General features: G+C 39.2%; 2 protein-coding genes, 1 long non-coding RNA gene and 1 pseudogene across 4 annotated transcripts; all 4 read left to right on the top strand.

The window, feature by feature from the left end:
* Nucleotides 1-52883: 52883 nt before the first annotated feature.
* Nucleotides 52884-67410, top strand: LOC131228854 (nucleosome assembly protein 1;2-like; annotated as a pseudogene).
* A 3127-nt stretch (nt 67411-70537) lies between these two features.
* Nucleotides 70538-92265, top strand: LOC131229634 (cytochrome P450 81Q32-like). Its single transcript, XM_058225621.1, has 2 exons — nt 70538-71475; nt 91623-92265. Exons 1-2 carry the CDS (start codon nt 70552-70554, stop codon nt 92238-92240), a joined length of 1542 nt encoding a protein of 513 aa, XP_058081604.1. The 5' UTR covers nt 70538-70551; the 3' UTR covers nt 92241-92265.
* A 1863-nt stretch (nt 92266-94128) lies between these two features.
* LOC131228853 (serine/arginine-rich splicing factor SC35-like) lies at nt 94129-107947 on the top strand. The gene is made up of 4 exons (XM_058224703.1): nt 94129-94216; nt 94567-94675; nt 106656-107064; nt 107762-107947. Exons 1-4 carry the CDS (start codon nt 94129-94131, stop codon nt 107945-107947), a joined length of 792 nt encoding a protein of 263 aa, XP_058080686.1.
* A 24128-nt stretch (nt 107948-132075) lies between these two features.
* Nucleotides 132076-137547, top strand: LOC131229597 (uncharacterized). 2 transcript variants are annotated; one of them, XR_009163469.1, is made up of 5 exons: nt 132076-132150; nt 133178-133852; nt 135550-135598; nt 135681-136915; nt 137065-137544. It is a non-coding gene; the product is annotated as an uncharacterized LOC131229597 (long non-coding RNA). The 2 variants fall into 2 exon arrangements; XR_009163468.1 differs by lacking the exon at nt 132076-132150 and having other exon boundaries at nt 132346-133852; nt 137065-137547.
* The last annotated feature ends 6632 nt before the right edge of the window (nt 137548-144179 follow it).

The raw sequence follows: 144179 nt of genomic DNA, 5'->3' as shown, positions 1-144179 counted from the left end.
ATCTGGGTGAACTTTAACCCTTGGACCCTCTCTGTATTTCCCTCTCTCTTTCTCTTCTCTGTTTCTTTCTCTTTCGCTCTCTTCCTCTCTATCTCAAAGGGATTGAGTGCATGGTGGAGTGAGGAATTGGAATGTGGTCCCGCTAAGAGGGCAAACTTGGTTAGACAGATATTCATGAATAGTAGGTACTTACAATGCTTGTTTGGGTTGAAATTGACATAAATTCCCATTGGGGGAAGATCGTTGGAATTAACTGAACTGTGATTGACTAGAATGTCCTGGTTGAAGTGTCAGTTGACACTCATTAGGAGGAGGAATGTAGATAGGAATTTGACCCTCTGTCAGTGCCTATCATTGTATCCCATCAGGGGGAGAGTGTGCTGGAGTTTAAATAGCTGTGACTGGTGGGTTTTGAAAGTGAAACCAATTTTCATTAAGGGGGATGGGTTGAAATTGATTGACAATTAGGTCTCACAGACCTATATGGATGCTTGCTAGTGTAGACACCCCATCCCAGGCTGATAAGCTTATTAAGTTTGAACTGATGGATGGTCAACCAAACCCCAATCCTAAACCCTAACTATAGAAGCCTAAAGCATAGGAATGCTAATCCAAAATACTAAACTCAGTCCATTCAACCAAGTAAACCTAGTCAGCCAAATCCTAAACCCTAGGAATCTAAAACCCTAGAGCCTTAAGTCTGCTCAACAAGTCAACTCGCATAATCAAATTGTTGAGTTAACTCACACGGTTAGCCTACCTAATCCAACAACCCAGTCTACTCACCTAGTTAAGTGCAATACCAAGCCCGAACTTAAGCCCAAAAGCAAGCCCAATTGGAGAAATATGCACAACCTTAAAGTAATAACCTTCACTCTAGATCCTCCATACGCTTGGAGGAAGCTGCCCGCCAAGGTAGAGAGTCTAAGTGGGGACCAATGACAACCATCTTGTCGCCAACCATGTGGCACTCCCCCTCTTAGGGGTGACATCCCTCAAGCATATGAAATCTCCCTTTTTTAGACCCTAAGTGTGCAGTTGAGGTGTATTTACTCTGATATCGACATCCTTATCCAAAATTATCCTTTTACCACCTCATCATACCCATGAGATGATGCCATGTGACAATCTCTAATTTTAACCCTTCAACAACCTTTTGCCTTTAGGATTACTAGCAATTACCAGAAAATCGGGTTTGAAGGCTATAAATAGCCCCCTCCCCTTCTCATATCCACTACATCTAAAAGCATCAAACATCCACCCCCATTTCAAAACCTAAGGCATTCAGGGAGCATCCACCACATCCATCCCTCTACCAAGGAGGGTGAGAGAGAGAGAGAGAGAGAGAGAGAGAGAGAGAGAGAGAGAGAGCCCAGCCTTGGTCTATCCTAGCCTAGCTTGAATCTGAGTCTCCTAAGCCACCCAAGTCTTAACCTAAGCCACTTGATCTAGCCTTGCGATACAACCATTCATCCAACTGTTCAACCTTTAATCAATTTCCTTGAATTAGATCATTAGCATCGTGCAACAATCATTTCCTTCTCAACTTCATTGCTTCATATATACATCAGTATTACATTGTATTTAATCATTTTCTCATGTCTGATTGGTGCGCGTATGCTCTAAGGCTTGCCGATATAATTGAAGCAGGTCCACCAGAAACCTTAGTTAGATAGCCGTCATTTTGTGACAAATATTAATACAACATCAAGCATCCCATACATTACATTTCTACATACTTTATACTATGAATGTATGCTATGCGACTTGCCGATATAACCGGACCATACCAATTAGAAATTTGGATTGATCAATCATCATTGCCATTGCATCATATTATATTTTTTGCATGCGAGAACTAATCATATTGAAAGATGAGCTATTGATGTCTTAGAGGGGGGGGGGGGGGGGGGGTGGTTTGTGGGGGGCTGAATAGGATGATATTAAATATTTTGATATAATGCGGAATAAATAAACAATAATTCGCAATTGCTTGTAGTATTGAAACCTTAATTCCAAATAGCTTGTAAGATAACCTTCACCTAAAAGATTTAGGCAGGACAACCTTATTTCAGGATGTCTTTGAAATCAATCTTTCAAACTTTGTAAGAGACAATAAAAATAAATAAAGTATTCATAATAAAGAGATAATCAATCACAACCAATGCACAAGATATATAGTTATTCAGTGCTTAAACCCACACCTACTCCATTCCCAAAATTATTACCCTCGTAATTTTGGCTTTCACCATTTAAGGTTTTCACACTATCACCTTAACAACCTGATACAGTTCTTGTTATTTTCACGGGCAATCACAACAAAATCCACTTCGTGATTTTCACGGGCTCACCACAAAACAACCTGCTGAGATTTGCAGGCCATCTTAGAAAAACCCAAATAAAATAAAAGTAAATACACAGTATTTATCTTTAAATGTCGAATCGAAGATGTAACTGAAGCTTGATTGTAGCGATCATCTTTCTTGGAAAATTGATGTAGTACTATTTGTTCAACCCGAAAGAATAAAGAGGGATCTAAATATTTTCAATAAAACAAAACCCTAATGCTACAGATTCAATTCTCTAAATCTCAAGTAGAGTATGGATTACACTATTTAAAAATGATTAAAACTAACTTGAGAAAGAGATTAAAATAAGCTAAAATAAAGATCAGAATTACCACACAAATAGCTTATGGAGTGCCTGACTTTCTCTCTTTGCTTGAATAGACTATTCATAATTTTTTATGCTTTGAATGAATGAGAGATTTGGAAATTCGGTTAGCTCAATTTTTGGTTTGGCTGGCTGGATTTCAAAGATTGCAATCCAACGACTCTCGGATTCCGCGGGATAAGAAAATCAAATTTTCGGCTTGCTCGAGCCAAAATTCGACTGGCCTAATTTGCCTGTGTAAGTGCTTTTATGTTTAACACATATGGATTGTCAAATTTTATAAGGTAAAAGTGTTTCAAGTCAAATCGTAAGGATAGAATCACAACTACTCTACATGCCTGAAGATTAACTCAAGATCAGCATATCGTCTCAAGTAGTTGTCGCCCGATTTCAAGATAAGATTAAGCCAAAGTTCAAGAACAAGTTGTCCCCTATATTTGCTAAAACACAGGTGGTATAACCCTAGAAAGACCTTAGGTTATGATCTTTAAAAAAAAATCATTAACTTGGGTTTTAATAGTATTTTTGCTCTGGAATTCGGCCAGCCTAACTTTTAGTTCAGCCAGCCTAACTTCCTCGGCTAACTTAACTTCAAGTTCGGGCAAAATAACAAATTCTGTTGATAATTCGACCAGCCTAAGTTTCGATTCGGCTAGCCTAAACTTGAAATTCGGCTAGCCTGAGTGATTTCGGGTTAAATTCCAACAAGGCAAATTTTTTATTTTTGTGGGAATTCAGCCAACTGATTAGCAAATTCAGCCAGCTGAATTTCACCTCGGGCTAGCCGAATTTTGGATAAATCTTATCCTGTGCGATTCGATACCCATTGGAACGAATCCTTCGGAATCTGGCTAGCCGATGCCAGTCTTAGGCTAGCCAAATTTCCAATATCTGTGGCTATAAATAGAGGCCTTTTCTCTTTTTAAAAAACAACAAAAAATCACACTAAACCTTCTGCAAGAGAGAGAGAGAAGCTCAAGTCCCCGGCAAGCTAGTAGTGTGGTATTTATAATTTTTTTTTATCATATTCAATTCCCTTTTTCAAAGATCATGTCAACTTATTTTAAAGAGTATTCTATACTCCTTTTGAGATCTAAAGAGAATTGAATCAAGTAGCATTTGAGTTTTTCATTTCTAAAATCTATAGAACCCTATACTCTTTCTTTTGAACGAATACTGTCTCCTCTACTTTCAAGAAAGAAGTTCCACTTATACAAACTTCTACTATGTTTTCGAATCTACATTTGAAGATAAGTATTTTACTGCTTTATTTCATTTAGGTTTGTCTGAGATAACCTGTGAAAATCTCAGTGGGTTTTTATTTGTGATAGACCGTCAAAATCACAAAAGGGGTTGTCATTTGTGATAGCCCATCAAAATCACAAGGAACTGTATTAGTTTGTTAAGGTAAACATGTGAAAATATTATTATACTAAAAGCCAAAATTACGAGGGTAGTAATTTTGGGAGTGGAGTAGGTGTGGTTGTTTTAAGCACCGAACCTCTATAAGTCCTTGTGCCTTGTGGTGAATGCTTTATTCTTTTGGTGGTGGATGTTATTTACTTTCATTTTTGTGGTGAATGCTGTATTTATTTTATCTTCTCTTGCTAGTTTAAAAGATTAATTTTAAAGACATTCGTGAAATAAGGTTGTTCTGCCTAATATTTTAGGTGAAGGTTGTCTTAAAATTATTTGGAATCAATGTTTCAATACTTATGCGATTGAGATTTTGTATTCTTTATTTATTTCGATTATTTGGCACTGTCCTATTCAACCCCTCCCCTTTAGGACATTGTTAGCTCTCATTTTCATCCTGAAATCTGAAAAATTATGTTGCTAGAAACTTGACTGAAGAAAACTCGGGCTAACCTGTAATGCCCCGTGTTTTCAAGACCCGAGTATATGACTCGTTTCCCAAAAACCCAAGTGTTAATTTTAAAGGATGGTCAAATTCGTGTATATATATATATATATATATATATATATATATATATATATATATATATATATATATTTCTTTCAGTGTTAGTAATTTAGCGTAGAATGGACAAATCAAGATAAAGAAAATTTTTATTTACGTTTAGAATATACAAGAGGCTGCCCATAATGACTTATACAAACCAATGTCTCTATATTTACAACTGCAAGAATTTCATAACTTAATACATGAGAAAATATTAAAATGCATATAAACAAAAGCTACAGATCCGCAACTTCTCGAAGTAGATACAGTCATGCACCCCTGACAATTATACCCTGCTCCTCATTAAGTCTGAACCTGAATGTCACTTAAACCACCTGTGCTACCTGTATGGTTATATGTTTGATGGATGAGTGGCCAACTCAGTGTGAATTCTCCTCAAGATTACACACCACCGCATTAGGTAATCATAATTATAAAAAAATAAACATAATAAAACAATACATGATGCAATCTTATTAGATGCATGGATGTATGAATGCATCATCGACCCGAGGATGCTCATCCATTTGGAAGTTGGGCTTGTCACCCATGTAAAGGCCGGCCGTTAGTAAAGCACATCATGTACCACATAACGACTGCCTATCGTACATCACGTACGTAAATCGATAAATGATGGTTTGTGCCATGTATGCATGATTAGCCAAGCCATTATTAGTCTAATTACAATCAGTTGGTTTAAATAACCGCAAGGTCACTATGGGGGGCTCGTCACCTAGTGTAGGCCGACAGCTTGGGCATAGTGTCTCATGATCACCATCCTCGGCTCATGAGGCTACCACCTTAGGATGTTTAATGGAAACCCGTTGAGTAGTGGCCAATCATATTTCAGTATATGGGGCTTACCATTGCATGGTTGCACAAAATAAAACATCGAACCCATCTAGGGCAAATACCAAAACAAAGCCACGTAGGGTGAATATCAAAACTAAGCCACATAGGATAATCATCAAAACTAAGCCACATAGGGCCAATATTAAAACCATGTGATAAAAGACCGTCATAAAAAACTATTTAGACACAGCAACCCCTGGATAGCAGGCCCACATCAATAATCAATTTAAACCACCGCTCAATAACCACCAAGTCAAAGGTCCATTACAATCACAATCAGTCGAGTTACATCACAAGTCAATACTACTTGATTGAGCTCAATTAAGCTCATTTGAACTCAGATGAACTTAAACCGACTTAACCCAGTAGTGAAGTGGAGCAGACTAATAATCTCGGCTTTAAGCCTGATTAACTTGATGAACCCGAGTTCAACCGTGTATACCCCAAACCCATGGTGTTGCAACTAATGATTGGGCCAAACTTAATTAGGAACTATGTTACTGGACTGGGAGTTCACTAAGGGAAATGGAGTTGAACTCTACAAAACTAAATTAACCCAGCTCAACCGCATTACATGTGCTTTGGCGAGGAAGCACATGTTTAGGGAGTTTGCCGTGCACGATCCTTTCCCACGACTCCATACGCTGTTTCGTCTCCCCACCATCACTACACCATCGATTCTAACTGCGATTTGGGTAAGAAATCCTAACTCTAAACTTGTTTTAGAAGTCCAGATAGGGTAATCAGTGAAATAACTAACCTATTTTGATGTTTAGGTACCGTTGTTCTGTATACGGGGACGTAGGATTCGAACCGAGTTCGAAATGAGAAATTTGACGAAAGGTGCAGACTATAAACATTTAGGTTATGGTTTTCAAGGCTTTCAATGTCAGCAATGATTTATGTCTGACTTGATTGCTGCCATATGATCCTAGTTGTGATGTATTCGATAAATTATACATATATGTGAGCTATGTGAATATATAATGCATTTCATGTATTTGTTGAAATGTTTGAATGAAATTGCAATTATGATTTGTGCTAGTTATGACTATTAATCTAGAATACATGTTTGTTGTATGTATAACAACTCCTTTATGAAAGGAATTGCCATAATATATACTATAACTAATTTAGTTCATATATGTAGTAAGGTGTAGTCTAAGTGTTTGATAAAATGTCTAAATGAGAAATTGTTTGATGAATCGCTTTTAATAAGGGTGTTGAGATAGGATTCTTAACTACCTTATCCATATCTATAGTTTTCTTCATGTAACGTAAATTGCTACTATGTGATTTTTGGATGAAACGCCTATGTATAACAACATGTTCAATGTGTTTGATAAAATGCTCAAATGAGAATTATGTTTGAATTATTTGTTAAATGCTGTTATGATTAACATATGTGACTACCTATTGCATTTGAGTATGAATAGGACTGCTATGCAGTCCATGCAATTAGTAACAATTCCTGATTGAGTGGCTGACCTAGTTTCGCCACATTGGATACGTTTGGCGAATCCGAGCCATACAGTGATTGTCGACAGTGGTTAGGCCATGTGGAGTACGTATGCACTTTGTGTCAATTTATTCATTGTGCGCTTGTGCCAATCAAACTTGTTAAACATCCCGATTGGCCTATTATATGTTTACCATGTGTGGACGCTACTATTTGAATCTAAGGTACCGCTTACCAATGTCAAGCCCGTTTTAACCATGGTACCAAGATCCGCTAAGACTAAAAAGTCAGACATGGTAGTGTATGGGACACCGTGGTCGAGCTGTCGGCCTACGCTGGGGTGACCAGCCTCCATGTAGTGACCAGTGAGTAACCCAAAACTCGTGAGTCGAATATGGTGGTGTATGAGACACCATATTCGAGCTGTCAGCCTATGTTCAGGTGACGAGCCTCTCGTAGTGACCTCAAGTATAAACTACACCTACGCTAAGGTGACAAGCCTCTCCGTAGCAACCTAGAGTGTAAACTCTTGAACTTACCCATCCACTACTTCATCAGGGGTGATGCCCTACAACTTGCCTATCGTATATGATTTACTAGGACTGACACCCTAGATGGATCTTCATTTGGGTTAATGATATAAAGGGAGGTACCTTAGCTTCCCAAATCTCCAGTATGAATAAGCCTAATAAATTACTTGGCTAACACGACCATGCACCGCATTGCATGTGCTTTGGCGAGAAAGCGCACGTTTAGGGAGTTTACCATGCCCGATCGTTAGATGAAGTCGCTGAGGGAGTGCAAGCGAGGGCATGCATCATTACTGCATATCATTCCTGCATTAATAAGAGTAACTAGGAAGTGATTGTTGTATTGCTTTATCATTACTGCTTGATTGAATTGATAATATGTTAACCTTTGCCTTATAGTACTACTGAGTTGATCACTCACTCCCACTTTGGGACAGTGTTTTAAAACACCAACCAGACTCTGATTTACATGCAGGTTCCGATGAGGCTTATGCGACGGAGCTAAATTTCTTAGATGAGGAGGAGGAGTTCTCCTACGTTCAGCTATCAGGAGGGTTTATGTAAACTTCGTGCTGATTCGACGGGATTTCTGGGATACTTGATTAGTTGGACATTTACATTTTGATATTTTGTATGTTTTGAAATAACACTTGTATATATTCAGCCTGAAACATATTTATACTCCGGATGGTGAAATACTTTTATGTTATAATACTAGTACCTAAGTCGTCCACTTACTTAATTTAATTGCACCTGGAGTATGATATATTATTTTAGTATAATCTCACTCATGTCTAATGCACTAATATAGACAACATTTAAACATCATTATCTACATTGCATAAGTGATGCATCGAATCTCGGGAGTTGAGCTCTTGCTCGACATCCGATTTTTAAGGCATTACAAGTTGGTATCAGAGCATGATTTGGATTAAACTGGACCTAGGTTATGGTAACACGATGCACTTTGATGCACTTTGACTTAGGTAGGGGTGAAAAAAATGCAAAAATAATTGTAGGATCCCAAGTTTCACCGACGGGAGAGACTGACCATTGAAATGTAACCCGTACGCGTCTGAGATCATGTGAAATGATCTCAATCCTTTTGTTTGACCATCAATCATCGGGTTTAAACTATTAGTCAGTGAATCCCAAACTTAAATCATGCCAAAAGGCATGAGTATGTGCAACATGGACCAAGAAAAAATGTCACTTGGACATAGGGGCATAAAGCCCATTTTCTGGTGGGACCCACCACACTTTTCTAGCACCCCGGGAGGGGGAGGCCACCGCCCCCAAGCAGCGACACCGCCACTAGTCCAGAGGACCGCGACGGCACCGCCGGTCGGCAGCATGCCATGCCCACCTCCAGCGGGCCACGGTGGGCCCGTAGTTGCGGCTGCCCACCGCCCTCCACACGCTGGTGTGGGCCCCATTTTCATGTGGGACCACCCTATTTGGGTCCCCTTTGCTCCCCTTTGTCCATTTCACCCCCTCCTAGCTCTCAAAACCCCTCTAAAACCTCATTTTCCCTCTGAAATATCCCTTTCGTATACACCAAGCTTCATCTTCTTCAATATCTTGCACCCACCTCCACTATTCTCTCAAGCCCATCTCCTACAACCTTTCATCTCTTCTATTTCTCCTCATTTGAGTACACGAACCCATCTTTGTGTCTCAAATTTCCTAAACTTTCCCATTCACTTCAATATCCAAGCTTTTTCCACTTCCATGGCGCTCTTCGAGTAAGTTACCGCCATATTCTCGCTCTTAGCACTCCTTTCCCTTATGGGAAAGAAGAGGGTGTCCGCAGATGAAGCCGGGCCTAGCCGCCCAATCCGTACAAGGAAGAAAACGGGCACCTAAGCAAGCATGAGCACCGAACGAGAGAGGAGACCAAAACGGGATCTTGACCCACTGATCCCTAGCGAAAGATTGCTACCGGCGGGCGTCGAATTAGGTAGGTTTCGTAACCGAAAAGTTGTATTTGAGGCTCATGTGGATGAAAGGCTTTTTGGGTTGTACCCAGTGATGGACATGCTCCTGGAAAATGGATGGGGTCCCATATTTGAGGGAAATACCCATGCGAGTGAAGTAGCAGTGTGTGTCTTCTATGCTCATATACGAGAACCACTACTGGAGCCGCTGTAGTTTACTATCCCTTTGGGAATGGAGGAGGCCATAGTCAATGTAGACATGATAGCTTGTATCATGGGTATGGAGCGTGGACTTGTACATGCTAGTAAGACAAACCTCGCCAGTGAGCAAGAAAGGAATCGCCACACACGTTTTCTTTGCGGCCAGCTTGAGTGGTGGAGGCGAGGAAATAACCTTGCATCAAGCAAAATGACCAACGATTTCTGCCTACTCCACTACATATTTACGTATAACGTGTACCCTAGGTGGAGTAATCGCACGAAATGTACTCGACTCATGGTGGATTTCTTATACAGAGCTGGTTAGTGAGACAAGTTATGCTTGCCTACATTCATTTTCTCTCAGATTGTGGGTACTGTACGATCTATATGGGGTGATGCCTCACTTCCTTTCGGTCATCTTATTTGTAAGATCGCCCGAAATTTCAGCTTCCGACTCCATATGGAGAACCATGGCCCGATCCATATCATCAGTGACACTACGCTCAACAATATGGGCATAGGCCCTAGGTAGCGACAAGCAAGGCTCGATGAGTATGGAGATGAGATAGAAGAAGAGGAAGAAAGTAGTGACGAAGAGGAAGAGCAGGAAGAGGAAGAATGCAATGAAGAGGAAGGCACTGAGCAAGGGAATGATGAGGAAAGCAGTGAAGAAGAAGTGGAGGCCCAAGATCTACATAGGGAGCCTCCTATTGCTACACATGATGACCGCTACGATCGGGTTGCCTTGGAAGCCCGCATGGCCAAGATTGAAGAGAACCAGGCTGCCCTGAAATAGGAAATCAATGAGAATTAAGCCTACCTAAAATAGAAATTCAAGAGAATGTCTCGCACTCTGAAGACCCTCCTGTACTATATGCAGGACAAGGGTGCGCCTCCACCTTCACCAGAGTCGGACGACTAGTCATATGTTGTAGTCATCTTTGGGTTTTCCTTGTTTCTTATTTTTCTTTGTAATAGCCTTGGTAGGCTTAGTTGGTTTTTGGTGTGCTTAGTGTTTAAAGCTTTTATTAGATTAGCTCACATGCATCTTCTTCATGATCCATGTAATACCACATCTCATGTATTGTGACAATTTTGGTTAAATGAAATGCATGAAGCTTCTTTTGATTTGGAATGTGTAGAATGCTTGGAAAAAATTGAGTGTAGTTATTTAAAATCTTACACATGTTGCACCCTATGTTGTATATAGAGAATGCCTTCGAAAATCACTCGGAATATGACACGTCTTGCACTTGGCGGATCGATCGACGAGACACCTCCCCTAAACGATAGCTAGACAAACCCTAGCTTAGGCCCGAATTTTGAGACTATGTCGGATTCATAGCCAGCCACTGGCCCCACTAATGCACTAACACCTTTTGCACCACCGGTTCTGGAAAAGAACCGTACATCTACATCGACGCTGCACGTACCTCAGTCAGCTCATCCTGATAGGTTGGTGCAGATGATATTTTTAATGCAGCAGCAACAACAGTTTTTTGCCACTATTACGAGTGTTATTGCCCAAAACATGAGTACAGTCCCGCCTACACCACCTGTGCACCCTGCTAGAAATATGAATGCCCACAATCTATTTGAACGCTTCCAGCGCTTCCGACCTCCCACCTTTGTGGGCACTCACAGACCCAATAAAGCCGAATACTGGCTAGATCGTATCTCTAAGATGCTGAAGTCGCTGCACTGTACTAAGGCAGAACAAGTTAAGCTGGTCACCTATATATTTAAGAAAGAGGCTAGTCTATGGTGGGACAGCATCCTACGAACAGCTCCCACAGGACATGTGTGGACATGGGATGCATTTGAGACTCGCTTCCATGAAAAGTATTTCCCCCTCACTTACCATAATGAAAAAGAGGGTAAGTTCCTTCGCTTCCAACAGGGAGGAATGATCGTGTCAGAATATGAGAACAAATTTACAGAGCTAGCCAGATATGCTCCTTTATCCTAGTAGATGAGCCAATGAAAATGCGACATTTTTCAGATGGCCAGCAGCGCGATATCCGAGTGAAGATGTGTTGCGCTAGCATTCCCAATTATGCCGAGCTAGTGAACATGTCTTTGTGAGCTGAGTAGGATGGAGACAGACTATCTCACACACGTTTACCAATGGGCCTGAGGCCTCAACCTGAAATGTCGAACCAGCCGATCCTCGATAAGAGGCCACGTGCGGATTCGCCTCCTAGGCTTATGGCTCCACCGACCCAGCAGAGGCGATCAGATCTGTGGTGCACCTACTGTAAGAGGATGGGCTATTCAGAGACATACTTCTTTACTAAGATAAGGGATAATGGCTTTATGCTGCTTCAAAAGATCAACCGTCAGCCACCACAAGCTATATCGGCTCTACCTTTGCGATCGACAACGCCAGCACAACCATTTTACCGACCACTTGTACCTCAAAATAGGTTGCCTTAATGACTGATGGCAGCGCAACCAATCGTCCTCAATAAGTATGCGTACATGCACTAGCAGCTGGTGCATTTGAGACAGTAACTACAGTGCCTTTAGCCTTTGAAGTCACTGCCCACATTTAAGGTACACCTGTATTTCTCTTGGTGGACACCGGGTCCACTATCTCGATAGTATCATTCTCTACAGTCAAGCGCTTAGGGTTGAGCACTACTCCTATGATTGGGGTGAGAGTCCTTACTGCAACGGGGACATTCTCCGACACTACTAAGTTTTGTAAAGATTGCCCGATAGACTTAGGGAGCAGAATGGTGCGTATTGACCTGATTGTCACCCCGATGCATCATTACGACATCATCCTCGGCATGGATTGGTTCACCGAAATGAAGGTAGAGATCGACTGTGATACTGGATTGGTGACAGCCCATAGACCTGAGGGCACGACCTTTACTTTCCCAATTCAGGTCAATTGGCCGTACCGCATAAGTTGTTACGCTTCCTTATTGGATAATGTTGATGGTTTGACACTTGGGGACATGCATGTAGTCCAAGACTTCACGGATGTGTTCAGGATGATACCTAGACTACCTCCTTAGTGCGAGATCGACTTTACTATCGACCTTGTGCCTGGTGCGATAGCCATTTCTTTACCTATGTATCGCATGCCTCCATGTGAAATGGAGGAATTGAGGAGATAGATTGATCATCTGTTAGATTCAGGTTTCATACGGCCTAGTGTATTCCCTTGGAGAGTACCTGTTTTGTTTGTAAAGAAGGACGGATCGTTGTAATTGTGTATTGATTATCGCAAGTTAAACCAAGTGACAGTGAAGAACAAGTATCCTCTGCCTAGGATAGATGATTTGTTCGACTAGTTGAAAGGGGCACAATATTTCTCCAAGATAGACTTACAGTCCAAATATCATCAGTTGCGCGTCAGGAATGAAGACATGCAAAAAACAGCATTCAGAACCAATTTTGGGCACTATGAGTTCCTTGTGATGTCATTTGGACTTACAAACGCACCGATAGTGTTCATGGACCTCATGAACCGAGTGTTTTGGCCGTATCTATACCGGTTAATCATTGTATTTATAGATGTCATTTTGATATACTCCAAGAGCCGAAAGGATCACGAAGAGCACCTGCGAGCCGTCTTCGATACTCTCAAGAAGAATCAGTTGTTTGCTCAATACCAGAAATTAGACTTCTGGAAGGAAGAAGTCAAATTTCTTGGACACATGTGTCCAAGGAAGGTATTTCCTTGGACCTCGCTAAGGTGACTGTAATTTAGGACTGGGAGCAGCCCGGTTCGGTTATAAAAGTGAGGAGCTTCCTTGGACTTGTAGGCTACTATCGCCACTTCATTAAAGATTTTTCCAAGATAGCCAGACCGTTATCGCAACTCACTCAAAAGTATCTTAAGTTTGCCTGGATCGAGAAAGCAAAAGTAGCCTTTTAGAAATTAAAGGACGAGCTGATATTTGCAACCGTGCTAGTATTGCTAGAGTAGGGGGTCAAGTACATTATCTACACCAATGCCTCTCGTGTTGGTTTGGGTTGTGTTCTTATGTAGAAGGACAGAGTGATCGCCTACACCTCGCAACAGTTGAGGAAGCACGAAGAAAACTACCCCAGCATGACCTGGAATTGGAGGCAATTATCTTCGAATTAAAGCTCTGGAGACATTACCTCTACGGAGAGGAGTTCGAGCTCTTCTACAACCATAAGAGCCTTAAGTACATCTTCACACATAGAAATCTTAATATGAGGCAGCATCATTGAATGGAAACCTTGAAAGACTTCAAGTTTGAGGTCTCCTACCATCCTGGCAAGGCCAACCTTGTGGTAGACTTATTGAACTGCAAGAAGACAATAGAATTTACAGCTCCACTGATGATAGAAGAATGGAACATGGTTGAGTTTGTGCGAGACTTCGAACAGAGGCTTACAGTAGAGGAACTGTTCGAGAGCGTCACACACATCCGTACAACCACTTATTGATGACCGAATCATTATGGCTCAGAAGGAAGATGCACTATTGGTGAAAATGAGAAGACGAGTAAGTGACAGTGAAGACTCCAAATGGAGGGTTGGCTTAGATGACGGTTTGAGATATCACGACTGCCTATGTGTCCCGAACCTTCATGACTTGAGGAGAGAGGTTCTGGAAGCCGCACATAATTCAAGATTGGTAATACATCCCAGTAGTACAAAGATGTATTGAGATTTGAAGCGTTCATACTGGTAGGACAACATGAAGGCCCAGATAGCAGATTTTATATCCCGTTGTCTCACATGCCAGCAGGTCAAGGCCGAGCATCACTGACCTCCTGGTTTACTTTAATCCATGCCCATAGCTAAATGAAAATGGGACTTTATATCTATGGATTTTATTTCTGGGTTATCGAAGATGAGGAAGGGACATGACTCCATTTGGGTGATTGTGGACCGATTGACAAAATCGGCTCATTTCCTCCCGATTAAGGTTTCAAACTCGACAGATGATTTAGTCAGGTTGTACATCAAGGAGATTGTACGACTGCATGGAGTGCATATGGAAATTATGTCGGATCGAGACATGCGATTCACGACCATTTTCTGGACATGAATCCAGGAAGCAATGGGAGTGAAACTAAAGTTCAGTACCATGTTCCACCCATACACCGATGGTCAGACGGAACAGGTAAACCAAATACTTGAAGATATGTTGGGAGCATGTGTGCTTGATTTCAAGGATAGTTGGGATGACTGTCTTCCTTATGCTGAGTTCGCTTATAACAATAGCTTCCAAGTGAGCATCGGCATGGCTCCCTACGAAGCATTGAATGAGCGCCCATGTCGAGCACCACATTGTTGAGTAGAAGTTGGCGAGAAGAGCCTGATTGGCCCAAATTTGGTTCAGGCTATCTCGGAGAAGATTGATATTATTAGACACCAACTCTTTGTAGCACAGAGTAAACAGAAGAGTTATGCTGATATTAGACAACGACAGCTGGAATTTGAAGTCGGGGACCATGTATTTTTTAAGGTTTCCCCCATGAAGGGAGTAATCCATTTTGGAAAGAAAGGAAAACTCACATCGCGATTTATCGATCCATTTCAGATTCTAAACCGAGTGGGTGTGGTAGCATACCGTCTCGCCTTGCCCACACCACTCGCCGGCGTGCACAACATATTTCACGCGTGTATGCTGAAGAAATAAGTTCCTAATCCCACTCACATTATCAAGTGGGAGTAGGTGCAGCTAAGTGAGGATGCTACCTACGTACTTCAACTAACACGGGTCCTGGATAGGAAGGAATAGGTATTGCGCAGTAAAGTAATCCCTCTTGTGAAAGTATTGTGGAGTCACCACACTGAGGAAGATGCTACTTGGGATACGGAAGCTAAAGTCTATAAGAACTACCCTCAGATCCTTGAGGAGTACGAAAAGGTACTAATTTCAGGGATGAACTTTTTCTTTAAGGGGGGTAGATTGTAACGTCTCGGAAAAATCCGTACAAAGACTTAAATACCACTTTAGGCAGAAATCCTTAAGGACCGAATTCTTTAGGAATTAAATGAAAATTAATTAAGTGCTGAACTAAAAAATTAATGGATTTAGTTTGAACCACTATTAATACAAATGGTAAGACCCAAAACCATTAAAATCGCTGTCTTAACACTGCTTAAAAACCTATGAGAAATCCCAAAACCCAGTTGCTGGGAGCACATTGAAACTCCGTATCGGACCTGGACTGCACGTTGAAAGTTCAATTACCGCAAAACTATAAGGTTATGACCGCCTTATTGGGCTTGACAACCAACGTGGGAATCGAGCCCAAATAGTATCCAGAAATATACAACTTGAGCCTTGAGCGAAGTATGTGAGAAACGCGAATACCTTTAGAAATTGACATGAAACTTAAGTGAATTGGGTCATTCACTTGTGGGCGAAATTGAAGACTTCGGACCGTTAGATTCTGACTAAACTTTACCCATGGATCAGGGAAATTTTTCTGCTCTTATCCGTATACTTGTGGCCCTGATTGAGGAACGGCGACTGTTGATCTGATACAGGTCCTTCACGGTCGATCAGTTTGTCAGATTGCACCATAAACACAGTTCTGGTATAGATCCATTATCAAGAAACTTGTTTCATGACTTAGGTGTGAAATGGACCTTCCTAAGGGCCCTATTTATCGAAAGCAGACACCCTTTGGCTATAACCTAAGTATACCATGGCCCTGGGGCCATTTACATCACTTTTAGGCTTATTTAAAGACCTTAAACCACCCCTCTCTCATTTCATACGAATTTCTCAAACCCTAGGTGAGAGAAGAGAGAAAAGAGGAGAAAAGAGTGAGGAGTAGATTGAGAGTTTGGGAGATCGTTGCGTCTCCCCGCCATCACTACACCATCGATTATAACCATGATTTGGGTAAAAAAATCCTAACCCTAAACTTGTTTTAGAAGCCCAGATATGGTAATCAGTGAAATAGCTAACCTATTTCAATGTTTAGGTACCATTGTTTTGTATACGGGGATGTAGGATTTGAATCGAGTTCGAAACGAGAAATTCGATGAAAGGTGAGGACTATAAATGTTTAGGTCATGGTTTTCAAGACTTTCAATGTCAGTAATGATTTATGTCTGACTTCATTACTGCCGTATGATCCTAGTTACGATGTATTCGATAAATTATATATGTATGTGAACTATGTGAATATATAATGCATTTCATATGTTTGTTAAAATGTTTGAATGAAATTGCGATTATGATTTGTGCTTGTTATGACTATTAATCTAGAATACATGTTTGTTGTATGTATGACAACTCCTTTATGAAAGAAATTGCCATAATATAAGCTATAACTAATTTAGTTCATGTATGTAGTAAGGTGTAGTATAAGTGTTTGATAAAATGTCTGAATGAGAAATTGTTTGATGAATGCTTTTAATAAGGGTGTTGAGATAGGATTCTCAACTACCTTATCCATATCTATAGTTTCCTTCATGTAACGTAAATTGCTACTATGTGATTTTTGGATGAAACGCCTATGTATAACAACATGTTCAATGTGTTTGATAAAATGCTCAAATGAGAATTATGTTTGAATTGTTTGTTAAATGCTATTATGATTAACATATGTGACTGCCTATTGTATTTGAGTATGAATGGGACTACTACGCAGTCCAGGCAATCGGTAACGGTTCCCGATTGAGTGACCGAACTAGTTTCGCCACATTGGATACGTTCGATGAATTCGAGCCGTACGGTGATTGTCAATAGTGGTTAGGCCACATGGACTGCGTATGCACTCCATGTCGATTTATTTAGCATGCGCTCATACCAATCGAACTTGTCAAACATCCCGATTGGCCTATTGTGTGTTTTCCATGTGTGGATGCTACTGGTTGAATCTAAGGTACCGCTTACCAATGTAAAGCCTGTTTTAACCATGGTACCAAGATTTGCTAAGACTCATGAACTGGGCATGGTGGTGTAGGAGATACCGTGGTCAAGCTGTCGGCCTACGCTGTGGTACGAACCTCCTTGTAGTGACCAGTGAGCAATCCAAAACTTGTGAGCCGAATATGGTGGTGTATGAGACACCGTATTCGAGCTGTCGGCTTACGTTCAGGTGACGAGCCTCCCGTATTGACCTCGAGTATAAACTAGGCCTACGCTGAGGTGACGAGCCTCCCTGTAGCGACATAGAGTGTAAACTCTTGAACTTGCCTATCCACTGCTTCATCAGGGGTGATGCCCTACAACTTGCCTATCGCATGTGATTTACTAGGACTGACGACCCTAGATGGATCCCCATTTGGGTTAATGATATAAAGGGAGGTACCTTAGCTTCCTGAATCTGCTGTATGAATAAGCCTAATAAATTACTTGGCTAACACGACCATGCACCGCATTGCATGTGCTTTGGTGAGGAAACGCACGTTTAAAGAGTTTTCCATGTGCGATCGTTAGATGAAGTCATTGAGGGAGTGCAGGCAAGGGCATGCATCATTACTGATATCATTCCTTCATTAACAAGAGTAACTAGGAAGTGATTGCTGTATTGCTTTATCATTATTGCTTGATGGAATTGATAACATGTTAACCTTTGCCTTATAGTACCACTGAATTGATCACTCACTCCCACTCTAGGATGGTGTTTTAAAACACCAACCAGACTCTGATTTAGATGCAGGTTCCAATGAGGCTTATGCAACGGAGCCAGATTTCTTAGATGAGGAGGAGTTCTCCTATGTTCAGCTATCAGGTGGGTCTATGTTGACTTCGTGCTGATTCGACGGAATTTCTAGGATACTTGATTAGTTGGACATTTACATTTTGATATTTTGTATGTTTTGAAAGAATACTTGTATATATTTAGCCTGGAATAGATTCATACTCCGAATGGTGAAATACTTTCATGTTATAATACTAGTACTTAAGTCTTCCGCTTGCTTAATTTAATTGCACCTGGAGTATGATATGTTATTTTAGTATAATCTCACTCATGTCTAATGCATTAATATGGATAACATTTAAACATCATTATTTATGTTGCATAAATGATGCATCGGATCTCGGGAGTTGAGCTCTTGCTCAACCCCCAATTTTCGGGGCATTACAGTGACTGCAACAATGGGTCACACCACGCCAGCCACCTTCGGGTCCCAACTCGAGTTCTGAGGATGGCTACGACTCTAACAACATCTTGACAAGCAGAGAGAGGGGATTCACTCTATTGGAACTCTTAGCATGTGTCCACTTTCCTCACTCTCCTTCTTTATTTTTCTTTATATTTTCACAAGTCCCGTACTCGAGTAGAGCTTAGCATGACTCGGCTCAACTCACTCTCTCAACATCTTCTTCATTCTCTGCTTCCATTTTTCTTCTCTCACTCCTCCCTGGGACGTCTTGGACTGAGCCATGCTCTACCCAACTTGAACAATGTCGGCTCGATCGGCACGAGATCTGGCAGCAGTCCCAACCCAGTGTGGCATGGTGCATTCTCCCTCACTTTATTCTTCCTTTTCTCTCTTTCTGTCTCTCTTGGGACCCCTAGCTACATTTTGACTCAGTCCGAGTCGATCTAGCCCACAAGACTCAGATGGGTCTTACGTGGTGCGGCCCCACAGCTCGCCTGTATCTCACTCCCCTTTTTCCTCTCCTATTTTCTCTCTCTCTCTCTCTCTCTCAGGATTTTTGGGTGGGAATCCCAAGATATCAGAGCCCCTTATAAAGTGCTAGGGCGACAGTCGGACCGCATCCAATAGTCGTCGTTTCTTACCGAAATGGTCCAAATGAGGTGGTTGCACTCGCTGCTTTCATATGCATGGGGCCGATCTATCACGTGGGATGGGCTCACACCACCGTGGCCCACCGGATGAGTATATTCGATCAGAAAATGGAGCCCATTCATCACAGTGGATTTTTCGGTTTGATAGAGAAGACGGTGCGGCTAATCATGACAGTTTATGATCTGCAACCTAGTTTTCCAATCTGCTCCTTCTTGAGGGATCAGATGGGTCCCCTGATCACTGTGGGACCGACCATTCACATCACGTTTCTCCAACAATGTAACAGCACGTGAGATATTCTGTCGTAGAGTCTTTCTCGTGCATAGCATGATTTTCTCATCAGATAACTAGGGTCGTTGTAACCCTGGATCGGCCATCTAAGATTGGTTGGACGAAGCCTAACAATGTTTTAAATCACACCAGCTTAAGTTTCCCAAATGGGAAAGCTCTCGACCACCTTTCTTGGTCAGTAGGGTGATGCTCTGCCTTTTCTAGCGCTTGAAAGAAAGGCTCGGATTCACACCTGAGGGACGGCTGAGATGGGCAGGGAGGAATGCACGCGAATTGCCTTCGTGGCAAGGAGAAACGGAAGGAAATCCATTTTCATAAGTCTTTAACCACTCTTACTCCACTTGTGCCATTCATTGTGTTCATGCACACGTGAATGGGTGTATACGGACGACGTGGTTAGGGTCGAACGAAAGTCCTCTACCTGATGGACGATCCGGATCATCTCAAGGTGGCCCATGTAGGTCTCCATGGTTTGATTTAGGTGTGGCTGGAAGCACAATATCCATTGTACGTTGGTCCTCTTTGGATCGTTGTCGTTCGTGTGATCGAGCCCTCTACCAGATGGACGGACCAGATCGTGCCTCCGGCCATGATGGTGAGCCACGAACTGGGCGTACAGACGATGTCTGTTTAAAACAGCTCGTAGGCGGGAGAATGAGAGAGATTCTCTCTTTTCAACAGATCTTCAGGTCCAAGCTAGTCAAACCAGCAGTGCCGTGTAGTTCGTGCACGGAGACTGGTGGTGCACCCGCACCCTGTGTGGGGACCATCGTGACGTTTATGGTAAATCTACTCTGTTCATTAGATTTTTTGGGGGTTATTATGACTGTAGGCTGAAGCTGGGTCCAATCTATAACTCAAGTGGGCCATAATATCAGAATGATGCATCTGGTGATGATATCCGACGATCCTTGAAAGCTTAATGGTCAGATCTTTTCCTATTATAGTTCAGTTGACTATTTGGCGCCTTGAGGGCTAATTACGTGGAATATAATAATAAATCCTGATTAGATATTATTATATTGTTTTATTATATTAATCACAAGTAATAATGTAACTTGTTATATGTAATCTGTATTATCACATATTGTTAATATATAAATTATATGAATATTAGTAAACAAAGATTTATATATTATTTGTATATTATTTGTAGAGTTATATATGTGTTATGTTTTAGTTTTATATAAATTGTTAAATTGTTATTTATTATAAAATTTTCTAGTTTATTTTATTTTTATGTAATATAAATTCTAAAATTTATAATTTATATTAACGATGTTATAAGTGTATGAATATAGTACGGATTATAATTACTTCTCATTTTAATATGAAATTTTAAATATTTATAAAGTGTATAAATAACATTTCATAGTGTATATATTGTTGTATTATTTTATTTATTATAAATGATTATTAAATAGTTAGATTTACATTATATATATATATATATATATATATATATATATATATATATATATATAATAAGTTATATGTATTTGATAATTATTTCATATTAAGTATTCTGAATTGGCTGACCAATTTAATGACCAGATAATTCCAAAGTTGGTCCTAAGCGTACCTAATGTTTCCTAACATTATCATCGGTGTTTCCTAAGCTAACTTGGACGGACCCTAACTGTTTCTTTTAGAGTTTGGTGGTTATATCGTGTAAGTAAGCGTCAAATCATCCCACAGGAAGTTGCAGCTTGACGAACGGTGGATCTTGTGATCCATTGCTTTAAATCTATAATGGTCCTTTAGACCTATTTATTAATGAAATTAGAATCCTAAGGATAGATTTTTCTGACAACGTGATGGTCCATCTTGAAGATTAACAGACGAATAGCTTGGTATATAGGTGCAGACTGCTTTCAATGGTCAGATTTAAACCGTAATGAACATAAATATCTAAGTAAGTTAAGTTTGTATTCGTACTAGATTAGGTTACATGGTAACACTCGAGTACTAGAAAGTACGGGGTGTTAGATGACCGATAGGCAAGTTGGACTAGCCAAACCTAGAGTCAGTTTGGTCGAACTTGCCACTGAAAATTCAATCATAGCTGTAAAATTTTTTGAATTATATTAAGTTAGCCGAATATGGTTAAGCTGGCCGAACCTAAAGTTGGGCTAGTCGAACTTCAGTGATTTTACATTGTGCACGTTATATTTATGGCCATAAATTAAGAACACCTAACCCAGGGTCATTGTAAGGTTTATACCACCTGATAGTTGACATATACAGAATGTTTTAGTCTTGAACCTTACAAAGCCTTTAACGCTTGAGATGTTGAGTCAATCTTGAGATATTGAGCCTGTCTTCAAGTGATCGTCATGAGTTAAAAAAGAATATTGGAGCATGCTTGTTATCCATCCAAAATTATGAAATTTGACAATAGTAAGTGTTCTTTAAGTATAAGCACTTACACATATTCCTTATAAATTAGTCAGATCTTATGAATTAAATATTGTACATCTGTACAGGCAGAGAGGGTGCCTAATACCTTCTATCTTTGTAACCGAGGTCCTTTACTTAGAATCTTTGGAACACAAAGTCAAAAGTCATCTTAAGGTTAAGGATCTTCAAGTTTCTTCAAGGTCTAATCAACTGTAGGATTGTAATAATTGGTTATTGGAGACTTTGGTCAAATACAATACTATTTTACCCCCAAACAAAAGCCCTCAAGTGAGGCAACCGGTGAAAAAGAGAGTCGATCTCCCTTCCCCCGAGAAATATACCTTCCAGCATCCACAAAATGACAACTTTGCTGGGGAAGAACTGGTGACATTAGTTACAACCAACTTGAAAAACAAGATCTTACGAACTCCTACAGAATAATAGTTCTCACAAATTTGCATCTACATTTGCATCAACATCAACATTCATACTAGAAAGAACAAAAAAATTATGCCTTTACGAGTCAGGCATCCTCGAAAAAGCCTCCCTTATCATAGCATAACCTGCACTATATCACAAATAACACTAGACAACCACAGGGAAGATGTTCAACCCTTTCAAGTTATTAATCTTATAAAAGTTTTAGCCTGCACAACTATAACAAGCAGAAGCCACGTTAATGGCCTACATCCAGGAATTTGCACAAGGTGTAAAAGAAATGTACGACATGTTCTAGAAATTCATGTAACGCGAGTTGCTCCCGTCACCAACAACCAAGTTGGTTCCAGCTACATAGCAACAACAATCAGCACATGGGCTCTTCCGAGCCACCGGTTCAAATCAAGGACAGTCGTCAAACTCCACATAGGAACACTGACGCCAGCTAATGCAGCCTTCGACTATGGGGTACTTCTTTCAATAGCCTCCCACAATTGGGAGTCGTTCTCAAAACAATCCAGCAACATGATTCTTAGTCAATTTCAGAACAAACTCACAACTGAGGCTTTTAACCAATTTCTAGCACAATTTTAAACTAATCATACAAATAGGGTCTCTAATCAATTTCCACCTTAATCTTAAATTGATCCTACAAACGGGGTTTCCAGTCAATTTCTAGCTCGGTTTCAAACCGATCCTGCAAACAGGGTCTCAAGTAAGTTTCAAACTGATCCTGAAAACAGGGTCTCCATTCACTTTTCAATGGAGTTTCAAACCGATTCAGCAAACAGGGTCTCCGATCAATTTCTAGCACAATTTCAAACTGATCTTGCAAATAGGGTCTCTAGTCAATTTTCAGCATAGTTTCAAACTGATCCTGTAAAGAAGGTTTCCAGACAATTTCCAGCTCAGTTTCAAATAGGGTCTCCAGTCAATTTCTAACAGAATTTCAAATGAATCCTACAAGTAGGGTCTCCAATCAATTTCCAGCATAATTTCAAACCAATCCTATAAACAGGGTCTCCAATCAATTTCTAGTTCAATTTCAAACTGATCCTATAAACGGGGTCTGCAATTAATTCCTGTTCAGTTTCAAATTGATCCTGCAAATAGGGTCTCCAGTCAATTTCCAACACATCCCATAATAGGGATTTGAAATCAACCTCAAGCAGCAACTTCTCCGTCGGAAGCCCTGGGATAGCACTAATGAATGCCCACAACGGGGGTCAGTGTTAAGGCTGGTTCAACCAGCGGAACGTGACAAATACCTAACAAGGGGTCACTCCCCATCATTTCAGCCTCCCTTTCCAGGAGTGCTTTTCAATTTCAACCTCCCAGCAATAGGATCATGCTTACATTTCAACAAGCTCCCCCTCACGGGAGCCATAGGATTGAAGAAATTGATCACTAAGCTGAAGAAGTAGAGTAGGCCTTATCGCAAGAGATATCGGCCTCTCAAAAGAACCGTATAGAAATAAAGGAGTTGCGGGAGCAGCTCCAAACTATGCAAAATTAGCTCTAAAGATAGCAAAAGGGTCGATCTCCCCTCAACGAAATTGAAGAACTTATGTCCCTTTCCAGATGTGCAAGTACCTCCAAACTTCGAGGTGCCTAAATTTAAGAGACATGACAGAAGCGAATGTCGTACAACACATGTCAAAGCGTTTTGTGGGGAACTAAATGCAATGGCAGGGAATGAAGGAGCACTCATCTACCCACTCTAAAAATCTTTGATGGGCTATGCCTTAGACTGGTACACTTCCTTGGATTGTCACCGGATCAAGACCTGGGAGTAGCTCTCGCAACAATATTTGTCGACAGATTTTCCTACAACCTCAACATGGCACCCAAAAGAGCAGACTTGGTAGCCCTGAGACAGAAAGGCAACAAGCATATGTGACACAATGGAGAGAAATGGCTACCAAAATGCGCACCTAATTGACGATGAGGAGCAAATATCCATGATCTTACATTCAACAAATTCGACAATCTTTAGATATCTAATCTTGCATCCCTATGGGAACTTCACTCAACTCGTCCGTGTTAAAGAGCAAGTAGAAGAAGGAATACGTGTGGGAATGATCTCCCTGTGGACTCATCAGGCCACTCCAGTTAAACAGAACAAAGTCAAAGGAAGACCCATAAGAAACAAGAATGGAAACGACAACGGTTCTACCCATCGCCCCATAGAAACAAACAACATCATTACCACAATTCAAGGCACCTAGCATGCACCTCAACAAGGGTGTAAGTAGTACCAACTATACCATCCTTAGCATCAACAACAGAGATATTAAACACCACCTCCTCTACAATAAATCCACGGCCTCTTCAACAGAAGCAGTAACAACAACCGAAGGGAAATGTCCAGTACCCCCATTAGAACCTGCAAATGAACAGGGAGTTCAGGAGGTTCTCTCCACTCACAAATGTAAAGCCAAATCACGACAACATTAGTGCAGAAACAACTCCTCATTCCCCTACAACCCAAACCACCTCTAAACTCTATGCCGATGAACTACAATGAGAACGAGTACTGAGCGTTCCACTAAGGCCAAAGTCACTCGATAGAGATATGCTTCTCCCTGAGGCATGTAATCCAAGATCTTATCGACAGTCAGAAGATCTCCATCTCAACTCATGGGACTACTCCAGCGGCTCCCATAAACATCCTCGAGAATCCCTTGCCACAACATCAATCCAACCCCAACCATCAAGTGGTCCAGCCATCAAATTCGTCGAAAAGGAAAGCATCGATCATTTCTTCACTCCTCTATGGTTTATCCACGTCATATCAGAGGACCACTGAAATACACTGTTAGTCTTGTAAGGAGCACCCTAGACCCCTCTCCTAGCAGTTGAGTTGGTAATCATTCAAGGAAGGAGCGCTCCCTATTTCCCATCACTGTATCTTATCAACAATCAGTCATGGGATCCAGTTGTATTGGAAGGTGCACCCTCCAACTTCAAACTAGTCATCCTGTAAGGGGCAACCCCAAGTTACGAGCCAGTAGTCTTAGAAGGAGCACCCTTAATGTACAAGTTAGTCGTCTCACAAAAGGGAGCCCATGCAATCACCGACACGTTGCTAGGTGCACCTTTTTGCATGCCACATCAGCTAGCTCATGACAGGAGGCTTCCCCTCCAACTTTCGGTAATGGAGAGAAGACCCTTCTTCATCCCATGGCACTCTCCGGCCACAAGTGCAATAAAGCTGAAGCCTAACCCCCATATAATCTATGAGGACAAACCTCACCACATCCCATTTACCATAGGCAATGGAGTGGTCTTATAGGCAAGAGCTCCATACGAGGATCAAACAATGATCATCCCCTCAACACCAACACATTTGCCAACTCCCAAAGGATAAGTGATGCTTAAGGAAAAGGTGCCTCCATGCTATCAGACAGTTCCTTGGCACTATCTGAAGTGTGACGAAGTGAAGGACCTGAACCTTAATGGATGTTATGACAATGGAAACTCTAAAGGTTGTTTAGGACAAGAAACAACATATGATGTAGCAATGCAACTCAAGATGATCCCATCATTGGTATCTTTATGGGAACTACTATGCAAATCATGGATGCACCGGGACCTGTTCGCCAAAAGATTGAGTGATGCTCATATCCCTTGAATACTCCACCTGAGATGATCGTGCTGATGATTGGGTAACTCCTCACACCTAGAGCTATCACCTTCATAAATAATGAGCTTCCTCCCGATGGATGAAATCATAGAAGGTCTCTCAATATCGCCCTGCGATATGAGAACCTACGAGTTCTGCTTATCCACATAGATAAAAGTTCAAGTTTAAACGTTTGCCCACTCAAGACTGCAATCCATCTCAGAATCAAGCCATCATCTTTTTAGCCAAGTGACATGATTGTTAGAGCCTTTGACAACTCTCGCCGATCTATGGAAGGAAAAGTAGACATCGAGGTGCAGATTGGTGCAGATATTTTGGTTTTCACTTTTCAAGTCTTGGATATATCTGCATCCTTTAAGATGCTACTGGGAAGGCCATGGCCTCATAAAGTCAGAGTTGTCCCTTCCACTCTCCATCAACGCGTAAACTATATCTTCGAAAACAAGGTAATCTCTGTCATGGCTGAATTGAAGTTTATCATTCCAAGTGACTACGGTACGCAAGAACCAGACGTCCTGATCATTGACATCCAACATTCAGAGAAAGGCATTCCTTACCACAGTTTTGAGATCAAGATGGTAAATACAATTGCCAATCCATCACCAATGAGTATTGAGTATGTGTTCTCAATGGCAAAGCGACAATGCCTCGATTACCATGCAAAGAATCACTTAAAGATGAGGGCAGTAGAAGCAACCTACAACAAAAGGAAGTGCGGACTAGGATACATGCTTACTCTCAAAGAAAAGTGGAGTAAGAGGGATTTCTGGTGCACACCAATCAACTTCATCAGACTTAGGGCTCCTTGCAAGGAGAATATATTTGGATTTACCACACTCCATAAAGATATCCCTTTATGCCTGAGTGTGGCTCTATGACCTCCTATCTAGTGGGAAATTGAAAAGGCCAAGCTATATGTGTAAGACCCGTATCCTAGCCCGTACTGTTCTGTAAATTTTCGCGGTCCTCCCAGTTGAATTTCAACGACTCGCGACGCGCAGATAACATTTGTGCACGCTCTTAGGTCATATCCTATAAACCCGAGCCGACTCAAGCCGAGACCTATATCATTGCAACCGCACCATCGTCGCGGTTCCAACGACGCGTCTCGTGCGTCAATGCGACGCTCAGATTATGAGATCCGGCCCGTGCACTATCGCGGCCATTGATTGCTTGATCGCGGGACCCACCTATCCCTGTTGTTGTACTTCCCTACAAACATAATTACTATGATGGGTGACATCACCCTACACTATCACCTTCCCTTTTTCCCCATAAGTCAAACTCATTAACTCCCATCACCTCACCATCCCTCTCTCCCATCACTCCCTTACATCATTTCTCTCTCTCACTTCACTCCATTCCAAGCAACCCATGAGAGCCAACGTCCACCTCCATGAGAGAATGCCATGTGTGGCCCACCTTCTTACTTTCCATCTCCACCATCCAAAGTCCATCTCAACCGTCGGAATCATTTCCTTGGAGCTTTAGATCATGTTGGCGGAAGAAGTCTAAGAGGATCTTGAGGTGGGTGCATCTTTAGGGTAAATTTCTCCACTTTTATGATGTGGGTGATTTATGATTTGATTTTGATTATTTGAGGGGCCACTTGTGATGGGACCCATGTTGATGTATATGTTGTAAACCAGAGGGACCCATAGTGGTGGGGTCCCTCATCGCACGTCTCTCCCTTTCTCTCTTTCTCTCTTTCTATCGATGGCCCACCTTAATGTCTATTGATCCGCACCGTCCAAATGGACGATGGAAGATGGATTGGTTGGAGTTCCTCCACCAACTGTGCTGTTGTCCCTTGATGACAGCAAGCTTTGTGGGGTCAACCATGATGTATGGGCCTTACCTGCACCATCTAGACAATGGCTACCCACCATTTGATGTATGTATTATATCCTAACCGTCCATCCATTTGTACGTGGACCCCCACCATGGCAACGTGTGGGGCCCACCTTGTATGTGTGTTGCATCCATTCCGTCCAGATCTGTTGGACGATGGATGCAGACGTGCTGCATCCACCCACCGAATGGCTGGTGTACCCTGCAGCTACATAGCTGCTGTACTACACGTCAGTATGTTCCTGACATTAGCAACTTGTGTGGTCCCATCATGTGTTATAACCCAACCAACCATCCAACGGTGATGTCAGTAAGTTCAGTGGGCCCCACGTGATCACATGTGTTGGATCCGAACATCCCAACTGCTGTTGGGCCACACACAATGATGTCTTTATTCAATCCACACCGTCCAGGTCATCTGGACGGTGCTGGACGGGTTGGACGGTCCTATGGACTCCACTCGTGATATATGTTTTTCATCCTGCTATAACAGCAGCCGTGGGACCCACGTGTGTGTGGACTCCATGAGGTGCAAGCGTTGTATCAACGCTATCCATTTGTTTTCACTCCACGCCACCCACCTGATTTGCAATCCCCACCGTCTATATGGCTAGATGGTGGGCCAAGCAGTGATGTATGTTGCAATCCACACCGTCCAGATCTCTGGACGGTGGGCCCCCTTTGAACGTATGGATGTGAATCCATCCGTCCAGACAGTCCATCTGGACGCTGGAGGGTATAGAGCCATTGGCTTATAAAATAATAATAATATTAATAATATATAATATGATAATATATTATTTATGTGGGCCCCACGTAGGACCCACTTTTGTTGTTGGTTGGCTAACCAACGCACTTACAGTGGCTATATATATATATATATATATATATATATATATATATGTTGTATTGCCGCACGTGAGGTGCTGTATGTACACCTTCTAGAGGGCTGACGGTGTATCCCATTTGACCGTTCATCTATAGTGGGCCACGAACATGGACCCCACCCATGATGTTTGTATTACACCCAAACCGTCCATCTAGCCCTTGGAGCCCACTGATGTATGTTTTGTCCATGCTGTCCACACGTGGACAGTGTGGCCCTCATGATGCATGTGTTGTACCCATACCGTCCAACCATTCGTAAAGACTATTTTATGGTTGTACAAGAGAATGAGATAGCTGTAATCTCATGTAGGGCCCACCATGCTCATGCTGCATGTGTGGTGGCGTCTAGCCGTCCATCCAGTTTTTCAGATTATCTTGAGGGCTGGCCCACCCTGATTGTATGCGTTTTACCCAACTGGCCCATCTGGCTGGGGTGGATTAGTGAGCTGGCCCATCACCTGGGTGACCCATGCCTTGGTGGACCCCACTGGGATGTTGTATTTGGGTCTGCACTGCCTTAGGGATGGCCCAAATACCAGGCGGGTCCATCATTAATTGGGCCAGCAGTCAGCAAATCTGCTGTGTGCATTATGATGTATATGTTTCATCCTTGCCAACTCAGTCATTTCGTGGCCTACCTGATCTATGTATTTCATCTGTACCATCCAGCAGCATCCAGATGTCGTATGTCGTCAGCTAGTGATGTGGGCCACTATGTTGTACATGTTTCATCTATGCCGTCCACTTAGGCGGCCCACCTTGTGTTGTGCTATATATTCATACCGTCCATCCACGTGACCCCCATGTGATGTACGTATTTGATCCAAACTATCCATGTGGTGCGGCCCATTGATGCGGCCAACTTAATGTGTACGAGGCCCATTGTTGAGGCCTATGTGGTACGACCCACTTGATTATATGAAGACCATGTGATGCGGCCCATTTAATGTATATGAGGCCCATTGGTACGGCCCATTGATGCGGCCTAATGGGGCCCGTTTGCTGAATATACTAGGCCCACCTGTTATGTATAATAGGCGCATGTGATGGGGGCCCACCCTTTGTGTGTTAAGGCCCATGGGTTGTGGCCCATTGTGATGTATTTTTGGCCCATGGATGCGGCCCATTGTGATGTGTATTACGCTCTTGAGTGAGGCCCACCACATGATGTATGTATTTTCAACCTCGCCGTTCATCTGAATTCTGGGCAAGTAGGGCCCACCTTGAGGTATGTGATGTTTTCACACCGTTCACCGGGCTGGACGTGGGCCTACCATACTGTAAGTATTTTATCTAGGCCGTCTATCCCTGGACGCGGACCCCACCATATGATGTATGTGTTATATCCAAACCAGCTATCAAGTGGACCATCCTGCAAGAACAGTGAGGGGATTGAACGGCTACCCTTAAAACGTCCTTGTGACTATGTGAACAGATTGGGTAGAAAATAAATGTTACGGTGGCCCTATGGGATTCTAACGGTGGAAATCATTATCTCCATTGCTACTTGTAGTATGGTCTAGATGATCTTTCGATACGATTTATTTTTTTTTGGGAATGTGTGTGGCCCACTTGATATGTATGAGGCCCATTAGTGCGGCCCATTGATGTGGCCCACTTATCGTATATGAGGCTCATATGATGAGGCCCGACTTGATGTACACTAGGCCCATTATGATGTGTATTAGGCCCTTGTCGTGCTGCCCATTATGATGTGTATTAGGCCCTTGTTGTGCTGCCCATTATGACATGTATTAGGCCCATGACGCGTTGCCCATTTGATGTATTCGAGACTCAGATACGTGGCCCATTTGATGTTACGAGACCCATATGTAAGGTCCACCTATTGTGTATTCGAGGCCCATGGGTTGTGGCCCATTGTAATGTATTTGAGGCACATGGGCGAGGCTCGATGTGATGTATGTGTGGCCGTTACGTTGCGTATAAATCCCGTATGTGGGCCACTCCTTGGGAGCAATGTTGGTTAGATGTCCCCATTGTGACATTCCCTTAGGCTTTGTTAAGCCCATTCTTGCCAATTCCGATTGTCGTGACCGATTTACCGACTCTGATTATCGATCGATCCCGATTGTTACGACCGATTTGCCGATTCTGATTATCGATCGATCCCGATTGTCGTGGCTCTGATTGTCGTGACCGATTTGCTGATTCTAATTATCGAGGTCGATTCCGCTTGTCGAGGCCGATTGTATAGGCCGATTCCGATTGTTGAGGCCGATTTTGATTGCCGAGGCCGATTGTCAAGACCTATATGAGGCCCATCGTGATGTGATTTGGCCCTTGTGTGAAGCCATGGGTCCACCATATGATAGGCTCTATGTGGGACACTCCTTGGGGGCAATGTTAGTTAAATGTCCACATTGTCGAGGCCGATTGTCGATGCCAATTGTTGGTGCCGGTTATTGATACCGATTATGAGTATGTGACAGCATAGCATCATGATACATGCCCATACGCATCATTTGCATGTTTGTTGTGAGATGTGGTTTATCATTGCATATGTCATTGAGCATGTTGTTATGAGACTCCCTGATAGGTGGAGGTTATCTCATATGAGTGCATAGTATGCGCAGGATTGATGCATGACTAGATTGTATGACTCATGCATCTTGCATTGTGTGCCATAGGGCCGTAGCCTCCACAGGCATATCGTGGATGGTCAGATGGGACACCGGAAATATTTGGTTCTAGCATACGGGCGCCATAGATGTCCTTGGGTGAAAATCCCTAAACCTCCGAGGCCAGGAGATGCCCCAACGTCGAGACCGAGTGGATACATGAGCGCCCGAGTGCCGAATACCAGGAGGCCGCGTCTCCCACTGTATCGTGGTCGGTTGGGAGGGGGTGTGGCCTTACTCGCCCGAGGGTAGGGGGCAATACTAGGCTGAGTTTGACCAGCTCGTGAATGGGTCCGCTATCGACGTGCCGGATAGGTATTGGCAGACTATTGGCAAGGCGGATAGTGAGGTTTCTTATGCTCACTTGAACTGTGCGGCTGGGAGAGCGGTAGTGCCATTTGGAGTGTACTAAACCCCGGTGATGATCCCAGAGATGAACTGTACTGATATGTGGATTTAGTGAGCAGGAGTTGCATACTCATTCATGCATTCATTCATTCACTATCCACTCGGGTTGGTGGTGCGCAACTATTTGTTACGTGTGCCTTCGCAATGGCCAGGATTTCGGTTGGGGCGCGCGACTAACCTGAGATCAGGAGTTTACCACATTGAGTCTGACTATCCAAATTAGGTATGGGACTAGTTTGGATAGAAGTTCCTTGTGATGGACCCCATAGCCTGCGATACTACGTATTATCATCCCGACTTCACAGTCCATCGTGGTCATTCCATTCGCACCGCATATTGCATTACATTGCAGTATATGGCATTTTGGGTTACCTGTGTTTCTTCATTTATATGGTTTAGATACGGCATTTGATATTCAACTCTTTATGACTCCTCATTTGTATGGTTTTGATACGGCATCTGATATTCGACTCTTTATGACTCCTCATTTGTATAGTTGATCTGTATCGCGTATTCTGATAATTGTTCCTCGTTTGTATAGTTGATCTGTACTACGTATTCTGATATTGTTTGACTCATGGACCTGTCAGTATTTTTGCTTACTCTGATAATGTATGATTCATGACCTCGCGCCTAATTGGACATTGTATGATTATGACATTTCGTTGAATACTTGGCACTTACCTTGTGCACACACTTACACTACCCTCTAAGCTTTCTATAAGCTTATGCACGATAGATGCGTGCAGGTGATATTAGGTTACAACAGTGTAGAGCTTGGAGCGTGCAGCAGTCTTCTGGAGTTTGATTTTCGATTGATGTATTTTTCTTTCAGCATTGTACTCAAATGATTATATTAGTGGATATATGATGATGTTGTTGCCTTTGTGTATTAGGTAATCTTGTGGTTATGCTTATTACGGGTTAAATGTATATACAAAAAAAAAATCCTCCTTATAGGATCCCAGGATCGGAAATCTGGCGTATGAACGCTAGGAGCCGAGAATGGGGTACTATGGAGGCTGTCGGTACCAGATTCGGCGATCGGGATTCCTGTGAAACCGATTTTCGGATTTGGGGCGTGACAATATGTCCTAGAGGGGGGGTGAATAGGACAATGCCAAATAAAACTTATAACAGCGGAATGAAAAAGAATATGATAGCCAAAGTAAATCACAATGCAGGAAAGTAAAATAACCTCAAAATTCAGATCTTGAGAGGTTGATACAAATGTTGTTCTAAGGACAACCTTACACCAAAAACCAGAGTTTATGGTAGGACAACCTTATTTCTAGAAAGATCTTTGTATCAAATCTCAAACCGAAGAGGAATACAGAAATAAATACAAACTGAATTAAAATAAATTGTAATCACAAATGTATTGTTCTAGGGACAGCCATACACCATAAAAATGGCAGGGCAACCTTGCTGGAACAACTTTCAAAAGAAATTAAATATCAAGTTGATAAAGGAATAGCAGAAAATAAATTCTATACTATTACAACATTCTCACAATGCTTGAATTAAATGATTACAACATTCACCACCATACATACATCCCACAAAAGAATAATTAAAGATCAGAAGAATAAATCATTCAACCACAACACAAGGGATTATAGTGGTTCACCTGTGTGTTCACCAACTGTTAAACAACAGCCACACAAAATGCTACTCCACTCCTAATATCCTCACGCAGGGGATATTAGCGTTCACTAACAAAATAGGTTTTCCCAAGTTCACCCAAAACCTTTACAATTGTGTCTTTGTCTGTGGGCTTACACAATTAAAAAAACCCCACTTCTGAGTTTTCCTGGCTCTCCTCAGATAACCAATATAACAAGATTTTTCTGGCAAATCTTGAAAGAAACCAAAACAGAAAGGAATTTACAATTAAACGTAAAATACCTGATTATCTCCTTCGTTGTAGCAGCCCGGTAGAACCAAATCAGAGTAGATGATTGAATGTCCAAGTTCAATATCCAGTACTCAATTATAATGGTTCTAATTCTAATAGATTTTAAATTAAACCAAATAGGGCTTGCCTTAATTGATTTTGATTCCAAAGAAAGGGAATAACAATTCCTCTTATCAAATTAGATTGGAATAGCAGAAACAAAATGAATTAAATAAAGCTAAGGAAAGAGAATATTAAATAAGCACACTTAGCTTAGATGGAGCACAGAATTATCTATCAGAAGTTCGACGAAGATTGGCTTGAATGGATTAATTAATTCAATGATTTCTTCTGAGATTCGTGCACTATTTATAGGTGAGCAGATCGCGTCTTCGACTGGTCTAGGGAGCTCTTCGACTAGTCGAAGAAATAATAGATATTTGAAAAATCTAGCGGGATAAGCTTTGACCGTTCTACGACTGGTCGAAGGTCTCCTTCGACTGGTCGTAGGTCACCTACGACTGGTTGTAGGTTTCTTTCGACTGGTTGAAGAACCTATAAAATATCGCTGGATTTCGAGTCGAAGATGTTCGACAGGTCGAAGATGTAGTCGACACTGTTCCTTCGACTGGTCGAACAGATTCCTGGACTAGTCAAAGCCTAACGGATTTTATCCAAAATTTGTAACAAACTCACGACTGATCGAGGAATTTCTTAGACTGGTCGAAGCAACTCTAGGACTAGTGGAAGAAGGCCTAAGACTAGTTGAAGAACAGACCAAACTCATGTAAAATAAACATTCGATTTATGTATCCAAAATGACCTACTTCTAAGGTCAACCTATGGTCAGTCAAACCTCAACCATGAAGTAAGGACATTGAAACATTAGGAACAAGTGACCTTGAAGTATGAGCCTTGAAGTCTTGATGTAGTTGAAACCTTGATGAAGCTCAACCTTGAAAGTGTCTTGAGTTCTTTACAAAATGCCTTGTACTCTTCTTGAAGTACAGCTTGAGTCTTGTCTTGTGAGCAGTTCTTGCATTCAAGATTGATCCTTGTACTTGTGAGCTTTGCTTGTTGTGAGCTTTAGCTTGTTCATGAATGTTAATCCTTGAGAGAGCTTCACTTATGCAAGTTATATATAACAGAGTATAATAGTGATTTTGGCACCACAAATTTGACAACAAACAGGGATATAAACTATAGCACTTACAGAAATAATCCTAGGGCTAGTAGGGAGAGAACCGCCTACACTAGAAGAATAAGAAGAAGCGTCAGACCAAGAGCAAGATCAAGTGCAACACCTCGAGGGATATAGGGGTGCCTTGATACCTATCATCACAACAGCTTTAATCAACCGGTGACACACCCTACCTATCTTAGCTTCAGCAACCAACCAGGGGCACACCTTGTATGTCTTAGCTTTAATCAACCAGTGACACACTCTGCCTATCTTAGCAACTAACCAAGGTCACACGCTACCTTTCTCGGCTTCAATCAACCAGGGGCACACCCTGCCTGTCTCAACAACCAACCAGGGGCACACCTTCCCTGTCTCAACTTCAATCAACCTAGGGCATGCCCTACCTGTCTCAGCTTCAGCAATTAACAGGGGGCACACACTATCGTCTCAGCTTCAATCAACCAGGGGCACACCTTTCCTGTCTCAACTTCAATCAACCTGGGGCATACCCTACCTATCTCAGCTTCAGCAATTAACTGGAGGCACACACTATCTATCTCAGCTTCAATCAACCAGGGGCACACCCTGCCCATCTTAGCTTCAATCAACCAGAGGCATGCCTTGCCTACACTGCTTACACCATCATCTACACCAACATCATCCATCAACAGCTAGGGACAACCATCATCTAGTCACAGCCACGACAGTCCAATCCATTAGACTAAGAAGGGGATATGGCAAGCCTTAGATTGGTATGATGTGCAAATTCCAAAGCAATACCAAATATTAAAGCCAAAAGAGCTCCAATGTAGGGTTACTAACTCCGGAGAGACTGAGTACAACTCATATCCCGAGCCCGACATATGGGAAATCATGGTCATTGGGCCAAACCATGACTCTCTACTCAATGCATTGACCCCCGCCTCCTTAGGGGAGGAAATGCAGGGTATCAACTAGATAACTACTCCCCTAACCATCAAGCCAGCCGGTGAGTCATCCAAGGGCGTCGTTCTAAAAAAATGCTAATTTAAATAGCATTTGGCACCTTGAGCCAGGTCAGGATTAGTTATGGTTCGTAATACCAGCCTGCTCAGGGTCCCTTGGAATCCAAAAATTCAAAAAAATAAAAATAAAAAATCTTCAAAAACCACATAACATTTAAATTTCTTAAAATTTTCAAAAATAAAAAATCCTTTCAATTCTTACATTCAATAATGTGCCTAGTTTGTATGAAGTGTCGCATGAGTTCAAATCTAACACATGATTTCGACATTGAGTTAGACTTCGAACTCATGGGTCCGGACGCAGTCCAGGGTGGGGAAGATGATGACCCAATTCCTAAACTTGAGGATCTCCTAAAAAAGTTTGAAACCAAAGCCAATTTCATAGTTGACGACTTTAAGTTAGTAAACTTAGGAACTCTTAAAGTCCCTAGGGAAGTACGCATTGGAAAATCCTTGTTGCCAAAATTAAAATAGAGAATGGTACAGGGTTATGCCGTTTGGTTTGAAGAACGCACGAGCTACATACCAGCGAGAGATGTCAGCCTTGTTCCATGACATGATGAATAAGGAAATGGAGGTACACATAAATGACATAATTATCAAATGTCACATGATTGAAGGACACTTTAAAGACCTGAAGAAGCTCTTAGACAGGTTAGAGAAGTACAAGCTCCGACTTAACGCTTAGAATTGTGACTTCGGTGCAACCAGAGGAAAACTTCTAAGCTTTGTAGTTATCGAGGAAGGCATCAGGGTTGACGAAATGAAGAAAACAACCATCATTGAGATGCCACCTTTAAGGATAGAAAATGAAATCCACAACTTTTTTAGCAGAATTCAACACATCAGCCGCTTTATTGCACAACTCATTCCCATCTGTGAGCCAATATTCAAGCTCCTTTAGAAGAATTTAACTAAGGAATAGAATAACAATTTTTAAGCCGCCTTCAATCGTATTAGAAGTTCTCCTAAATCCTCCAGTTCTAGTGCCACCAACTCCCAGATGACCTCTATTATTATACATCTCGGTAGCAGTGGATGCCATTGGCTACATCCTAGGCTAACACAACGAAACAGGAAGGAACAAATAATATATTATCTAAGTCACAAGTTCACCAATTATGAGACCAGATATTCAGCACTCGAGAAGACATGCATGGCCCTAGTCTGGGCAACTCAACAACTTCGACAATACATGATCGCATATCCTATCATTCTCCTTGTTCGCATAGATTTGCTCAAATACCTATTTACGAAACTGGCACTCACTGGAAGGATAGCCAAGTGGCAGCTACTTCTGTCTGAGTTTGACATCACCTATGTCACTTAAAAGGCAATCAAGGGGCAAGCCTTCACTGATCATCTCGCTACCCACTCACTGTTATTAGCCATTGAAGACATTCTTCCCTGATGAAGATCTCTTACTCATTGACAAAGAAAAAAATAAAGGCAGACAAGTGAACCTTATTCTTCAATGCTGCAACAAACTCTAAGGGAAGTGGAATTAGAGTCATCCTTTATTCTCCCAACGATGTCCTAATTCCTATCTCCAGGTGTATAACATTTGAGTGCGCGAACAACCTGCCAGAGTACAAAGCTTGAATCGCTGGTGTAAAAGAAGCCATAATCTTCGATGTAAAGAATCTATGAGTCTTCGGAGACTCACAACTTATCATCAACCAGACCAATGATGATTGAAAGACTAAAGATGAGAAGTTGATACCATACCACTTATACCTTGAAAATTTAATCAAAGAATTCAAAGAAGTCACCTTCTTATACATGCCACGAGTAAAGAATCAGTTTGTAAAAGCTCTCACCACATTAACATCGATGCTAGAAATCCCAATAGGAGCTTCAAAATGGGAGCTCATAGTTGAACTTCAAGATGAACATGCATTCTACCTATAAATTGAAGAGGTCGAAGACACCCATATTAGCAAAACCTTATATACTGACATCAAATGGTATCTAGAAAGCCAAGAGTACTCAGGAGAAGCTAGATTAACCAACCGCCGAACCATCCAATGTTTGGCAGGAAAATTCACAATTAGTGATGAAATTCTCTACGACTAATCTTATTATCAAATTCTCCTCCGATACATCGACGAATCCGAAGCTATAAAGATTATGGAAGAGATCCTTGTAGGAGTGTGTAGCTCGTACATGAATAGACACATGATAGCAAAGAAGATTCTATGACTCAGCTATTACTGGATGACTATGGAGACAGATTGCTGCCAGCATGTCAGGAAGTGTTTCAAGTGTTAAGAGCCTACAAATTAAATACATGCCTAAGCCTCAGAGCTATACAACTTGACTATGCCAGGGACTTTCTTTATTTGTGGTATCGACATCATCGAAAATAAATCTGAAGGCTCCAAACGGTCACAAGTGTAACGCCAGTGAAAAATTCAAAATTTAATAATAATAATAATAATAAAAGAATTTTTTTAATCTTATATCTATCTTATCTTTATCTTATCTCTATTTTATTTATATCTTATCTTATCTTATTTCTATCTTATCTCTATCATTAATCCGTCTACCTTATATATATACCCCTAACCCTCCTCATATCTCTCAAGTCTCAATCCCTGAAATAAGTTTTCCTTTTATAGAGTGTGTCATAAGAGAAGTTCCACTCCAACTTAGATATTAGTAAAAAAGCACCCTGTGATAATTAAGAAAGGAAGAAAGGGAGAGGATTTTAGAGGGCTTAGATCAGGTAAGTTATTATCCATTCTCTGATTATCTTTTTTTTTGTACATTTAATACAATTTGACTCGATCTATATAATGAACGGTGTGGATTGGCCACACGTTCGTTGCATTGATCTGTGGGTATATTTGATGTAAAGATTATGAAGTCTAAAATTCAATGTGAAGTTTCTTGTCACAGAGATTGATTGGTGTGAATTTAGTCGAATTAGACTAAATTTGTACAGATCATGTGATCCTTAAGGCCAAAATATACAAGGGCCTTAACTTCCGAATCAATCTGACCATCGGATGGGTGAGATTGATCAGATTTGAAAATGTTTAATAAGGAAAGTTTAGATTTCTGTGATTGGTATCACTTAGCATAAAAATTTGAGATGGACCATCGATGTGTGGTTAGATCCACACCATTCATCCAATGTGTAGAGAAAAATATACCAAGACTTTAAGAATCTGGATGATCCAATCATCCGATGGGCCACCCCAATCAGTCATTTGCCATTCAATTTCAGGATCTTATATATATATATATATTGATAATTAAATTTAATAAACATATTATTTCCATTATTTGGTCATTTAGGGTTTGACCACATTGGATGATAATCAAAGGTGGGCCCTACCGTGTAATATAACTAGATAAATAATAATATTATTAATATAATTGATAGGATCTTTGAATTCAAACTAACCTAATTACCTAATGGATTCTACACTACTAAACTCAGGTGAGTAACCCAACGTGTCTCATGATTCATTGGAATTAAAATAAACTATTCGTGATAGTCTAATTGATTGATGTATTGATTTGAGTGTTTTGTTGTAATATTATATGATACAGTAAATTATGTGCTAGCCTTTGCCAAATTGCATGAATTATAATAATTGTACATTAAATTTACTTATTAAGACAAGTATCTATGGCAGTTATGAAAATGATACATTCATACATCATTCATTGCATTTACATATTGCATGGTGGATCCTAGGGGTCTTCTGTGGAAGAAATGTCGATTTTGGTAGATCATTACCAGATGCAGGTTATGCCCAAGCCTACTAAAAGGTAGAAGCCTACCTAATGGGTGGATGCGGGTTGATGATCTCTAACCCAAGCAGATGGACTATCATCCCATCTGATGCATTCATGCATCATTGAATCCATATCACTGTACATACTCTTTTTCTATTATATTTTAAGTTCAATAAGTATGAATCATGTTGGGTTTTCTCACTAAGCCTGGCCAGCTTACATTTTTTTATTGATGGAAAAATCGTACAGATGAACAATTAGCTAATGAGTTGGCGAAGGAACAAGAAGTTATGGTTTAACTAGTGCACGACACATGTGAGACATAGCTGTACATATCAGAAGAGGAACTGGCCACATTTGGACCATTCTTAATTATTTAATTAGAATTTTAGTTGTTAGGATGATCTAATTAGTTGTATGATTTTAAGCATTTAATTGATTTTATTTAATTGAATTGTTCTACGTCTGTAGCAAGTATTCATTGGTAAGTTGTATTGATTGATGAATGATGACTAATTTATGTTGATTGAATATTTATGGATGTTGAGAATGGACAAATGTTAATGCTTAAATCATTTTGTGTGAATGATTGTAAATGGACTTAGTTGGAATGTAAAAATGAATATTAATTTTGCCTCTAAATAATCGTATAATGGAATGACATTATTATACTTTGTATACGAGGTATGACTCGAAACTCGGTTTGAGGGTGCACACTCCGTACTCAAATTTTGGGGCGTGACAACAAGTATATAATTGTGACAGTCGACTACTTCACCAAGTGGGTAGAAGCAACATCCTATGTAACCATAATAACGTAATTAAGTTTATAAAGAACAATATCATCAACCGATACAGAATTCCACACACCATTATCATTGACAATGGTTTGTCCTTCGTCAACAAGAAGATGGATGACTTCCTTGGAAAGTTCAAGATTCAACACTAATGATCGACCTCCTATCGCCCCCAGATGAACGGAGGAGTGGAAGCCACCAACAAGACGCTTATAGGATACTTGAAAAGATAGTCAAGACATACAAAGATTGATCTAAGATGCTCCCATATCCACTTTGGGTTTATCGAATACTTGTACGGTCTGCTACATGCATAAATCCTTTCGATCTTACATATAGAATGGAAGCAGTTCTACCAGTTGAAATGAAAATAGTGTCTCTTTAAGTCCTACTTGAGAGTGAAGTCGATAAAGGGGAATGACTCAAAGCCAGATACGATCAGTTATACCTTACAGACGAAAAGCACATGCATTCACTAAGTCATTCCCAATGCCATAAGAAAAGGATCACTTGAGCCTCTAACAAAAGAGTCTAAAAGAGAAGTTTCAAGGTGAGCAACATGGTCATGAAACACATTGTACTTAACATCTCTCAGATCCTAGAGGGAAGTTTAAACCCTTGTGAGACGTACCATTAATCATTAGAGAAATACTTCTAGGAGGCACCCTTCGACTTACCAACATGAAGGGAGAAGATCTTTCGAATCCAATCAATGTTAACAACGTGAAAATCTTTAACGGGTAAGTCTACTTAATCTCATCTACTAAAATGATAAGCTATAGATGTCCTAGAGGAGGGGGGAGGGGGGGGGGGGTTGCGTGAATAAGACAATATAAAATATTTCGATACAACGCAGAATAATAAAATAATTATACTCAATTACTTAGTATTGAATTCTTGATATCAAATAGTTCGTCAGACAACCTTCACCTAAAAGATTTACGCCGGACAACCTTATTTCACAACGTCTTTAAAATCAAAATATCAAACTTAGCAAGAGCTAATCAATTACAAGAAAGGCATATAAAGAATTAAAACAATCACCACAATGCATAAAAGAGTTATAGTGGTTTGGTGCTTAAATGCACACCTATTATACTCCCCAAATTACTATCCTCACAATTTTAGCTTTTACTATTTTAAGGTTCTCACAGGGCACCTTAACAACCTAATACAGTTCTTGTGATTTTCACAGGCTATCATAATAAAACCTACTTTGTGATTTTCACAGGATCACCACAAAACAACCTGCTGAGATTTTTAGGCTATCTCAGAAAAATCTAAAATGAAACGAATATAAATACAGTACTTATTTTCAAATGGTTAGTCGAAGACGTTACTGTAGTTTGATTGCAACAATCTTCTTTCTTGAGATATTGATGAAGCTGTGTATGAGTTCAACTAAAAAAGAATATAGGCATCTAATATGTTTTTAATATTTATAAACAAAACCCTAATTACTGTAAATTCTATTATCTTAATCTTAAGTAGAGTTTAGATAACTATCTTAAAAATAATTAAATCTAACTTGAGAAAGGAAATAAAATAATCTAATAGAAAATTAGAATTACTGCACAAATAGCTTGAGAAGGGCCTGAATTTCTCTCTTTCTTTAAAGAGTTTTTTCACAGTTTTTCATGTGTTGAATGAATGAGAGAATGCCTCTATTTATAGCCAAAGGATTTGAAAATTAAGTTAGTCCGAGTGTCGGTTCAGCTAGTCGGATTCCAATGATTTCATTCCAACAACTCTCGAATTTTGCAGGATAAGATCTTTTAAAAATTCGGTTAAAGTCTTTGTCAATCTGTAAACTTGCCCGAATTATGTTAGGTTAGTCGAAGGTAGTTAGGCTAGCCGAACTAGATGTCGGGTTGGCCTAATTAGAGTCTATTTTACTTGAAATTGTGTTCATTATAATGCTATGTGAAACACACCTAACCTAGGGTCAATATAAGGTTATACCACCTGATGGTTGACTCATACGAAGTGTTCCGATATTTGAATCATGTACTTTTATACCATGAGATGTTAAGTCATTCCTGAGATGCTTGATTGAGTCAATAACAGATCTTCACGAGTTGCTAAAGAGTATCTTCATGAGTGTTTGTGTTCCTTTTAAGACTACGAAATTTGATAAACCTAATTGTGCTTTTAAGTATACGCACTTACAATCTTCCCCTTTGTCAATTTCATGACAAAACACAATCATACAAATATACAACTTAGCATCTCATTGACTCATCATATTCATATAACCTATGGTTCAAAGGAACATCTGTACACCACCAGTGATATCATATCTTAGATCTTGAGACTCTAGCTTAGAACAAGCATTCGTAACTCTACCTGAGCACTTATCACACAGAGTATATATCCATATAATCCAATCACATGCCAGAAATATAACCATACCATATGATCTATGCAGGTGAGTACAAGTGCTCATATATGTATTCAAAATAAAAGAGTGAGTTGTGATTGTGCGTTCATATTATCTGAAAAAGGCAAGCTTAATAGTCCTAGAGAGGGGGGGAATAGGACTATACCAAATAAAAACTTAAAGTACTGAAATAATGAATAAATCAGAATAAATCACAAATCTCAATAGCATCAGTATTGAAAAATTGATTCAAACTAAGTTCTCAAGTGGTAGACTGAGTGAAAGATACCTCGTTTCAACACTAAGGTCTTGGTATCGATCCCTAGTGGGGGTGGCTAACAGTGAAATGTGAACTGACAGTGGGGTGTACTAACAATCTAACAAAAAAAGGACAACCTTACACCAAAAATAAAGTTTTAGGTATGACAACCTGATTTCACGAACGTTTGTAAGGATCAAGACTTCAAACCAAGCAAGAGATAATAAACCTATCTATTACAATCATTCACCACTTGTGCAGAAATAAAATTACAATCATTCACCACAGATACAAAAATTAAACATTCACCACAACACCAAGAGTTATAGTAGTTTGGTTTGTACACCAACTGTTTTCAAACAGTCACACCTACTCCACTCTCAATAATCACAACCTATGTGATAGTTGCGTTTATTAAAAATAAGGTTTTCATAGGTTCACCTTAAAACCTTATACATTTGTGATTTTAAAAGGGATATAACAAACAAAAAAATCCCACACTGAGATTTTCTGGCTATCTCAATCAAAACCAACACATGAGATTTTTTGGCTATCTCAAAGAAACCAAAATATAAATAATAGAATTGTACTTATCTTCTCCTTAAAGACATATCTCTTAATGTAGCATGTAGAACTGCTTCTCTTGAAGTAGAATGTTCAATGTCCAATAACATAAACAAGGGTTTTAAGTTCTATATTGATTTTAAATTAATTCAAACCAAAGGTTACTTGTTTGAATTCTACAAGATCTCAAAGAAGAGTAATTACTCTCTTGAAAGAATACGATTCATGAAAAGAGATCAAGGAATTAAAATAAAAAATTTATATAAACAAAATATTAAAATACCATGCTTTAGCTTGATGATAATGAGGACTTCTCTCTCTCTTGGTGAAGGCTTTTCTTAGCTTGAATTAGTTAATTCGGAATGAGAGAAGGCCTCTATTTATAGTTAGAAATGTTGTTGCTTTGACTCGTTTAAGGTCTCCTTCGACTCGTCTAAGAACTAACAAAATTTTAAATTTTGGGCACGATTGGATAAAATTGTTCTTCGACTGGTTGAAGGCCCTCCTCGACTAGTCGAGGGAGCCAAAATAAAGTTGCTAGACTTCAAGTCAAGCAACCATCGACTGGTCGAACATCCCTCTTCAACTTGTCGAGAAGCCTGCTCGACTAGTTGAGAAACCACCAGAAATATCCGTTTTTTGCATTTCAAACTTGGACTGGTCGAAGATTATCTTAGATTGGTCGAGCTACAGCTTAGCCTAGTCAAACCAAGGCTTAGACTAGTTGAACTTAAGCCTAACCAAAGTGTAAAAACCCATATAAGATTGTCTTTTGAAAGCACTTAAGTATAAGGTCTTTCCAGGGTCTATTATACCTAAGAAGACTGGACATTGAAGTGTAAAGCTTGAATCTTCTTCTTAAATATTCAATCGTGCATAGTTGATCTTATACTTGAAGTGCAATTGAAGGTGGAGCTTGATCTTCTACTAGAAGTGTAGTAGAACTTGAATTCATTTTAGCTTAAACTTTCTAACTTCATGACTTGTGCTTGAAGGTGAACTTTCCATTTTGATTCACTTGAAGATGAACTTTCCACCTTGATTCACTTGAAGGTGAATTTTCCATCACATTGTGTGAACCATATCATAAGTTATTTTGTCCCATCAAAATTTAACAAACAAGAGTGTGCTTTATACATTTTAGCACCCACATTATCCATGAATTTTCTCCCCTTTTTTGTCCGAAGTTGACAAAGGAAGAAAAAATAAATGAAGTATTCAACTAGAAAATCATGGATAATAACATATAACATAAGGATAGGTAGTTATTTAAATGGTAGATATAAAATCATCCAAATGTAAATAAGATAAATATCCAAATGTGCTGAGAAAGAAAGTCATCAAGCAGTGTATGTAAGGGAAAATTATAGTTATTACAGACCATGTTAGAGAGAAGAGTATATCAATCAGAACTAGAAGAGAACGATGGTGGCATCTCAAGATCATTAATTTTTAGACTTCGATTAAATCAACGAAAGTACTTTTTCATATACTTCATTTGTTGTTTTTGAGTCTGAAGTAATGATTTTTGGGAGACATGCAACGCATCCACCTTCCTCTCTTAGCTCTCTAACCTCTTAGAAAATTGCGAAGGCTGGAAGTCTGAATCATTTGTATCACCAGATTCTTCCAAGTCAGCAAGTATGTCGTCCATGTTGACATCTCCCTCAGGAACTGCTTCCGGATCACCATGCTTCTTAGGTCTCAATTCTAGTTTCATCATGTTCAAGTTTGCATTACCAAATGGAAGCTCGGACTCCGATGCTTCAATCGTGGGAATTTGGACATTGAACAGCAAAGCAAGGGAAGTCATAAGAAATGCAAATGGAATGGAACCATGACGAGAATAGAGATGATACTGAATAATCAAATAAGATATCAATGAAGGAAAACAAATATAATAGAGTGCATAATATGCATCATGTAGGGAGTAAGATCAGTCTTCTTCCTAGCCCTTGGATAAATGTTAGAAGAGAAGATGCGATGAAGAATGCTATATTTTAGAAGTAAATTATAAGTGGGGAGAGAGTTACCGATTCACCATTGAGCGTTATAACCATATAGAACCTCGGTGATGGAAGTTCTTTTCGAAGTATACATGTCTTCAAAAAGAGTAGGAATGGGAACTCCATCTTCCGCCATATCAATGCCCATAACGGATGATATGATGGAGGGTGTGATAATGATAGTAATTTCCAAAAATTGAACATTAAATGTTAAGGAACCGGAAGAAACTTCACTTATGGATGTGTACATCCCTTGAGCAATCGACAGGTAAGTCGCTCCGCCCCAATTAAAAATTTTCTCCCATCCTACCTCAGAGAGAAGTTCAACAAGACCATAGCTAGCGATGTGATTGACATTCATAGGTCTCTCAATAATTATACTTCGAGTGCGAAAATCCTATACATTCTCCGGATCATCCTACGGTGTGTGTATGGTGACACACGACCCGAGTAGTGGAGTGGGATGATGAACCGGACTGAGGACGATGAACGGTACATTTAGCCCGATGTTCTATGGAAGAAAAACCATTAAAGAATAGCAAGAAATAACAAAGAAATTGATAGGTTCGACTAGATCTGATTTTTAAGCAAACCCACCAAAATGAAAGATCTAGATTCAAGAAAATTGAAAGATTCTCAAATAAATCACTACTAAGAACCTAAATCTAGAAGGAAATAGCAAATAAACCACTTATAAAGAGGCTTGATGATGGGTTGGCCGAAGGAAGCATCGGTGTGTCGAGGAAGATGAAGTGGAAATTACGCATTTGGGTTTTTCGCCCCTTTTTGCTCAAATCGCGCCCGGTTCGCCTAGCCTGAGTATGGTGCTCGGCTGGCTGAACTAGTTGGTCAACTATGGGCTGGCCAAAATAATGCAAAAAAAAGTTATTTATTATTTTCTTTTATATATTTCTTTTTAACGTAAAATAAAATAAAATGCAATAAATAAATAAATTGCAATAAAGGATGGTTAATCAAGTAATACAGCATAATCCAATATCATTTTTCAAATTGGAAAATCTAACACTATTTAATGGTTTTGTCAGAATGTCTGCAAGTTGTTTCTCAATATTGATGTATTCAAGCATGACAATTTTGCTTTTAACTAACTCTCGAATATAATGATATCGAATGTTGACGTGTTTTATTTGAGAATGTTGAATAGGATTTTTGGATACGTTTATGGCACTGGTATTGTCGTAGTATAAATTCATGGTATCTTGATCAATATCATAGTCTGCTAACATACGTTTCATCCTCATCAATTGCATGCATGCATTTCTTGCCACAATATACTCAGCTTCTGCAGTGGATAATGATACTGAGTTTTGATCTTTGCTCATCCAAGAGACAAGACAATTTCCAATGTAGAAGCATCTACCACTTATGGACTTTCTATCATCGACATTACCTGCTAAATCAGCATTAGTATATCCAGCAATTTATAATAATGTATTATGAGGATACTATAAGCCTAAATCAGCCGTGCTAGCAACATATCTGATTATTCTTTTAACTACAGACAAATGAGATTCTTTAAGGTTTGATTGATATCTATTATATTTAACTACCAAAAAATCTCATATACCAATGAAATTCTTTGGTAGTTAAATATAATAGACTACTAATCATGCTATGGTGAAGTTGTGGGTCAACACTTTTACCTGAATCATCTTTAAACAGTTTGAGTGTTGTAACCATGCGCGTTTGAAAGTTTTTACCATTCTTAAAGCTAAAATTTTTATAAGATTCATGCATATTTGGTTTGAGAGATAAATATCACATCCCTAAGCTGTTTCATTTGGAGACCAAGGAAATAACTTAGCTCACCAACCATACTCATTTCAAATTCTAAATTCAACGAATCTGCAAACTTAGAGGAAAGTTAGTATTTGTTGATCCATAGATAATATCATCTACATATATTTAAACAATTAACATATCTTCATTATATTTTTTGATAAATAGGGTTTTATCAACACTTCTCATTTTAAAGTTTTGACTAAGGAGAAATTTAGTTAGTTTTTTATACCATACTCTTGGAACATGTTTTAAGCCATACAGAGCCTTTTTAGGATGGTATACATTGTTAGGAAGTTTAGAATCTTTAAAACCTTTAGGTTATTTTACATAAACTTCCTCATTTAACATCCATTTGGTATATTTTAAAATTTTTATGGTATGCAATGGAAATAAATAGCCTAATAGATTCAAGTCAAGCAATTCGAGCAAAGGTCTCATCATAGTCAATTCCTTCAATTTGAGTGTAACCTTGTACAACCAATCGTGCTTTATTTCTTATAATATTACCTAATTCATCAGATTTATTTTTGAAGATCCATTTAATTCCAATCCCATGTTTGTCAGAAGGTCTAAGAACTAAATACCAAACATCGTTTCTAACAAACTGATTCAATTCATCTTGTATAGTCAAAATCCAATTTTCATCAACAAGGGTTTCATTTACACTACTGGGTTCTATCTGGGAAGTGAAGCACATGATTACGTATGTTTTCCAATTGTCTTCTAGTTTAAACACCAGTGTGAGGGTTACCGAGTATTTGATTAGTCGAATGATCCTTGACTAATTTATTCTCAGTTGAATCTAATTTTGATGATGCTTAAGATTGATTGAAAATAGTAATTTCATCATATTGATCATGATTGGGTGGGATAGTTTGATCATCGATAACAACATTTATAGATTCTTGTATCACCTTGGTCCTTTTGTTCAAGGAACGATATGCTCCACTATTTAGAGCATACCCCAAAAATATACCCTCATCACTTTCCGCTTCAAATTTTTCTAAATGTTCTCAATCTTATAAAATGAAGCATTTACTTCTGAAAGTATGAAAATATTTCATAGAAGGTTTTTTATTAAACCAAAGTTCATAAGTTGTTTTATTTTTACCTGCTCTTATATAAACTCAATTAATAATATAGCAAGCGGTATTAACAGCTTCAGCCCATAGATATTTTGAACATATGTAGGACGTTGTGTTATAGCTCCATGTTGTGCATATATAATATTGGGTTTACAATTATTCCGAAGGTTAATGGGATTATAGGTTCAGCATACATTCATGTAGATGGAATATTTGTAACCTACACATGGTTACATAGATGTCTGCTCTATGTATGGGTTCCTTTTCACATACAAACATATATTTATAAGTCTTAGTTAGTGAAACATCCTGAATTTTTACGGCCTGAGTACATACTTGTGCCCGAGAATTCCGGGTGTTAATAATGTAAAAATCGGATGCTTCAAAATCGCACTTATTTGTTTTTTTTAGATAAATCACATCCAGTTACATTTACGAAGGTAACCATTCACGAGAATAAAATCAACAATATTTATTATTCCATTAGAGTAAACAGCGTACAAATAATTCTTTAATGCCCTCTCAATGAGAGCTTATTACATTATTAAAGTTTGCAACAGAAAATAAATAAAACAATTCATAGTGTTATCCTTCTTCTTTTCTTTTCGAAAGAATCTTCTATAGAATGATTATTGGTCATATCATCAACCTGTAATTCACCTGTAATATCTATATGGTTGGAGAGGGTCAATGCCCTACTCATAGTGATAGTTATCCTTTAAGATTAACAATAATTCAAGATTCTCATAAGAATAATGTGAGGGTTCTGAAACATCTCGTACTCCACCACTACGAGTGATATCAGCATGCACAACCAATATTCATGAATGCATGCATAGCATAGTATGTGCAGTCTATCATACGTAATGGTCATCACAATGTGGAATATAGTTCATAAAAAACCCAGCTTGCCCTACATCCCCTACTGTGGAGATTCATCGGCATGTCCAATGTTAACGTGGATTTATGCAAACGTCTTAAGGCGACACAACAACGCGATTGAAAATTTTACTTGACACGATGTGTTTATGAAGTGACTATTTGTGACATCCAATCCCAAAAAGTGATGTAACACGCATGACGATTTACTTACATGGATTGTGCACCACTCACCAACCCACAAGATTACGTGCTGACCAAGCGGGTCACTACCTGAAACATATTACGTATACAATAATATATATGAACCACTATATATGAGGCCTATAATACATCACTTACATCAATAGAAAAATAAGTCAATCCATGAGGATTTTGGAATTCCAAAACACATGCCTAAGCCATAAAGGGAGGTACCACAAGGCTGACTTAATAAAGGGAAAGAGTAGCAATAAGTTAACTCAATAAAAGAGAATAATAACAAATAGGCTAACTCAACAAAAATAAGGGGAGAGAATTAAAATGCCATCTTAATATAGAGTGGAAGGCGTGTCGCTCTCGAAATTGACAAAGGGAAAGACTTGTATCCATCACCCCACATAAATTAATAAAAATCATGCATAATTAAAATCATACCGTAACCATAATTCATAAAAAAGATAAATAATTGATGATGGTAAATCAATCAATTGCATGAAAAATCACAGTAATATGAAAGTATGAAAAAACAAGATAAATTATATCAACTCAAATTAGTGTAAGCTTAAAGGAATCTCTCACTTTATCCTTAGATCTAAACCCTGGGTAGATATACATGTAAGAAAGCTTCTACATGAATCATGACATTACTTAAGCAAGAGGGAGACACCATACACGTGGAGAATGAATGAGATGATAGTGTCTATGCTTTCTCTTTCTCTTTCTCTCTCTCTTCCTTAAGTGTTGGGAAGATTGGGCGTGTGAGTGAAGAAGGGATGCACACCCCTTTTTAAAAGGAGTGGGTGTGTAAGAGGGGTATGTTTCACATCTCACTTAGATTGAGTTTCTTAAATTTATTTTATCCATTGTGTCAGGGTCGTCGAATAAAGCCGGGGTATATGATTTTCTTGGTGATCTAAAATTTAGATTGGTCTATCTTGAAAATTCTCCCAATGGGTTTCAAAACGAACTTGATCTCAATAAACGGTCCACACTTAATGATCAAGGTCCAATCTTGAAAGAAATATATAGTTAGGATAAACAAACGGTTAAACAAAATTTTGTGGTTGGTTGATGGTGGAAAAAGCCTAAATCTAAAATTTCAACTTTTGTATCAAAAGGAAATAACCGGCTTCAACATTCAATGGTGTATGATCATAGATTAGGGTATAAATTTTGTATAACCTCGTAGTCATATAAGACTAAAGTGTGATCCAAATTTGAGTTGCGATGGATGGCAGAAGTGGATAAATCGAAAGATTCAAATTTATAAGGAGTTGGTAAGCCTTGAAAGGATAACTTCACGCTTAAGGAAGCCTACCAAAGTGGGGTATTCATATTTCACACTTGGTCTATATTATGGGCAATCCAAGTCATTCATATGAAGAGAAATATCTTACTACGACTACCCACGAGGTTTCTTCACTCGATTGACACCAAAATCAATGCTTAAGGGGTTGATTTGTCATTTGGGTTACTTTTACAATAATTTAAAGGCTGAAATTTGACATGTATGTTTAGTTTATGACACATAGGTATAGTATAAATTTTCACATCAAACGGATCATGAGAACCATGTGATCTAGAATTCAGGGGTTTAGGTTAATGATATTTTCATAATTATTGCTGATATGAGAGTTTTGAAAAATCTAATGATTCTACATGGTCATAGGCACGTTTCTAAATAATTCTTAGAAACGAACTTATATTTAAATCATTATGAATAAGGAATTATTCACCAAACTAATTAAGGGAATGTACATATATCTAGGGGTGTACACGAACCGAGCTAGCTTGGTTAGCTTGCTCAACTCGACTTGAAAAACCTTGATTCGACTCGGTTCGAAGCTGAGTTCGAGCCAAGTCGAGCTGATTTTTTGAGCTTGAAAATGAGTTCGACCCGAGTTCAAGCTGGCCCCAGCTCGACTTAACTCGGATCGAACCCGACTTGAATCGAACTCGGATCGAACCAGTTTGTTGACTCGGTTACTTTGATATTGATGTTGCTCACCAAGTGTTTGATGAAATGACTCAACGAAGTGTGGCTGGTGGCAAGGAAGGTATGTAATGAAACAAATACCCTTTTTTTTGGATTTTTATGTTGTTTGGAATGTGTTTGATAAAATACCTGAACAACCTTTGCTGTTGTTTTACAGACAATGAGATTTTGAAGGTATAGTCCAGGTGTTTGTGGAAATGTTGTATAGAAAAACTCGGCTCGATCTTAGCTCGAACTCAGCCCAAGCTGTTGATCAAACCGAGCTGAGTTGGCCAGTTAGGCTCGAGGATCGAGTCGAGCCAAGTTCAAGCTAAAGTTAGCTAGTGGCCGAGCTAAGTCGAACTGAGGCCAGCTCGACTCGGTTCGGCTCGATGTACACCCCTACATATATCAACCAACATAATGGATGGTCAGATGACATGTAAAAAAATAGAAAAACTTGATGATTAATATTCTGATCATGTATGTAAGTGGATGTATAGTCAGTTTTGTAAACGGATGATCACAAGTGAGTTTTTTGGAGTGATCAAGAAGCAGAACATGTATATGTTAGATTTAAATGACTTGTTCACATGTATAAATTTTTTAAATTGTAAATGGTGGGTTAAGTATATTCATAGGTGGTGAACAAGATGAACGGATCAGAATCTTAATTTGATATTTGTACGAGTGGATGTTGAGATCAAGTAGCTAGTTTACTATGATTAGGTTGTCCAAACTTAGAGTGGACAGTCAGATGATATCTTTACCTAACAGCAAATAGTTGATTGAATGATTGGTTATGAAGGACAAGTGAGAATACTTAGGTGTATGATAATCCTATCTCAAAATCAATGGTCAGATGACTTGATCTATAAATGAATATTATTCCCAACGGTCAAATTCAAGTTGGAGCATGGATGTAAGGTTAGGAAAGCTAAATTGGTATCGTACACATGTATATAATAAGTTAAATTTCATAGTAATACTCAAAAATTTTCAATACATGGGTATTGAAAAGTTTGGGGTGTTACAGTTAGGCCATAGTTTTATATTCTTTTTGATCGACTTTATAATTGTGATCTTTTCACATGATGTTCTTCAGGATGAGAGTTTGTATCAGTATATATTGACTTAAATACCATCCAATTTCATTCACTGTCCCCTACTCGTATCAGGTATTTTGTAGCACTGTTAGTGTCGGATGAAGAAGATGATATTTGGAGCCTGGCAACCGAGAGCAGGGAAGATAGATGAAATTGAGGTGAAGTTCTCTCTCAATTTGAAGGCTGAATCTACTTTTTCTCGCCTTTACAACGTAAATCATGTCCCTAGTCGGGACTTTTATATATCATTGCAAAATGCAGTATGCGATTTCTGGTACATGTCTATGACATACTACTTTCTATGTTCTGTAATAGGTTCATCAAGAATCGATTCCCGCTATTTTACCTGACGAATATGATGTGTCCTTTCGATAGTCCGTATCTTTTGCACTATGAAGCTCAATGTGCCGACATGAAATTGCCAGAAAGATGGACGGACTCGCGACGCATTGTACTTACCCTTGGCAAAAATGAAAGTACGAATATTTCGAAATGAGGAATCCATCAACTGAATTGGATGGATTTGGGATGATAGTACGGGAGCTTCTAAATCAAGGAATATGCAAATCAGTCGGACCACGTGCAGGTATGCCTATCTAGTTCGGATCTTTGCTGGTCAGGGAGTAGTCCAGCGGCCCATGTGAACAGGGTCTGCCTATCTGGATATATGGAATGAATGGTGGTGTGATGGATTTTATACTATTTCATGAGCAACCAAGGACAGGTAGACCTTGATAAACCGGTCGAAGGTGGGCATTTAGACATGATTCCATATCAGATAGGAAGAATGAGAACCCCTTCCAACACTTTCAGTTGTTTTTTTTTTTTAATTGCAGGGACCATGTTTACTGAATGTGTGGATATGGTCGATGAATTGGCGTCAAGCCGGATGGACATAGTTGAGACGGAGAATCAATTGAGCTACAACACATACATACATTCGAATTTTGTGTTATATTCGTTATGGGCGACTGTGTGTCATATATAGTGCCTGCAACATAAATTTTAAAAAGGCAATCTGAGACTGAATTTCATGTTGACAACAAGAGAAGGAGAAATGATGTATCTGAACCATGGTCGTAACTGTTTGAATGGTTGAAGTATCTCTTCAATGCTCTGGATTAGACCAGGCTCATTTACAGGGTGGGAACTCTTTGAGTCGTCTGGGACTGTCTGATGACCATACCTAACCTCTATCCACGGTCACCATTTACCCATGTACGGAAGCGGGAAAACGTTCGGAGCACAGTACATGCATACAGTCCATAGCATTAGACTAGGTCGACTGTATACGGTACGGTGTTCACTCTTTGGACCAATCTGGCTCAGACAGGGAACTGATGTGTGTGCCTGCTCCAATAGGGGTTGCATGTTATTTGTAAACAATCCAACCGCAACACAAACGTGTCTATCCCGAACCTTCAAACATATCCTTCTTATACAGGTTTCTCCAAACTCTCACAGCAGGGTAGGGCTGAAAGTCAGGCGGGTTCAACCCGACTGACCCGTGATCGACCCGACATTGGGTTGGGTTTGGGAAAGATTATCGGGTTTGGTCTCAAGCTTGGGCTATATAAATACCAACCCGATAAAACTTGGGTCAGGCTTGAGTTGAGGTCTCGGGTTGCCTGACCCAACCTGAACCCAATCGATATATAAGTTATAAATTATAATTGAGTGTGCATCGTATGTGTTGAAGGCACATGAAGTTCCAGTGCCGTTGAGTCTCGTTGGTCCACGCTATTTCCGATGACTCAAGCTAACAAGATATGCCGGATTTCTCTCCCAAATAGATTGCGTGCTGCACAACACTACTTTTTAAGGAGTAGTTGTCCTATATTTTAGCTTGTTTGTTTAGAAAAACTGAAGTTCTTTACGATAAATAACCACATATATAATTAATAAAATTATAGGTACAAAAAATAAGACATGTATTGAAATATGATAGACTACTATATTTATGAAATATTAGCATGTATCCACCTAACTAAGCCTGCTTGGGTTAAGAATTCCCAACCCGAGGTTGGGTTGGGTAATAGTTGAGGTATATGAACCTTGAATTGGGCTAGGGTTGAGCACCATCCAACGCAACTCACCTGACTTTCAGCCAGTAGGGTATGTGACACAGTCCACCTCAATCCAAGCATTTCAAACCCGTCCAATTCCATTAGCATATGGAGAGGATGGAAAAGGTTGTGATTAGGTGGGATGGAATTACATTTAGTCCCGTGGAATTGTAATTGGTCACATACCATCCGTAGATTTTAAAATCCACTACACATGTGGGCCCCACATTGATGCATGTGTTTATCCATGTTGTCCATTCATATACACCATTTACACGTGACATTCTGATTATATATGTGTACAAGTGAACGACATCCGCTATGAATTTGGTCCGTTGATTACAATTCCATGGTCCACCAAACATGATTTTACTTAATCTAGTGTTTTTCTATGACAAAAAATTTATCCCAAACATTGAATTGGATGTTTATAATACAACGATGTTCCTGTGCATGCAATTATTGTACAATAATGATGTAAATCTCATTTAATACGATTCAATACCATTCAATTCCAATGGCCAAACACTCATAGGTGCCTCCAAACATATAGGGTACTTTTCTCCATCAAATTAGGGTGACGCAGATTTCCTGGGAAACGGATTGTCTACTCCCCTGCCACCCGCCAATGGCTGGTGGTCGGCGCTCTAAGGACCCACCATGATGTATGTGTTTCATCCATGCCGTCCATCTATTTTTCCATATCATTTTATGGTATAAGACCAAAAATAAAGTATATCCCGATGTGAAGTGGACCACATTACAGGAAAAAGTGTTGAATGAGAGTCGACCATTAATAACCTTTTGGGGGCCATAAAAGTTTTAGATCAAGATGATTTTTGTTTTTTCCCATCCTCTAGACCTGTGTTACCTAATCAAATCATTAGATGTCAAATAAACAATACAGTGTACCTTAGGCGGAATATAATGGTGGATATCCAATCAATATTGTTTTCCTGTGATGTGGTCCACATGAGATTTATATCCCTCTAATTGTTGGGATCAAACCTTAAAATGATCTGTAAAAATGGATGAATGGAATGGATGAAACACATACATCATGGTGGGGCTTACAGAGCACCGACCATCAGCCATGGGGCTAGTGGCAGGGAGAGTAGCCAATCCGTTTCTAATTTCTTGTGGTCGTTCGCAGGAAGTTCCTGCACCAGGAACCCAGCTGGGGCTTACTGTGATGTTTGTGAGAAATCCTCTCATCCCATCAGTTTTGTAAGTTCATTTCCAAGCATGATGCCAAAAATGAACCGTATCTAAAGCTCGAGTGGGCCAAGCTAAAGGAAAATGTGGTTAGGGAAATTCCTTCCGTTGAAACCTACCTGGGTTCGACAGTAATGTTTACATGCCATCTATACCGTTAATAACTTCATTACTACTGTGATGAACTGAAATCACAAATATTAGCATGATTCAAAACTTCTGTGGCCTACTAAAATTTCAACTGTGGACATTCAATTATCACATATTCGGCCCACTTGAGCTTTGAAAACGGTTCATTTTTGGCATCATGTCTTAAAATAAACTCAAAAAATGGATAGACGGTTATGATTTCTCACCGACATGACAGTAAGCTTACCTGGGTTCCCCGCGTAGGAACTTCCTGCGAAAGTTTCGCAGCAAATCCACATCCGTTGGTAGACAACCGCAGATGGAGGTAATAAATGATGCAGTTCCATCAGGGCGCGGATTAGATAGGGTCAGTGGCCAAATTGCTACTGAAGTGACGTCACCGAGCTTCGTGGACCCCATCATGATGCATGTGTTGTATCCATACTATCTAACCATTTGTAGAGATCGTTTTATGGTATTAGAAAAAGAATGAGATACATCTAAAGTTCAAGTGGACCCACCACAGAAAATAGTGGGGACCGTGACATCCGTCGTTCAAAACTTCTTATGGGCCATAGAAGTTTCTGATCAAGCTTATATTTTTGTTTTCACTTCATATATCTATATGTTAACTTATGAATAGGTTTGATCTAAAAAATACATCATGGTGGCCCTATAAATGTTTCAACGGTGGGTGTGACTGATCCCACGGTTTTCTATGAGAGAAATTTAGGACTGTGGACCCCAACTTTTATCCAGCTGTTTTTATGAAACACTACAAACTTTGTTTTGGAACTTAGACCTGCAAGTGCGGAGACTGAATTTCAAGACGAAAATACCCCTCCTTTTTAGTGCTATGGCTTTTCCTCTCCCTTTCCACTACTCCTTCACTGCCATTGCTTTCAACTCCTTTCCTCACCCTATTAGAAAGACCAAAAAAACCCTTTTTGTGGGCCCCCTTATCAGCATTTTGTCTTCTTCTGAAAATGGTCGATCCAGTGAAGAAAGCACGCACACAGGTATATTTTAAACTCAGTTGGGCCCACATTGGTATGTAGTATAGGAAACAGATTGGCTACTCTCCTTGACACCAGCCCTGTGGCTGGTGGCCAGTGCTCCGTGGGCCTCACCATGATGTACGTGGCTGGTGGTCGGTGCTCTGTGGGCCCCACCATGATGTATATGTTTCATCCATTCCGTTCATCCATATTTAAAGTTCATTTTAGGGCTTTATCCTAAAAATAAGAGGGATATATCCACGCCGTGCATCCGTTTTCTATCTAATTTAAGGGGTTGAGCCCCAAATTGAAGCATATCAAAATATCAAGTGGATCATACCACGAGAAAAAGTGGGCATAATGATTTTCTAATTTGCCCCACTGATTTCATGTTTCCCCCGCTTAATTTCATGTTTGCCTCGCTAATTTTCTAGTTTGCCCCGCTGAATTTCATATTTTTCCCATTGAATTTCATGTTTGCTCCACTCATTTTTCAATTTTTTTCGTTGAATTTTCTGTTTCCCTTTCTGAATTTCATGTTTGCCCCATTGAATTCCTAGTTTGCCCCGTTGAATTCCTAGTTTGCCCCGCTGATTTTTTGGTTTGCCCCGCTGAATTTCATGTTTCCCTCACTGAATTTCATGTTTGCCCCTCTCATTTTTCAATTTTCCCCCCTGAATTTTATGTTTCCCCTGCTGAATTTCATGTTTGTCCCGCTGAATTTCATGTTTGTCCCGCTGAATTCCTAGTTTGCCTCGCTGAATTCCTAGCTTGCCCCGTTGAATTTCATGTTTGCTCCACTCATTTTTTAGTTTTTCCCGCTGAATTCTTAGTTTGCCCCGCTGAATTCCTAGTTTGCCCCGCTGAATTTCTAGTTTGCCATGCTAATTTTCTATTTTGCCCTGCTCAATTTCACGTTTACCCCACTGAAATTCATGTTTGCCCCGCTCAATTTTATGTTTCCTCCACTGAATTTCATGTTTCCCCCGCTGAATTTCTAGCTTCCCCTGCTGAATTTTTAGTTTGCCCCGCTCAATTTCATGTTTGCCCCGCTGATTTTCTAGTTTGCCCTGCTCAATTTCATGCTTTCCCCCTTGAATTTCATGTTTGCCCCGCTAAATTTCATATTTACCCCACTTAATTTCATGTTTTCCCCACTCAATTTCTAGTTTGCCCTGCTAAATTTCATGTTTCCCCCGCTGAATTTCATGTTTCCCCCGCTAAATTTCATGTTTCCCCCGCTGAATTTTATGTTTGCCCCTCTTAATTCTATGTTTGCCCCACTCAATTTCTAGTTTGTCACGCTCAATTCCATGTTTGCCCCACTTAATTTCATGTTTGTCTCGCTCAATTCCATGTTTGCCCTGCTGAATTTCATGTTTGCGCCGTTGAATTTCATACTTGCCCCGCTCAATTTCATGCTTGCCCCGCTCAATTTCATGTTTGACCCGCTCAAGACTGTGACAACCTGACCCCATCTCAAGTTGGGCCAGTTGATCCAAACCCAAGTTGTGGTGAGGAGTAAGTTAGGTTGGGTTGAGGGCAACTTGAGCCTAACATGACCTCTAGAGGACCCAACATGACCTCAGGCCTTTGGTATCCACAAAGTTCAACTGCTTTATGGGTTCCTTTTCTCCTCCACTTGACACTTTGGTTATTAAGAACTCTTCCGGATATGGTTTGTTGGAGCCAAAGGGAGAACACTTTGGTTATTGGGATTTACATGTATGATTTATAAGGGCATGCTTGAGTTGAGTATAGGGTTTGTGCACGTGTTTTGCTGTAGTTATCGGGAGAATGGTGATCTCCAATCAGCTCTCAGGTGTCCCTTAGATTATCATGATCTTTAATCACATTTTGGGTTCTCATAACATGAGCTTGTGGTTAACATCTTACGATTTACAATTCAGGTTCTATAATTTGATTCATTTATCATGGAAATCGAATTAGTCCTCAGTTGAATCTTTATTTGATAGGCATCCCATAAGATTTGTACAATTTACTTCACTAAAAGAAGGGATGGCATGGGGATCTCATGAGATGACAGTGGACTGTCGAGCTTCTAGGCCTGTCTTTTTGTTGACTGGGATCTAGCCTGGGTCTGCAATAAATTCACATGTTGTTGTCTATTTTCTCTTTGATAGATGCAAGTGGTTACACTCACACTATCAGTTTAGATTTTGTTATAGTGTCACAGTTCATTTTTTAGACTGTTGGACATTCATTTTCTGTCATATCCTTTATTTATGAAAGAGATCTTAATGTCGATAAGGATCTTACAAGTCAAGGCTTGAAAGGTTATATAACGATCAGATTTTTTTCTAAAGTTTGTACCTGAAAGATCCATTCTCAGTTACATTTTGTCAATTGTTTTGCAGTGCAGGTTTGATCATTGCACCATATCATATTTTCATGAGTTTCTAAAGTAGATTTTTGTTGAGTTTGATGTTGTTCCACTAGCAAGTGCTTCCCTCACAAAGGTTCATGTTGCTCACATGCATGATAGCAAAAAAGCTGTTGTAAAGGTAATTTTTTGGCGTTCTTCCATTTGCATAGGTAACTAGAGCTTCAAACTCCAGATTGGAAATCTCTATGGCATAAATTTGGAACTTTTCATATTAAAGGTTACATTCTTTATGGTGTTTTAATGCTTTTTTTTTGTTATTTATTTATTTATTTTTACATCAGGTGTGAAGAAGTAAGTTGATAAAGTAATAGTAGGAAAGGAGATGAGAAAATGACCGTAGACCTATGGTTACAGATTATAACTGTAGCCTAGATTGTCGAAAATATCGACCATAGTTCGATAATATGGCTATGGATTATAACCACACTTATTTTCATGTTTGCCCCGCTCAATTCCTAGTTTGCCCCATCCAATTTCATGTTTGCCCCACTCAATTTCATGTTTGCTCCGCTGATTTTCTAGTCTGCCCTGCTCAATTCCATGTTTGCCCCGCTCAATTTCATGTTTCCCCTGCTCAATTTCATGTTTGCCTCGCTCAATTTCATGTTTGCTCCACTGATTTTCTAGTTTGCCCTGCTTAATTCCATGTTTGCCCCGCTGAATTTCATGTTTCCTCTACTGAATTTCATGTTTGCTGTAAGCCCCGTATCCTAGACCATACCGCTCCTTAGACTTTCGCGGTCTTCCCGGTCGAATTTTGACAACCTTCGACCCTTAACCGATATTTGCGCGCGACCTTAATTCTCATGCCATCAACCCGAGTCAACTCAACCCAAGACCTTTACCATAGCGACCACGCCGTCGCCGCGGTTCTGATACTGCGACTCGCGCACTGATGCGATGCTCTGGCCAGGAGATGTGGGCCAGTGTTCGATGCGAGAAAATCGCCACGCGTTACAAAACCCGAGGGAATCTCTACAATATGTCACATCAATCAATCCATCCCATCATGTCAAGTACACATCACCTTTCACCCTTTCCCAAGCAAGCCCCAAAGTCAAAAAGTTCTTACACAAGCCATACTTCTCTTACACCATTAGCCACAAAAGTCAAAAAGCCTCTTACACCCATCACCACCACATCCATCACTCCATCACCCATCACTCACTCTCTCTCTCTCTCTCTCTCTCTCTCTCTCTCTCTCTCTCTCTCTCTCTCCCTTTACAAGTCTCTCTCTCATTTTCAAACTCTCCCAAAGTAAGAAAAAAAATCCATACGTATGAGCCTCTCCAACTCTTCCAAGCTACAAGTGTGGCCCACCTTTCCATCCCTAGATCTCCCATCTAGCCATCCATTTCTCATCTTCCTCCATTAAAGAGAAGCACAAGGAGCTAAGGAAGCCAAGGGAGCAAGAAGATCAAGTGGTGGGTGCTTTGATAGTGTAGTTTTAATATTTTTTAAGATGGGCCGAGTGAGGCCAACCGATCAATGGTTTGGATATTACTTTGGACCCTAAGATGTGGCCAATGGCCCACTTGGATCATCATGATCATTCCATGATGGGGCCATTCTCCATGGACCCCATCATGATGTTTATTTTCCTTGCATACTTAGGGTCATCTAGACCGTCTAATCTAATGGAAAAGGGATCTCCACCATTGGATTTTAATTTAATGGGCCCACATGTAATGGCCCACTTGATTTATGTTGTAGATCATTGAAGAGAGGGCCCATGGTGTCGGGGTCCCTCCATCACGCGTGTCCCACTCTCTATCTCTCTCTCTCCCTCTCTTTTTCATTTCTTTTTTTATTAGATCATGATAATGAGGTTGTGTGGCCCACTTAAATGAACCCTACCATGAGGCATGCATTCTATCCAAACCATCTACTAGTGGGGCCCACTTTATGTGTGTTGTATCCACACCACCCTCCATGAGGTGGCCCACCTCTAATGTATTTACTAAAGTCCAGCGTCCAGGGATGCTGGACGTTTTGTTGGAAAACACAAATATTAGCTTGGTTCCAAGCTAATGGGGGAGGCCCACTTATTTTGGCCTCACCTTGATGTATGTCTTCAATCCACGCCATCCATTCCTTTCCCAACCTCATTTTAGGCGTTGAATTCCCAACCTCATTTTAGGCGTTGAACCGAAAAATGGTGTCAACCCGAGGTCCTGGCGGGCCATACCGTAGCAAATGGTGGTTTTCACCATTGAAACCTTCCCTAGCATTTTTATACGCCAAAACAGGCCCAATATTGGGCTTGTTTTGCCTGTTTTGAACCATGGAGGGCTATTGGACGGGGTGGATTCACCTAATGTGGGCCCCACATGAGCAAAACCTTGGAAAAACCAAGATTTTAAAAAAAAATTAAGCAAAGGCAGCAGCGTTGCTGTTGCTGCTGTCAGAACGGCAGCAGGCACTGCCTGCGCACCAGCGCTCGGGCGGACGGGCTAGCGGTCAGCAACCCACGGCTCTAGCCGTGGGCCCCACCTTGATGTTTATCTGTCATCTAACCCGTTCATCGGGTGGGCCACTCCCTGACGTGGGCCCACTCCAAAAATCAGCCTGATCTAAGGCTCAGGTGGCCCACATCATAATGAATAGTGGGGTTGAACCTCTACCTTTAAAACCCTTTTTGGGTCCACAGAAGTTTTGAATTAGGGTGAAATTTGTTTTCACCCTTCATCTAGGTTTACTTGACCTTATCAACGGGTTGGATGGAGTATAAACATTATGGTGGGCCCCACGTGGAGCCCACAGTGATATAGGTGTTTTGCCTCCACCGTCCAGGCGGACGGTGGAGCCCACTATGATATGTGTGTTCGTGTGCGTGCGTGTGTGGGTGTGTACGTGTGTGTATATATATATAATATTATATTATATATAATATTATATGTACTATATATTTATATATATTATATATTATATTATATATAATTTACTGCTGGTGAAAGGCCCATCTTAGTTTACTTGTGGCCCATGGTTGAGGCCCACTTTGATATATATGTAAGGCCCATGGGTCGAGGCCCATTTGATGTATTAGGGGCCCATGGTTTAAGGCCCATTAAGATGTATTGGGGCCTATGAGTTGAGGCCCATTGATGTACATATGGGGCCCAATTGGTGTGGCCCATTTGATGAATATAAGGCCCATATGATATGACCCATTTGATGTATTTAAGGCCCAATGGGATGTACCTAAGGTCCATTGCAATGTACGATCCCAACATGGTTTATGTAATGATGTTTACGTCAGGCTATGCCTTGGGAGCAATGGTGGTTTGACGTCCACATTGCAAGTATAGCGTTGGTTAAATGTCCGCATTATGACTTTCCCTATGACCCATTGTTAGGCTCGTATGTGTTATGTGTAGGCCGTCTAGGCCCATCTTCGTTATGAGCATCATCCATCCCATATAACATGTTTAGTTCCATGATTCATGATCATATGCATCATACGTATGCTTGATATGAGAAATGACTGATCATCACATATGCTTTCGGGTAGATTGTTTAGGGGCTCTCGGATAAGGGGTGTTTCCCTACATGAGCGCACGATACGCGCAGGACTGCTGCATGACTGGATAGTGTGATTCATGCATTCACATTGTGTGATATGGTACTGTACGCCCTAGCGACATTAGGGTCGTAGCCTCCACAGGCGTATCGTGGTTGGCAGGATTTAATACCAAAAATATTGTTCTACATGGGGTGCTATAGATATCCCTGGGTGAAAGTCCCTAAACCCTTATAGTACCAAGAGGTTGCTCCAACGTCTAGACTTAGTGGGTGCATGAGCACCGAGTGCCGATTACCAGACGGTTGTGCTTTCCACTGTGTCGTGGTTAGTTGGAAGGGAGTGCAGCCTTACCCGCCCGAGAGGAGGGGGCAAAGCTAGGCTGAGTTTGACCAGCTCGAGAAATGGGTCTGCTATTGACGAGCTGAGCCCGATATTGGCAGGCGGATAGTGAGGTCTTTTCCACTCACCTTATTGCGCGCGATGGGGCGGCAATCTGGCTTGGAGTGTACTAGACCCCGGTGATATTCCAGATTTGAGCTGTATTGATATGTGGACTTAGATGAGGATTTGTATGCTTGAGTTGAATTTCGCATTGTATGGCCTCGGTATGGCCGACATCATCCATGCCTCGCATTGTATAGCCTTGGTACGGCTAATGGCATTCATGGATTCATCAGCATATTCTGCATTACTCTGATACTGCATAACTGCATTACCACCTTGAGCATACACTTACACCACCCTCTAAGCTTTCTATAAGCTTATGCACGACCGTTACGTGCAGGTGACGTTGGATCGCAGCAGCGTTGAGGCAGGAGCACTTATCAGATCATTTTGGAGTTTTTGTTCATCATCATTGTATTTTCCTTTATGCCCATTGTACTTGTAAAGTTTTTTATCATAGTGAAAATGTGATGGAGTTTTTGGTTGTTGTTTGGTGGTTATGCTTTTGGTTATGCTTATTATGAATCAAACTAATGTTGAAAATCCTCCTCGTAGCATCCCAGGATCGGAACCTGGCGAATGGGCGCTGGGAGCCGAGAATGGGGTTCTACGAAGGCTATCGGTGCCGGATTCGGCGATCGAAAATTTTGTGAGCCCGGTTTCCGAGTTCGGGGCGTGACATTTGCCCCACTCAATTTGCAATTTGCCCCCGCTCAATTCTTAGTTTGCCCCGCTCAATTTGTAGTTTGCCCCGCTCAATTTCTAGTTTGCCCCACTCAATTTCATGTTTTTTCTATTCATTTTGTGGTATATTGGATGATTTGTTTAGATGAATAAGAATGAATGTATGATAAGTAGGTTGATCATATGCATTTATATTTATGCGTGCATTCATACATGGGCAGAAGCATGTTCAATTAGTGTCATGGTATATCATTGTTAGTCCTTCATTGTTGCTGGCAGCATGACAAGTTTTCCACACACAATCGGCTTTTCACACATGGCTGTGTTTGGTTGATTGCATTTCTTACGTTGCAAAGATAGCTCAAACTGCACTGGTATAGTAGAAATTTTGTATATACTCATTACATCTTAGTCACCCATGCAAGGCGAGCTTTGTGAGAACCCCAGACACGGTGTTAATTCAGTTGGTTCATATTTGACAGTGCAAAATGCCAATGACATGTTGACCTTTCCCTTTTATTTGGAGGAGGTGTTTCAGTAATTCTACAAAGTTGATTCAGGGTGCCCTGTGGTTAGTCAAAGGGTACCACGCAACACCAAATAAAGTAGGTTTACAATCTTTCAAGATTTCTCTACTGGTCCAATGGCTTCTATGTTAACATTTGTTCATTCATTTGGCTCATCTTGAGGTCACCATTCACTTCCAATTTCTACAAATTCTCATAAATATTGAGGCCCCTCTTAGATACTACTAGAAGAATCTAACTAACCTTCTTATGCAAACTGCAATTGATTTTCTGTTTGTTAATTTTAAACTGGAATGAAAAATTATGAACAAAGGTCCTTTTCTTCCAGTAGTTCTATAGGATATTTATTCTTGACTTTGTTAAATCTCTGTTCTAGTTTTTCTGATTTAAATTTATTTTGATGCACTCTTTAAGTAGCACTTGGTGATGTGGTTTCTCAATTTGCAGAGCTAACATGATGAGTTGGAGGCAAAAATTTTTGAGGAGAGAGCGGCACTTGAAACTAAGTACTAGAAGATGTATGATCCATTGTATGTAAAGGCATCATTTTTATTTGTTTATAGAAAAGACACTTTCTGAACATGGTTCATTGTTTTTCCATATCGAGTTAATTGTTTTTCTTGATACAGTAGCACGTGGGTGATTAACACATTATGCTGTGTTGCACACATCAAGTATTACTTAGTTTAGGTAGCTTTTTGTGTTACTCTGGGCATTGAGGGAACACCTACAGAGGATAAAGCTACAGAAGGTATTTAACAAACCTTGAGTGCTCCAATTTATTGGAAATACTTTGTTTAGGATGCTTATTGTGTGTTGTTTTTTCAGAGAAAGGAGTACTAGATTTTTGGCTCACTGTAATGAAAACCAACGAAGTGGTCGGTGAGGAGGTAAATGACTCAAAAAATGATGTGTCACCAACTCATGTTTTCTTTTTCTTTTTCTTTCTCTTTCTTTCTAGTATGGTTCTTATGCTTTCCTTTTTTCTCATTTCAAATTTCTAAGGTGATGAAGGGGCTCTCAAGTATCTCAAAGATATCAAGTGGTTCAGAATTAATGATCCCAAGGGCTTCAAGCTCAAATTCTTCTTTGATCCTAACCCATACTTTAAGAACATTGTTCTAACAAAGACATATCACATGATTGACGATGATGAACCTATTCTTGAGAAGGCCATAGGGTACTGCTATTGCAACTTTCCATGACTAAGAAATTCTACTAGTTGGTCTTCTTCTTCCTATTGTATTTAATTTAGTTCAATTTTATTTCTTGCATGATGTGGAATTTGGTTGGGGTACTTATAGGACGGAGATTGAATGGTATCCTGGAAAGAGCCTGACACAGAAGGTTCTGAAAAAGAAGCCAAAGAAGGGATCAAAAAATGCCAAGCCCATCACAAAACTGAACAATGTGATAGTTTCTTCAACTTCTTCAATCCACCACAAGTCCCGGATGATGATGATGATATTGATGAAGAGACAGTAAGTTTAATGTCACTGCACGGAAGAGCAATTTCACTACTATTCCTTAGTTGCTAATCATCTCCTGTGATTTCTTTTTAACAGGCTAGGCAGCTTCAGAATCAAATGGAGCAAGATTATGATGTTGGGTACATGTTCTTTCCCTTGCATTATTCATATGTTTCTTGCCTACTTCATTCACTGCAAAAGCCTCTTCCTTTCTAACTAATGATGGTGAATGCCTTTTGAATGATCAAAATGTATTTTTAGAGCCGTGGGCCTTTGATCATTTTGGAGGGTGCAGGGTCTTCTCATCATTTACTTGGTGGAAATTGATGTCGATGGGTGTTTTTCCTTGTACAGGTCAACTATTAGGGATAAAATCATTCCCCATGCAGTTTCATGGTTTTTCCTTGTTCTATTGCTTTGTTTCTTTATTTCTTTTTTTATTTTTTTTGTTTGGCTTTATTTATTTATTTATTTTTACATCAGGTGTGAAGAAGAAAGTTGATAAAGTAATAGTACTTGTTGGGAAAAGAGAGGAGAAAATGACCATAGACTTATGCCCCGCTCAATTTCATGTTTGCCACGTTCAATTTCTAGTTTACCCCGCTCAATTTCATGTTTGCCCCACTCAATTTCTAGTTTGCCCCGCTCAATTTCATGTTTGCCCCGCTCAATTTTCAGTTTGCCTCGCTTAATTTCTAGTTTACCCCACTCAATTTCATGTTTGTCCCGCTCAATTTTCATGTTCGCCTCGCTCAAAGGAGATCAAAGTTACATGGGCCCCATGGTTATGTATTTATTATATCCACAACGTTCATCCACATTTCGAGATCATTTAGGAGCATTATTTTTTTAAAAAAAAGAAGAATCATATCTAAAGATCAACTGGACCACACCACAAAGAGCAGCGGGAAAATTGATTTTCACCGTTAAAAATTTTGTAGGGCCCACCATAAAATATATTTTCCATCCAATCTATTCATAAGGTCACAAAGACCTGGATGAAGAGGAAAAAACAAATTTCATAATGATCCAAAACTTATATGACCCCTAAAAGGGTTTCAATAGTAGACGTTTAATCCTCCACTGCCTTTTCCAGTGTGGTCCACTTGATAGCTAGCTTCTTTTTTCTTTTTTCTTTTTTCGTTGTAATTCCCAGTTCATGATTGGTTGAATTCCCCGAGTAATGACCTTAAAATTTGATGTTTGGCTAGTTCAATCGCATTTCAAGTTCATTGAAATTCATGTTAGGCTAGTTCAATTGCATTTCAATTATGTGTTAGGCTAGTTCAATTGTATTTCAAATTCATTGAAATTCATGTTACCCTCGCTGAATTTTCAGTTTTTTTTTTAATATATATATAAAACCGATGAATTTCATGTATGCCCCACTCATTTTCCAGTTTGCCCCGCTGAATTTTATGTTTGCCTTATTGAATTTCTAGTTTGCCCTGCTCATTTTCCAGTTCGCCCCGCTGAATTTCATGTTTGCCCCGCTCAATTTCATGTTTGCCCTGCTCATTTTCCAGTTTGCCCTGCTCAATTTCTAGTTTGTCCTGCTGAGTAGCAAGCGTAATCGGATTGCGTACTGAGTTAGTCAGTATGCTCCCATCGTACTGAGTAAACTTAGTTGGGCCCACATTGAATGTATGTAGTATATCCACTTCGTCCATCAGTTTTTCCATCTAATTTAAAGGGTTGAACCCCAAATTGAAGCATATCAAAAGATCAAGTGGATCATACCATGGGAAACAGTGGGCATAATGATTTCCACCGTTAAAACCATAGTAGGCCCAACAGTGATGTTTGTTTATTATCAAACATGTTTATAAAATGATTGAAACGTTAAGTCCCTGTGAAATTCAAGAGTAACTAATCAAATAACAAGCCTTTCTTGTTGCATGATAATATGGAGGAATGCTACTAAAAATTCAAAATAACTTGAAAGAGTTATGATGTAATATGCATACTTTGGCATGTCACATCTGAACTTGATAGGTTTCATTTTTGCATTGATTAGTGGATATTGTTAATACTTCTCAACTTGATTGGGAATTTTTTAAAATAATTTTGCAATGGAATTGGATGAAATGTGTTGTTTGGAATTAGATTGAGTCCACTATCTAAATCAGTCCTATATGCATGCATAATTTTATTTTGAAATTACATTGATTCACGAGGTGTAGTGGGTTTTTACCTTACATCGTATCCTACACTATTGCTACTGAAATGATGTCTTGGGTTTGTTGCAATTTTGAAAATAAATTGAGGGCTTTTTCTTTTTCATAGCAAGTGATAGGTCTTAGGTGGCCATGATTGTTGGCTATGAAAAAGATAGACTTTTCCAGAATCTCAAGAATTGCATTGTGTGATCGCCGTATACAATCAAAACCACATGCCTGTATTTATATCTATATGTGCATATGCATATCTATATATTTCTATAAGTAGGTATGTTTGTATATGTGTATGAATTTACAAATGCATCATCATCACTATTATTATATTAGTCTTCTCCTAAGAATTTGGGTTGGCTTTTAGAAAGTACATGGTAGAGGTTTCTACATGGAGCACTCTTTATAACCAACTGCAACCATGTGAACTACCAAAGCAACCAGAGCAACATTCATCACATTGGGCATTTATTAAAGTCAGGCAGATGGAAGTTCCAAACTGAGCTAGACTTCAAATTACATGAGTTATATTATAAAATATATTATATTATATTATAATTCAAATATTGCTCTGATTGCATTCTCATCACTGCACCATCCTATTCTGGAATAGGACAAAAATCCTGTTGATACTTCCTCCTTTCATAATTTGAGCCTTCTCATGTTGTAGGAAGATGTTGCTCATGAAGCTCAGACGGGCAAAACATTGCCTTTTAAGATTACATTCTCTATGGTGTCTTAATGCTTTGTTTCTTTGTTTCTTTTATTATTATTATTATTATTTTTATATGTTTTGTTTTGCTTTATTTATTTATTTTTGCATCAGGTGTGAAGAAAAAAGTTGATAAAGTAATAGTACTTGTGGGGAAAAGAGAGGAGAAAATGAATGTAGACCTATGGCTACGGATTATAATCGTAGCGATAGATTGTCGATAATATCGAAGATGAATGCCAAATTGTCCAGTAATAAAACTCAAAAAATGGATGAATTTTCGATATTATCGACATATGTTTGATAGTATCGAGCATAAGTCATTGATAATATCGAGATATGATCGATAGTATCAATAACTAATATCGAGTAATGACCGTAGACCTATTGCTACGGATTATAACCGTAGCAATAGGTCCCGTAAGTGATCTGAAATGAATCGCAACAGGGAAATCTTTTTTTTTTTTTATAGATTTTTACGGTCAGTAGGATCCTATGGCTACGGATTTTAACCGTAACTTTGATATATCGAAAGTCTTTCAATATTATCGAAAAAGTCCAGAACTGTCTAGCGAGTTTGCCTAAAAAATCCTGCAACTTTCGATACATTATGGCTACGGATTATAACCCTAGCCATAAGCGTAGTGTTTTTTTTTTTTTTTTTTTTTACTGTGTTGCTTTTGTAGGTCCCATAATGAGGTCTGTGTTATATCCAAACCGTCCATCTATTTGGCAAGCTTATATTATGGCTTGAGAGGAAAAATAAGATAGATCTAACTATCAAGTGCACCACACTGTAAAAGGCAATGGGAAATTGAACGCCTACCATTGAAACCCTTTTAGGGGTTACAGAAGTTTTGGATCATTATGAAATTTGTTTTTCCTCTTCATCCAGGTCTTTGTGACCCTATGAATGAACTTAGATGGGGAGGATTTCTCACAAACATCATAGTGGGTCCCCTAAAGGTTTCTAATGGTTGACGCTCATTCAAAACTGTTTCCTTTAATGTGGTACAATTGAGATTTAGATATACCTCATTTTTAGTCTCATCTCATAAAATGATGTGGAAAAATATATGGACCGCATGGATGAAAAGTATACATCATGGAGGGCCCACAGACGACCGACCATCCGCCATTGGCTGGTGGCAGGGGCACCCAATCCGTCTACGTGGAAGGAGGGGTATTTTCGTCCTCAAATTCGCTGTCCGTACGAGCAGGTCTAAGTTACAAACCAAAGTTTGTATTGTTTCGTAAAACCAGCTGGATAAAAGGTGGGCTCCGCATTCCCAAATTTCTCGTTTTTATAGTGGGTTATTTAATCCGCGCCCGTTCCATCGTACTTATTCCCATGCCCTGGTACATCCATCTTCCACGCTCTATCCTGCATCAAAAAAGGGAAAAAATTTAAAAAAACAAAAATGGATATCCTCTTACCAATGTCTGCACTGATTTTCTTCTTATTCCTCTTCCCAATATCCAAGCGCCTACTCCAGAACCGCAAGAATCTTCCACCATCACCTTCGTTCCTTACCTTACTCGGCCATCTACATCTCATCAAAAAACCTCTCCACCGCTCTCTCACCACTCTCTCCAACCGCTATGGACCCATACTCTCACTCCGTTTCGGCTCCCGCACTGTCCTCCTCATCTCCTCCCCGTCTTTCGCCGAGGACTGCTTCTCCAATAACGACATCATCTTCGCCAATCGCCCTCACCTTCTCTCCGCCAAGCACTTTGGCTACCACTACTCTACCCTCATGTCGGCCTCGTATGGGCCCCTCTGGCGCAAGCTCCGCCGCATTGCCACCGTTGAGATCCTCTCGTTGAACCGCATCCAGATGTTCTCCGCCGTCCGAATCCAGGAGGTCCGGTCCCTGGTGAAAGACCTGTTTCGGGATTCGGAATCGGGAAAATCGGTGGTGGAATTGAAGTCGAGGTTCTCGGAGCTGACTTTCAATGTAATGATGGGGATGATAGCTGGGAAGCGGCATTATGTAGGGCATGCGGTGGCTTTGGAAGATGCGAGGCAGTTTCGAGAAATCTTAAGTGAGTCATCAACGTTGATCGGAGAATCGAATTTCGGGGATTTCGTGCCGTTTTTGGGTTGGATGGATTTTGGAGGGGTGGAGAAGAGGATGGTGAGATTGGCAAGGCGGAATGATGAGTTCTTGCAGGTTCTGGTTGACGAGCATAGGAGGAAGAAGAAGGTCGATTTCTCTTCCTCAATGGAAGTAGAAGTTCAGGAGGAGGAGGAGGAGAAGACTTTCATAGATGTTCTGCTGTCGTTGCAAGAAACAGAGCCTGAATTCTACACTGATCAGATCATCAAAGGGATGCTATCGGTAATACTCGCATCTCATTAGGCAAAAATCTGTTTCTGTCTCGCTACATAGCGATCCAGACCGTTCGTTCATCTGAGATCCCTCCATCCATACGGAGCTGAATTTCCTACTCGTATTTGCATCGACCGATTTTATTTTATTTTTTTAAGATTTGAAACTCCTGCGTGGTTTTTATACTCGGATCGACTCGACTTGACACAGTCGGGTATGCACAGGCCAACTCCCAAAGTTAAGGTGAATGGGCGGCGACTTGTGGTATCGAGCCGATCGATTCGTACCGCGTCTGAATCGACTCAAACAGTCGAATTGGATTGGGTGAATGGCCTGGATCGTCATGTGGTAGGACAGATGCGGAGATCACCTGACCATCTCTTGATGAACTCACCCCTGATTTTGTCTTTTTCGGTCTCCACTGGGAATAGTTATGACAGTACGTTAGCGCGAGTTGGAGGTGACTTGAGCGGTGGGCATCGAGTCGAGTCGGACCGGATTAGGTTCAACTCGACTCCATCTGAAATCTTAACGTATGACGTGAAGTCGATTCCATCCGGGACCAAGTCCGAGTCCCCTGATTCGATCCGCTCCATTGCATTGTTGATCTGACCCGAATCGAGTCCGACTCGGTTAGAGAAACCGAGTTGATTGAGTTGAGTTCGGTCAGATCTAATCTTTTATTTTATTTTTAGATTTTTAAAATTTAAAAAAATTTTCAAAAAAAAAGATTTTCATGGTTAAAAATTTCTCAGAGCCACCATGACGTTTATTTTACATCCGTTCGGTTAATAAGGTTACAGCTATATGGATGAAGAGGAAAAACAAATTTCATACGGATTCGGAATTTCCGTGACTCTTAAAAGAGTTTCAATGGTAGACGTTCAACCCCACTACTTTTTGCAGTGTGGTCCACTTGATCTTTAGATATGTCTTATTTTTCGGCTAAAGCCTTAAGACGAGCCCGCCAAATGGATGGACGGTTTGGATATAACACATACCTCAGGATGAGACACACGGAACTTGCTGAGGTCAATACACCTCCCGGTGCATGGTACACCTGACCTGCCCATCCCTTCACGTCAATAACCAGGTGGGCGTCAGGGACGCCGATTTCGTTGAAAAGCCCGCGCTAAGTACCTGCGCAAGATGCTGGGTGTGGGCCACTGAGATGTTTTTGACAAATCCACACTGTCCATACGTTTTGAGACCTAATTTTAAGATGTGCGGCCAAAAGTTAAGTGTATCCAAAAGTAAAGTGGGCTAATCGATAGGAAATAGTGAAATTTCAGTGAGCACCGATGAAGCATTCTTATGACCATAAAAGTTTTGTATCAGGATATATTTTTAGTTTTTTCACTTAATTTCACTGGGAATAACCTTATAAACGGTTCGGATAGCATATAACCTGACCTGCCCATCCCTTCACGTCAATAACCAGTTTGGCGTCAGGGACGCCGATTTCGTGCAAAAGCCCGCACTCAGTTCCTGCGCAAGATGCTGGGTGTGGCTCACTGAGATGTTTTTAAGAAATCCACACTGTTAGTACATTTTGAGACCTAATTTTAAGATGTGCAGCCAAAAGTTAAGTGTATCCAAAAGTAAAGTGGGCTAATCGATAGGAAATAGTGAAAATTCAGTGAGCACCGATGAAGCATTCTTATGATCATAAAAGTTTTGTATCATGAAATATTTTTGGTTTTTTCACTTAATCCCATTGGGAATAACCTTATAAACGGTTCGGATAGCATATAAACATCATGTTGAAGCCTAGGAAAGTTTCAACGGTAGAAATTTCTTTCATCAGTTTCTCCTCTCGTGTGACCTACTTGAGTTTTTTATTCACCTCATTTTTTTTTATAGAATACTAAAATGATCTCGCAAAAAGGATGGACGGAATGGATTTCTAATATACATCTCAGTGGGCCCCATCTAGATCATTGCACGGAAACTTGGTGCGGCAGGAAATCCTCATCCCGTGCTTGTTAGTGTCAGAGTGCGGTTCCCGAGGCGCAGCTGATAGGAGACGCATTGGCTACGCAACCTGCCATGAGCCAATGGCTGGTGATAGTGATACGTGGACCCCACCGTGATGTATTTATTTCATCCATGCCATCTATCTATTTTTCTAGATCATTTTATGATATTAACAAAAAAAAAAAAGGGTATATCCCAATCTCAAGTGGACAACGTTACAGGAAATAATGATAAATGAACATCATGCGGATTGGATCTGATCCAATCAAATCAGATCCAATTGAATCGGTCTGGATTGGCTACTGATCCAAACTCGACTCAATACACAATGAGATCTAATTGAGCCTATACGGTCCGATTCAATCCTAGCCTTCGGTTCTGATCAAAACGGGATAGATTGTTATATCAGGTCGGATTCTGCCGAGTTCTACTTGAATAATATCATTATCCAGGTCATATAAGTTTTGGATCAATATGACATTTATTATTCCTCTTCATCCCCGGTCTTTTTGGCCTTATGAAGAGATTAGATGGAAAATAAATGCTACGGTAGGTCCTGTGAATTCTTTAATAGTAAAAATAATTACCCACTCTTATTTGTGGTGTGATCTAGCGGAACTTTGGATAAAATTTATTGTTTCTTGTGCTCTAAAATGACGTCGAAAAATAGCTGAACGGTGGGATATAGTAAATACATCACTTTAGGGCTCGTATAACTTTGATATCCTTTTAACCGTTTGTACAACTTGGAGCTCGAGCAGCATCGGCGCTCGTCTTCTTACCACACGTACCCACACCAGCGATATCGCTGGTGTGTGGTACACCAGCCAATCCGCTTCCACTCCCTACTTGTTTCTACCGGGTCTGATTAGTCGACCTGTCAAGTCACATGGGACGTTAAACCCCTTGCTCGAGGGAGCTATTTGATACTCTGGTCGTTGAGTTCACATGCAGGCACCGAGGAATCATACACAAGATAACATTAACTTTAGATTGAACAGCTAATGATGGACCCTACTCACTCTTGTTCGGTCACACTGTCAAATCAGGATACGTGGAATAATTCTAACCTTCAATATTTGCTGGATACTTATGGTTCAAAATAGACCATTGGGTATTTTCATTTTTAACCGTTCAACAGAGGTCCACCGTAGACAGTGAGATAATTATAATAAGTGCAGGTTTTTTTTTTTTTTTTAAATTTTTTTAAACACATCATGTAACTGAGAGCCGTAATTAAGACAGTTTAACTAGATTTATTTTTTCTCCCTAGTTTTCCAGTGCATGAGTATCAACCATCACGCTATCAAGGTATGCAAGTTTTTTTCATCATGGTGAGCTCTATTTTAAGGCTCATTTGGATACCACCGTGTAAGTTGCTTTTTAAATCACGTTGATTAGTATAGTTACTTTCATTTATACTTATGTTAGTTCGGTAAGCATTAGGGTAAAAGAAACTTACGTGTCAAAAGTTACTTATCGTAATAAGTAATTATTTCTATCTTTTTAACTCACGGCTTGTGTCGTGGTGGTATACTCGTGGGAGTTTCAACACTGAGTTCACGGGTTTAAGCATCTCTTGCGATGCAAGTGGGCGAGTAAGTGGGGTGGATGTGCGCGAGTGTCTGGAGTGAGTGTGAGTATGAGCTTGGTGGACAGTCCACGTAAGAGGTGGGGCACCCCATTTGATGGATGACCAATATCAAAGGTGGGCCCTACATAATGAATGTTGTACATGAAAGGTTGGGCTATAATGATGAATGACCCACATCCAAGGTGGGTCCATATGATGGACAACCCATATCAAAGGTGGGCCCCACACAATGAATGGTCCACATCAAAGCTCTTATAGATCATCGTATCTTTGTGAGAAAAAAAATTCAAAGGTAGCTTCTATAGCATGATAAACTTTGGTTGCAACAAGGACATTTCATACTTCTTCAAGATCGCTTTCGTCCACGCGCTGTAGTACGAACGATCAGTCCAAAGACCCCGGGTTCTGAATTCTTCTTTACCCCACAAAGAGTCACGATGACGGAAGCGTTGTTGGATTGTTTCAAATAAGTGAGTGGGGTATATGTCGTGAGGGTTGTAACATAGCATGATGAAGTGCATGTATGTTATCTGCCCAGTTTTCTGGACCAAATCTTTCTCCGTCAGGTAGCCTTCGAGAAGTTGTGACTCTTTGATTACCCAATTCGACACGTATAGAAGTCTATTTTGTGTCATGAAGTTAGTTGGCTCGTTCTGAATTATGGAGTGATGAAGTTGAAGATGTAGAGGGATGGTAATGGTCTCGTCCTTATAAGGGTTGCGGAATTTGATTGCGTCCGGATACGATTTAATCGAATCATAGGCGTTCTGGAAACGCCTCTGCTTGTGTTCCCGGATTTTTTCCTGGAAGTCTTCATCTTTGCCTTTTCCCTTCCCTTTCTTAGTAAATGCGGCAGCGGGGGAAGCTTCAGTAGTCGATATTCAGGTGTCATCCGTTCGAAGATTGGCTGTGGACTTTAGCCAATCCTCCTAATCTGACTCTTGTCCCTCCGTTGGGGGTCCCTCTATTTCTCGCATCAATACAGCTGTCTGAATATGCTCGGATAAATGCTAAATGTGGTTAGCAAAGTTGATGATGTTAGGGGCCGGTTCTTTGAAAAAGATGGAGTAACCTTCGGATCTGGGCCTTTTGCGAGTATGGGGTTCGGTTGGTTGAGAATCAAATGGTCCTACAGTATTTGAAGAAGCATGAGGTCTCTTTGAGCTGGCCATCAGAACCTATACAAGGAGTTAGCAAATGAATCAGAATTAAAGGGAAGAATCTGTTAAGTCTAGAAAGTTGAGAAAGGGAAAATTTGTCTAAGTCCTTAAAAACACAATCACTGTGCGTAAGTCTTTGTGTGCAGACTGCTGTGCGGCAGCTGTTGTGCGCAGTGTTGTGCGGAAAAAGGTGTTGTTGTGCGCTACCTATTGATTGTGCGCAAAAGCTTGTTATGTGCAGGTTGTGGTTGTGCGCAAAGAGGTTTGACTCGCAAAGGGACGAGGTGAGCAGAAGGAGAAGTGAAGAAAAGGAATGATGAAGGGATATTTATAGATTGAGTTCCCCTCATTGTGCGCAGTTCATTGCACGCAAGTGCTTGTTGTGCACAAAGATTAATAGAGCGCACAATGGAGAAAGGAAAGTGAAAAATGGTTAAAATTATTATATTGATCCCACATTTTTTTAAAAAATTTTAATTTTATAGTTTAAAAGATAAAAAATGTAGGATCAAGGGGGCATCTGTTGAGGCATAAAAAGAAGAAGCACCAAAACAAGCTGTTGTGCGAAAGAGCCTTTGTGCGGAAGTTGCTGTGCGGAAAGAGCCTTTGTGCGTAAGTTGCTGTGCGGAAAGAGCCTTTGTGCGTAAGTTGCTGTGCGACAGCTGTTGTGTGTAGAAGACCGATACACACAGCACAACGGAGTCCGCACAACGGAGTTCGCATAATGGAGTCAGCACAACAGAGTCCGCACAACGAAGTTCGCACAAAGGATACCGCGCAAGGCCTACGTGGTGAGTTCACATGTGCGAGAAAGCTATAAATGCCCCCAATCCCTCCAAAAGGGGTCATTGGCAACCAATTGGAGAGAAGGAGCAAACCAGAGAGAGAAAGGTAGGACTCGCTGTTAGTTATGCGGAACAGCCTTTGCGCGGTGCACAACGCTTGCTGCGCACAACGGCCTGGGGGGCACAACTGCCTGGAGCGCACAACTGCTTGGAGCGCACAATGCCTCTAGCGCACAATGCCTTCAGCGCACAATGCCTTCAACGCGTAATGGCATTACCTTCAGTGCACAATGTTCCTTACCAGTATATGATGTTTCAACACTTCATGTTACAAAGATACCATGCGTTGCATTTCTTTAAATATAATATTGTGATTTCATGAGTATTATATTTTGGAATCAAAGGAGAGAGAGGATGTAACAGAACTTGGAATGAAGAATAAATGATGTGATTATCTTCTTTTATTAATTATTGAGTGAATGAATAAAATCCCCCAAATTAAATGCATTTTTTTCTTGTTTGAAACGATCTTTATGGCTTCTTCCCATCCCCGGCAATTTATCTAGTTTTTCACTGCTTTGTGAAAACTTGTAACTAAGTTCAACAAAACGATTAGACTTTTCTAAATCGAATCTCAGTGTGTGATTTTCATTCTTGAATTTTTCATTTACTCATTCTAAAAGTTTAATCTGTTTCTTTAGTTTTTGACTTCTAATTCGAGGGATATGGAAGTTCTTTCAAGCTTGTCATTTTCAATATGATATTACTGAAGAGCATTTATCATTTATGTGTTTATTTTTTATGTTTTATCTAGATTTTTTTACAATTGTTTATTTCTATTTTTTAAAATGCAAATTTTTTTTAGTATATTAATTCTATGTATGTAGAGTTGATCATAAGCATCATGTATACTTTCTTTTTCTTCTTCTCCTTCTTTTTCCTCATTGATTTGATATTCAATAATTTCTTCAGTATCAGTATCAGTATCTTTCATTTTTGTCAAGATCTCCCTCAAGGTTGTCAAACCCTTCAAGAGGAACCTTCTCTGATACCAATTGAAATTGCGGTTTACACTGCTGATACTGAAGAGTGAATATGAGGCAATGTCCTAGAGAGTGGGGTGAATAGGACTTTTCAATTATTTCTGCCTATTTAAAAACTTGATTACCTATCTTAAATGATCATTCAATTTTAAAGCTAATAAGGCAATATAACACTAATGTCTTCCAAGCCAGTCAGAGGATCTAATCACAAAGGCTATTATAGATAATGTAAATATAATACCTAGCCTAGTGTTGTGAGCTTGTGTGTGGAATGTGCTTCCTATCAATGAATAACATTCATTTAATCTTATATACAAATTTAAACATTTAAGCATATATAAGCATGATTAAACAGATGAGCAAATGAACATTCCAAACACAAGCGTTTATAGTGGTTCAGCTATGTGCCTACTTTTCTCCCCGCATCCATACTCAATCCCAGAGTGCACCAGATTTCACTATTAAGGGTTTTTAAACAGGTTCACCAATAACCTTTACAGTCCTACACTAAGGACACAAATTTATGCTCTCCACAAGAGCAAAGGTCCTATATTTAAAACTCACATTTAGGCCCACCGGCCAAGGTCCCACACAAGGCACCTACAGTTTAGGCCCACCGGCCAAGGTCCCACACAAGGCACCTACGTTTAGGCCCACCGGCCAAGGTCCCACACTAGGAACCTACGTTTAGGCCTACCAGCCAAGGTCCCACACCAGGAATCTAATCGAGTTTGTAGATAGCAAACTCTTAGCCTTAATCCTACACGAGAAAAGAGACTAAACTTTTAAACTCTTATAATGACACTTACTTGTCGGATTGAGTTTTCTCTTATAGCTTGTCTTAGGTTGCTAGATATTCACGCTCTCGAGCTTGTATCGGCTTCTCGGTGCTACCCCGATCACTTAGCTCGGATTTACCTGTTGGCTCAGCTTCACAATTAAAAACCTTGCGTAAGATGTACTTAAAAGGTAACCAAAGTTATGAGAGTTGGTTGAATCTCCTATATAGGATAATGATTGAATTTCCTAAGGGATTCAACCTATGGATGCTCTCGAGTATCAAAGAACCAAGGATGGTCTTTGAATTTTACAGAAGGCACGAGTTCATGTTCTTCATTAAATAGGAGCTTTGAATGCTCATAGGAGTGGAGGATCACAATGAAGAAAACATAAACTCGTATGGATAGAGTCTAAATAGTTTAGGATAAGCTGGGGGTATACTAGAGACTATGGTGTATATTTCCACTAATTTTACAAGTTTCTACAAGCCACTTTTATAGACAAAAGCTTCCAACAGATATAAAACGGCTAGTTTACGGCGCTACCGAAGTGAAGTTCGGTATCACCGAACTTGCTTCGGTGGTACCGAAATATCATTCGGTAGTACCGAATTAATCCCTCAAGTCACTATTCAAAATATATCCATTTCGGTGGCACCGAACATTGTTCGTCGGTGGCAGTCGGTGTCACCGAATTATCCAGTCGGTGATACCGAATTAACGTTGTAAGCTTGCTGGACAGTTTTGAACACCTTCGGTAATACCAAAGGTATCTTCAGTGATACTGAAGGTGACATTTGGTGAGACCTTCTTCCTGTTGAAGGTGGACAAATTTTTCTATTTTTGCCCTTTTAATCATTCAAAACTTGGGATATGCAAAAGCCAATACTATAAGATAAAATATGAACTTGGGATTGACTTAAAATAGATGTCCTAAGTAGGTATTCTTATTTGGGTTGGGATCATCTATTTGCAAGGTCAAGATCGCAAAAGCAGTTCTTTGTCTTCAATGCAGCTTTAATGCTTCTGATCCAATTATGTCGCTGGTCTTCACTTGCCAAGAATTCCTTCGACTACAAGATACAACTAGTCACATAATTGACAAACATGGGTGCAAATAAGTGCACTAACAGATTATTTTAATTAACTTGTGATCTAAACACCCCCTTAGGGTCTAGATAATTGCGATAGCCATTAAGTTGAGTCACAACCATGCTAAGTTGAGGGTGACTCAAGTCTAACATTTAATTTCAATTTTGATTTGCATTGTCCAACTGGGTTCGCTTTCCACCGAATATGAGTAGACTCCAATGAGTGACTTGTGAAACCTAGTTTCAACCATACACATGAAATAATTGTACGACAATAAAAAAACATCCAATATGTTGACCTAGTTTTGGGTAGAGAATAAGCAAAATTTTATACTCGAGAAGTGACACAAACCATTTGATTTTGCCCTTATCATTTTGACCATTCACTATTTTCGTTTTTACCATCCATTTGATAGCCATCAATTGGATGGTTATGATTGCTTTATTAGGCATGCACCATCTTGTTAGCACTCGGTTTATTTCATGTCACATGTAACATGTGTAGGCGTGCCAAAATGAATAAAGCGGCTCAATCCAAACTGATTAACTTTGACACCAAGCATCGAAATAAGTAGATACATCCAATATAAACATATATAACCAGATTCTGAGAATATCGGTCACTTACTCAGCTACTTGTAGGATTTTGTAATGACCAGGAAATAATCAAAAGGTGGGTTCTTTCTCCAAATATGGGTTACGTTTTGCCTTTCACAAGAAAGAACTTTCAATATACCAGTGTAAATCAAACAAAATAAAAAACTCACAATCAACCATTAGGAGCAACTGCAAGAATGCGTCTTTTAAAAACACTACATGATATTGGGTAAAGGACAAATCCAATGTATGAGCGTAGACTTAGATTACAACTAAAATTATAGTTAAGAATTATCGTTACTGAATTATTGCTACTTTTAGAATAAGTTAAGATAAAGTAAATTGATAGATTTGGTTTGATTGTGTGTTGGATTTGTAGATGATTGTTAGGTGATTTTAAGAGTAGGTCTTTTAATAATTATTTTTTTAAAGAGGATCCTGATTCGACCGTCACGGTCAACACATTTTTGGCTTCATCCTCGAAATTAAAGGAACCATGCTTTATGATTATAGGAGGGCCTAGCTCTTCCACATATCTTTCCATCCTTTTTGGTTGAGATGGTTTAACGTGGAAACTCAATGGCAGTGTCAAAACGATATTGCAATCCAATGTAACAAGTGAGAATGAGGTAAGTTGTATTACTAAATTCAGACATTGCCCCGTAGATGGCTCTGAATTCAGTTGCTTATCCACTTCATGTGCAACTTCATTCTTGATTTCTTCATTTGGTTTAGAAGATGTTGGTTCTAATATTCTTGCTTTAGCAAGCAATTCTTCAATTAGTAGATTGTCCGAGAACTCTTCATCATTTAAGTATTCGGTCGATCCTTCCATATATATTTTTGCCTTATCACAATTTTGATTTTTAATCGAGTCAAGCCCTACATGAACCTCGACCATGTTAACTAATATCTATTCTTCTTCTTCTTTTGCCTTTCATATTGCCAGCCTCGATTGGGTTGGCGGGTACTTCATCTGAGAATCGTCCGAAATAACGGCTAATTATCTTTTCTTTATTGCCTAATGCCTTTGCCGACATCATTTTTTAGTACGAGTCATCCTTTCTGATACTGCTGGGAATTTCATATGAATTTTCCTTTTTCAATCTCTTTCTCGAGCAAGCCAAGATTTAATCATCCTTTACCTTGGGATTGACTTAGGGTGATTGTCAACATGTTTAACCTTTTGTGGGTAAAAGAAATTTCCTTGCTCATAGTTTCAGTAAACTGATTGTCTTATATAATATTTCGGTTGATAAAATCTCTCATTTGATCGAGTCGGCATTGCATATTTCTTACAAAGGTGATGATACTTTGAAATTTTTGCCTCTGGACATACTTCAATTTGATCGACCATCGGCTTAGGCCTCATACTCCCATTGTCATCCTCTCGCTTCTCGGCTTGACCCATTCAAACTCCAAGATCAATCTTTTGTCGCTATTGAAACTAACCTTTGAGGATTAATGATGGCCGTATTGATCTTCATATTGGACGAAAATGAATTAGTATCGATCAACATCGCTACTTTTTCTTTTTCAGGGGACTTTAACAACCTTTTATCGATATTGTCTTAAATAACATTTATAAAAATACTACATTTGTTAGTGAAATGCGACCGAGTTCCATGCCATTTATAATAATTAATTTTCTTCAGTTCTTCAACTGTCGGAATCTTATGATTGACATGAATTTCGATAAATTTATCGACTAACATGATATTAAAGATTTTATTAGCACGACAAATATCAAAGGTATATGTTCTTTGAACTTTCTCATTAGACAATACCATTGCCTCTACTTTAAATAAGACTGAGCATGTGAATGGTTGTTTATCCACTACTTTAACCACAATAACATCATAATTAGGGTCATAATAATATATTACTGTTGACAAATTCTTTTGTCACATTGACTCCTGAAACAGGACCTCATATCGAGACACCTTTCTAGTCAAATCATAAAGAACTGTGAATTTCATCTCGAAAAACTTCTTTTGAAGCTTGAATTTTAACCTGTTTTAAGCCAATTGGATCAATTCTGCTTCGATCATGACTACCTTGCATTGGCTTTTTTCTCTCTTAAACTGAGCAATATAATTTTCGACCGATTGTCCTAGTAATTGCCGAAAATGAGCAAGATAAGCCATTGAAATTTCTGTCATTATAAAAGAACTGAGTATGAAACTTTTCTTCTATTTCTAGCCAATTCTGTATGGAATTTAGTAGAAAATTGAAATACCAGGTGAAAGCTACCCCAATGAGTGAATGACCAAATAATTGTAATTTATAATACTCGTTATTGGCCAACTTCCATGTTGTATGGTAAATCAACTTATGTGTTCTATGGTCAATTGGCCTGTATCACCTTTAAACAGTATAAAATCATGTCGATAATTCCTCAGCGATGGGTATTGTTGATCAATCGAGTCAGGATATGTATTATAATAAACTATAGTAATAGTTCAGCCAAGAACTTGGCCTGGTACTTCTTGAATCAATTTAAAAGTTTGGTTATGCTCCCGATATTATTGTACAACAACTAAAGGTATTTCTGGACCAACCTGATTTTGTTCTTCATCATACGGTGGATTTGTAGGCAAAGGTTGCCCCCTAGGTATCCCTTGATTCCTGACTTCAGTGATTAAGTTAATATTCTCACGTTTAAGATGCCTAAAATCTACCGATGGTAGTGAATTTCGCTCGTCCTAGACCGGAATGCGTTCAAGACGTTTGAAATCTACTAATATCGGTGAATTTCTCACGTCCTGAATTGGACTAGGGATATGAATATGTGGTGTATGTCGTTATAAAGGAAATATGTATGGCATTGGCTGAGCTGGTCGCATAGGTGTCATATTCCCAACGGAACTAGTATCGACCTATTTTTGAGGTGCAACAGATACATTTTTAGCAAACAAAGCCGTCAACTGATTCACGCTCTCGATATGACCAATCATTCACCTATTAAAGGATTTTGTATGAGTTCGTGAGTGTTTAGCCTGAACCTTAGACAATTCTGCGATGTGTTGAATCTCCCTTTGCATATCAACTATCCCAACTGATATAATCTTAAGAGCTTCAACCCGGGATGTCGATGGTTTATCTGGATTTAGTAGAACAAGCACCAGATTAGGTGGTGGTTTTCTAGCTCATGCACCTATTGAATTGACAACTCCTTGTGGGCATGAGACTCAGTGGCTATAATAATATTAGTAGTGCTTGTTGAAGCATTAAGACCACCTATTCGGCTCATGATTATGAGAAATTACTATACTGATAAGTATACTTGTGTGCTAAAATAGTTCTTTTTATACAGTCAGTGCAAAATGAATATTGATGAAAACTAAGTAGTTTTATTCCCACCAGGCATGCTAAAAATGTTGGCGTTAGCCAAAATTGTTACACGGTCGGTGTATAATGAATATTTATGTCAACCAAGTAGTTTGTCGTCCTATCAGGCATGCCAAAAATGTTGTCACTCGATTTGTTTCCTGTCACATGTAATGTGTGTAAGCGTGCTAGAATCGATAAAGGGTCTTTATCCAAACCGATCAACTTCAACCCCAAGTGCTTAAATAAGCAGATACATCAAATATGAATGTATATACTCAGATTCTGAGAAAATCGGTTGCTTAATAAACCAGTTGCAGAATTTTACATTGATCAGGCAATAATCGGGAGTGGGGTTCTTCCTCCAAAGATGGATTGCCTTTTTTCCTTTCATAAGAAAGGACTTTCAATATACCAGAGCAAATCAAACAAAAAGAAAAACTCTCTATCGATCACTAAGAGCAACTGCAAGAATGCGTCTATTGAAAGAACTGTGTGATATTAGATAAAGAATAAATCTAATGTATGATCATAGATTTGGATTACAACTACTAAAGACTATAACTAAGAAATACCGCTACTCCTAGGATAAGCTGAGATAAGTACATTGATAGATTTCTTTGATTTGATTTGTAGATGAATATTGGTTTGAGATATCTTGATCTTACGAATTCCTTTGCTATTTATAGAGTTCTATTACAGTTTATTCTTCCGTATTCTTCTTCTATTACTGTAATGGTTACAGTAGTCAAAAAGCCTTTTTTTTTTTAGATCTTTTTTTTTTGTTACGTTTCCCTTTTGTGATCGTTCCTTTTCTGTCGGCCAAATTTTGTTTTTCTCAGTCGCCTTTTGTATTTCAAATTGCCCGACTGCATCTCTCTTTGCTTGTTAGAATTTTGGGTAACTTGGCTGCATTACTCCGTTGACTATCCACTAACGTGTAAAATTGAATTTATGCCAACTATTATTCCACAAAAAGCGTTCCAAGTATATTGAGGATCTTTTCATCCACCTCCCATTTCTTGTACAATGCAACATGTCACACTCCTATTGGATTTTTCTAGAATGGCCAGAAATAAGGTATAACACCCACTTTTGCCCTACGATGGAATGTATAGATAGCTCTAAGGGAGTGCCAAATGTAAGAAAGGTTAGCCACTGTCATTTTGGAAATGTCAGTGAACCACCACAGTACTCCAGGAATGGTCAGCAAGGCTACTCCATGAAGCCATTTATTGTAGGTTGGGGTTGTTGGACATTGCGTTTGGTTTTATGTTATGCAAGTGGAGCCATGGTCGAGATGGAAACATTCGATGTGATGGGCCTCACTGTGGTGTGCCAAAGTTTCTAGAATTGAAATATCTTGATGTAGGAAAGAGCGTGAAACAAGAAGAAGATCACCGTCTTCCTCAAGGAATAAGACCTTCAATCCATAAGGCAAGTTCTTGAATCAACAGAAGATAAGAGAGAAACTTCAGGTATTTTATTGATGAATAATAATAAGATTACTCTATCACGTCACTTATATGAATGGCCAAAAATCCTAATTTCTATAGAAATTATCTAAAATAGCAAAATCTCTGCAAAAGGTTAAAATTGTCAAAATAAAAAATGAGAATCAGATCTTAATGTAGCTATTATTACAAGCAACTTCTAAAAAAGACAAAAAATCCTAAAATTACAAGAATAGTGAGATATGATAAAATAAAAAATTATCAAAAGTAGTAAAAAATTACTAAAACTTAGATTTTGACACCAAAGGCGTGCGTTTTCTCTCAAAATGAACATCTTTGGCTAGTATAGCCGGCCGGTTGACTCCAGATGTACCATTACATAAAGATTGATAAGTCAAGCATTTCACGAAGATTCTCAAATCAAAAGTTACTGCTATTTCATGGTCTAACACTTCAAACTACAACTCCATGTCAGGAATAAATCTCTTTTAACCGGATATGCTTGGGGCCTAGTCACGTCATGCCCTATATAGGATGAGACCTGATTTTGATGGACTACTTTCTCTTTCATTCGTGTTTCTTTTGATCCAACTATGCTAAGAATGCATCTGCAACTTGCTCATCTTAGTAATAGAATATGATTGTGGACTAGGGGTTTATTTTCTTTTTAACTACCTATTTTGTGGGCCATCTAATGTAAGGTTAGAAAATTTACATTTGAAAGATTTTTTATAGGCTGGATTGCGTATCTTTTAGGCCTAACTATGATTGATTTGGGGGCGTGACAGTTGGGATCTTTTGATTGATATGGATTTTCCTTTGCATTCCATCCAAAATCGTGTCTGTCCGTTTGGACAGGTCTGAATTGACATTTTTATCCACATGGTTAGGCCTAAAAGATAGGCAAATCCGGACTTTCATTCCATGATTTATGATAAATCGAGAATTAAAATTTTATAATATCTAACAATCAAAAATTTACAAGTTTTGTATGGAAACTCAACTTGAATGGGAAACAGTAGTCAATCGAGATCAACATCGCTGGTCTAACACATACGAAGACCCGAATTCGAACCTGACTTGACGCTCACGCTAAACTGCTCATCTCTCACATGTTATACCGCTGAACTTGTATTGCTTATCCACGTCATGACTCACACTATATAATGATTTCTCTTCTTTCGCTGGACCAAACCCGAGCTGAGCTTGAGTCAGTACGTTCTGAAATCAGCAGGTCGACTTGCTGACTTGTGTTTCGATTCCTCTCTCACTCGAGTAGATTTCCAAGGCTGGTGTTGTGTGATCTATTTCCTTCGCGGAGAGGATTTTATCGAGCTCTCTCTCTCTCTCTCTCTCTCTCTCTCTCTCTCTCTCTCAACTTCGACAATCCGGAGAATCATTGTTACGAATTTACGATCGGAAGTTCTAGTGAACTGGTTCAACGACACTGGGTTCGTTTTGGTCAACTATTTTAAATGGTTGGGTCAATCTCGGTTTAAAGACTTGTGATTATATGATGATTAGATGGGCCACAATATGCACGGTTTTGATTTCGATTTAAGGACTGAATAAGATCTTGTGGTTAGGTTTTCTTAATCGAGAAGATGATAGCCCTTTAATGGAAATTCTTCACCTAGTAGTTCTAAATCTTTTGGACGACTTAGATTATCAAGATGATGCTTGTAGAGTCAAGAAATCAAAGGTCTGGGTCGTTTGCGGGGTGGGTTATGAACTAGGGTGATTCGGCTTTCGTGCTCATAGTTCTGAGAAAAATGGAAAGTTCTGAGAAGAAATCAATGCCGTGGGCTCCCTGTAACGTGACTTGGATCTTGGGATCTTCTAGATTTCAATTGGACGTTTTGGATTACTTGGGAAATCTTTGTTGTTTCTAAAATTCTCCTCCGTGATAGTCAAAGGAGGATTTTACGGCCGTTCATTTTTCGTTAAACGCCGATCTGAGTGATGGTGCTGTACACGAGCATACCTGAATCGAGTTTGACCAAAGTTTAGTTTAGCTTGTTTACATGACGGTTGCTGTTTGAGCTTTACTTGAGCTGAGCTTCGAGCCTATCCCTATCATTTGAGCTTGATTTAGTTCATATTACATGAGCTTGAGCTTGATTTGGTTTGGGCCAAATATCCAAGTCAAGTTGAGCTGAACCGAGCCAAGTTCAAACTAAGTTATCGCATTTTATTTTTTATTAAATAAACAATATACATGATATGAATTTTTTATACAAAGATAACGTTACAAAATAACATTAAAAAAGACTAGTAAGTGTGCATCTGTTTAGCTACTCAATAAACTCTGCGAGCCCACCATCATGCATATGTATTATCTGCACGGTCTCTCCATTTTTACATATCATTTTAGGACATAATCCAAAATTAAATCATATCCAAAGCTCAAGTGGACCAAACCACAGGAAACAGTATGCATCCATGTATATATATTACACATTATCCAAGTCGTCATATATATATGTATTGTCCACGGTGTCCATCCATTTTTACATGTCATTTTAGGATGATCCCAAAATTAAATCATATCCAAAGCTCAAGTGGATCACACCACAGCAAACAACATGCATACAATCTATGAGCCGAATCAAGCCGATTTAAACCCATCTGAATCAAGCCGAGCCGAGCCAGTACTACCTTGGTTTGAGCTTAGTTTTTTTTTTTTTTTTTTTTCTTTTTCTTTTAAGAGCTTTACTCTAAAGCTTGGTTTAGTTTGAACTTCTATTTGGACCAATCCAAGCCGAGCTTTTTGGCTTTCGAGCTGGCTTGGTTTGTGTCCAGCTCCAGTGATAGTGTATTGGACAACTACGATCCTCCAAAATGGATGGTTTAGATTAATAGGATAAGGTCTCTTGGATTCACGGTATGTTGGAACGGTGAAGTTGGAAGGAAACTCTTACGAACATGTCTCATGCGCAAGAGGATTTTTTAGATTTTTTTCAGTTTCAATGCACGCATGCTATGCACTCCGTCTCTGGGTCACACATGTCCACACCCAAAGTAAGGTTGGGATCAACTAATCTAAGGTTAAGACGTGTAATGGTCCATCCAGCGAGCAATTTGAAATTAAAGATTGATTTCAAATTATCATTCTGGGTCGAATGGTTGTAAGGATTGAACTTAAAATTTAATGGTCGGATCATGTTAAAATCATAAATCAAGTGTCCCATGAGGTTCCTTAGGTTGTTTAGGTGTAGATATATAGTTGATCTATTAGATTAACGGTCGGATCATGTTCTCGTTGAGCAGAGGTCTACAATGTAGGGTGTATATAGAATTAGCAAATTCATTTTATTTTAGAAACAATAGGATACGTAGGATTCTTCCTGACGGATCCGGAGTCTCAGGATATGGGTCCAGATATGACTCGATGGATAATGTAGACCGGCCAATGGATTCATTGGTAGTCGCCTATGGATCATAATGATGGTATTTATCTGATTTTCAAATGGGTCATCTAGCAGTTATAATGAGGATCCTGATGGATGGTTAATCTTGGGAATCCGACACTGAGATTGAAGATTTATGGTTCAACTAGGTTGATTAAGCGTTTGTTAAATTTTCATTACGATTGGACTCGCACAAATAGAGTTTCTGAAGAATAACATCGGGTATGAACGTGTACATTGTAGAAAAATTTAGATGATCCATGGTGTATTTATAATAATTGGAATTAGACTTTAATAGTGTAAAACATTCTTTAGTATTTTAGGATCTAGATAAAATGTTCGGAGTTATTGATGAACAGTTGGAAATAGCTTATATTAGATCCTTTGTGTATTTCATGACGATATGGTAGTTCAAATGGAAGGTGGATGGTTAAATCGCTTAAATAGCTAGATCTAAATCTAATTAGTTATATCGAGGGTTGATTCGATGAATGATGGAGTACACTAGCGGATATGGAGGTTGAAGAATGAATGACCTAGAATTAGTGTTGGAGTTGGAAGGTTTGTACACGTATGTCGGTAAAGAATAAAAATTGAGGGATTGATTCATCCCTCAATTTTACATGTTTTAGGTATGTTATCACATGGTTCAAATGGCTAATATGAATTATAGATGCAACAATCATTAATAATGTATGTCTATGACGAGGATCATAGGTCAATTGAAGGCAGACTGATCTATAATTTTATGGGTTTGCTATGAGTCGGTATAGCTTGAGATTAGATGGTTTAGAATGGGATGATATGGTGTACAAGTTGGTAATCTAATTGTGTAGATTTTCGGTATAATTAGAAGGTCCTAATTGAGTGGCTTTGGCACATGGGTCATGGATCGTGATCAAGTATGTGATCAGTGGTTAAGATTTAGGCTAGAATATGAATAAATAGCTGATCTTTTGAGTATGAGTGTAGGTGTTCATAGACAAAGTTTTAAAAGCATTAGTTATATAAATCAATGGTTAACACTAAATAGATAGATCACGCATATCAATGGTCAAAACTTGCATAAAGTAATAGATGCATGTATGCATGGATGCATTGATGAATGCAAGTGTACATGTTCCTATATACATAAAAGTTTACAAAATCACGGTCTTTACACAAACTACATGATTAGTTTAGTTCCTTTTAGGAGGGGTTAATAATCAAAGATAGGCTGCACATGATGAATGATGTATATCATTGATCAAAGTATCTTTCGAGAGGAATTGATAATCAAATTTGGAGCTGATGTGGTGGATTGGGATGGAGGCCAGACAATTCGGGAGATAATGAAGTGTTAGCATTATGCAGAGCATTAAATTTTGGGGACTTCATGATGGTTTTTGGATTGATGGATTTGGGAGGGGCAGATAAGAGAATGGTGAGATTGGCGAGTGAGAGGGATGAGTTCTAGCAAGCTCTTATCAAGGAGAATCGGAGGAACAAGGAGAAGGAAAGAAGACTAAAGAAATCTATATACATCCTAGATTAAGAACTGCCAAAGTTAGGGGTGGGGATTTATATGGTTTAATTTAATCTCATCAACTTGCAATTCAACTTGCAATGTGGACAATATCTTTATGCCTATGCATCAACCATCATATTCTGTTGAAGTACCAAAGTTTCCTTGTGCTTCTAGATGTATGATTACCTAAATGACCTGACTTTTCTTTAAACTCCATCCTCCCCATCTGATGGTTCGAGAGGCCTCTGAAATACCCATTAGAGACTTGAATCTGTAGCGTACAAAGAAATTGAGAGCCTAGTTGGAATGAAGGTAAATTTGGGTGAACTTCCTGCAGCTGGTTGGATGGTAACTTACCGGGGTCAACTGGGTAGACATGAGTATTTCTCTCCACACGCCTACTCAAAATTTCCACTAGAAATATCTCAGCCAAAGATAGAAGAATATGATTAGAAGAGAAATGGATACATGGTGCAAATTTACTATACAAACACAAACGCTTGAAATGACTACATTGCATTAGTACTTTAAGATACTTGCACAAGAACCTCATTGCCAGTGGGGCCAGTTATGCAATGGGTCTGATTGTGGATGGCCCATTCTCCAAACTTCATAGATTGAAAGATCATACGTGGGAAAAGGTTCTATGATGTTAACCTTATGGGAACTTCCCATGAGGTCGAGCTTTGTGGGCCCCATCATGATGTGTGTTAGACATCCTCACCATTCATTTGGTGGGTCCCCTCTAGGTTATGGGATGTCCCAAAAATCAGACATATCTGAAATTCAGGTGTATCTTACAATTTGAAACTATGTAAAAAATTATTCTCAAAATATCTAAAAGCTCTTGGTAGGCCTACCTGAGTTTTGAAATGGCCTGAAATTTGGTGTGACCCCTCATCCCAGTGGGACAGATGATGGATGGGTTAAATGTCCGAAACACATCTCCGTAGGCCCTACAAACAATCAGGTAAGGTCGTAAGCCAGGCAAACAATCAGGTAAAGTTTCAATGGGTGGGCATCACTCTCAACTGTTTTCTATGGTGGTGCCCACCTAAGTCATAGATTGGCCTGATTTTTAGGCCCACAGCCCATCATGAAAGGATGCATCTAATTGATGGAGTAGATGTCCGACACACATTATGGTGGGCTATATAACCTGACTTCATGGGAATAAGCTCTCATGAGGTTGACCTTATTGAACATTCCAGTTGAATATATGCAATTGTTACGACACCTATGGATGACTAAGAAAAATTTCATCTGTACATCGGTGCATGGACTATCCAAAGTGAAACCCAAATATCAATGGTTAGGATCACTCAGTCATGTGGGTCCCTCTGGTAAACTGAATCCAAATGCTAAGATACAAACTTCTGATCAGAGTACGTACTATGTGACACCTCACTTAGAATATGCGTGTGATCAGGCACTACTAGCTGCTGGAACGGACACGTCAGCTCTGACCACGGAATGGGCCATGTCGCTGCTACTGAACCATCCAGATGTACTGGAAAAAGCTAAAGATGAGCTGGACATGCATGTAGGACCTCGTTTGTTAGATGAATCGGATCTCTCCAAGCTTCCATACCTCCATTGCATCATCAACGAGACTCTTCGATTGTATCCGGTGGCCCCACTTCTACTGCCTCATGAGTCATCTGAAGAGTCTATTGTTGGAGGTTTCAACGTTGCACGTGGCACAATGCTATTGGTCAATGTGTGGGCTATTCATAGAGATCCCAAGCTATGGGTGGACCCCACCGATTTCAAGCCAGAGCGGTTTCAAGGCCCAGAAGAGACAAAGGAAGGCTTGAAGTTGATCCCATTTGGGCACGGAAGGCGGGCGTGTCCAGGTGCGAGCCTGGCTGTACGGATGGTTAGCCTGGCGTTAGGGACCTTGATCCAATGCTTTGAGTGGGAACGGTTAGGAGAAGAGAAGGTGGACATGACTGAAGGGATTGGGCTCACCATGCATAAGGCCGAACCTTTGAAGGTAGTGAATAAGCCACGCCATACCATGCTCAACGTACTTTCTCAGCTCTGAATATCATGGCATATGTCATGCCATGGTTTGGATGTATCAGCTAGATATTGTTATCTTATTGAAACGGGAACTTTACAAAATAGTACCTCATTATTATGGTATTTAAATTATGATATTTTTTAATTAAGTTTTCATTAACCTACCTCATTATTAAGTTATTGTCAACCACTACCTTGGTTTCCTCTAACCTCCGTCCGTATGATTTTTCATGACGGAAAATACCCGCGGAGCAATTTAACTTGGACGCGGATTGCAACCTACTATGATGTATCTGTTTAATCCACGCCGTTCCTCCAATTTTCCAAATCATTTTATAGTGGGATCCAAAAAATAAAGTAGATCCAAATCTCATTTGGTCCACACCGTAGGAAACAGTAGCGATGAACGCTTATCATAAAAAACTTATCGTGTGTTACAAAAGTTTTGGATCAAGGCGATATTTGTGTTTTCCCTTCATCCAAATGTGTGTCATTGTCAACAGTTTGGATGGCAAACAAACATTATGGTGGACCCTAGTAAGTTTTTAATGATAGGCGTTGGATCAACCTGTTTGGTATGGTATGGTCCAGCTGAGTTTTGGATCTTCTTTAAGTTTTGAGTTCAAGGACTAAAAGGAACCAGAAAAATAAAAAAAATAAAAAAAAATGGATGGACGACATGAATATACAATGAGTCCGGATCCTCTGTTATCAAGTCAACAGAGAATTCCTGATACCCAAATTCTCATTAGTCCACGTCACCACTCACTAAAAAAATAAAAAAAATAAAAAACAGCTTCGGACGCCAAACCATTAGGGTAACAGGAATTCTCTGTTGACCTGATAACAGAGGATCCGGACTCATATACAATACATTCATCAATGTGCACCTCACGGTCAGGGCGGTACTATGTTGGGTGAAGCCGAGGCCGCACATGCATGAAGACCTTTCACCGGCTACAAATACGCACACTGATTGCTTTGCTTGTGCTACCTCTTGGGACTTCCTATAGTTGGAATTTGCGTGGGGCCATGGAGATTTCCGTAACAAATTCACTTCGTCCATCAGTTTTAAAAGACAATAAAAGATAGGAATCTAAACACTATGCAGATCGAAAACTCATGGGCCACACCACATGAAACAGTGGGGATTGGACGCCCATTAATGGAAGCTTTGTGGGAGCCGCAGAAGTTTTGTATGAGGATGATATTTGGGCCGACAGTTTATCTAGGTGATAATAACACTATGAACGGTTTGGATAGCCTATAGACATCATGGTCGGATCCAGGAAGGTTTCAACGGTGGACATTTGATTTCTCACTATTTAACGTGGTGTGGCTTACATGAGTTTTTGATTTGCCTAATATTTAGAATCCTCTCCTATTGTGATCTTGCGAAACTGATGAACGGAATAAATTTGTGACGGGAATCTCTATGGGCCTCACATCGTTTTGAATACATGGAACTTCTTATCAGAGGGAACAGGGTATTAACGTAGGGCAAAGACACCAAAGCGGTGCCTTTAACCTCATGCGACGGTAAACTCGCAGATCTTTTTCACCACGGGGTCACGGATTCGAGTACCATCTTTTTCACCAAGGGGTCATGGATTCGAGGACCTATTATGGTGGTGTAATCCCAATGTGGTGTGTGTGCGTGCGTGTATGAGCCCGTATGTAGGGCCAAAAAAAAAAAAAAAAAAAAAAAAACTGATTTGAATATGGTGCTCTGTGGGATCCACCCTGATGTATATGTTTAATCAACACCATCTATCCATTTTTTTTCAGATCATTTTAGGGCATGAGCCAAAAAATGAGATAAATCCAAGTCTCAGGTGGACCACACTGCATGAAACACTGCTGATGAATGCCCACCGTTAAAAACTTCAGCCAGTAGGTGATTTCTCCTTATGTTTGTCCGAAAACTGAAACGAAAGCTGCCCGGATGCCTAAAAACTGATTATCTCCTCCTAACAGTCGATATTGGAGCGATACCTGGTCAGTCAATCTATTCTTAAGATTATTTCGAATTCTTCTATGTTTAATTCTATCAAGTATGTGGCCATTACATCAACCGATCGAAACCTTAATAGGGCACGACTTACATAGTCGTCTTCTAATCGTAGATGTTTGACCTACTAAGGTAGATATCACTAATTCATTTTTTACTTCTCCAGAGTCAAACCTAATATTTGCACACATTGTTGAGAGATGAATGAATGAAATGCTTGGGTATCAAACAAAACTTTGATAGGAAGAGAATAGGTGATTGAATCACCATTGTCGTCTTTTTCAAATGTTCATTCCATTTTTGGTGTCATAGTGTATGCTCTTCCCTGTGCTGGAAGTTATGCATTCTTGTTTTGCTGATTCTACTGCAATTGCTGGTTTTTGCCATATCAAGGTTGATTCCTTGACTTCGGCTGCTGTGATGACCCTTCCACTGATCTGCGGCTGGTACCCTCTAGGTCCTTTCTACTGTTGAGGGAAGGTCCTCTACTAAAACGGTTGTTGTTGTTCCTACCACTGTGGGGGAATGACAATTTTGAGACTTGTGGCCTTCCTTGCCACAGTTGAAACATTTGCCTGAGAATCGAAAAGGTTTTGAAGGCTTAGTTGATGAATTCTTGGGGTTGTTGCTCTGGTTCGGGGTCAGATTAGTGGTTTCTTTTCCTTTTCCTCTGGAATACTTCTTCGAATCCTTGCCTTGGTGGAATTCCATGTAATCCTTTTCCACTACCTGGGCACTGGCAATCACTTCTGCATACGTGGTCAAGTGCATCCCAACTACGTGTCTTTAAATACCCGGTCGAAGCCACCTTTCAACTCTGTGAATTTTGTTTAATACTTGTTTACAATCATATTCCCTTGCTCAAGGCGAAGAAATTCTAGCTCTTTCTCCTCCTGTACATTCTCTGGAAAGTACTTTTCATCGAATTCCTCATAAAATTTCTCTCATGTCCAGAGTATTCTTGATGCAGGACATGAAATTTTAAACATGATATGTGAGATCATAGGCTTTATATCATACTAGTTCAAAACAATTACACAAAATTTCATGTCCCACATAAAGTCAAGCACTCAATCAAGGGGAATCTATGTGGGTCCAGGCCTACGCATGTTAGGGCTGGATCAATTAAAGTTATAAACCAATATCAAAGAAGAGTCAATTCATCCACACATGTACAAAATTATTTTTCCAATCCAAGGGATTCACATGTTTCAATTCGAGGAACCCTAGGGTTGAATAAAAGACATAAAAATTAGGGATTTAGGACAATATAGGGTTATGGTTAGAGAAATCAGGTGAGAGAGGAGTGAAAGAGAGGAGAGAGAAGACCTATAACCAGTCCACATGTGTGGACAGCGTATAGGGCTTGACACACGTGCAGTGGTGGCCGTCCACATGTGTGTGGGGCCACGAACCCAAAAAGTGACACCTTAGGTCTGGTTAGCCAGAGATGGGCTATAAACCCCCCAAGTTTCGACCCGATCCGACGTACGGTCCATGCGTGACGCTCCACTGAAATTTTAGCCCTCCTATGGGGCCAGATGCCAGAAATCTGTTGTAGAGAAGGAATGTCTGTAAACTAATGATGGATTTGCAGGTGGAATGACTGTAGGAGAAAAGGAATATGGATGGTAGAAGGTGGGGGCGAATCAGGATGGGTGTGATTTTGCACCACGGTAGTAACCCTTTGTAGAAGGGAGGGTTTCACACATAATTAGGCTTTCACAACTCAGAGAGTAGTAGGAAAACGTAGAAATTTTATTCAATCTTTAATGAGAAAAAAAACTACAAGGGATGCCTATTTATAATACAATCTTATACCCCAAAACTCGCGTAATGTGCGCAACCTATTACTTAGAGACCAAGTAACCACAAATAACAACTAATCAAAGTAATCTAAACTGTCCATGATATTTCTAATAACAATAATAACCAAAACTCAAAGTACTAAATCATCTAGAGTAGTAAGCCACGATTATGAGAACCTATGGTGGGATTCACATTACGATCGGGTCCACTCCAAGTGTTAACCCGGAAATCGGATTCATAGGAATTCCGATCGCCGGATTCAGTATCGACAACCTTCGTAGTATCCCATTCTTGGCACCCAGCGCCCATATGCTAGGTTCCGATCCTATGATCCTATAAGGAGGATTTTCTCATGTACGTTTATCTCGTAAGAAGCATTACCATAAGTTTACCCAAATCATAAAGGCAACATCATCATCACATATCCACTAACATAATCATTTTGAATATAATGTAGAAAGGAAAATACATATGTATCGAAATCAAAGCTCCAGAAGATCGCCGCACGCTCTTAACACAATGCTGCACAACCTAACATCACTTGCACGCATCTATCGTGCATAAGCTTATAGAAAGCTTAGAGGGTGATGTAAGTGTGTGCACAAGATAAGTGCCAAGTACTCAATACAATGCCCTAATCATACAATATTGGATTACTAGCAAGATCATGAATCATATGATATCAGAGTAAGTGAAAATACTGCAAGTCTATAAATCATACAATATCAAAGTACGCAATATAAATCAACTATGCAAATGAGGAGTCATAGAGAACCAAATATCAGATGCCGAGGATACAACGTAATGTGTAAATCCTGCTAAGCCCATCTAAGTCATATAAGTGCAGAAACATAACGACCCAGAATGCCATATGCCTGCGGATGTAATTCTATATGCGATGCGAATGAAATGACCAAACTGGAGTGTGAAGTCGAGATGATAGTACATGGTATCGCAAGCTACGGGGTCTATCACAAAGGACTTTTATCCAAACCAGTCTTATACCTAAATTTGAATAGTCAGACCCAATGTGGTAGACTTTTGATCTCAGGTTAGTCACGCGCCTAACCGAAATCCTGGCCATGCGAAGGTACATAATAATTAGTTGCGTACCATCAAGCTGAGTGGATAATGAATAAATGAATGAATGAGTATGCAACTTCTACTCAATAAGTTTACATATCAGTATGGTTCATCTCTGAAAAATCATCGGGGTCTATTACACTCCAAACCAGATTGTCGCTCCATCGCGCGTAACAAGATGAGTGGAAGAGACCTCACTATCCGCCTGTCAATATCGGGCCAGACTCGTAAATAGCGGACCCATTCCTCGAGCTGGTTAGACTCAGCCTAGCATTGTCCCCTCCTCTCGGGCAGGTAAGGCCGCACCCCTTCTAATCCACGACACAGTGGGAGATGTGGCCTAACGGTATACGACCTTCATGCGCTCATGCATCCACTCGGTCTAGACGTTAGAACAATATATGGAACCAAGAGGGTTTAGGAACTTTCACTCAGGGATATCTATAGCACCCTATATATAATAGATTTTCAGTATCCCATCTGGCCATCCACGATATGCTTGTAGAGGCTACGGCCCTGATGTTGCTAGGGCGTACAATAATTACAGCACACAATGCAAGATGCATGAGTCATACAATCTAGTCATGCATCAATCCTACGCAGACTGTGCGCTCATGTGAGACAATCTCCGCCTATCAGGAGGTCTCATAACAATTGATAATATGACATATGCAATGGTCAATCATATCTCATAACAAACATGCAGATGATGCGTATGGGCATATATCATGATGGTATACTGTCACATATTCATAATCGGTATCCATAATCGACATCAACAATCGACCTCGACAATGTAGACATTTAACCAACATTGCCCCTAAGGAATGACCCATATAGAGCCTAACATACAATGGACCCATGGCCTCACACAAGGGCCAAATATACAATGCCATGGGCCTCACTTAAGAGCTTAATACACATCACGATGGGCCTTTCACATGGGCCTAACATACATCACAATGGGCTCCATCGCCTGGCCCTCAAATGCATCACAATGGGCCTCATCACATAGGCCTCATATACATCACATTGGGCCTTAAACACGGACTAAATACATATCAACACGGGCCTCAAATACGGGCAGCATATACATCACATTGGGCCTGAAACACGGGCCGAATGCATATCACAATGGGCCTTAAAGACGGGCCGTATATGCATCTCATTGGGCCTCGACAATCGAAATCGGAATTGGCCTCAACAATCGGCCTTGACAATTAGAATCGACCTCGATAATCGGCCTCAACAATTGGACCTTGACAATCAGAATCGGCCTCAACAATTGGAGTTGGAATCGACAATCGGAATCAGCCTTGATAATTGAAAACGGAATGAGCCTCAACAATCGGCCTCGACAATTGGGAATCGAAAATCGAAATCGGCCTCAACAATCGGCCTCGACAATCGGAATTGGAATCGGCCTCAATAATTGGCCTTGACAATCGGAATCGGCCTCGACAATTGAAATCAAAATCGGCCTTAACAATTGGCCTCGACAATTGGAATCGACCTCGACAATCGAAATCAGAATCGGCCTCAATAATTGGCCTCGACAATCGGAATCAGCCTCAACAATCGGAATTAGAATTGGCTTCTACAATCAGCCTCAACAATTGGCCTCGACAATCAACTGATCAAGGCCTAAGGGAAGGTCACAATGAGGACATTAAACCATCATTGCCTAATAATGTGGCCATGTAACCAACATTACTCTTAAGGAGTGGCCCACATAGAGCCGAACGTACATAGAGCCAAACATACAGTGAGCCCATGGCCTCATACAAGGGCCTAATATACATCACACTGGGCCATAAATATATCACATCGGCCTCATCAACGGCCGCAATTTGCATCAAGGTGGGCCCCATATAGTCTCAATGTGCCTTACACAAGGGTCTCTTACATCAAGTAGGCTGCATCGCATGGGCCTAAAATTCATCACTATGGGCCTCTCACATGAGCCTAATATACAATACTACAGACCGCTCACATGGGCTTACTATACAACCCTATGGGCCACTCACATGGGCTTACTACACAACCCTATGGGCCACTTACATGGGCCTACTACATATCACTATGAGCCGCATCACATGAGCCTACTACACATCACTATGGGTCGCATCACATGGGCCCCGAATGCGTCACAATAGGCCATAATCCATGGGCCTCAATACATTACAATAGGCCACAACCCATGGGCCTCAATACATCACGTTGGGCCTTGCCCATAGGCCTCAAATACATCACAATGGACCACAACCCATGGGCTTCAAATATGCAATAGGTGGGCCCTACACATGGGCCTAATATATATAAGTGGGCTGCATAAATGGGCCACACTAATGGGCCTCATACACAATAAGTGAGCCGCATAAATGGGCCGCACCAATGTGCCTCATAACATCAAGTGGGTTGCATCAATGGGCCGCACTAATGAGCCTCATAGATGGGCTACAAATATATCAAGGTGGGCCTCACAGATGGGCCACAAGTATATCAAAGTGGGCCTCTCGAATGAGCCACAAAATACATCAAAGTGGGCCTCACAGATGGGAGATTGGATTACATCTAAAATCATTTCAATAGTTGAAGGTGTAACATGTGTATCACCATACACTATCATTCCATGGGGCACATGGCCCACTAATGATGATCTGCATTGTCCAAACATTGTCCATGTAAATCAGCACCATCCAAACATTGTCCAGCACTGTCCAGATGTGTGGACTCTGTGAATCAAATGCATACAACATGGTGGGGTCCCACAGAACCGTCCAGGCACGGACGGCCTGGAATACAAAACATACATCACAGTGTCGTCCACGTCCATGGACTGGACAGAGTGGATAAAACATTTACATTATGGTGGACCCACGCCGATCAGCTAAATGAACAGATGGACGGTTGGGATAAACACATGCATCATGTGGAGTTCACACGTGCGTGGGTCCCACGGCTGCTATGCAGCATGGATAAAACACATATATAACATGTGTGTCCCACCCAGCACACGTCAGATGGATGGTGTGGCTGTAGAGCATGGTGCGTGGATAAACAATGAAGCAGGTCCCACATAATTGCTGACATCAACAACTATATAGCTGGTGAGAAGGTACTCCAGCCAAATTTGTATATACAGAGGTGAGTCCCACGTCGGGCCCATCATATAATACAATGCTATATATATATATATATATTAAAAAGCCCAGCCATAAAGCATTGCTGGTGTAAGGCACACTAGTCAATCCACTCCCACCATCCAAGATCTGGACGGTGTGGATGGGTTACATTAAATCAAGGTGGGCCCCATACGCTGCCATGGTGGGGCCATGTTCAGTGAATGGATGGTTAGGATATAACAAATACCTCATGATCAGGAACAACAACGGCTAGCTGGTGGACTGATGGACGGTTGGATATATCACGTACCCATGATCAGACCCTTAGAACTGGCTGACATCAGTCAGCAGCTAGAGTTGTGTGGGACCCACCATCCAGGGTTTAGACGGTGTGGATCCTGCACATCATAAGAGGGCCCCACATGCTAGAGGTAGCACGGATGGCGTGGATGCCACAACATATACATTAGGGCCCCACAGGACCTGCTGACGTCAAACAGCAGGTTTGCTGCTGGAACCCATCGCCCTCCAATGGACAGGGTGGATACAGAATGCATACATCAATGTGGGCCCCACCTCTACACGTGCAGCATGTGTGGAGTGGGTCCCATGGCTGTCAAAAATGGACCGACGGTTTGGATATAGAACATACCTCAAGTGGGGCCCATAGAACTTGCTGGCATTTATGTACCAGCTATATAGCTAGTGTGAGGTACATCCAGCCAATCTGCTTCCATCCCAAAGTGGGTCCACACATGTGGCCCACCAGTCTAGTAGATTGGATGGATAGTGTGGATATTTACATATACAACATGGTGGGTCCCACAGGACCAAGCAGATATTTGTATTTTTCCATTTACCTAGGCTTGTCCAAACGGAGCGCCAAGTGGGCCTCGCCTACTGGAAGGATGGCATGGATACATCACGGTGGGCCACACATCACCACTATAAAAAGAGAGAGAGAGAGAGAGAGAGAGAGAGAGAATGGATGGAGGGGTCCCACCACTATGGGCCCCTCAATACAATGCATACATCAAGATGAGTCCCGCTATATGTAGGCCCTAAATCAAAACAACGAGATGATGAACACCCACCTCAAGATCTCTTCTTCCTTCTTCCATAAACGCGTTCTATAGCTCCAAAGAACTTGATCTAACGATTGGGATGAGGCTTTGATGGTGGAGATGGGAGGTAGGAAGGTGGGCCACACATGGCTTCTCTCATGGAGATAGCTTGGACGTTGGGTTGCTTAGAGATGGAGTTTTAAAATGAGAGAGAGAGAGGATGGGATGTAAGAGAGAGAGATGGGTGTGATGAGTGAAAAGGTGAGTGATGGGTGATGTGTACTTTAACATGTAAGGGATGTGTTGCTTTGACTTTGGGGTTGTTTGGGGATGGGGTGTTGTACTTGACATGAGAGGTGATTGATGGGATTGATTCATGGGATGTGTTGTAGAGATTCTCTAGGGATTGCAAACGGGCGGCGTTTTCTTAAACTGAATGCGGGTCCACATCTCTTGGCCTGGATATCACCTCGGCGCGCGAGACGCGGCATCAGAACCGCGGTGATGGCGCGGTCGCTAGGGTACAACTCTCGTGTCGAGCCGACTTTGGAATATGGGATACATATCAGGGTTGCGTGCAAATGCCAATAACAGATCACGGGTTGCTAGAATTCAACCGGGAGGACTGCGAAAGCTTACAGAATGGTATGGGCTAGGATACAGGCCTTACACCAAGGAACTAAAACGTAGTCCTCTAACAAGGAGGCCCTCCCTAGATGTCGTCATCGATCTAGATTGATGGTGGGGCCCTCCTTATCCTTGCATACGTGTATAGGGGGGGCGTGCGTATGCGCGTGATGTCCCCAACAAGTCTCACTGGGGTAGTCCTTTCTTTTGGCTTCCACTATAGATATGCCTCGCCTTGCAATACAAAAACAACAAGCTTCAGCCTTTTCTCTTCATTACAGCCCATAACATTAAAAATTTCTCCAATTCCATCATCCATTCCATTGCTTTAACTGCATCTGTCTCTCCCTAAAACACTCGGGAAAAAAAATGCTTGAACTCTTTTACTAAACTATCAGTCCTATCATGTTCCATGACTTCTTCTTCTTTAGGATTGAATTGTGACATTTAGATTGCTTGCATTTGTGGTTGAAAAGGTTAGCCATCGTCCTGAGGACTCTAACTACATCGCTCAGTGTTGGGTTTGGCCCAACTAGTGGTACGGTTGAGACTGAAGCTGATGATGCTGACTAAGTCTTCTTGGGTGTAATTTATCTACTAGATGTAAAGAGAAAGTTCAAGATACTAGTATGTTCTAAGTTCCTCATTACTAGGGGAGTTCAACCCTAATACTATTTCTTTTATATTTTCATAGTTTTCATAATTGTCAAGCCCCGAGATTTAGCACTAGGGCTGGCCAGGCCCTAGTCCCTCACCCTGAGACATGAACTACTACCTTAGGTCTAGTGTTATTTTTAGAACCTAGGCTCTAATACCAAACTATAACACCCTAACCTTGGATATCTAAATTTCATCAATTCAAGTATCGGGGTCAAGGTATTAACTATTATATTATGCCATAACCAAACCATAATACATTCATCTACTAGAATAGATAAATATTCATCAACATCATAATATATAACCAAATATTAACCATTTACAAACATCAAATGGCCCTATGGCCTAAATTCAATCCAACATTTCCATATATAAAATAACTTGATAAAATTAAGACTAAATTGTATCGTTCTCTTTTGGCTCTCTAACCAATTGTTCGTCAAAGTCATCTTCACGGAGATGTCTCCACTATATATTTTTCTAGATGATTTTCCATATACAATACTATGAGCTAAAAGCCCAATAAGTAATAATAAATTGCATGATTTAATACATGTCATATTATATCAGAATATCAACAAAAAATTTCTACTATTGTATATACAAATCCGTACTCAAGAATCACTAGGGCCATTATTGTGCACAACTTTCGCCTTGCCAAAACTCATTCAGCCTAGATTCTCACAAGTCTTACACATTGAAAAGAATATTGTCCCTATTAGATTGATTTCTCTCCCTCTTTGTGTAGAAGATGGAGTCTAGTGATGAGTAGTCCATTATGGAGTTGACTAAACTCCTTCTCCAACCATACGTTGTAGCAATGGGAGGAGGCCCTATTGGTACTAACTCGGATTCTAGTTGGGAACTCTGCCCAAGAATTTAAGGGACAACCATCTGCGAATTGTCTGATGTTTGATATCAGCTTCACATTTTAAATAATGGAAAATATCACATAACCGGTTTATATTATAAGGTTCATGTATGTATGATGAATGCATGTTGGAAATACCATCCGGGTGTGGTGTTACTTATCCAAAGGTTCAATTCCTCTTTCAACCTACTTGGGCCTTTTGGATATGGTCACACCCCGCTTCTGGAAATCCGAGTTCACTTGACTCAGTCACCGAGTCGAGGGTGTGACCCGAAGGGGAGAGAGTGATATTGTACACATAACCATAAAAATCATCACTAATCATCACGCATCCAGTCAAGAGTATCAATTATCTACTAGCTGATATGCAACCTAAGTTCATACATAATTATTTAAAAGTAATAAATATAAAATGAAAATTTATTTATTCTCATAGAAAATCTCCAAGAGCACACCTTTCAAAGTTATCATTCCACATGCGGAGACTTTGGTTCATTTTCTCATCCTAGATGATTTTGTAGTTAACAAAATAAGTTAACAGCCCAGCAAGTAGTTGTACGCATGATTCACAACATAAACATGATACAAGTGTGTATATATGGATCTTAGTATGCTACATTACTATATAAATAATTTCTTTAGTGAACAATTAGGGCCATAACTGCGCACGGCATCCTGCTCGCCAACACCCATTCGACCAACATTCATAAAAGCCCAACACGTGTAGGAGTTCACTCACATCCCGCGCGAATGTTAGCTTGATGTATCTTATGTACCATATGTAACTGTATAGTTTGGCAATGAGTGCCCCACTCTAGAGATGGCCAAGGTCCTTCCCTAGCCACAACTATAGTCCAATGAGGAGGCCTTATTGGTACCAACTTAGGTTTCCATTAGAAACTTTGCCTGAGAATTTAAGGGATATCTTGATCCTCGAGTTGTTTGGTGTTCTCATAATGACATCAAATATAAGGCAGTTGCATAGTTAAACAGATATCAACATATTAGGAAAGTTAAGCAAAACTAAGCATGTAATGTTATGCAATGCATAAGAAAAAATTCATCCGTGATAGTGACTACTTACTAACAACGTCCATTCCTTATTCGACCATTTTGACCTTATGATCATTTCCTCTTAGATCTTACGTCAGCACTTGGGTCAACGATCCATAGAAAGTTTCATTTTTTTTAGTCATAGCTAGAATGCAAACATCAAGTTAATTTTTTTCCTTATTATTCATTTTCTTAGGACACTTGCAAAAATGAGTAAGATTCTAAGAATGTTACATTAGTCCATTAAATCTGTTAATCAAGTCCCTAATTTCTTAGATCTGAGCCATAGATAGTCCATTTATCATGTTTCTAACCGTGAATCAAATGTATTAATTTTTTTAAAGATTGAATTAGGATTAAGATCTACCTTAAAGACAATTGGATGTTAAGATCCATCTAATCCAACCATTTATTTCTTTATTTTTCACCATTTTAGTCCAATTGTCCTAATTGATTTTTGATCAGATGATCCGATCTAACATTAGATCAAGTAAATTTTTAATTTTCTTAAATCTAATCATTTAATTAATTGGTTTATTAAACCTTTGATCAATGGCTGGATTAGAACCGATCATCGATTTAACGGTCTAGATCATTATTACGATCTTTTCTCTAATTTCAACTGTCTGGATGTAGATTTATAAGGTCTCCAATCTATATTTACACTTAATGAATAAGATCTCTAAAGGTGCGATTAATTTTATGTGGGGCTCACCATTGCACCAAGTGCTTATGATGAATTTACCACTTATAGGATTATAACATAATACAAGATATGAAAAACAAAAATGATTTAATCTGATAGACATGATCTTGTGGTGGCGCCCACTTTTAGAGATATGTGAATTTTCTTTTATGTTGGCCAACCATAATTCTAATGATGAGATCCCAAAACCTACTAATTCATTTATATTTTCAAAAAAAATAAATAAATAAAAATTCAAATTTAGATGGAAAAACCCACATGTAGGAAATCTTATTGAAAGGTGAGGTGCACCCTTACCATTCATTATGTCTACACATGGGGTCCATGCATTTGCCCACATGAGGCAATTTGTGGGGTACCATGCTGCTACTTACGTGACAATGTGTAGGGCCCCCACATGCTGATATCATAGTTAGACCATGGTTCATCTCAATTTTACACTCTGTGTGGTCCACTTAGATTTGATTTAAAACATCTAAGAGATATAGAATTAGAGCCACTCACTTGATAAACGATTTGGATCCGAAGGTAAGCTCACAGAACTTATCTTTTTTTGTATATCTCTCTCCCCCCCCCCCCCCCCCCCCCCTTTGTTTAAAGTGTGAGTGCTTACGAGGAGTGGTTTGACATGCCTTATATAGAGGAGTCACCTCGTGCATTAATATACATGCATGGTACATACATGTAAGCACATGATAAACACATGGTAAACACATGTAACTCTCGTCTAAAGGTTGTGAAGTAATGAGGAGAGGTTTTAGGGTGGATGAGAGTACACACAATATGTGCATGTGTCATAGAGATGTGGATCCTACAAGTACAATATATTTTTTTTTATCTAAGCACATGATTATATTATTTATACCTTATGCCCTCTTATAAAAATAGTTTCTTGATCAAAATGACCATGGTTAATTGTAAGGAAATCACAAGTGTTCGTAGATACGGCGTGCACCAATTATTGTATACATGCGTTCATGTGAAGTAGGGTGTATTAATCGAGTGTGTACATGCTACGATCATGTGAATTGTAAAAAAATTTTCTATATCCAATCATTATATTAAAATTAATTTTTTATTACAAAGATCATGGGAAAATTAATTTTAAGTTTTTTTTTTTTTGAAAAAAAGAGTGTATAATACTATGGATCATGCTCCAAATGTTTGCAAGAGTTAAAGTGTATAATACTATGGACCATGCTCGGTTGCCTTCGTGACTAAGAAACAAGAGTAGCAGGAGCGAGCTCTGTCATGAGACGGTGTCCGTGGGGGTACCTCGTCGAATCGCGTGTCCCCAACCAAAGGCACAATACCAGAATACAGCGTTCAGAGAACGCGTTTGGAAGGGGCTAAATCGCTTTTCGTCGGAAACCTCCCTTTCAGCTGCACCTTTAAGAATTTGTGAAAAATATTTTAAAAATATGGTAGGCTATCAGAGGTATTCATCCCACATTTCCCTAGAACGAGTAAATCTAGGGGATATGCCTTCGTTAGATTCAAGTATGAAGACGATGTGCGGGCCTCTAAGGGTGTTCTCGATGAGAAGAAGATAGATGGGAGGGCAGTCTCGATTAAAAATGCTTTCCCTAAAAACCCTCCCAGGTTGAGAGCTCAATTTTCTCCTCTTCGTGGGGGCACCCGGAAGGTAGAAGATTCTCCAAGGGAAGCCGTTGTCCCAGGGGAAGCCCTCCTACCACGCAAGGGTTGGGAGAAACCCTCATCAACTCCATTCATTGATTCAGGCAGCAACAAGACGATATTTGCGGACCCATCTGCGGTTAATCGCAAACTCCAGAAGCTGAAACTAGGACTAGTGGGCTACTCAGGAGAGAAGAATGTATCCATAATCCAACTGTTCGATGGTTTTAGATCTTCCAGATTCAAGGCATCAACCATTGATGTTGCCAGAATCTCAAAGTCCCATTTTCTGATTCTATTCAAATCCAAGTTGGAACTCTCAGATTTTGTTGCCGATTGCTCCTTCTAGTAAGCATTGGGCCTGGAAGAGATATCCCTGGTCTCCAGAAGCTCATCTAGACTCCAAAGATATTTAGATCCATCTGTTTGGGATTCGATCTCATGCATAGTTAGAATCTGTTATACTGGACCTGGGAAGTTTATTCGGTCAGGTGATCCGGATAGATACTTCGCCAAATATGGAATTTTCCAAATGTTTGTAAGAGTTAAAGTGAGGATGTCGTTGGCAACCGATCTCAAATCTCCCCATTTCTTGATTGCTGTGGGAAAATCATTCTTAATTTGGGCAGAGAAGGAAGCTGATAGCCCAGGGAGTTCCTCGATCGTCAACATCCAAATCCTCTAGGGAGAGGGTACAAAGTTCAGAAGGCAGCACTAAAGATCGGGTGTCTTGCAACTTTAAGGCTGATCAAATAAAGGATGATCATCTTGCAGTAGATGACGGATTAACATGCTCTAGGGATCACCCCTCTGCTTGCAGCCTACATGTTCGATGAAATGTGGAAGTGACTCCTACTTCGGATTGTGAACCCGAGCCCTTTCTTCCTATATCCCAGCAAGCTTTAGGGGCTCCATCTGCAAGAATCCCTCAACCAATCGAATCTCAGACCCTTGATACTCCTCCAACCACTTCTCCCCAGGATGCAGTTTCTAAGATGAAGCAGCCAGTCTCTGGAGCTCCTGACTGCAAGGTCCACTCTAGCAACTACTCTGCTGCGATCCAGGTTGCTGGACCTCATTAGCCTAATCGTCAAACTTCACTGGCTCTGATTCCTTTCTCATCTCCAATGCTATCTCCTGCCCAAGCACATGCCTTTTATTTGGCCCAAGAAGGGGATAGACCAAACCAACTAGATCGAGTCCAATGCAGTAACCCAAGTAACACTGTTATCAGCTTCCCAGCTCTTGAGACAGGCCAGTAGCCCAAGAGCCAGGTGTTCGCCTCTTATCTAGATTATTTGACAACTCTCCTATTTCAGAATTGGGAGTTAGGGGCTCCTCAGAGGCCTTAGTGGCTGAGCTTTCCCCTGTTCAGACCCCCACTCCTTTAGCTGCCTTGGAGGAGAACTTGCCTCCTCATAAATGTTGAGGGTCAAATATTGGATATTGGACCCCATCTATTACTTGGTTTAATGAACATGATAATGCTTAATGTTCTATTTTAATCATTTTTGTGTTGCAAGGTGAATTTAAGATCTTAGATTGAAAAGAATGCTAAAAACATGAATTTAACGTTCAAGAATTACCAAAGCCAATGATAGATCTTAGAAGACCAAGAATGAAGACTTCACATGCCAAAGATCCAAGAAACCAAGTCAAGAATGAAGAGAATCGAAGTTTTGAAGTGAATTTCTATGATTCTTAACTAGTCCTGGCTCCTGCTCGACTAGTCCTAGCCCTGCTCGACCAGTCGAGGATTCATCGACTTGAATTCCAGTGACGAAATCCTCTAAAATCAAGTCATCTTCGACCAGTCGAAGGAAACCCTTGACTAATCGAGGGTTGTCCTTGACTAGTCTAAGGTTATGCAGATAACATATGAATTGCCAAAATTTGAAGCGGTTTCCAGATTTTTCCAACTCGGTGTGAAAGTTGGAGTTGCAAAACTATAAATAGGAGTCTCTATAATGTTCTTAGGCATCTTCTAGGGTTTGAGGAGTGGAGAAAAAGGGTGGAGTTGTTGTCCAGCAGTTTTTCTTCTTCTTCCTTAGTTGATCTTTTTATTTTGTTAAGAGTTCTTAGTTCACTCATGTCTATGGTTGGCTAAACCTCTTAGTTAGGGCTAAGAGGTGAAGGTTGTAGCGTGATTGGGTTGTTTGCTTTGTTTTGATTCATGTTTTGCTGAACTCTCTTGGATTCTAGTTTAATTATGAAGGAATATTTTTAGTTTTTAATGGTTTGTTGTGACAAATTAGAATAGATCTGCGATAGCTTGAGATATCTTCTTTTCCTAAATTGAGATTGTGAAATTAGGAAATCCTATTGTTCACCATTGTCCCTTGGGCATAGTAGGATGATGGAATCCTTCATAACCTTCACAATTCTCTTATGATTAGTTGTAGGATTGGTAAATCATGTTACTTGCCTTGTCTCCTAAGCATGCTTAGGTGATGGAATCACTTCCAAATCCTCACAACTCTCATCCATTGATGATTAGATCCATGAGAAGTTCAGAGATCTGACAAATCTCTTTTTACAAATTGGATAGGATAGGACATCGATTCCAGAGCTGTCCTTGAATCATGCAAGGTAGCTTCCCAATTGCTATAAGTGGATCCCTGGAAACCCTAATTACCACCTTTAAATTTATTAGTTTTTAATTAATCTATTCATAATTACTCTCTCAAATATTCAGAATTAGGCTTACATCTTCTTCTAGTTCTACTTCTAATTACTTTTAGAATTACTCACGAGTTCAGTCCCTGTGGATTCGACCTCGGTCTCACTGAGATTATTACTACATCGCGACCCTACACCCTTGGTTGTGAACAAGTTTTTAGCACCGTTACCGGGGGATTGACGGTTGCGTTTTTCTGAGATTAATTAGTTTTGGAATTAGCTTAAGATTAGGGTTTTTCTAGTTTCTATTTTTAGGATTAGGGTTTTTTGAATTATTTTAGAAACTAACTTAGCTTTCTATTTATAGGTTTAAAAACTTCCCTAATTTGTTTTTAGAAACTAACCTTTTTTTATAAATTTTCTATTTTCTGTTTTTAGAAACTAGGTTTTTTTTTTAGAAACTTTCCTTTTTAGAAACTAACTCATCTTTCTACTTTTATTTTTAGAAACTTTCTAATTTTAGAATTTTTGTTTTTAGAAACTGACTTGTTTTATTTTGTTTTACAGGATCTTAATTTAGGAACTTCTAATTTGGTAACTTCATTCTAATTCTCTCTCTTTCTATTTTTAGATTTCTTATTGTTGTAGGATTTTTCTTTTATTCTTTTTTTAAAGGATTAAGTTCAGTGTTAGGGTTTCACCATGCAAGAGTGGGTACATCAGTATGTTGAGATGAATAAAAGATATTAGGAAGGGATGTATGATGATTATGATAGAAATCAACCTATATATGTCTCAAAATTTTTCTTAAACCATCATTGAGAACCGATTGGAATATAATGCTCCACCGGTTAAGAAGTTCTTATGCGATCATATGCAGGAGAATAATTACACCCCACGGATTAAGAAATTACGTGAGTGTTGGGATTACCATAACTATGGCAGCGAGAATTATTATCATCCATTAGACAAGAAGAAAATAATGAGAGATTATATTATGGGTGATAATATGTATCAACAACCATCAGATTCTCCCCCTATGATCCATATGACTATGGTTAGTGGAAACATCAAAATTGAAAAGATGAAATAACATGTTATAATGATTATTATCTTGGATCCCCTACATTTGAGATCCAACCAGAAACGATCCAAGAAGATTCATTTAAGACCCCTATCCTAGCCCGTACCATTCCGTAGGCTTCTGCGGTCCTCCCAGTCGAATTCGGGCAACCCGCGACCTGTAATCGGCATTTGCGCGTGACCCTGAGTTACATCCTGTCGATCTAAGTAAGCTCGGCCCGAGACTTGTATCATTGCGACTACGCCGTTGCTGTGGTTTCGACGCCGCGTATCGCGCACTGATGTGATACCCTGGCCAGGAGATGTGGGCCCGCGTTCAGTTCGAGAAAAACGCTACGCATTTATAAACTCGAGAATATCTAATCAAATCAATCCCATCAATCACATTACTAGTCAAAGTACAACACCTATCCCTAAGTACAACTGCCCTTCCCAAAGTCAACTCTCTCTCTTACAACCAAGTACACCCATCACTCACCCATCACTTACACCCATCACTCACCCATCTCTCTCTTACAACATCTCTTTCTCATCTCTCTCTCTCTCTCATTCTCCAAGCAACCCACGTCCAAGCTTCCATGAGAGAAGCTAATGTGGCCCACCTTCCTACCTCCCATCTCCACCATCCAAATTCCATCTTGAAAGTTGAATCGCACCCCTTGGAGCTCCAGATTGCATTGGCGGAAGAAGGAAGAGGAGATCTAAAGGTGGGTGTTTATAGGTTTAGATTATGCTTTTTTTGATGGACCAAGTGGGGCCCACCGATTGATGGTGTGGATCCTATTTGGGATCCCCTTTGATGTATGTTTTGTAACCTTGAGGGGCCCATAGTGGCGGGGTCCCTCCATCTCACCGATCTTTCTCTATATCTCTTTCTTCCATATTTTGTGGCCTACCATGATGAATGTATTTTATCCATACGTTCCACCGAGTGGGCCCACCCGATAGACCATTTGGATGGACCTGATTATAGGAAAAACACAAATATCAGCTTGGTCCTTTGGACCCCAGCACGATTTATGTGTTTCATCTATTACATGTGGTGACCCCACATGGGATCCACACGTGATGCATGTGGTGTCCACACTGTCCAGCAAAGGACGGTGGGAACCACCTGATATATGCGTCTTATCATGGTCATCTAACCATTTGACATGGACCCCACCATGGCAGTGTGTGGAGCCCACCTTGTAATGATGTACGGGTTATATTTATATCATCCGTCCATCTGTATTGGCATTGGTAAGTATTTAAAATAAATAAATAAATAAATATAGTATATAACATACGATATATATGAGTGTATATATATAATATATATAAATATTATATCTGGTGGGCCACACCACGTGGCCCCACCTGATGTATATGTATATTATATATAATATTATATTTGGTGGGCCACACCACGTGGCCCCACCTGATGTATATGTTTCACCCATCCCATCCACCGTCCAGACCCCTAGACGGTGGGATTCCCATGATGTATGTGTTGTATATACACCATCTATCCATGGGACTTGCCCTTGATGTATGTATGGTATCTACACCGTCCAGACCTTGGACGGTGGGACCCACCATGAGATTTGTGTTGTATATCTCCACCGTCCATTCCCTAGATGGTGGGGATTGGATTGGCTGGTCTGACACACACCAGCTATATAGTTGGCGTCACCAAATTCTGTGGGGTCTGCATGATTTATGTGGTAATCCACACCGTTCAGACAGGTGGGACGGTGGGACCCACTTTTATGTGTGTTCATCAAACCATCCATCTATGTGGACCCCACCAGGAATATAGCTGCTGCATTGGCGTCTGCATGTCCTGGGGGTCCTGATCTTGATATTTGTGTTATGACTAAACTGTCCAGCTGGGACATGGACCCCACCTGTTATGGTGTGCTGATCACACATGTAATGTATTGGGTTTAATCTCCACTGTCCATTTAGTGGACCCCACATTGATGTATTTGTGGCACATTTGATGAGGCCCAGTATGATGTAATTGTGACCCATTTGGTGAGGCCCATTATGATATATTATGGCCCGTTTGGTGAGGCCTAGTATGATGTATTTGTGGCCCATATGATAAAGCTCAGTGTGATATATGTAAGGCCTATGTGGTAATGCCCGATGTGACATATTTATAGCTCATGGGATGTGGCCCATTATGATGTATTTCCAGCCCATATGTTGAGGCCCATTGTGATGTATTTCTGGCCCATATAATGAGGCCCACTGTGGTGTATTTTTGGTCAATTTGGTAAGGCCCAATAAGATGTATTTTGGGCCCATATGGTGTGGCTATTGTGATGTTTTTGTAGCTCATTTAATAAGGGCCATTATGATGTGCATTAGGCCCATGGATTGTGGCCCATGTGATTTATATAAGGCCCATGTGCAGGGCCCACCTATTGTGTATATGAGGCCCATGAGTGAGGCCCATTGTGATGTATTCGAGGCCCATGTGATTCAGCCCATCATGATGCGTATTAAGCCCATGTGATGCGGTCCACCATGATGTGTATTAGGACCATGTGGTGTGGCCCATAGTGATGTGTATATAGCCCTTGTATAAGGCCCATTGTGATGTATATTAGGCCTTTGTATGAGGCCATGGGCCCACTATATGTTTAGCTCCATGAGGGCCACTCTTTAGGAGCAATGTTGGTTAAATATCCACATTGATGGACAATGATGGTTAAATGTCCACATCGTGACCTTCCTTTAGGCCTCTTTGTTAGGCTGATTATTGAGGCCGACTGTCGAGGCTGATTGTCGAGGTCGAATATCGAGGCCGATTGTCGAGGCCAATTATCGATGTTGATTATCGGTGCCGGTTATTGATACTGATTTGAGTATATGATAGCATAACATCATGATACATGTCCATACGCATCATCTGCATGTTTGTTATGAGATGTGATTGACCATTCCATATGCCGTAGTGCAGGTGGTTTATGGGATTCCCTGATAAGTGGAGTTATCCCACATGAGCACACAATATGCGCAGAATTGATGCATGATTGGACTGTGTGACTCATGCATCTTGCATTTTGTGATTTTAATTATTGTATGCCTTAGCGACATCAGGGTTGTGGCCTCCACAGGCATATCGTGGATGGCTAGATGGGACACCGGAAATGTTTGGTTCAAGTATCTGGGCACTTTGGATGTCTGTGGGTGAAAGTCCCTAAACCTCTGAGGGTAGGAGACACCTCAATGTCTAGACTGAGTGGATACAGAAGTGCCTAAGTGCCGAATATCAGTAGGTCGCGTCTCCTACTGTGTCGTGGTCGGTTGGGAGGGGGTGTGGCCTTATCTGCCTGAGTGAGGGGGCTGTAAGCTAGGCTGAGTTTAACCAGCTCCCAAATAGGTCCGCTATCGACAAGCCAGCTAGGCATTAGTATAATACTAACAGGTGGGTAGTGAGGTCTTTTCCACTGCTGGGCTGTGCAGCCGGACGGGGCGATAGCCAGCTTGGAGTGTATTAGACCCCGATGATGATCCCAGAGATGTATAGTACTGATATGTGGACTTGTTGAGTAGGTGTTGTATAGTTAGCATTTTACTCATTCATTCATTTATTCAGTATCCACTCGGGCTGGTGGTACGTAACTAATAGTTGTGTACCTTCGCAATGACCAGGATTTCGGTTAGGGCATACGACTAATCTGAGATCAGGAGTCTACCACATTGAGTCTGACTATCACTACAAAAAATTACACTTTTAGCGACAAAAATTTTCGTCGCTAAAAGTCAAAATTTTGTAGCTAAAACTTTTTAGTGACGAAAATTTTCATCGCTAAAAAAAATGTACATGACTTTTAACAGCGAAAATTTTTGCTGCTAAAAGTCTTGTAAAGTTTTTTTAGCGACGAAAATTTTTGTCGCTAAAAAAACTATACAAGACTTTTAACAGCAAAAATTTTCGCTGCTAAAAAATTTGTTCAACTTTTAGTGACGAAAGTTTTCGTCGCTAAAAAACTGTATGAAACTTTTAGCAGCGAAAATTTTCGCTGCTGAAAATAAATTGCATACCTTTTAGTGACGAAAATTTTCGTCGCTAACAAAACTGTACAAGCTTTTAGCAACGAAAATAAATTGCATTCCTTTTTGCGATGAAAAGTTTCGTCGCTAAAAAAACTTTACAAGACTTTTAGCAGCAAAAAGTTTAGATGCTAAAAATAAATTGCATACCTTTTTGTGACGAAAATTTTCGTCGCTAAAAAACATTTACAAAACTTTCAGCTACGAAAAGTTTCGTCGCTAAAAGTCTCTTTTTTCTTTAAAATAATTCCAGCTCAAAATTCCGCACAAAATTCCTGATATACACCTGTTAACAATATATTCCATCATATTCATCCTGATATACACCTATTATATAATATATTTCATTATATTCACATTCACATCCATCTAAACCCAAACTAGTAAATCCATCCAAACATAAACTACATTCATCCAAATATAAACAATCTTATCCGCATCACATTTATTCACGCATAAATACATATAAAGTTAACATCATAAACAAATATACAAAAAATCACAAAAATGAAGGCGGAGGTGGTGGGGCATCGGCAGGTAAGTGTGCAGCGGATGCCTGAAACATCTCCATCATCCGTCGCTCATGCTCCACCCGCATCTCCTCCATCTTCCTCTCCTGCTCCTCACTCTGCCTCACTAGCTGATCCTCCATCCTCCTCTCCTGCTCCTCCCTCTGCCTCACTAGCTCCTCCTCCATCCTCTTTTGCCTCGCCAACTGATCCTCCATCCTCCTCTCCTCCTCCTCCCTCTGCCTCGCCAGCTCCTCCTCCATCCTCCTCTCCTGCTCCTCCCTCTACCACGCCAGCTAATCCATCATCTTCCTCTCCTACTCCTCCCTCTGCCTGTCCAGCTGATCTTTGATGTCATCGACGATGACCCGTAGTTGTTGAACCTCTCTCTGCGGTATCAGCTCGGCATACGACGCTGTTGCTAACGACGATGGATCGGCTGGATGCAGCTCTAGTGGGTGTCATGAGCTTGACACCATGGCCAAGCCCATGCACATATCCAGAACAGGTGTCAAGCACCTGACTCAGGATCTCTGGCTCACTCTGCTGAGTACCATCGGGAGTGGGCTGACTGCGTAAGGTGTCCAACTCCTCCTACAATGAAAATATTTGAATTTTCATAATAAATGACATTATTATAATTTAATGCAATTAAATTTTACAATGAATAGATTTTTACCCAAATCTCACTGGATCTAGGATGTACCCAAGATCCCATCGCCTGCCGATAGTGAGTCCCTCTGTAGAAGTCTACTGGTTCGGGCTCCTGGCCAGTGATAGAATCTCGCTGCGCAATCGAAAGGACAATAAAGTTAATATAAATGCATAGAAAGAATATATAAACGTAATAATTACCAGTACTTTCTTACCATGTCGTGACGAAGTCATACAAATGACTTTGAACCAGCTACGTGGTTCACTTCTAACTTTCCCCTGTTGTTAGAATTTATTTTGCTCCTCTTATGAACACATTATTCATAATACATTGTTATTAATTACGAATTTAATTATTACGTTAAGATATCATAAATATATAAATATTACTTGAAAAGAATCAAATGAAAACCTATCATAGAGTATTCGCCAGTCCTCATCGGTCATATGTGGCGGTGCGGACTACGGCCTCCTTGTGGCTCACGACCGCTTGTACTGCCGATGTAACTTACCGCGATAATCCTTGAACTGCTCCTTCATCATATCGTCTAAGGCATGGGAGATGTGCGGAACACTCAAATTCAAGTCAAATTTATCATACAGTTTCGTAAATAATAGATTAAGACAATAAACTTATTAAGAAAATAACTTAACCGTAAATGAACTTTTATAAAATAAATTTTATTTTACTAAAATTTACTTGAAGGCGCTAACGGATGAGCTGCCGCACATAATCTGTCACGTCTTCCCAAGGGGGGGTGGGGGGGATCAGAGATCAGCATAAGACACCGATCTCCGATGTAAACAACATGACATTGTTCCCAACAGGTCTAATGTAGTCCTATGGAAACTCTACCGTCACCCTACCCTCATGCATAAGTCGCTCTAAAAGCAACCCACGCATGGGTCCACGTCCTCGTCGGTTGGTCGACGACGCTATTGCAAAAGAAATATGTAAGTCTAAACATAAACAGAAATCATTAAAAGAAATATATCTAGACTTACATGCAGTGCTCGGTGTATGCGTGACTGAGGGATCAGACACCTGCGATGCAACATGTGATGGCGATGCTGGCTCCATCGCATCACGGGTAAAATTGGTAGATCCAATGCGCGAACGATGTACTCTCCCACCTGGTGCCATCACTGAATATGTGCGAGTTACGAACTTATAAATTTAAATAATGTCAATACAAGTGGAATATACTAAAACATTATACAAGTAGTGTTGACGGTACAATTCATTTGTGCTTATGCTTAGAGAGATGATTAAAATATGATTAGACCATTACACTATAATGCAAGCAGAATATAATAAAACTGTAAACTTTAATCTATAACCATTGAAAATTCCATTACACATTGTTATTCTATATTAAATACGCATATTTCATTGTAATACAAAATAACTTTGAGGTAAACTATCGGAAGTACTCCCTGCGTAAGCTATCATATGCTTCAGAAGCATATGTCATGTCATGTGAAGCACTCGACATATTTACAGTCAATATGCCAGTTACAATAGGAAAAATTTGGTCTCTCGGGACTCTATTCAGATGTGCAAGTGATAGAGTCGCATCTTCCATATCTCATTTCCTGCGGTTATATATCTCCATCAGCCTTGGAATTTTTTTGAGATAGCATAATCTTTCCTCTGAGTCGCCGTTGATATATTCCACTGTACACTCATCGACCAGACCGGGTATCTCTATGGCCTTACCAGAAGAAGATAGGACCAAAACATCTATTTGCAACAGCTGATGAAGCATGTTGCGTGCTTTTGCTACGCTCCGGTTTGAGGAGGACATGATCAGAAATTAACTCAACTGCAAATGTGGATTATAAACAAGTTAATAAAAGGAATTAATCATGACTTGTAATTTTCACGTATATATGGAATACATAAATCATTCGAATTGAAAAATGACATGTAACTCATGTGTACATTTAATAATCGTCGTCTGTATCACTATCATCTAGGGCTATTTCTTCTTCACCATCACTATCGCTGATCAGTATTTCCTCCTCATTATCTGCAACGTCGCCATCAATGAAATCGCTATCATTTCTAACAATATCACGTATTATTGAGGCATCAACATGATCAGGTGGCACATCATCTCTGTCTAATTACACCACATCAATATCAACACTTGAATCAGTCCCTATATCCCTAGATGACATGTCTTCTTGATATGCTTGTTCAACCCTAGACGTGTCATTTCCCCCGTCCTCGCTATCCTTAACTTCTGTTACAGGAACTTCAAATATGTCCCTGGGCTTTATTTTCTGCACCACATGCTAAGAGCCACCTAACTTGGTGTCAACGAGGTAAAATACTTGTTCGGCTTGGCTGGCGAGGACAAATGGGTCATCCTTAAACCACTTCCGAGATAAATTTACGCTCGTAAAGTAGTTGTCAGTCTGTATTCCCAACATCTTATTTCCAATGTCCCACCAAACACATCTAAATGAGTACACTTGCTTTCTCATACAATAACTCAGCTCAATAATATCCGTCAAAATGCCATAAACGTCAATTTCATCCTCCTCATTTGTTCCCTTCACAATCACCCCACTATTTTGTGTGGTCCTGTACTTCTCACGTTCTTTGGTGTGGAACCGAATCTCATTTACAATATAACCTATATATCTAGATACACGTCTATCAGGGCCACACGCCAGTGAGTATAGTGCATTAGACGCATCCGCAGAGTTGCTTGTGTGCAACGGCTTCATCTATTATCATGTATAAAATATAATTGTTTAGAGATTTTCTTAGGTTGAAATAATGTGCAATACAACAAAAATTCTAAGTATGGTGAGATACAATGTGAAATCTTACACATTTAGTGAACCATTTTGGAAACTGATCCTGATGCATTCGTTCATAATTTGTGGGGAATTTGGACTTCATCTCGTCTATGTGTTCGCTACACATAAATGGCACGTCGTCAGCAAGAAACATTAAGATCATCATATGTAGAGAAAACATTAATCGACGGAAGACTTACTCCAAGCACGACTCTATTTCTTCACAATTATGCAACACATACCACCGTGCCTTTGCTAGATCTACATGGTCCATATCCTCAAACATCGGGGATCCTAAAGGACGAACGTTATATGTAAATACAGATATGAGTCCTTGTTCATGCTCCTGCCCTTCATCGGCATTCCAATCTTCTCAGTTGAATCTAGTCTCTATGCCACAAAGATACATGGAGCAAAATGTAAGGCACTCATTATCAATATACACTTCAGCTATCGACCCCTCCGGTCGTGCCTTATTTCTCATAAATCGTTTGAGTGTGTGAAGGTATCTGTACATAAAACCACTATGTTATACACATGAGAACATAGATATATGTAGTTTATGGAATGAACAAAAATTTTAATAGGTTCTACCACCTTTCGATCGGATACATCCAACGATATTATACTGGGCCTGCAAGCTTCGCCTCCTGCGGTAAGTGAATCGCTTGGTGTACCATGACATCAAAAAATGCAGGTGAAAATATTTTTTTAAGTTTGCAAAGGATTATAGCAATGTCTCTCTTTAGTCGTTTAATAATATCTACATTCAACAATTTCGAACACAACTCTTTAAAGAATATCCCCAACTCAATCAGCGCAACACTAATATCCTTGCTCAGGAATCCATGAATCGTAACCGGTAGTAGGCGTTGCAGAAGGACGTGACAATCATGACTCTTCATTCCTGTTACCTTACAGTCTGTAACGTTTATGCACCGAGATATGTTTGACGCATACCCATTGGGAAACTTCACCAATCTCAACCATTTGCATAAATGCTTTCTCTCTAGTTTTGTCAACATGTAGCAGGCTGCTGGTATAGTATACGAATTTTTATGTGGTTACAATTGTAACTCTTTCCTTAAACCCATTTCTTGTGGATCTAATTGAGCCTTGAAACTTCTTTTGTTTTCTTCTCTATGTTCATCAATGTTCCGAAGACATTGTCACATATATTTTTCTCAATATGCATGACATCCAAGTTGTGCCGTAATTTCAGATCCCTCCAATAGAGCAACTCGAAAATGATGCTCTTCTTCCTCTAGTTATAGTACAGTACAGTACGTTTCCTCTTGTTCAAGTGCGATGACTTACAAAGTCTAACTTCTCCAATGTTACTTAGTTGTTGCATCACATCTTCTCCAGATAGCTCTTTCAGGGGTGGCCTATGATCTTGTTTGCCATCAAAGATCATCGTCTTCCTGTGCCAACTATGATCACTTGGAAGGAAGTGACGATAACCCATATAACACGTTTTTCTACCATGCTTCAATGATAATGAATAAGTCTCAATACCACATGTAGGATAAGCCAACTTGCCCTTCGTGCTTCACCTAGATAAATTTTCATACGCGGGAAAGTCATTTATTATCTACAAGACCCCTGCATGCAATCGAAATGTCTGTCCTGCAAATGTGTCATATATTTGTACACCTTGACTCCACAACTCATTTAACTTATCTACTAGCAGTCGCAAATACACATCAATGTCATTCCCAGGTGACTTGGGTCCAGGAATAAGCAATGACATCATGAAAAATGACTCCTTCATACACAACCAAGGAGGTAAATTGTAAGGCATAAGTACCACTGGCCACATACTGTACGAGCTACTCATATTACCAAATGGATTAAAACCATCACTTGCAAGACCTAGTCGAACATTGCGAGAATCCTCTGCAAACTAGTCATGTTGCTTGTCAAAATTTTACCAGACTTCAGAGTCCACAGGGTGTCTCAATGTACTATCATCATGAACGGGTTTCTCCTTATACCACCTCATATCTTCAGTCATCTTACGAGACATAAACAATCTTTGCAATCTGAGTTTCAATGGGAAGTACCTTAACACCTTTTGTGAGATTTTCTTACCCCTGGCTTTGTCATACTTCCACCTAGACTCTTCGTATTCTTGACACTTTTCAGCCTTATCATGCTCTCAGTCTTCTTAACAATCATTTATACATGCATATATGACTTCATAACTAAGGTCCAAGTCTCGCATCAAGGATTTTGCCTCGTAATGAGACTTAGGCAATGTCTCACTATCCGGTAATGCTTCTTTCAACAACTCAAGCAATATGTTGAACAATTTGTTACTCCAACGATTTATTATCTTCAAATGAAGTAACTTTGTAAGAAAATTCAACTTGTAGAAGTTCTCACACCCTGGATAAAGTGGATGTTGCGCATCCCTCAACAACCTACTAAACTTTTCTGATTCGACATCACCCATTAGAGAAATATCTTGGCTACTGCTTGTCGCTGTAAAATCAATATCCGCAGTTGTTCCCCTGAACACATCCCCTATGATATCTTGTATTTTGTCAACGTCTTCATCCTCATCATCCGGCACAATTGGGTCAGCAAGGACTTTAGTGGACTCAACTCTATAGGTCATATCTTTACCATGATAGATCCACCAAGTATAACCCTGGTCAATCCCAACTATAAACAAATCGTCCTCTACTTTGTCTAAAGTCTTATATATCATGTTCTTGCATTTTTGATATGGACACCTAATCCTATTCCTTAAATCTACCCGATCTCGCACAAATTCCATGAACTCTTGAACCCCTTATTTATACTCTGGGCCAAACCTGTTCTTAGTTCGCATCCAACTCCTTTCCATGTCTACAATTAAAAGACTACAGTCAATTTGCGGAAATAGCTTTAAGATTAGGATAGGTTATAGGTTTAGGTTATAGGTTATAGGTTATAGGTTTAGGATTTGAGAATAAGTTTAGGTTTAGGTTATAAGTTTAGGTATAGGTTAAGGTTTACGTTATAAGTTTAGGTTAAGGTTATAAGTTTAGGTTAAGGTTGTAAGTATAAGTTATAGCTTTAGGTTAAGGTTTAGATTTAGGTTATAGGTTTAAGTTTATGTTATAAGTGTAGTTATAGGTTTAGAGAAAGGTTAGGTTTAGGTTATAGGTATTGGGATTTGAGAATAGTTTCAGGTTATAAGTATAGGTTTAGGTTGGGTTATAGGTTAAGCTTTAGGGATTTGAGTTTAGGTTACGGTTTAGGTTTAGGTTATAAGTATAGGTTTTGTGATTTGAGAATAGGTTTAGGTGATAGGTTATAGGTTTAGGGAAAGGTTAGGTTTAGGTTATAGGTATTGGGATTTGAGATTAATTTTAGGTTATAAGTATAGGTTTAGGTTGGGTTATAGGTTAAGGTTTAGGGATTCGAGTTTAGGTTAAGGTTTAGGGTTAGGTTATAAGTATAAGTTTTGTGATTTTAGAATAGGTTTAGGTTATAAGTATAGGTTTAGGTTGGGTTATCGGTTAAGGTTTAGGGATTTGAGTTTAGGTTAAGGTTTAGGTTTAGGGATTTGAGTTTAGGTTAAGGTTTAGGTTTAGGTTATAAGTATAGGTTTATGTTGGGTTATAGGTTAAGGTTTAGGGATTTAAGTTTAGGTTAAGGTTTAGGTTTAGGTTATAAGTATAGGTTTTGGGATTTAAGAATAGGTTTAGGTTATAAATATAGGTTTAGGTTGGGTTATAGGTTAAGGTTTAGGGATTTGAGTTTAGGTTAAGGTTTAGGTTTAGGTTATAAGTATAGGTTTTGGGATTTGAGAATAGGTTTAGGTTATAAGTATAGGTTTAGGTTGGGTTATATGTTAAGGTTTAGGTTTAGGTGATAGGTTATAGGTTTAGGGAAAGGTTAGGTTTAGGTTATAGGTTTTGGGATTTGAGAATAGTTTTAGGTTATAAGTATAGGTTTAGGTTGGGTTATAGGTTAAGGTTTAGGGATTTGAGTTTAGGTTAAGGTTTAGGTTTAGGTTATAAGTATAGGTTTTGGGATTTGAGAATAGGTTTAGGTTATAGGTTAAAGTTTAGGGATTTAAGTTTAGGTTTAGGTTATAAGTATAGGTTTTGGGATTTGAGAATAGGTTTATGTTAGGTTATAGGTTAAGGTTTAGGGATTTGAGTTTAGGTTAAGGTTTAGGTTTAGGTTATAAGTATAGGTTTTGGGATTTGAGAATAGGTTTAGGTTATAAGTATAGGTTTATGTTGGGTTATAGGTTAAGGTTTAGGGATTTAAGTTTAGGTTAAGGTTTAGGTTTAGGTTATAAGTATAGGTTTTGGGATTTAAGAATAGGTTTAGGTTATAAATATAGGTTTAGGTTGGGTTATAGGTTAAGGTTTAAGGATTTGAGTTTAGGTTTAGGTTATAAGTATAGGTTTTGGGATTTGAGAATAAGTTTAGGTTATAAGCATAGGTTTAGGTTGGGTTATAGGTTAAAGTTTAGGGATTTAAGTTTAGGTTTAGGTTATAAGTATAGGTTTTGGGATTTGAGAATAGGTTTATATTGGGTTATAGGTTAAGGTTTAGGGATTTGAGTTTAGGTTAAGGTTTAGGTTTAGGTTATAAGTATAGGTTTTGAGATTTGAGAATAGGTTTAGGTTATATGTATAGGTTTAGGTTGGGTTATAGGTTAAAGTTTAGGGATTTGAGTTTATGTTAAGGTTTAGGTTTAGGTTATAAGTATAGGTTTTGGGATTTGATAATAGGTTTAGGTTATAAGTATAGGTTTAGGTTTAGGTGATAGGTTATAGGTTTAGGTTATAGGTTTTGGGATTTGAGAATAGTTTTAGGTTATAAGTATAGGTTTAGGTTGGGTTATAGGTTAAGGTTTAAGTTATAGGTTTAGGTTTAAGTTAAGGTATAGGGATTCGGATTCGGGCTCGGGTTTTAGTTCGGGTTATAGGTTAAGGTTTAGGTTTAGGTTATAGGTTTTGGGATTTGAGAATAGGTTTAGATTATAAGTATAGGTTTAGGTTGGGTTATAGGTTAAGGTTTAGGTTTAGGTGATAGGTTTTGGGATTTGAGAATAGGTTTAGGTTATAAGTTTAGGTTTAGGTTTAGGTTATAGGTTTAGGTTGGGTTATGGGTTAAGGTTTAGGTTTAGGTTTAAGTTATAGGTTTTGGGATTTGAGAATAGGTTTAGGTTATAAGTATAGATTTAAGTTGGGTTATAGGTTAAGGTTTAGGTTTAGGTGATAGGTTATAGGTTTAGGGAAAGGTTAGGTTTAGGTTTTAGGTTTTGGGATTTGAGAATAGTTTTAGGTTATAAGTATAGGTTTAGGTTGGGTTATAGGTTAAGGTTTAAGTTATAGGTTTAGGTTTAAGTTAAGGTATAGGGATTCTGGTTTGGGCTCGGGTTTGGGTTCGGGTTTAGGTTATTTGTAATGGTTTAGGTCATAGGTTATAGGTTTAGCTTAAGGTTTAGGTTTAGGTTATAGGTTTTAGGATTTGAGAATAGGTTTACGTTATAAGTTTAGGTTTAGGTTGGGTTATAGGTTAAGGTTTAGGTTTAGGTGATAGGTTTTGGGATTTGAGAATAGGTTTAGGTTATAAGTTTAGGTTTAGGTTTAGGTCATAGGTTTAGGTTGGGTTATAGGTTAAGGTTTAGGTTTAGGTTATAGGTTTTGGGATTTGAGAATATGTTTAGGTTATAAGTATAGGTTTAGGTTGGGTTATATGTTAAGGTTTAGGTTTAGGTGATAGGTTATAGGTTTAGGGAAAGGTTAGGTTTAGGTTATAGGTTTTGGGATTTGAGAATAAGTTTAGGTTATAAATTTAGGTTTAGGTTGGGTTATCGGTTAAGGTTTAGGTTTAGGTGATAGGTTTTGGGATTTAAGAATAGGTTTAGGTTATAAGTTTAGGTTTAGGTTTAGGTTATAGGTTTAGGTTATAGGTTTAGGTTGGGTTATAGGTTAAGGTTTAGGTTCGGGTTTAGGTTATAGGTTGTGGGATTTGAGAATAGGTTTTGGTTATAAGTATGGGTTTAGGTTGGGTTATAGGTTAAGGTTTAGGTTTAAGTGGTAAGTTTTGGGATTTGAGAATAGGTTTAGGTTATAAGTTTAAGTTTAGGTTTAGGTTATAGGTTTAGGTTGGGTTATAGGTTAAGGTTTAGGTTATAGGTTTTGGGATTTGAGAATAGGTTTAGGTTATAAGTATAGGTTTTGGTTGGGTTATAGGTTAAGGTTTAGGTTTAGGTGATAGGTTATAGGTTTAGGGAAAGGTTAGGTTTAGGTTTTATGTTTTAGGATTTGAGAATAGTTTTAGGTTATAAGTATAGGTTTAGGTTGGGTTATAGGTTAAGGTTTAAGTTATAGGTCTAGGTTTAAGTTAAGGTTTAGGGATTCGGGTTCGGGTTCGGGTTTGGGTTTGGGTTTAGGTTATTCATAATGGTTTAGCTTAAGGTTTAGGTTTAGGCTATGGGTTTTGGGATTTGAGAATAGGTTTAGTTTATAAGTATAGGTTTAGGTTTTGGTTATAAGTTTAGGTTGGGTTATAGGCTAAGGTTTAGGTTTAGGTTATAGGTTTTGGGATTTGAGAATTGGTTTGGGTTATACGTATAGGTTTAGGTTGGGTTATAGGTTAAGGTTTAGGTCTAGGTTTTGGTTATAAGTTTTGGGATTTGAGAATAGGTTTAGGTTAAGGTTATAAGTATAGGTTTAGGTTTAAGTTATAGGTTTTGGGATTTGAGAATAGGTTTAGGTTATAAGTTTAGGTTTTGGTTTAGGTTATAGGTTTAGGTTATGGTTTAGTTTAAGGTTTAGGTTTAGGTTAAGGTTTAGGTTTAGGTTTAAGTTTATATTATAAGTATAGGTTTTGGGATTTAAGAATAGATTTAGGTTAAGGTTATAGTTTAGGTTAAGGTTATAAGTATAGGTTATAGGTTTAGCTTTAGGTTTATGTTTAGGTTAAGGTTTATGTTATAGGTTTTGCTTTAGAGTTAGGTTTAGGTTATCAGTTATAGCTTTAGGGAATTGAGAATAGGCTTAGGTTTAGGTTTATAGTGTGGTTTAGGTTAAGGGTGTGGTCCCTGCAAATACAGATATAAACAAGATATAAACACGGCCTGTCCAAATGGCTAGGCCCCTCCAATGTTGTCCATTGGAAATGGACAGCTTCATCATAGTCATATTCAGCGGTTCCCACCTTTTAAGGACCCCCACTCATCCGGATAGCTCCGACGCACATACGGGTTTACTCCATTAATTTCGAGCAAATATATAAACACGGCCTGTTTAAATGGTCAGGCCCCTCCAATGCTGTCTATAGGAAATGGACAGCTTCATCATGTTCATAACAATGGTTCTCACCTTCTAGGGACCCCCGCTCATCCGGATAGCTCCAACACACATTTGGGTCTGCTCCATCAATTCTAAGCTATTACAATTAAATCCTAAATTAGTTACTCATCCAAGGTTGGATAGATTGTAATACTTTCATATTCCCATTTAAATGTTCACGCCGAAAATCCGGCAGCATCTCCGCATGCCTCTCCAGATAAGTTGATCTTACGTTACATTCCGATACCAAATATCTAAAACAATGTAAAGATATTTGGCATTGGATACAGAACGAAAGAAACATATCTAGAGAGAAACGAGGAGATGGGCCGCGGATCAGGCATGAACATTTAAATAGATTATATGAAAGCATACTATCCATCTAACCTTAAACTGTTGAAAATGGGATAATTTAAGTGATTTCTAAGCCACCAAAAACACACCATATCTATGTATGGCCCCATATAAATCCTCAAACGAGTAACTAATTATCTAACTTACAAATCTATAAATTACAAGTCACAGCTATTAACTGTAATATGAATAATTCATGATAAGAAAATGATGTATGAATAATTTATCCTAAAAATATTCTGCTACAAGAAATACATTCTTCATATCAACAATAACCTAATGAAAAATAATGTAAATTCAAATTTAGATGCAAAGCAAATCCATATTAGTCAAATTAAACAATCAATTTCGAACTACGTCACAAGTCAGTATTAGAAAACATATCTCATGCCAAACGCAAATGCTAAGTTAGTTATTAAGAATTCAATATTTGTACATCCAATGCATGCATGACACTAAATTTTTTAATAAGCAGTCTGTGGTTAATTTGAGTTTATATGTTATACCACGTGTACAATTGGAGTATATGCGTATCGGTGTCATATTCCAAGTGGACAAGTGGACTGATTTAAGCATTATAAACAAACACATGTTCTAGTGGGCTGATCTTTGCATCATTACCACACATCCAAGTGGATTGATTTAAGCATCATAAACACATGTCCAAGAGTAGACTGATTTAAGCAGACTGACTTCATTAGTTTGCTAAGCCTTAACAATATTCTTTGTTAAGGCTGTTTCAGTACAGATACTACGTATAGCATTGGTATATTTATCAAGCTAAAGGAATTATAACTAAGACATTGGAGGAAGCTAAAGAAATCGTCATAGGTAAATTTAATTTATATTTATCAAGCCTAGCTCATTTCAGTTACGTCTCTCTTATTTTTATACAAGGTATAGACAGTCTTCATTACATATATATGTAAGACAGTGGCATGCATAGTTTGATATATACAACAATTTCACATAATAAGAATCAAATAATTGGCCCAATTTTTACACCATAGTATAGTTGGGTGGTGCATCGATGAATGACCTATATCTAGCCTACATTGGCATATGTGAGAAGATATCAACTTCAATCTGAGGAAGAAGACAGAACTTCATTTAAAAGGCAACTGGAATAAAATATCAATAGAGAAGTAGCCTTAGATTCTTGCAGGTTGTGCAGGCCTCTATTCTTAGATTCTACATAAAAACCCATTGGCAGCATATTTGAAAATGTTCCAAGTAGTGTGGACAAATCTATACTCCTTAATTGTGACATTTGGAAGTAATGGCTTCCATGATAAATGCAGACCCACATGGCTTCTAATATGAATAGAATTCATAAATTGTGACCCAACAAAATACAACTACAATAAAGTAAGAAGTCATGCATTAACTAGTTTAGCAAAAACCATCACAAATACACAATTAGACAAATAATTGGATAAAATAGAACATTGAAAAAATGAATTGAAAAAGGAAAAGGAAAAAAGGCAGTGGACCGATGTGAATACACCTTTCTATTCTTGGTGTTTCCAGGAAAAAGATAGAGGCAAAATATTTCTCTTTGATTAAAGAAACCTGTAATCAAGGACCAAGAAAAGGTTAGATATCTACATAAGTACAATATGGAAATGCATTACTAAAACAAACACCATGTACTTTTGGCACGACAAGAATATCTAAATTTGAAAGGCATCCTTCTTCACATTTGATTGCAAACATACCAATGGATGAGTGAAGTACCATGTGGTAGGGGTAATTCTAATACCTTTCTTGAAATTCCAGGCTGTGAGTGCACTGTCATTGTAATTCATTCGCATAGGAAAAAGAAAAATAAGCAGCTTTTCTACAACATTATTCTTCTAGATCTGCAAGCTTTGCTAAGCTCACACACAGGTATAAGGCAGCTCATCTAAACACGTGTACCAGCACAAGACACATATGAGATCAAGCCGATCATCAGGTGGATCCCACAAGGTATGATGCCCTCACCCAAATTCAAGGCTACTAGATTGATCATGTGGGCTACAGTTTATGAACCAAATGGAAAGTTACAGGGGAAAAAAAACTTGGCGAGAACCATAAAGAGAGAGAGAGAGAGAGAGAGAGAGAGAGAGAGATAGAGAGACGAACCCTATCTTCTACTTTCTTCTTTTGCTTCCTCTGCTTGAAGGGCTTAAGAGAGAAAGGGAAAAGATTGGGATGAAGATCGAGAGAGAGAGAGAGAGAGAGAGAGAGAGAGGAATAGGGAGCAAAGATCGGGCGTGAGAGAGAGGGAAGAAGGGAATGGAGAAAGGGAGAGATAGGTTTAGGTTTTTTTTGGGCGCGCGCTCAAATTTTGGGCGTGAATTGGGCGGAGACAAATTGGCTTGTGCTCTGTGGGCCCACCATGATGTATGTGTTTCATCCATTCTGTTCATCCATTTTTACATATCATTTTAGGGATTGTTACAAAATATGATAGGGATATAAATCTTAGGTGGACCACACCATAGGAAAACAATAATGATTGGATATCCACCATTAAAATCCTCCTAAGGCCCACTATACTATTTATTTGACATCCAATCTGTTGATTAGGTCACAAAGACCCAGATGAAGGGAAAAAATAAATATCAGACTAATCCAAAACTTTTATAGTCCCCAAAACGTTTTTAATGGTCAATGTTCATTCTACCGTATTTCTTGTAATGTGGTCCACTTGAGATTGAGTTATACCTCATTTTTTCTTATAATGTTCATTCAACATTGTTTCTTGTAATGGTGGGGCCCATAGAGCACTGACCATTGGCTAGCCAATCCGTTTCCGAATTGAGCACCCATTTTGGGCATGAATTGGGTATTGGATGGTCCCATTAAGGGCTATGTGGGGCCACCATGATGTGTTTGGTTTATCCATGCCGTCCGTACATTTTAATAATTACTTTTATTACATAATACCAAAAATGAGTTATATTGAAGGTCCAAGTGGACCACATTATAGGGATCACATGTGATTTAATCTCTATTGTTTCCTACCATGTGGTCCACTTGAGCCTTCGATCTTCCTGATCTATGAAAACAAATAGTCTAATGGCCCTTAGGAGGATTTTAATGGTGGATATCCAATCACTATTGTTTTCATGTGTTATTGTCCACATGAGATTTATATCCATCTTATGTTTAGGATCAAGTCATAAAATGATATGTAAAAAATGGATGAACGGAATGGATGAAACACATACGTAATGACTTTATCCACACTGTTAATCCATTTTATTACATCTATATACAGTAGTATGCAAAAATTGAGGCAGGTCCACGGCTCCAGTAAGCCACATCAAAGGAAGCAGCAGTGATAATGATGCACACAGTTAAAACCTTTGGAAGGGCCACCATGATGGTTTTTTCAACACACCAACCTATTCATAAGGTCATGTAGACCCGAATGAAATAAAAACACAAATATCAACTTGATCGGAAACTTCTACAGATCTTGACAAGTTTTTAATGGTGAGCGTTCAATCCCCACTTTGTGGTCAACCTAAGCATTAGTTCCAACTCATTATATTGGGCTTGCCTAAATGTGATTCACGTTTCCAACCCACTCATTATGTGTGTCCCACTAAGGGGTCAGACCAAGTTTCAGCCGCATCCAAAACTCATGTGGGCCCCATCAAGTGCTTTTATATTTTTTATGATGTCTTCACACAGTTTTAAATGGTATGGCCCACTTGATTTTCGTTTACCAATGATTTTTGAGATATCTCACAACATAAAGGGGACACATCAAATCCACGATATTGATGATCGACACACATCATGATGGGGCCCACAAAACTTACTAACTTCAATCTTCAAAGAAAAATATGCACAGAGAATGGACACGGATTAGGTGGATCCCTGACTGTGGCGCCCATTACGCCCCATAGTCAAGAATCCACCAAAGCCCCATTCACATAGAATGAGATTTTGTAAAGATCATCAGGTCAAGTCAGTCCTTGAGAAAATCACCAGCAGCTTCCTTAAGTAAAAAAATTACACATATCAGGCAATTAGGGCATCTATGGCCCACCAGGCCAAAAATTGTAATCACTGTATGTGTGCTACATTTAAGATAATTAGCCATTTATGCTGAAGAGAGTTGGGCCCTGGCCCAGCACCTGAGATGAACCATACATGTCTATGGTGTTACCTCAAATTTTGTCCCTCACCAAACTTGGTGATGTGGTGTTTTCAATTCTGATCCCAAACATGAAATGAAAATGTTTGCAAAACCGTAATATTTCTAGACATATAATCATTATCCAATAATAATGCTAATTTCCATTAATGCAAATGTAATCATTATATTCCCACTGTTTTATGTGGTATGATCCACTTGATCTCTTGATTTGCTTCAATTTTGGTCTCAATCCCGTAAATAAGCTGGAAAAATGGATGGATGACATGGATAAATCATATACATTCATCGTGGGCCAACTAAGTTTACTCGGTATGATAAAAGACATGATTTCATTGTCAATAGGTTAGATGGTAAATCGGATTGAGTACTGAGTTACTCGGTACACTCTTATCGCACCGAGTAAACTCAGTCGGGCCCACCTTGAACGTATGTGGTCTATCCATGCCGTCCATCCGTTTTTCCATCTAATTTAAGGGGTTAAGCCCAAAATTGGCGCATATACAAAAATGAAGTGGATCATACCATAAGACAATTAGGATAATGATTTCCACTTGTGAAACCTTTCTATGCCCGACAGTAATGTTTATTTGTCATCCAACTAGTTTATAAGATTGTACAAACATATGTATGGGAACCAAAAATTTAAGCTCGATCCAAAACTTACGTGGCCTTAAGAAATTTTCAATGGTATAAGTTCAAGTTCATTGTTTCCTATGGTGTGGTCCAATTGAAAATTATATATGCTTCAATTCCTAAAATTACCCGGAAAAAACTCCCTAGGCAAACCGCTTCCATTGGATGGCAAATAAATATTTAAGTGGACCTGTGATGTTTTTAATGGTAGGAATCTAGTTGAGATTGTTTCTTGTTGTGTGGCCCACTGGAGATTTGGGTCAGCTTCATTTTTTTTGTCATCTCCTAAAATGAGCTTTCAATACAGATGGACGGTGTGGATGTAAGGAAAGTACATTACTCTGGGCCCCACAGTTAGGCATCCGAAACCGCCACGCCAAACAGCCTCGTTCCGCACTCACGTAAAATAAAAAAAATGAAGGAGAGGAAAAAATAAAAAAGCAAAAATATGAGAGGGTTAGGGCTTCCCCTGCCAGAGCGGAGAGAGGGAAGGGGATGCTCAGAGAGAGAGAGAGAGAGAGATCGAAGGAGACGCTAAGAGAGGGAGAAGGAGACGTTGGGTCAGTGCAGGTAGGTGCACTTCCAATCCAAATTTGTTTTAGGTATTTCTATTTCTACTAACTAATTGACAAGACAAAGTCATCAGAGGCTTGTGGGTATTTCGATTCGTCTTCAGCATTACATGATGGATTTTTATTTTTATTTTTAAATTAGTGATCTTACGTCCGCAAAATACTTTCGTGTGTCATTTGGTTTGTCTTGAATTAGGGGACTAAATCATAAGCCCATTGCATATTCAAGAGGAAAAGTGAGTTGAAGGCTAAGCATACTGCGTATTCAAGAGGAAAAGTGAGTTGAGGGCAGTTATCTTTGAGGAGTTATATAATGCCAATCCATATGAGGGGGGTTTAGATCAGGCGAGACAGGACCTCTGTTTGAGTTCTAGAATGGTGTGGACTTTTTACTTTAAATTAAACAATGATCACTTCTGATTAGACATGTCTTATTGCCTGCTTAAGATATTCTGCTTGCATGGTGGTCTCTCTCCATCCTTGGACACATTAGACAATATTCGTGCCTTGGACCGTATACAGGAGGTACGTATCACTTGTTACATTGTTGTTTTGTTTGTTCAACTATTTAACACCTGATTGCACTTTTTCTCATTTGATTGTCTATCTAATTGTGCAATGTTATATTATGAAGTTACTATTGTTACACATCCAGTGATGCTGGAAAGCTTAAAATCTAGTTTTTGTTCGTGCTTTTATGGCTATACTAATGCTGGATTTACCGTATCATTTGTTTCTTAAGTGGTTTTCTTCTTCTTCTTCTTCTTCAAATTTATCTCCATTCATTGAAAGTTTTTTGCATATGAACTTATTCCATTGATTACTTTATCAAGCAGTTGTACATTGTAATATAACATTGTAGAAGTAGCTTTAGAAATTTGAAACTTTTTTTTTTAATTTAAAATTTTAAAGGTAGAAATTTGAAACTTGATATCAGTGAATGGGGGACCCAGATCCAGAGTTGTCTGGAAGCTTGGTTGAGTACTCAGCTGATTCACTCAAACATTTTTTGTTTTTTGAAATAATACTTTATTTCACTTGGGGTTGTGGATTAGGTGAGTACCTAACTATGGAGCCCACCTTGATGTATGTGTTGTACATCCACTCTGTCCATCAGTTTTTTAGCTCATTTTAAAGCATGGTCCAGAAAATGACATAGATCTAAATCTCCAAATGGGCCTTGCCTAAGATCTTTAAATTGGAAGGTCCTAGCTGTTTAATCTTTATCCTATTTTCATTTTCGCCTGGAGTTGTATTGAGTTAATGCAAATATCCCTCGTGGTGATATTTGCCAGCTACTTCTCGTTGTGAATGCTAAGGTTTCATCATTATTTTTTGTCACTTCCTCTTGGCTAAACTGAATTCTTTAGGACTGAAACTACAAAATCTGTGGGTACTGTTGCTAAGATGCAGTTAAAGATCTGTGGAGGATGCTGATGTTGTCTATGCATGCTGAGAAAGAAACACGATTGGAAAATGCTTGTTGTTTTAATACATGCAGTATTTTTGGATGCAAGTTGTTTTATATGCTTGTTACCTTCTTTGTCATCAGAGTGGAAAATGCACCCTTCCTAGCCATTTGTCTGTTGGAGCAAGTGATTTGATCACCTAATGACAATTCCTGAGATTCGTCAACATCCACAGTTCCAACATCATCTTCCTGGCTACTTAGCCATTCCTGCAATAGATGTGTTGCAAAGAGTGAAACGGGTACTACACTTTCTTACCACTTGATGGAAATTTTAGTTGGAAAATATCTTTAAATAAAGTTGCCTTTTTCAAATTATAAGTCATAAATTATTTTTTGCAAGCAATGAATTTTTTTTAAATAAAATTTTATTTTCTCTTGATTCAAATGCATATATAACCACTGTATAGAGCACTGAAAAACATTCAATGTGTAGTGCCTAAAAGCTTGTTCTTGGTTGGAAATGTAAAGAGCTGAAATATTTTCCAACAAGTTGTAACTTCATCTTTTAGCCTTCTCTCCATTATTCTTCTTTTCGTTACAATTTTCAATCTAAAGCATGGTACTGTCCTAGGTAATTGGAAAATGTAGGTTCAAAATCATCAAAATCTAAAGTACAATGGAACAATACAAGGCTTGAAGTATATATGGAGAACTGAAGGTTTTCGTGGCCTATTTAATGGCAATGGTACCAATTGTGCACGGCATAGTGCCAAACTCGGTAGTCAAGTTTTTTTATAGCTATGAGCAATCATTTAGGTTTGGTTTCTCTACATCGAATCATTTTCTTGCCTTGTTTGAAGGCTGATGCCAATATCCTTTTAATTTTATTTGTGCTAATTGATGTGTATGAATTTATAACATTTTTTCATGATTGATGTCAAGTTCTTTAGACATCTATGTTCGATGCCTATGATCCTTGTTTTAGTAAATGGCATAAAAGTCCCCTCATTGTGCATACCAAAACATTTACTTGGAATGTTATTGTAAGAGTGCCTGACATAATCATCAAACATGCCATCCTTTTGGTTTTTTATATTGTTGCTAAAGATTAATTTATTAGAATGCCTATTAAGTAGCTCACAAGTTAAAATAGAAAAAAAAAAGAAAAAAGAAAAAAAGATTTGTCTGATGCTGTTATACATATTCACTGCACATGAACATAGCAGGTGGAACTGGCAGTTGGACTGCTTTAAACTAAACGGTGGCAAAAAAATGGCTAATGGTCCAGTTATGGTTTTAAATAGTTGATTGAATTTTTTATTTTGATTTTCCTTTTGTCTTTGAACATATGGGTTATACATTTGAATCTAATTGCTAACTTTATGGATGTTTAGATGAGAAGATTTTGGAGTTGTGTTTTATTGCTTTGGAAAACATTTAGGTCCGTTAGACAATGGTTTAACAATCGTTCCAGGAATGTCGTTTTAGAGAAATGGGCCATTAACAAATGGCAAAAATGCCATTTTCTCTAGCCATGTATCTCTATAATCTATTCATGCATGCCTAACCTACCCATGATTTTCTTTCCCGGTCTTCTGACATGCTCAGATTCAGAAATTGTCTAAACAGAACCAACAGAGTGAAAATTCAGATTCATGTTGACCAACCATTCTAAGTTTCTCGATTGATATTTATAGCTCTCCAAGTTAGTCCTTAATTTAAGTCAATCATGGCAAAGATGTTGGTAAAATGGATTCCTTGCACAAAGTCCTTAATATTGCATGGGTGGTATTTGGAGTCATTCTTGAACAGCCTTCTATGAATTAAGCTCCGACTTCATGCCATTTGCTAACATAAGAAATGAAATCTTCATCTGAAACCCCTGTAGATGCCTGTAGCAGGATAGAAAAGGAAAGAGAAGTTGAAGTATATTCAGTAAGCATTTTGTGGGCATCTAAAATGCAGAATTACATGAAATTTTGTCCCATGTCACTAGCATCTTAGACTAGTTTGTTCTATGGCTAAGACTGCATTAGTACTTTGTAGATAATTTAACAATCGAGTTGTTGTCTAGCTCCCATGAAAAATGGAACTAAACAAAGAAAAGAAGGAATTTCTTAATATTGGAGAATTGGTTGTATTCATGTTCCACATGTTTTGAAATGACGACTCAATTGCTGAGTTGCCTCTAGCTAGTCCACATGTTTTGAAACATAGTAAACTTATATTATGACCATTTGATCATTCCATTGAAATGGTAGCTTGTATTACTGTTGAGTCCATCTCAATCTTAGAGAATTTGCACTCTAGAGGGTAAGCATACATATCAAATGCCCAAGGATTCAAATTCCATGATATGCCTAAATTATCGAGGCCGATACATATACAATAAAATCACATACATGCTACATTTTGTGGTAGAGATGTACAATTGATGAAGTCTTGGAGAAATTTGCCTTTTCTATTACTCATAGTTCTTGAGTTTCACTTGGATCGGCTTATGTATCTGTTAGGCTATCTTGCGAGCCAAAGCCGGGTCTATCTTATTGACAAAGAATTCAAGTGAGTTGGGCTTAGGAGCTAGTTCTAGAAGTAGTATCAGTTCCATTGTTTATTTCTATTGCTAATGATCTGCCTGTTGTAGTGTTGTAGGATACACCTTACTTCTCAGCTTGATTGAGTATAGAACTCTTGAGATGCGTGGAGATCTAGACCGGGCAAATGAAATCTTGCTCTCAATTCCGAATGACCATCATGACAAGTTCTTTCCATATTTCACCATTTACAGAAAAGCATTTTAGCATTTGGCAATGTTGGCGTCTTGGCGAATGTTTTCCAACCCAACGTATTCATGTAGTTATTTATGGAAGGTGGAATTTTAGTGTTAGATGATGAAAATAACAGTTTTTTCTTTTAAAGATGTGAAAAAGTAAAGGTAGCTTAAATCAGAAGAGCTTTTCTTTGACTCTTTTTTTTCTTTTGAAAGTGTAAAATCAGAAGAGCTTTTCTTTGAGACGCCTGTTCTTTTGAAACCCAGTACAAAATGTCGGGGGCATATATTAACCACAGTATCAAAATTGGTGGTGATTGGCCCTCTTATGAAATTTTAAGCTGTTATAGGACATAATTTATCTGAAATTGGAACCAGTTTATTAGTGTAAGTTGCAGTCCAGTCTACATATACTACAAGTCCTGATTTTTTTTATTTTTTATTTTGACAGGCTACTACAACTCCAGAATTTCTAGTCTCTGTTGACATATTATTAGATCAACATTTTTGGAAACTTCTGACCTATCTCTCTCATCACCTTGTTGCCATGTTATGATTTTCCTATTCTTGTCGCATGTCATTAGAATCTGAAATTTTAGATTTAGTATTGGCAACATAGAGTTCTGTTGTTGCCCATTCTTATTCTGCTTGATCTACTTGATGTCGAAACTGTAAAGGTCTGACAGTAAACAACCTTTTTAAGTTTCCAACCTCTTCTCCCTTATGGTTGTAAATTGTAATATATATGAGAATTTTCTTGATATAGTCATTTTCATGCAATAAAATGTTATGAAGACAATGTATATATGCATCTTTTGAGATATTTTTCTTTGTTAATGTGTTTTCAATTATGATCAATGATTTGGGTTATGTATTTTCCTAATAGTTTCTCGGCTGCTATATCCTAAACCTAAGATTCTTCCTATTTATGTGTGTTATGTTGAACTTGTCTTGAATTCTGATAGTCTTGAAAACTGTATTTTACTTGCCATAGTGTGGCTCATTTCTTGGAATCTTAAGGTATGTTAGAGGATGCACTTGAAGTTGCTACCGATCCTAATTACAGATTTGATATAGTTGTCCAGCTTGGGAGATTAGAGGTTGCAAAGGTATGTTTCTCTTCATCTAATACATGTGTAAATGATGATCTGCTGGAATTAATTTTATATTACTCAACTTCTTTAGTCCTTTTCTAGAATGGGCCTACCCTCGTTATCATTTGGTTCCTATTTGAGGACACACGACCTTCTCTTTGTAGGCAATTGCTGTTGAAGTAACAAGTGAATCCAAATGGAAGCAATTAGGAGAATTGGCTATGTCTACTGGAAAGGTACTTATTTAACTTGAATAGTCATGGTGTTTCATGGGAGGTGATTAATGGGCATAGGGTGTGTTCTAGAATTTTGAACATTTAAAAGTTTTGTTTTCAAGCTTGTAGAGCCTCATAATAAAATTCTGGTTTTCTGGGATCTAGAAAAGCTAAGTACTTGTTTGTGTTGATCAGAATAAGTGCCAGATAAAGTAAATCTAGATGGATTAATCATACTGGCTAAAGTAATCTTAGATGGATTAATCATACTCTTGGTGAGGATGACTTATTGAAATGAGTAATATGACAGTTGCCACGCATGCCATTGTCAAAGTGGCATTTATCTGAATTCCTGACAACTCATTGGGTTAGCTTGAAACATTTTATCTGATGGAAATGAGAAGCACAGAGAATTAAGCAAGGTTTTCATGAATTAAGCAAATGAATTCATTTTAACCCATTTTTTTAAATATCCAAACGCAAGGATTTTTTATTTTTTATTATATATTTATTATTATTATTTTTTGTGATATGCAATAACTTTTCAGAATTCATATGTAGGTGCATACTTGTGCTCATTTATATGGACTTTGACTATCTTTCTTAAATTTCTTTGGGTTTTCTAATTTTTGTATATAATTTTGAATTTCTAGGCCCTAAAATAAGATTCAAGGTGCCGTCAACAATGCTAACAGGATCCTCTAGGTCAGATTGTTGATTGGACCTGATTTTATTTAAATGATCTTGATAATCCATTTTATTTAAATGAGCAGACCCGGATGTGCATTGGAGCTATCCGGATATTGAGCGGGGGTCCCTAGAATGTGAAAACCGCTATTATGACCATAATGAAGCTGTCCATTTCCTATGGACAACATTGGAGTGGCCTGGCCATTTGGACAGGCCGTGTTTATATCTGCATTTGCTCGAAATTGATGGAGCAGATCTGGATGTGCGTCGGAGCTATCCGGATGTTGAGCGGGGGTCCCTGGAAGGTGGGAGCCGTAGTTATGACCATGATGAAGCTGTCAATTTCCTATAGACAGCATTGGAGGGACCTGGTCATTTTAACAGGCCATGTTTTTGTATTTGCTCGAAATTAATGGAGCAGACTCGGATGTGCGTCGGAACTATCCGGATGAGCGGGGGTCTTTGGAAGGTGGGAACCATTATTATGACCATGATGAAGCTGTTCATTTCTTATGGACAACATTGGAGGGGCCTGACCATTTGGACAGGCCGTGTTTATATCTGTATTTACAGGGACTACACCCTTAACCTAAACTACACCCTAAACCTATAACCTAAACCTAAACCTAAACCTAAACCTTAACCTAAACCTATAACCTTAACCTAAACCAAAACCTATGACCTATAACCTAAACTTATAACCTATAACCTAACCTTAACCTAAACTTAAAACCTAAACCTTAACCTAAAACCTAAATGTATTCTCAAATCCCTAAACCTAAACCTGCACCTAATCCTAATCTCAACTCCCTAACCTAAACCTAAACCTAAACTTGAAAACCCAAACCTAAACCCAATCCCGAACCCGAACCCGATTTCCTAAACTTAAACCTTAACCAATTCTCAATTCCCTAAACCTATAACCTATAACCTATAACCTAAACCTAAACCTAAACCTTAACCAAAACCTATAACTGAAACCTAAACCTATAACCTAACCTTAACCTTAAGCTTAACCTAAACCTAAAACCTAAACCTAAACCTATAACCTAAACCTATAAACTAAAACCTAAACCTAAACCTAAAACCTAAATATATTCTTAAATCCCTAAACTTAAACCTACACCTAATTCTAATCTTAGCTCCTTAGCCTAAACATAAACTTCAAAACCCAAACCTAAACCCGAACCCAAACCCGATTTCCTAAACCTAAACCTTAACCTATTCTCAATTCCCTAAACCTATAACCTATAACCTATAACCTAAACCTAAACTTAACCTAACCTAAACCTATAACCTAAACCTATAACCTTAACCTAAACCTAAAACCTAAACCCAAACCTAAACTAAAACCTATAACCTTAACCTAAACCTTAACCTATAACCTATAACCCAATAACCTAAACTTATAACCTAAACATAAAACCAAAACATAAACATATAACCTAAACCTAAACCTAAACCTAAAATCTAAATGTATTCTCAAATCCCTAAACCTAAACCTACACCTAGTCCTAATCTCAACTCCCTAACCTAAACCTAAACTTGAAAACCCAACCTAAACCCAATCTCGAACTTGAACTTGATTTCCTAAACCTGAACCTTAACCTATTCTCAATTCCCTAAAGCTATAACCTATAACCTAACTTAAACCTAAACCTATAACCAACACTTATAACCTAAACTTAAACCTATAACCTAAACCTAAAACCTAAATGTATTCTCAAATCCCTAAACCTATCCCTACACCTAATCCTAATATCAACTCCTTAACCTAAACCTAAACTTGAAACCCGAAACCTAAACCCGAACCTGAACCCGAACCCGATTTCCTAAACCTAAACCTAAACCTATTCTCAATTCTCTAAACCTTAACCTATAACCTAACTTAAACCTAAACCTAAACCTATAACCTAAACCTAAAACCTAAGTGTAATCTCAAATCCCTACACCTAATCTTAATCTCAACTCCCTAACCTAAACCTAAACATAAACTTGAAAACCGAAACCTAAAGCCGATACCGAACCAGAACCCGATTTCTTAAACCTAAACCTGAACCTATTCTCAATTCCCTAAAGCTATAACATATAACCTAAACCCAAAGATAAACCTAAATCTAAACCTAAACCTATAACCAACCTAAACCTGAACCCGAACCAGAACCTGATTCCTTAAACCTAAACCTTAACCTATTCTCAATTCCCTAAAGCTATAACCTATAACCTAAACCTAAACCTAAATCTATAACCTAAACCTAAACCTAAACCTATAACCTTAACCTAAACCAAAACCTATAACCTATAACCCATAACCTAAACCTTAACCTATAATCCATAACCTATAACCTAAATTTATAACCTATAACCTAACCTTAATCTAAACCTAAAACCTAAACCTAAACCTAAACCTATAAGTGTAGGTTATAGGTTTAGGTTTAGGTTAAGGTTGTTTTTCTTTTCATTTGTCTGAATCACCTCTCATATGTTCTCTCTTTCCATTTGTTTTTTTCCATAAGATTGTTTGTATTTGGATGGATGCAGTTTATGTTTGGATGAATTTAGTTTATGTCTGGAGGAATTTACGTAGTTTGGGTTTAGATGGATGTGAATGTGAATATAATGAAATATATAATATAACAGGTGTATATCAGGAAGAATATGATGAATTATATTCTAACAGGTGTATATCAGGAAATTTGAGATGGAAGAATTTTTTTTAATTTTATTTATTTAAAAGAGACTTTTACCTAAAAAATATTTTATAGGTAAAAGTCACATTAACATTTTTTAGCAACGAAACTTTTCGTCACTAGAAGTGTCATCCACGATTTTTAGCTATAAAAATTTTTGTAGCTAAAAATAATCCATGCAAATTTTAGTGAAAAATGTTTGGAGCTTTTAGCGACGAAACATTTCGTCGCTAAAAGTCTCACCCACGATTTTTAGCTACGAATATTTTCGAAGCTAAAAGTAATCCATTAATATTTTTTTAAATAGCCTTTGGCGACGACATTTTTCGTTGCTAAAAGTATCATCCACAATTTTTAGCTACACAAAATTTTCGTAGCTAAAAGTAATCTAGTCTAATTTTTTTGAAAAAATGTTTGTAGTCTTTGGCAACGACAATATTTGTTGCTAAAAGTCTCATCCATGATTTTTAGCTACAAATATTTTCGTAGCTAAAAGTAGTCCATTCGAATTTTTTGAAAATATGTTTGAAAATATGTTTAGAGCCTTTAGCAACAAAAATTTCCGTCGCTAAAAGTCTCCTCCACGATTTTAGCTACAAAAATTTTCGTAGCTAAAAGTAACCCATTCGAATATAGGGGGAAAATATTTGCAGCCTTTCGCGACGAAAATTGTCGTCGCTGAATGTGTGATCCACGATTTTTAGCTACGAAAATTTTCGTAGCTAAAAATAATCCATCCGAATTTTTTGAAAAAAATGTTTGTAGCCTTTGGCGACGAACATTTTCGTCACTAAAAGTCTCATCCATGATTTTTAGCTACGAAAAGTTTCGTAGCTAAAAGTAATCCATTCGAAGAAATGTTTGTACCCTTTGTCGACAGCAATTTTTGTCGCTAAAAGTCTCATCGACGATTTTTAGCTGCGAAAATTTTCGTAGCTAAAAGTAGTCCATTTGAATTTTTTGAAAAAATGTTTGCAGCCTTTAGCGACGAAAACTTTCGTCACTAAAAGTCTCATCCACGATTTTTAGCTACGAAAATTTTCATCGCTAAAAGTTTCATCGCTAAAAGTAAACTTTTAGCGACGAAAATGTATTTCGTCACTAAAAAGCCTCTTTCCTGTAGTGTATCCAAATTTAGGTATGAGACTGGTTTAGATAAAAGTCCCTTGTGATGGACCCCATAGCCTGCAATACTATGTACTATCATCCCGACTTCACACTCTAGCTTGCTCATTTTATTAACACCGCATATTACATTACATCCGCGACATATGACATTTTGGGTTGCTATGTTTCTACATTTATATGGCTTAGATAATCCTGACGGTATTTGTGGACTCATTAAGATTTGTATATTACATTGCATTCTCAGTATATGATATTTGGCTTACTATGTCTCCGCATTGCATAGGTGATCTACGTTGCTTCTTCATTATATGATATTGGCTTATTATCTTTTTACATCACATAGCTTAGATAAAGCCGATGGTATTTATAGACTTACCAGCATGTTTCAACATTACTCTGATATTGTATGATTTATGGATTGCCAGTATTTTCGCTTACTTTGATATCTATATGCTTGGCACGTGCATTGCACACACTTTCACCACCCTCTAAGCTTTCTATAAGCTTATGCACGATAGATGCGTGCAGGTGGCATTAGGTTGCAGCAGCATTGAGCTTGGAGCATGCAGTGGTCTTCCGAAGCTTCGATTTTCGATATATGTATTTCCCTTTCAGCATTGTATTCAACTGTTTATATTAGTGGATATGTGATGATGATGTTGCCTTTATGATTTGGGCAAACTTGTGGTTATGCTTCTTATGAGACAAATGTAAATTGGAAAATCCTCCTTGTAAGATCCCAGGATCGAAATCTGGCGTATGGGCACTGGGAGCCGAGAATGGAGTACTATAGAGGCTGTCGGCACCGAATTAGACAATTAAAAATTTTGTGAGCCCGATTTTCAGGTTTGGGGCGTGACAATTTACTTCAGAATTACATGGACTATCTTGTAGGAGTGGAGGCTCGTTTGTCCTAACCACAACTCAACATTTGGAATGAAGAGTTGGATTGTGTTAATGAGCATATAGTTCAATTTTCCAAAGAGTTGATCTCGATAACGGTCCAAAGGAATGATCAAGAGACGTAGGTGTTTTTCAAATATAATGATACTGACACACTTCACTCACATAACACACTTGGTTCCAATGATGAGGAAGAGGTTAGTTTATTTGAACCTCAACCTAATCTAGGAACAAAAGTGAGAAAAGTGATCCCATCCCAAGTGTGTACTACACTAAATTGGAAAATGATGAGTATTGGGATGATGATCATAAATGTGCAGCTCAAGTTCTCCTGGAATTAATCTCAAGTTTGGTCCAGGTTAGTGATCAAGAAGTACACGAAGTGATCAGTCTTAATGACCTACTCCACTCATCTGACATGTCTGATTTAAATTTGGAGGATGAGCCCCTTTCAACCGACCCTTCTAACTCTTGTGAGACATGTTTAGACCATTCCCCTGAATTGAATGATGATGTGATTTGGAAGATGGACGAGTTACTCGATATGACTCTGGAAGTTGAAACTACCCAGTTGAGGCCACCATTTGAGTTGTACACCTTTGACTATTCAATCCCTTTACTGAGTAGTACAGATGAACAGAGTCTTCACATCAATTCTTCGCCTGTTGATTTTCAATCTACCTATGTAAAGGCAAGATAAGATACATCCGGCGATGATTTATTCTCACCGTGATGAAGAGTAAGAGATCATGCTTCCATTCACTTTCAAAGATGATGGAATCCTTGGGTAGATCATCACAAAATTCAATATGAAAAATGAGTCACTCTCAGCTGAATATTTCAACTCTTTAGACGATTGCTTGACACACTTTGCAGATTTAAATGTCCTGATAATACAAGACATAGTGAATGCCTTGCATGACAACACCTCGATAGTTGTTACTGATCAAGAGAACCCTTATTCTGAAACATTTCCCTCCACAGATCATGAATGTTTACTATCATAGGAGGGAGAGCTAACAATTGAACCAAAGTCTGAAACTTTAGAATGTGTCGAGACTACATCACTTTCTGAGAATTTTTTTGAATTTCATCTGTGTAGTCTTTGATTCATCATGTTATGCTAACATTGAAACTTTTTCTATCATAGGTGAATTGTATATACTTTGGACACCTCAAGAGATTAAAAAGAAACCTTATGTTGGGGTCCATAAATTTCTTTAGAAATTCATGCTACAGGGCATCCAAGCTTATTGCAAAAAGAGCTTTTGGATGATCTTGTTGAGAAACCTACTGAGAAATTTATCAAGATATTGGTCGGAGGAGGAACCTTACGGCATAATTGAGAAGCTTTTCCCTTGCTTTTCTATTTTAAGATTAGTTTATTGCTTTAATGGAATTTAGGATAGTTTGCTTTTAGCTATTTTAGGATAGTTTGCTTATCATCGGTTTGAGTCTTTTGTATTAACCCATTTTTCACACTGAGATCATTGGAAAAACCTCAAAATTTCTCCTTCAGTTATTATCTTTCCATCACTTCTCTTTTTCTTTTCATTGTCTCTTTTACATTACATGCTTATTCTTTTACATTAAGGACAATATAGATTTTTTGGTTTGGGGATAGGGGATTAGGTAACCGAATCAGTGTTTTCT

Source organism: Magnolia sinica, chromosome 16, assembly GCF_029962835.1.
Source record: "Magnolia sinica isolate HGM2019 chromosome 16, MsV1, whole genome shotgun sequence".
NCBI classification, from domain to species: domain Eukaryota; kingdom Viridiplantae; phylum Streptophyta; class Magnoliopsida; order Magnoliales; family Magnoliaceae; genus Magnolia; species Magnolia sinica.
This window is presented reverse-complemented; position numbering and strand designations above follow the sequence as displayed.

Coding starts and splice junctions, on each gene's coding strand:
- LOC131229634 (XM_058225621.1), top strand. CDS start 70,552: ATGGATATCCTCTTACCAATGTCTGCACTGATTTTCTTCTTATTCCTC. Junction 71,476..91,622: donor TCATCAAAGGGATGCTATCG/GTAATACTCGCA, acceptor GCGTGTGATCAG/GCACTACTAGCTGCTGGAAC.
- LOC131228853 (XM_058224703.1), top strand. CDS start 94,129: ATGTTTGTCCGAAAACTGAAACGAAAGCTGCCCGGATGCCTAAAAACT. Junction 94,217..94,566: donor CGATATTGGAGCGATACCTG/GTCAGTCAATCT, acceptor CTGTGCTGGAAG/TTATGCATTCTTGTTTTGCT. Junction 107,065..107,761: donor GCTACTCAGGAGAGAAGAAT/GTATCCATAATC, acceptor CCTATATCCCAG/CAAGCTTTAGGGGCTCCATC.